Source organism: Brassica napus, chromosome C3 (assembly GCF_020379485.1).
Source record: "Brassica napus cultivar Da-Ae chromosome C3, Da-Ae, whole genome shotgun sequence".
Classification (NCBI taxonomy): Eukaryota; Viridiplantae; Streptophyta; class Magnoliopsida; order Brassicales; family Brassicaceae; genus Brassica; species Brassica napus.
The window spans coordinates 43,523,469-43,667,647 of NC_063446.1; the positions used below are offsets into that span (position 1 = coordinate 43,523,469).

The following is a 144,179-nucleotide window of genomic DNA, read 5'->3' on the forward strand; positions in this document are numbered from 1 at the left end:
TTGTGAAAATACAACCACCCCCTTGTGACCAAACAAAAAAACAGAAGCGATTTTTATGAATATAACCCAGTAAGTCGTCTGAGTCGTCTGAGATGCTAGAAGTCTTCTAAACGACTTCCAAGTAAGTCTTCTGGTGTAGCTGATCTTAAAAATAATTTATAAATTTTTAAAAAATATTTTGATAAGTGAAAAATTAAAATCATGTAATTATTAACAGTTTTAAGTGATATAAATTAAAACATAACAAAACTGAATTGTTTTCAACATAGATGAGTGTAGGTAGTGAATCATGGTATTCTTTGGTCTAAGGTTTGGCAACATATATTGTAATATTGTATGTATTCTTAGGTTAGATTTTGGAAAGCTTGAATGTTTTTTTTTAAAAATTAATTTTTTACCTGGAAGTATTTATTTTTGTGTATAATAAACACTTTTGAAGTTTAATTTGATTTTATGAAGTGTTTAGTTAGTTAATTAAGTTTAGAGGTTATGTTTAGGGTCTAGACGACTTCCATGGAAGTCGTCTGGTGAATAATTTTAGCTGGACGACTTACATGTAAGTCATCCAAATATTCCCGCCTAAAATTAAAAAAAAAACATTTTCCCGCTTAAATAATTTAAACTAAACGACTTACTTGTAAGTCGTCTGGGAAGTCTTCTATTTTAGTTTCCCGCTAAAAATATTTTAATTTCCCGCTAAAAATATTAAAGTCTTCTGGGCGACTTAAAAGTAAGTCGTCTAGGAAGTCGTCTGAATCAAAAATATTTTAACCTAATTGGATTTTTTGTCTCCCTATATAAAGAAAAATTTACACATTCTCTCTCCTCCTTTCAAATGGCTGCAACAAAAATGTAATGTTCATCATTCTAAAACTCTTCAACCTCTCTTTAATCTCTTTGAACTTATAAACACTAAGCTTTATATCAATTTATTGTTTTTGTCTCATGTCTTTCTCACTAATTTATCTTTTTTTTGCAGGTTTTTCATCACATGAATGTCATCTTCCACTCATTTAAAGGTAGATTTATCAATTTTAGATATGTATTTTTTTTTGTTCTATAAAGGGAGATTTATGTAATCTTCCACTCATTTTCTCTGTTTTTAAGCCATTTGAACGTTTTTGGATATGCAGGTTTTTCAGATCTTGATTTGGATATGCAGGTTTTTCAGATCTGGAAAACTTCTGGGACGACTTACCTCTTAGTCGTCTAAAATATAATGCGCTAGACGACTTCCAGGAAGTCTTCCAGACGACTTCCAGGAAGTCTTCCAGACGACTTCCAGGAAGTCTTCCAGACGACTTCCAGGAAGTCTTCCAGACGACTTCCAGGAAGTCTTCCAGACGACTTCCAGGAAGTCTTCCAGACGACTTCCAGGAAGTCTTCCAGACGACTTCCAGGAAGTCTTCCAGACGACTTCCAGGAAGTCTTCCAGACGACTTCCAGGAAGTCTTCCAGACGACTTCCAGGAAGTCTTCCAGACGACTTCCAGGAAGTCTTCTGACAAAGTCTCCCTTTCATAACAGATCTGAGCGTTTTGGTAAGTTTTTATGTCTAATTTTTCTTCATTTGGTAGCTTCATGTTGTATAAAGGTCTTACTTTTTTCCCAAACTAAAACTCTCCAAACCCACTCTAACCTCTTTGACTTGAAAACACCAAAATTTATATGAATTTTTCAGTTTTGTATCATGTCTTTCTCACTAATCTATCTTTTTTTTTGCAGGTTTTTAATCAGATGGTTCTCATCTTCCACTCATTTAAAGGTAGATCTATTAATTTTAGATATGTATTTTTGTGTGTTCTATAAAGGTAGATTTATCTAATCTTCTACTCATTTTCTCTGTTTTTAAGCCATTTGAACGTTTTTTGATATGCAGGTTTTTCAGATCTGGATTTGATATGCAGGTTTTTCAGATCTGGAAGACTCCTGGGACGACTTACCTGTTAGTCGTCTAAAATATAATGCGCTAGACGACTTCCTGGAAGTCTTCTGACGAAGTCTTCTTCCATATCAAGTGGAGTCCATGCTTGTGTTTGTAGAGGAATGATCTATAATAGTTTTGTTTGTGGTATGTTTTGTGATTTGCATGTCTACTCTTTTAGTTGTGAATTTTTTGTAACATCAGTAATAATGTTTCCCAAGATGTAATACATGTGCTAACAATGTGGTTACACATTTACAAATCAATGAAATAATAGACTTCAATAGCCTTTCTCTTATCTTTGGATCTCCCATATGCAATAATAAACTCCAATGGCCTTCTTCTCATCTTAATAAACAAGAATGTTGGTAGCTTCATATTGATACAACATTTTAAGAAGCATTTTAACCCTTCTTCCAATTCATAACAATAATTATCATTAGTGTCTATAACAATAATACTTAAGAGATGGAAACAAACAATAGTAACTAGTCAAAGCATATAACAATTCGAGACTACTTCCATGTAAGTCTCTGCATTGACCAGAAGACTTCCATGTAAGTCGTCTACAACCAGACGTACTTCATGCATTTTAGTTATCTCGAGCAAGTTCTGAACTTGTCTATCACTTGTAACATGAATAGGAGGAAGGTCTGGAGCCATCTGTTATAATGAGTAGGTTAACTCCACAAACTCTATGTTCATGTCCAGGTTATAATCTTCTTGAGCCATTGCAACAAAATCAGCATGTGTCAAACCTTCACTCAAAAATAACATTCTCGCTCCTTTGAAATGATCAACCACAAAATTCCAACATCCATCTTTTAACAATCATTCTCCATACACTGCATGTAACTGACGCTTCATCTGAAAAAATCAAAATAAAACACATTAGCAAATATAGAACAAAGAAAACAAAAGTTTATTAAAGATCGACGCGGACGACTTCAATCTAAGTCTTCCAGACGACTAAAATATAAGTCGTCTGGTCAACGCAGAGGTTATTTTTGCAATTGACTTTGAAATCTGTTATCTGAGACTACTGAAAAAAAGTCGTCTACTTTTGTTTGGTTAAAAAAAAAACTCCAAAAAGCTAGACGACTTACATTTCAGTCGTCATAGGTTAGTTTTGCATTTGACTGGATTATTTCAGAAGTTTGACTTTCTTGGACGACTTACATTTCAGTCGTCTGGTGAAAAATTGAAATATCAATATTTTATTAAAACTCAACGACTTACAATTAAGTCGTCAAATGTTAGTTTTGCGATTGAAAAATAAAACTTTAATATTTAATTATATATAGACGACTTACAATTCAGTCGTCCGTCCGACGACTTACATGTAAGTCGTCCAGGATTTACGAGGTTTGACCAGAATCTCGGAATAAAATCCTGGACGACTGAATTGTAAGTTGTCTGGGTATAATTAAATATTGAAGTTGTTTTTCTCAATGGCAAAACTAACCTACGACGACATGTAAGTCGTCGGGTTTTAATAAAATATTGATATTTCAATTTTCCACCTGACGACTGAAAAATAAGTCGTCCAGGAAAGTCAAAATTCCGATAAAATCCAGTCAAATGCAAAACTAACCTATGACGACTGAAATATAAGTCGTCTAGGTTCTTTGGAGATTTTTTTGTAACCAAACAAAAGCAGACGGCTTATATTTCAGTCGTCTCCGAAAACAGATTTCAAAGTCAATTGCAAAAATAACCTCTGCATTGATCAGACGACTTCCAGGTAAGTCATCTATAGCCAGACGACTTACCTGGGAAGTCGTCTAGACGAACAGATCTGGAAAAAAAACTCGATTTCATACCTTAAATTGGTGAGATAACTTCCTTAGCACACATAAGGCTTCTCCAAGTACACAGAATCTCAAACGAAAGTGACCCACCCAGAATCGTTAGCTTCTATGACTCTATGAACCATAAAAAATGTAGAATCAAAATCTTGGTTTTTTTTAGCTGAATGTGGAGAGAAAGTGAGAGAGATGTTGTGTTTAGTTCATAAGAATGGAGAAAGAAGAAGGGTAAATCGATTTTGGGAGCATTAAGAGCTTCAAATTGGTTGTTCATGGTGGTTGGGGTATTGATGACAATGACAATCTTGTAATTACTTGAAGATGATGAGGGTGAGAGAGTAAAAATGTCATTTTCGAAAAAAAAAAAAAAATTGATGGTATTTTCGTGAATTATATGAACTTGTGGGGTGAATAGGGCAAAACTAATTTCCAAAAAATAAGGAAGTTAGTTTTGTGTTTGACTTTGAGTTTTAAGTCAATTTTGTAAAAAACCCTTAAAATAATAACGGAAAAGTGGAAATCGTAGACGTTACTATAATTGGTACAATTATGCCCTTAATGGGGACATTAGCTCTGGTGACTCATCCTAGTTTCGCGAACCAGATTACAATTCTTACACGCGGCGCAACCATTTGGCCATTTTTTTCTAAGCTAGGATTCTTGGACTTGGAGACTTTTACGGCCTTCAAGACGAACCTAATTCTTCTCTTTAAACTCCTAAAATATCTAACTTAGTTGGCGGGTTTTCTCATTCATACAACATGCTTGCTCTATCTCCATTGGTCTCACTAAATAATAACAAAAGGAAATGTGCAGATGATATTATTTGTTACGATAACTGTTGGTGGAAATGTGTATTATTGTATCGAATACTAATTAACTATACAAGTAGCAACTCTGGATATTATAGTATGATTTCAAAGACATCGAAAGCAAAACACTTTTTAAGTTTTGAATCTCACCTGTTTCTGTGATAACTAATTGTATAGTTAATTAGTATTCGATACAATAATACACATTTCCACCAACAGTTATCGTAACAAATAATATAAAATGCGAATATTATGTTCAAAGCTAATGGCTGCAAGACGCACATGAGAATATCTATAGACTATAGTAAACTAGAGATAATTGGTTGGCAGAAACGTTGTCACTGAAGCTCATTTTGATCGGTATCATTATCATGACAAAACAAGCGATATATCAGACTCAAATTATATTATTTGTTACTTAGTAATTACTAATTAGGAGTGCATTTACGTTTCCCGTGATAGCTATAGTTTATTTGTTAACCGTGTGGTCAAGTGGTACAGCAGGGATGGAAATGTGCTAAACATTCCATGTTCAAAACCTACCATCTCATATATGCTTTCTTATATTAGTTATCTAATTTTCATCGCAAACAACCGGATCTATTTGACATTGGTGGACTATGAACATGTTTTCAAAAGATTAATCGATTGAAAGTTGATCTGCCGATACTTTTAAATTATAAAAAACTATAATTTATTTATTACTTAGTAATTACAAGTACATTTACGTTTTCCGTGATAAGTACTTATCCGTAATATCATAAACTATGATTTTTCTTATATGTATTATAAATAAGCTAATTGCTGGTGTAATTTAGATTTAATTACTTTTCTTTTTTTTTTATAATTTTGTAGATCAAACTCAAGAATTCATCCTCTTAAAAAAACAATTCATCCTCCTAAAATAAAAAAAACAGTGCTACGTATGGTGTGCGAAGTCAATAATATGATCCTTATATCTGTCTTAATCGGATGATGATCAGCAATATTTTAGAATCCACTCCTAATTTATTATTGACATGAGTTGATAAATTTGGGGAACCATATGATGTTTCATATTTAAGATATTTACCGAGATGAACCTTATATTTAAGCCTGTTGGACATTATGTTTCTTGATAAATTAAATTTCTATTAGCGTAATTTTCAAAAGGGTGGATGGTATTAAGTGTTGAACAATCAGACCTAACAAATCCAGTTTCTTTGGTCATTTTGTAGTTTGGATAATTCTGGCAATGCAAATTTATGTATTTCTACCTACAAATTAAGGTTATGTGATATACTATATATTTATTATAAAGATATAGTCATATATAGTTTTTTTTCTTCATTTTTTCAGAACTGATGTCATATATAGTTTTTGTTCTTTTTAGGACTTGAAGTCGTATATAGTTTACGTATAACAAAAACGTTCATATATAGGTTTTCTATAAAGAACGTTCATATATAGCTAGAGAAAACAAGGTTAGACATGAGTAGTGGTTAACCACTACAAGAAAACAGCGGTATTCTGACGGACATTCCGACGGAAAATGAAATCCTCGGAATATCCCGAGGAATTTCCGAGGAAATTCCGAGGAAACACAAAATTGGGTTTCTTCGGAATTTCCTCGGAATATACCGACGGAATTCCGAGGAAATATCAATCCGTCAAATTATTCCGAGGAAATTCCGAGGAAAAATGGGTTCCTCGGAAAAAACCGATGAATTCCGAGGAAATATTATAGCCGTTGGAGAGCCGTTGGGGGATTTTACAAAATTCCGAGGAAATTCCGACGAACTAGCCTTTTCCGTCGGAATTCCGTCGGAATTTCCTCGGGCTGTCGGCAGGATTTAAACTATAAATACAAGCACTCCTCTTCCTCTTCATTCACTCCATATCTTCATCCTCCCTCTTACTCTATTTACACACGAATTTGATTCATAAAAAATATGTCTTCTTCAAATTATTTTCGTTCTTGGATCGATCGACCTCATTTGGATCCGAACACGAGATTGCTTACGGAAGAATACCAACGAGGTATAACCGAATTCATGGGGTTAGTTCACCGACAACCGGAAGAAAAAAAAGGTATGTTAAGATGTCCTTGCTCTAATTGTAAAAATAGAAAGGTTATTAAAGAGTGGGATGTTTGGACTCATCTATATTTGAGTGGGTTTACACGAAGTTACAAAATTTGGTATCATCATGGGAAAACTGATTATGAACATGGTAGTACTAGCGAACCTCAGCCAGCGGTTAGATTAGAAGAACCAATTAGAACAGATGTAGATTATGGTGTAGGTACTGAGCAGATGGTAAATGATCATTTTAGAGGGGAAGATTTACCCAATGCAGAAGCTAGGAGATTTTATGATATTGGATGCTGGAAAGCAACCATTGTACGAAGGTTGCAGAGATGGTCATTCAGCTTTATCATCTGCTACAAGATTGATGGGCATTAAAACAGATTATAATTTGGCTGAAGACTGTGTGGATGCGATTGCTGATTTTGTAAAAGGTATTCTACCCGAGGATAATGTAGCTCCTGGTTCATACTACGAGGTTCAGAAACTCGTAGCTGGTCTTGGTTTATCGTATCAGGTAATAGATGTATGCAGCGACAACTGCATGATTTATTGGAGGGCAGATGAACAGCGGGTTACATGCAAATTTTGTGGAAAGCCTCGTTATAAAGATACGAGTGGAAGAGTTCCAGTGCCATATAAAAGGATGTGGTATTTACCTTTGACGGAAAGGTTGCAGAGGTTGTATCTGTCTGAACGCACAGCGCAACCAATGAGATGGCATGCGGAGCACTCAACAGATGGTGAGATCAGACATCCTTCAGATGCAAAAGCGTGGAAGCATTTCCAATCAAAGTATCCCGACTTTGCGTATGAGAGAAGAAATGTCTACCTTGGATTATGTACTGATGGTTTCAGTCCGTTTGGCAAGAGTGGAAGACAATATTCTCTATGGCCCGTCATTCTTACACCATACAACCTACCCCCAAACTTGTGCTTGCGACGAGAGTTTTTGTTTCTCTCGATTCTCGTTCCCGGACCAGAGCATCCTAAGAGATCACTTGATGTGTTTCTTCAGCCACTAATATATGAGTTGCAACAACTATGGGCTCAAGGTGCTGAAACATACGATGTTTCGTGTAAAGAAAACTTTCAAATGCGGGCAGTACTAATGTGGACAATAAGTGATTTTCCAGCATATGGTATGTTGTCTGGATGGACAACGCATGGAAGGCTATCATGTCCATATTGTCAAGATAACACTGATGCTTTCCAACTAAAACACGGAAGGAAAACGTGTTGGTTTGACTGTCCCAGGAGATTCCTACCACCTGATCATCCATATCGTAGGAGTAGGAATTTGTTTACGAAGAACAAGAGGGTGTTTGACAGTCCACCTCCGGAAATTTGTGGGAAAGATTTGAAGATACAACTAAGAGATTTTGGTGCAGAAAGGACGCCAGACGTCGGTGGACATGAGCGTTTTTCGGTAGATGCTGTTGGAGAACTACATAACTGGCACAAAAAAGTATTTTCTGGGATCTGCCATACTGGGAGGATCATCTGCTAAGGCATAATTTAGATGTCATGCATATTGAGAAGAACTTTTTTGACAATCTCATGAACACGATCCTTAATGTTCAAGGTAAAACAAAGGATAATTTGAAGTCAAGACTGGATTTAGTCGATATATGTGCTCGTTCAGAACTTCATGTTGATGAGAATGGTAGGGCTCCTTTTCCCATATACCGACTTGATGCAGCGGGAAAAGATGCGTTCTTTGATTGGATTTCAAACGATGTGGAATTTCCAGACGGTTACGCATCAAATTTGCGTAACTGTATCGACAAAAAGGAAGGAAAGTTTACTGGCTTGAAAAGCCACGATTGCCATGTAATGATGCAGCGTCTCCTTCCGTTCGCCTTCAAGGAACTATTACCACGAAATGTTCATGAAGCAATTGCAGGGATAAGTGGTTTCTTCCACGATTTATGCACGAGATCAGTGACTCTTGAAGGTATTGAAAATTTGAAGACTAACATAGCCGTGATTCAGTGCAACCTTGAGAAGATATTTCCTCCCTGATTTTTGATGTTATGGAGCATCTTGTTATTCACCTGGCAAGAGAATTGGAACTTGGTGGTCCTGTGCAGTATAGATGGATGTATCTGTATGAGCGGTATATGTTCCATTTGAAGAAGATGGTGAAAAATTTAAGTAGGGTGGAAGATTCTATAGTCGCACAGATGATCAATGAAGAAACTTCAAACTTTGCCGAGTACTACTTTCCAGCAGAAGTTCAGACCAAAAATAGAAGACCTGCTCGGCATGATGATAGAGGCGAACGGGCAACATATCATGTTACGGTTCCAGGCATTTTCACAGACGTTGGACGACTTAGCGGAAAACCAAAGGACCGTCGACTTACTGAGCAGGAGCGCAGTCATTTGTAAACATATTTGTCACCAACTGCGAAGACGTTCTACAATGAGAGGTAAATAAATGAGCTTACAAATTTTTATTTTAACAAGTTGAAATTTAAATCTTAATTAATTACATTATTGTCATCATATAGAGGATTTTCATGGCAGAAAAGCGGTTCGAGTATAGATACGCCACAGAGGACGAACTAGAAGAAATGAAGCAGAGAGAATTTACTGGATGGATGTTTACTTATGTGAGTGCTTTAAACAAATTAAAATATATTTTATCACATATTTATACTAATTCACATTTATTGATATAACATATATATATGTGCTATTAATAGGTGTCTGCTGGTTTGGCCAGAGGTGAAACATTTGACGATTGGATACGTGAGATGGTCGTTGGACCAAACTTTGTTGTGAAGTCATATCCGAGATTTTGTACTCGAGGATATGCATTCACAACTCAGAAGAGGAGACGTTCGAGTACGACTTATGATGCTGGCGTTTGTTCTGCATCAGGAGATGATGTATACTACGGACACATACATGAGATTTTGGAAATCAAGTATTTGGGCATGGTTGGATTGCGTAGCCGGAACGGCTACCTTCTTCATGTTGTTGTAGTGGGTGGTATCAGACTTATCCCACTTCTTTGGCCTTTGCTTCTCTCGCTGAGACGAACCCTCTTCTTGTGTGTTCTTCTTTGCTGATGTTTTCGTGCGCTTCATTCTCTACAAAATAGAATCATTGCTCTCAACATGGTTATAATCAATTAAGAACTCAAAGCAACATGAAAATGAAAGGCGAAATCGAGTTGTGATAAAAAAAAAAAACAAATTGAAAATAATTCTCAATCCCTAAATCATCTCAAATCCTGTTCCAAACTCGTTGATCACAGATAATTGTGTTCTATTCCATGTTTAAACATCTGTTTCATGCATATTTGATCAAGGAATCAACACGGCAATAAGAAATTCACAAAACCCAAAAAATTGCTCAAGAACACGATTTCAGAATGTGGAGATTCGCGGAGTATACCTGTCTTAGGGTGAAAACGGGTGTAGGAATCAGGTAGAGCTCGAAAAATCAAGGGGAATAGAGCCCAAAATTGTTCAAATCGGATGATTATAGAGAGAGAAAGGGGGGGGGCGAATTATAGGGGAAATCGGAGGGGATGAGAGTTCTGAGGTTTAGATCCAAAAAAGGTCGGGTTTTGCCTTATAATTCTGTTTCCCGCACACGCATCGATCGATGCATTTTTGAACAAATACGGATCGATCGATCACATTCTTACGCTTTGGTCCATCTTAGTGATCGATCGATCCGTTTTTGGACATATATCCATCGATCGATCCGTTTATAAAAAAACTTACAAGATTTTCCGAGGACATTACGAGGAACATTTGAGATTCTCGATCGATCGATGGGATAATCTCATCGATCGATCACATTCTTACGGTCCGGTCCATCTTAGTGATCGATCGATGCGTTTTTGGACATATATCCATCGATCGATCCGTTTATAAAAAAACTTACAAGATTTTCCGAGGAAATTCCGAGGAACATTTGAGATTCTCGATCGATTGATGGGATAATCTCATCGATCGATCACATTCTTACGGTCCGGTGCATCTTAGTGATCGATCGATGCGTTTTTGGACATATATCCATCGATCGATCCGTTTATAAAAAAACTTACAAGATTTTCCGAGGACATTCCGAGGAACACTTGAGATTCTCGATCGATCGAAGGGATAATCTCATCGATCGATCACATTCTTACGGTCCGGTCCATCTTAGTGATCGATCGATGCGTTTTTGGATATATATACATCGATCGATCCGTTTATAAAAAAAAATTGACGTATTGAAACCCCAAACACTAGTTCCTCGGAATATTCCGAGGAAATTCCGAGGAAGAAGAGGGTTTCCTCGGAGTTCCCTCGGAATAATCCGAGGAAATTCTGAGGAAATAGGGTTTTTAAACCGAAAACAACGTTTTGCGGTTTGAATAACACCTATATAACCCTTATTAAGTGTCTTACGTTCATTATGAAGTCAAATATTTGTTCCTTACCGTATAATTAACACTTTTCCGATTGTATGAACGAAATCCCACAACATAAGAGAAACACTTATACCTTTTAATGAACGGTAAAGGGAATACTTTCAATTAGTTTTGAAATTTGTTATTTCATGGTTTATGCTCATCTATACAAAGAATCCTCAATGGTATGCATTACAATTGTATAAGAAATGAAATACGACAAAAAAATTGATGTTTTGAAACCCCAAACACTAGTTCCTCGGTATTTCCTCAGAATATTCCGAGGAAATTCCGACGGATATTTTACTATCCGTCGGAATTTCCTCGGAATATTTTCATTTTACCGGGCAAATATTTCGCGAAAATTGAAATTAGAATTCCGACGGAATTCCGACGGATAATGTCCGTCGGACCCTAGGTTTTATAACCACGAGCCCATTCTTCTTCCCCATTTCTCTCTTTTTCCTCTGCGCGACTCCTCTCTTCTCTCCGGCGATTTCACCCTGAAATCCGACGATATCTCCGGCGATCTCCCCCTTCTCTTACACAAATCATGTAAGGACCCTATCCCACTCTCTTAGGTTCTATTTGTTAGGTTTTTGTGTAGTTTTGATAGATTTTTGTTAGGGTGATTGGTTAGGATTGTGATTTGGTTGTATAATAGGTTTAGAATTATGATTTGGTTGAATAATTTGTTTTGATGAATTGATTTAGAATTTTTTTATAATTTTTTTATTTTTTTTTTGTATTTATAAAATCGATTTTTGTATATAAAATCGATTTTTGTATTTTACAAATCGATTTTTCTATATAAATTCGATTTTTTGGATTTTACAAAAAAAATTTTGTATATAAATTCGAATTTTTGGATTTTACAAAACATTTTAAATATCTATAAAACTTTTTTTGTGATTAAAAACTATTATTTGGGATTTAAAAATATTTTTAATATATATATATATTATTAAAACTATTTTTTGTAATTATTAAACTATTTTTATTTATTAAAACTATTTTTTGTTTATTAGAACTATTTTTATATATTTATTAAATATTTTTAATATATATAAATCTTTTTTTTGTGATTAAATTATTTGTGATTTTTTTTTTAAATTAATTTATATATTTCTCTATTTATTAAATATATTTTTTTAATTTACAGGTCTCATGATGATCAGACCCGGCCTCGACAGCGTCGTGGTCGTGGTGGTACGGGGAGCCAGTCTCGGGATTCCAGCCATTTTCAGGATTCCCCTTCGCCCCACAGCTCCAACCATACATCTCCCTCTGCTGCACCCGCTCCTGCTCCTCCCGCTCCCGCTGCTGCATCTGCTCCTGTTCCTCCGGGTTCTCCGGGAGTGATGTGTGTTGCGGAGTTGGTTCAACAGCCCGGTCGTGACCATCTTTCGTATCTCACTCCGTATCCACATGGACGGGGTCAAACATGGTAATTAAACATTTTTTTTCTTTAAATTTGGATTCATTATTAACTGTTTATTCTTTTTATTAGGTTCAACCGATCCGGGAACGGGATCAGCGCATGGATCAACCGTATGATGTACTCGGCCCTCGAAAGTGGACATCCGACTTTCACTCACTTCCCTACCGACAAGCAGGTTCTGTGGTTTCGTCAGTTTGCGGTAAGTATTCTAATTTTTTACTTATATTTTTAATCTTTAATATAAATTTTCTACTAATTGTTTTTTTTTTTCAGCAAGAGTTCAACTGGAATTCCGATGAGACGCTCTTTATCTATCACCACTTCGTCCATAAAGTTATGGACAACTATGGGAAGCAGATCCACGAGTGGAAGAAGAAGTGGGAAATCAATAAGGTTCGATTTAATTTATTAAACAATTTTTTAATTTATTAAACAATTTTTTAATTTATTAAACTATTTTCTTTTTTTTTTATTAAAAGGTCCCAAAGTCGATGAACGACACGGTCTGGAAGGAGTTGTGTGCGCATTGGGATAAGGAAGAGACGAAAGAAACTTCTTCCACCAACTCCACCAACCGCAGGAGCGACCGTAAAGGGAAGGGCATCTACAAGCATAACTTGGGTGCTCAATCTATTGCCACTCTGGGAGATCGCATGGTAAGTTCAACCGCTTTTTCTTCAATTATTTGAGTTTCAGAATTTTAATTTATTGTGCATTTCTTCTAATTTCTAATGTTTCTTTAATTTATGTTTTTTTTCAAGGCGGAAGAAAATGATGGCGAGCCGGTTGATGATCTCGCCCTAATGAGGAGGGCGTATACCAACAAGAAGACCGGCCAGATTGATGACGGTCTTGTGAGGGACGTGGTCGACCTGGTCCAAACTCAGGTGGTAGATGAAGTGTCTCAGCTTCAAACCGAGGATGACGCTTCGACGGCTTCGACCAACTTGTCCCGGTTTCGAAACAACGAAATCTTAGAATCCGTAAGTTCTTTTTTTTAAAGTTCAATTCATTTATTTCTTGGTTTAAATTTATAAATTTGGCTATTTTCTATTCAATCGGTTCCAAAGAAGAAGGGACGTTTGGTCGGTTTGGGTCGTCGCACCCGGTCGGTTCCTCCTTCTTCTGTACCACCGCCCTTTGTTGATCCAGAAGTACTTACGGCTCAGTTGAAGGACAAAGATGATCGTATATCTTTGTTGGTGACCCAGATGGCGGCTCAACAGGCGGGCCATGAGGCACAGAGGAGGCTGAACCAGCAAATGATGGAGATGATGCAGAGGATGTACCCGAACGAGGTGTTCCCGGACGTGCCAGACCCGTAGTTTTTTTTTTTTCCAAAAACTTGGAATGTTTTATTTTTATTTGTGAAACTTTGAATATTAATTAATATGATTTCAATTTTAATTTTAATTTCATATTTTCGAATTTAAATTTCAGAAATTTTATTTTTTTAAAAAAATTAATATTTTTTACATTCCGAGGAAATTAATTATATTTTTTACTCGATCGATTGATGCGTTTTTGGACATAAATCCATCGATCGATCTGTTTACAAAAAAACGTTCGGAATGTACCGAGGGACCTGTTCCTCGGAATATACCGAGGAACTGTTCCCTCGGTATATACCGATGGACATTTCCCTCAGAATATTCCGAGGAACCGGTTCCTCGGAATATACCGAGGGACATGTTCCTCGGATTATTCCGAGGAATATGTCCGTCGGTATATTCCTATCGATCGATGTATATATGTCCAAAAACGCATCGATCGATGAACGTCCGAGGAAATATCCCGACGAAGTTCTCCCTCGGTATATTCCGAGGATATTTCCGACAAACTAGTGATCCTCGGAATTTCCTCGGAAGTTTGTTTCCTCGGAATTCCGTCGGAAAATTCCGAGGGATTTCCGAGGAAAGTAGAAATTCCGAGGAATTATTTCCGACGACTTGTTTCGTCGGTATGTCGTCGGAATAACGATATTCCGACGAAATTCCGACGATTTTTTCCCTCAGAATCCTTGCTGTTTTCTTGTAGTGAACTGGTTATTGGAAAAATGTAACTATATTTATTGTATTTGTTCGTTTTTAGTGACTGGAACTAGGTAATTTTATTAATAGATTAGAGCCAAAAGATAAATATAGCTAGTGATGAAATGTTTTTTATAACCAGATAAATATATTATAAAGGTATTTAAAACAGAAATAAATTGAACAAATTTTTGATGGAGGGAAAATTTTATTTCTAAGTAAAATTCTACTATAATCATATTTATAGTGACTTATACTAAATTAAGTTTGAATAATTGGGTGCTGCTGTCTCAGCCATAAAAAAGGTTCTGGTTCTAGAGTGAAAAAAAAATCCAGCTATAAATGTGCTGTACTAAAAAAATATATGACAGATATGTCATGGGTGATGGGTGTATCGTGTATGCTTAACTACTGGTTTTTGTTAATTAATTTCTAAAGATCAAGTTAAAAATAGTATATAGAGCTCTAATATAAAATAGGTACCAGTAAATTTGTAAACATTAGCTAATGAGTTGTCTTTACGTGTGCAATGTATAATCCACCCATGACATTTTCTAGATTCCCTCGCACTAATCAAAAGTTAAATATCATCTTGTCCCCTTCAGTAATGTATTATTTTGAACCATTTATTGGGTTAGAAGTCGTCCTCGGCATTCGGGTATTCGGTTCGGTTCCGGGTAAGAACCGATCGGTTCCGGATATTTCGGTTCTAAAATTTAGGATCCAATAGATCTTTTAATTTTTTTGGTTTGGTTCCGGTTCGTTTCTTGTCGGTTCCGGTTCGGTTTGGATACATAATTAAAAAACCATTAATTATCCAAAATGCAAAAGTTCAAAAAAAATACCTGAAATCACATAATACAGGCCCGAAATCAGAAATACTTTAAACAAAAAAACAACACAATCTTAACGCTTAAAGTCTCATCCGATTACATAACACAATCAAAGACACTAAAACAAGTTCTTGATGACTTGTGATCCGATGAAATACTTCAAAAACTGCAACAAAGATAGAAACTAATTCAAAAACTTATCATGGGTATGTCACAAACTCACAAGTCACAACTCAGAAGTGGGAAATTAAAATAGAACTTAAACGAGGTAAGTGTCAACTTACATGTTACCAATAATGCAGAGTTGCAGACCGTCGTGACTCATTCTTTTTCCAAATTGATTTCTCCAAACTCTGCAGTTAAATAATTAGATGTTTTAAATTATAAACATGAACTCAAACATATTAACAGACGTAAACAAAAACTCAAAGATAATTAGAAGTTGGAGTTACCTCTTTCGAGTTCATCTTGGTCTTCAATGTCTTCAAGAAGTTGTTCAATGGTAATTGATCCTCAGTTATTCATTCGTATCACACGCTTCAACCATTGCTCTGTACACATTAACACTTCAATAGTGTAATGTGTTAAACAACTCTGAGTTGAATCCAAAATGCGACCACTTGTGCTGAATGCAGACTCGGACGCAACACTTGAAATTTGCATTGCTAGCACATCCTTCGCTACTTGTGAAAGAACAGGATATTTCTGAGCGTTAACCTTCCACCATGACAGAACATCATACTCTGTGCCTGAAAAAACTTTCGGACTCTCCACATTTTCTGCCAAGTATAGCTCTAGCTCCGTTGCTGATTCTTGAAATCATGTTTCTTGTACCATCTCTTTGTAAACTGCATCCATTTTTTGAAAGCCTAAACGAGCAGAGAAGTCCATTCTACATGAGTGTCGAGGTTGTGGCTGAGAGGAAGAGGATGATCCAACTTCATGTGACTGAGAAGTACTCGACGATGCACTGGCTGATCTGTTTAGAGAACTACTAAGCCTAGTGTTGTATTCATCAAACAACTTCTTCAGAATACTCATGATTGAATCATGCATCTTCTTAGCTTTAAAACTATCTTTTCCATATAACTGATCAAAACAAAGCTGAGCAAACTTCATCTTATTCCTCGGATCGAACACACAAGCTACTATCACCATCCTATTCATCTCAGTTCCTTCACCAAAAGGATCCCAATACTTTCCTAACTTGGTCATCATCGCTGTGGCTTTCTTCTTCAACTCTTCATCATGTCCTTGGCACGTCATTGCAATGAGGGCTGACTGAATGCTGACTATCTCATTGTAACACTTGTATGAGCAACTTGAATTGGTAGCTGATAGAACAAGAGTTGACTGGTAGAATATGACAAGGAAGTTAATAAACCTGAAACAAGTAAGGTAAATAAATTTAGCAAGAGAGTATTAAGAATATGACAATGAAGTTAATAAACACAACTGACGAGTCTGTTGCCTGTCTATTACTTCCCAATCATCTTTGGCAAGTGGTCTGTGCCTTTTCTTTCCATCAACTCTCTCTTGGAAGTAGTCATTATACGGCTTGTCCTCAGCCATCATCTTATCAAACGCCATCTTGAAGTCCATAGCTCTATTCAACATAAGAAATGCTGAATTCCACTTTGTTTTTAAATCCAGGGCTAGGCTTCCTCTTGTTATCTTCCCTATGTCAACACGAAGCTGGAATGACTTTAGCCTTGGCGCAGAAGACCTCACAAACTGAATCCCATTCCGAATAGCGGCAACACTCTTGTCAACTTCTTGCAATCCATTTCTCACAATTAGATTTATAATGTGAGTTGCACACCTTACATGTAGATAATCCCCATTAAGCACCACTGATTCTTCTCCATTAACTTCAATAAAATCTGCTTTAAAGATTTCCATGGCATTGCTGTTTGCGGTTGCATTATCTACTGTGATGCAGAAGACCTTTTTGATGTCCCACTTCTCCAAGCATTCCTTAAGAACAGCGGCTATAGTCACACTTTTGTGATCACCGACATTCTTGAATCCAATAATCAGTTTCTTCAACTGCCAATTAGTGTCAACGAAGTGTGCAGTTATCACCATGTAGCTTGCTCCAATATTGTGAGCTACCCAAATGTCAGTCGTAAGTGATAACCTCTGCTTCTTCCCACCAAGAATCTTCTTCATAAGTGTTTTCCTTCTGACATACATCTCCACGATGTCCCTCGTTGCTGTTCTTCGAGAATGAGGCTTCTGAAGCTTACATTTGTTGCAGAAATGCCTGAACGCCAAACTATCTATAAAAGACAAGGGAAGCTCACCAATAACTAGCATTTCATTTGCAGCTTCTCTCAAGAAACTTTCAGAAACCTTCCTTAAATGGAGACCATCAGCTTCTTCGTTTAGAACATGTTGGCTAGCACTCGTAGTAGCCTTCCACGCCAAATACTTTTTGCAAGCCAGAATATGCTTCCTCAGATTTGAGGTCCCTGATGATGATGCACAAGACATCTTCTTCCCACAATAATTACAGCAGCACTTGTTATGATTATTCTTCAGTCTTGTATAGTGATCCCAAACGAATGATCTTGTTTTCTTTGTGATCTTCTTTGCAACTATCAATCCAGCTTTCATTTTCCCTTTCCCTTTAGCAGCAGTTGTATCAGGAGCCGGACTAGTCTCTAAACTCTCTACTTCATCATCTGTCTCCTCAATTATATCTTTAGCATCAATGTCTTCTCCATCTTCTGGTATGTTAACTGGATCCTCAGTAGAAGCCATCTGCAGAAAAATGTATAGCAAGACGATTCAGAAATGATAGCAAACCATATATGTTCTTAACCATTCTAGAAAAACTGTGTACAAATCCCTAATGTGTTCTTAACAATTTCACATTGATGGGGAAGAAATAGAAAACCCCTAAATAAATTTCAAGCTCACAAATTACCACAACAAAAAACCTTAAATCGAATCATACGTTCAATATCGATGGAGAAGAAACAAAAAATCCATAAATCAATTACACGTTCACAACCAAAAAGAAACCCAAAATCGAATCATAGATTAATCATGGAAGATCCATGGAGAAGAAACATACCTCTGATTGAATCCTTGATGCAGCCGGCGAAGACACTCGACGGCGGCTATGGTGAGAGTGAAATTCCAGGTTTGCGATTTCAGTTATGCTAGAAGAAGAAGTATCAAGGAACGAAGAGTCTCTCCCCCTCGAGTCACGAAAGAAAAATCAAGGAGGTAGAAAAGTGCAATCTCCCCGACACAAGTCACGCGTATTATTATTAGTAGTACTTTAGTAGTCTAGTTAGGGATTTATTAGAGTAGCTTAGGAGAATCGGGTATTCGGATCGGGTATTCGGTTTTCAGGTAAAAACCGGAACCAAACAATTACCCATGGACCCTAGATTAATGATCCAACAGGTATTTCAGCTGATACCGAAACCGAACCAAACCGGAGATTTCGGATCGGTTCCGGTTCCGGTTCGGTTCTTCGGTTTCGGTTTATAAGCCCAGGACGAGTTAGAAGTTAGAATTCTAAGGGACATGATATTTGTTTCCAGGTTTCTTTTTTGTAAAATGTTTGATATTATATAAATGTTTAATTTGTGACAGCAATTACAAAGATAATTAGTAATAAATTGCCGAATACGAAACTAAATAACAAAAACAATAAACTAAATAATATAAGCTAGCTTAGAGCATCTCCAAAAAGACTCTGTAGTATAGAGTTTTGCAAACTCTATATTTGAAATTTCAAGGTGTTCTTCTCCAAAGGCAAAACTTCAAATTTAACTTCAAAATTATTTGTAATTTACACTATGCTCCTTATATTTGTCATAATTAATATAAATCCATAAAACTTTTGTAGATAACTTGCACATATATAAAAATATGATATTAATATTAATTAATAAAATCTTACACTAAATATAAAATTATAAATAGAAATACATAATTATATATTAAACTACAAGAAAATGCCACAGTATTACATAAAATTATTTTATTAATACTCTATTTTCGGTTATACAAAATTTGATTGGACAAAATTTTAGAAGTTCCTGAGAACATTTACTAGACTATTAGTGTTCTTGTAATATTTAAATTTGTGTATTAATTATGTCTTCATGTATATATATTCTTAAAAAAAATTATTGAGTTTTTTTTGTAATATTCTTGTTGTCTAATTCTACTTTTAAAATATTATAAATCTTATTTTGATTTTTTTTTAAAACTTTTATGTGTAAAATTTTAATTTATAAAAATAAATTTGAAATATTTAAAATATAGAAAAGTTTTAAAGATTAAAACTATGAATGAGAAAATACTTAAGAATCATAAATGGGATGTATAATTAATTATAAGGACCAAGATGCAAATAAAAAGATGAAACTTCAAATTTAGAGTTTTGAGTAATGAAACTTCAAATATGAAGCTTCACTTCTTAAAACTCTAAATTTGAAGTTTTGAAGTTCTTTTTTGGAGAGCAAAAAACTCTATATTCGAAGTTATATAATTTCTTTTGGAGATGCTCTTAAAGACTAGATAAGACCATCTCCAACCCACCCATATTTATATCTTTATATTTTTCCCTAAAATAGAGAAACGCTATTATAGAGGTGAAAATGCTTCAATGTTCCAATGTATGCTTCTATAATAGAGTTCTTCTATTTATAGGAAAAAATATAGAGATATGATATTTTCACCAATAAATATAGAGGCAAAAAATAATTTTCCTTTAAAATAGAGAAACTCTATTATATAGGCACACATTAGAGCATTTTCACCTCTATAACAGATATCTCTATTTTAGAAGAAATTATAGAGGTGTACATTGGATATGCTCTAAGCAACTAAACGGGTAAAGAAGCGAAATAGTAGAAATAATATATAGTCGTTGTTTATGTCAATTAGAACGGTTACCTAACTCCATTGGCAACGAAATCTTCAAGGTCACTTTCGCCGGAGATCATCTTGTTTTGAGAACTAATTTTTCACAATCACTAAAAGTTAATCAAGATGCCATTCCCTTTATCTTAAGACTTGGCCAATGATTATAATTATAATCGGTCCTCGTCTTTTGGATCGTGCCTATACTTTTGTGTATTGATTAATAAATTTGAACTAATTTTTATATTCATCGTTATATTTTAAAACCAATTTATTGGATCGTTTCTTAATTTCAGAATATTCAAAATTTGAAACTAATTACTGACCAGTGAACAACTTATTAAATGATATCAACAATACCGCTGATTAATGATACCATTAATTTTATCAATACTATTGACCGGGGATTACAAAATTAAACGTGAAAATATATGTTTCTGTGAAGTTAAACAACTTCCATGCTACTAGCTAACTGAATCATTTCATTGTTTTTCCTCTAATAAAGGATTTTACTACGGCAATATTATATCTCACCGTATTTTACCATTAACATTTTTTAACTATTTTTTTTGTCATCAACATAGACAAACTTACGAACATCCATGTGAACGACAAACGGCAGTTGTTTCCTGTAAAGACTATCCGCCTTTAAATTTTGTGTTTGTGGTACATGAATGATCTGTGAGTTGTGAAAATTTTATTTTCGGATCTTGATATCTTCCAAATAACTTGTAAAAACTGGTCATTATCCCGGTTCCGAAACCTCCGAGAACCCATGACGGAACCCGGAACCCAACCACTATGAACCTTAGTTATTATGCATTTAATTACGGAAAGCATCTTATATCCTCAGATTAATTTTATCTAGAGATAAGAAACGACCATTCATAGCACAAACCAAGTTCAAACTACCAACGAAGATATATATATATATATGCAATAATGCAAAAACTAGGTAGTAATCCGCGCTATGCGCAGAGTTAGATAGTTTATTAGATTATTTATTGTATGTTGTACTAAGGGACTTGTTGTATAGTTTTTTTCTGGGGATAAGCATTGATATATCCGTTCGGATTTAGTTAATCTATTTGGATTTTGGACTTTTAGGGTTAGAAATTTACAAATTTTGGTTTGGATTTGGTTCGAATCATTGCGGGTTCGGTTCGGATTTGAGTTCGGATACCCATTCTAATTATGTATTTCTTTTAAAAAAAATCCAAATATACTTAATATTAAAATAAAATAATATAAAACATAAAAATTTGAATAATGTAAACTAAATATTTAAATTTACATAAAAGTTAGTTCAGTTTAAATATTTGGATGGAGAACAAAAAAAATATTTTCAGTATTTTGAACATTTTCTGTTATTTTAAGATATTTACTTGTGACTATATTGATAATTTTTACGAGGAGGTGAGGAGTCGGTCATCTCATGCAACAAGAGGTGAAAGAAGTCCACTACGAGGGGAAAGAAGTCATGTGCGTAGGAACAGAGAGGAGCCACGTGAAGAAGGAGAAATTAGGCTTGATGGGAGTGATATGGGGCGGTTGCAACAAGAAGTGGAGAAGAGTTTGAAGTTAATTACTCCACCAGGACCTGCACAGGTGATATCTCAACTCCCCGGTGATCCTGATCAGGTAACATTAATTCCTGGAGAGTTGGAAAATGGTTTGGATTTGGTTAGTGAGTCTTTAGAAGATGGAACTAATACTCTGGAGCAGGATAAGATCAATGAGGATTTAGATTCGTCTAGAGAGGAGGGAATGGAACTGGGAGAGACTGATCACACTAGGACGGAGACAGATGCGGGTCTGGAACTTGCTGATGAGTTCCAGAATCTCACTGATGGAGAAGGAAAAGACCATACCAGGTGGAGGCAAAAGAATTTGTTGAAGAGGATATGACCAGTGGCATTGCAGAGGGCATGGTGACAGCTTTGGCGGAGAAGAAGCCGGGACTGCGAAAGTCTTTGTTCTCATTTGCAGGTGGAAACAACTCGAAGTTTGTTCAAGTTCTTATGTCGCCTCGCAAGCGCGCACCAGCTAAACAGAGTCTCCGGAAGGGAGGTGGTGCTAAGTAAGTGGAAGAGAAGGGTTCCTCACACCCGAAACAGCTACCCAAACCTTACGTGTTTATGGATCAGCGTGCATCGACAGCTATGTTATGGGTGTTGGTTTAAACTTGAAGTTAGCTTGAGTTGCAAGCAACCTATCCTAATCACATTGAGATTTGGTTTGAATAAAGTGATTAGGATATATATGATTGTGGTTATCCATAAGGGATTAGGAATATATGATTCTATATAAGTAGATACCGACTTGTGGTTACACTTATGAGTTTTGTGATTGACTTTGATATTGTGATTTCAAAAGCTTGAGTGATTGAATAAGAAGACGTCTTATTGATTCGTGTGTGTTTCTATATTTGATAATCAAGTCTTGTGAAACAATATTTGGTATCAGAGCCAGCAACAATTCTCTTGACGATCAATCCGATACATAACAAACATGAGTGACATAAAGGAAGAACCCGTGATGAACAAGGATGCTGCTGGACCTGCCTCGATCAAGTTCCCGATGCTAACAACCTCCAACTACACCGTCTGGTCCATGAGAATGAAGATTGCACTTAAAGTCAGCGAGATATGGGAGACAATCGACCCCGGAAACAAAGACGAGAAGAAAAATAATATGGCCATAGCGTTTCTGTTCCAATCTATACCGGAGGCTCTAATACTGCAAGTTGGTAACTTAGATACCGCAAAATCAGTATGGGATGTGATCAAAGTAAGGAACCTTGGAGCTGAAAGAGTTAAAGAAGCTAGGTTACAAACTCTAATGGCGGAATTTGACAGACTTAGGATGAAAGAAACAGAGACTATTGATGCGTTTGCTGGAAAATTGTCCGAGATCTCATCAAAATCGGCTCTATTGGGGGAGATGATAGAAGAGTCAAAAATTGTGAAAAAATTCCTGAAAAGTTTACCAAGAAAGAAATACATCCATATGATTGCTTCTCTTGAACAACTTCTTGACCTAAACACAATTAGTTTTGAGGATATCGTGGGAAGGCTCAAGGCCTATGAAGAAAGAATATGTGAAGAGGAAGATGAACAACAAGATGATGGAGGAAAACTGATGTATGCAAATTCGGATTCACAACAGGATGGTTATGGTTATAATAACAATGGTGGAGCCAGAGGTAGAGGACGAGGTGGACGATCTGGCTGGAGAGGAAGAGGTCGTGGCAGGTTTGGTAACTTTCAAGCTCAAAGAGACACATATAGACAAGGACAAGGGCGAGATATATCACACATAACATGCTTCTCCTGCAACAAACAGGGACATTATGCGAATGAATGTCCTGACAAGACACTTAAGCTTCAAGAAGCCACTGAAGCCAAAACAGAGGAGACACAAGAGGCTGATGAACTTATGATGCATGAGGTCGTTTATCTCAACGAAAAAAGGTCAAACCAAGCATGTTCGACACAGACCTTGATACAACAAACGTATGGTATCTTGACAATGGAGCAAGCAATCATATGAGTGGAAACCAAAGGTTCTTTGTCTCCATTGATGAAACAATCACCGGGAAGGTAAGGTTTGGAGATGACTCGCGTATTGATATATTGGGAAAGGGTTCAATTCAGTTCGCTTTTGATGGAGGAGAGAAAAATATTTTGAGCAATGTATCCTACATTCCTGGCTTGAAGAGTAACATAATTAGTCTAGGACAAGCTACCGAAGCTGGATGCGAGGTCCGAATGAAAGATGACCTACTAATGCTATTCGACCGACGAGGGAACCTGATGGTGAGAACAACTAGAACAGCGAACCGACTGTATAAAGTCATTCTACAAGTAGACACTCCCGATTGTCTACAAATCTCCAGTAAAACAGAGGCATCAAAGTGGCATGCACATTTTGGGCATATCAACAATGATACGATGAAGGCAATGATCAGAAAGGGACGAGTAACTGGTGTACCTGCACTAACGTTCGAGAAAGAGACATGTATGTCGTGCCTCCTTGGAAAACAGACGAGGCAACCCTTTCCCCAAGCAACATCTTTCCGAGCAGCTCGACCCCTTGAACTTGTTCATGGAGACCTTTGTGGACCTATCACACCGCAGACCCCATCGCACAAGAGATATGTGTTTGTTCTAATAGATGACTTCTCACGATACATGTGGACTATGCTACTTGAGGAGAAAAGCGAAGCTTTTGAAAAATTTAAAATTTTCAAGACGATAGCTGAGAGTGAAACAAAGACCTCGTTGAAAACGTTTCGCTCAGACAGTGGTGGAGAATTTTGCTCTAACGAGTTCTTGGCATATTGTGATAAGAATGGTGTTACAAGACACTTGACGGCACCATACTCTCCTCAACAGAACGGGGTAGTCGAGAGACGAAACCGAACGCTCTTGGAGATGACCAGAAGTATATTGAAGCATATGAAGGTACCTAACGTGTTGTGGGGAGAAGCTGTTAGGCACTCTACTTATCTGATTAACCGTGTTGGAACAAGAGCTCTTGAGGGCAAGACGGCGTATGAGGTTCTGCGAGGGAAAACACCTAATGTTGCGCACCTGAAAGTGTTTGGATGTATCTGTTACGCGAAGACAGATACGGTAGGAAGAAAGAAGTTGGACGATAGATCTAGAATGCTAGTTCACTTGGGAACAGAACCGGGTTCTAAGGCATACCGCTTGTATGATCCATTGACTAAAAGGATAGTTGTGAGCCGTGACGTTGTTTTTAATGAGAGTAAAGGTTGGAATTGGACAAAAGGAGGTCCAGTTCAAGGCGATGGAGGTGAATCTTTCATTATCACTTTGAGAAAGGATGCAAGAAGTAATGAGAACGAGGTGGAGAATGAAGCAGGGACATACCCTGAGACTGCTGATAAAGTTGACAGTGACGATAATGAGAGTGATGGTGGTGATCAAGAAGAACAACCTCAACTAAGAAGGTCTACGAGAGCGAGTAACAAACCGTCTTACCTTGAGGACTATGTGCTTATGGCAGAAGCTGAGTGTGAACGACTTTTGAGTATAATTAATGATGAACCTTGGGATTATACTGAAGCTAAGAAGTTAAAGGTATGGATTGATGCTTGTGAGGATGAGATTTTTAGTATAGAAAAAAATGATACATGGTTGCTTGTCGATTTGCCTTTGGGAGTGAAACCTATAGGTTTGAAGTGGGTGTTTAAGGTTAAGAGGAATGTAGATGGTAGCATCATCAAGTACAAGGCAAGGTTAGTTGCAAAAGGATATGTTCAGAAACAAGGTATTGATTATGATGAAGTCTTTGCACCTGTGGCTCGCATCGAGACCATTCGTTTGATCATTGCTCTAGCAGCCTCAAAAGGATGGGAGATACACCACCTTGATGCTAAAACCGCATTCCTCCATGGAGTTCTAAGAGAAGAAGTGTTTGTCACTCAACCAGAAGGTTTTGAAGTTACAGGCGAGGAGCACAAAGTTTATAAACTGAAAAAGGCTCTTTATGGTCTAAAGCAAGCACCTAGAGCTTGGAATAAAAAATTAAACAAGATCCTGAAGGAGTTTAGCTTTCAGCGCTGTTCTAAGGAACCATCAGTATACAAGAAAGAAGAGAAAGGCGGAACACTCATTGTTGCAGTATATGTAGACGATTTACTTGTAACGGGGACATCATTGGCGCAAATTCTTCGGTTCAAAAAAGAGATGGCAACAAAGTTTGAGATGAGCAATCTAGGTAAGCTAACTTATTATCTTGGGATTGAAGTATGTCAGGATCATAGGGGCATCACTCTGAAACAAGATAGGTATGCTCGGAAAATAATGGAAGAGTGTGGGATGGCGGCTTGTAATTCAGTCTCAACACCTATGGATGTTAATGTGAAGTTATCAAGATCAGCTGAAGAGAAGAGTATCAACGAAAGGGACTATAGGAGGAGCATAAGATGCCTGCGTTGCCTGCTTCATACCCGTCCAGACCTATCGTTTAGTGTAGGCATCTTGAGCAGATACATGCATGATCCGAAGCAATCCCATGGAGCAGCACTGAAGCAGGTGGTGCGCTACCTGCGAGGAACTCTATCTCTCGGACTTATCTACACACGGTCTGAAGTTATAAAATTGGTAGGTTTCAGTGACGCTTCTCACAATGTTGATGTTGATGATGGAAGAAGTACTACATGGTATGTTTTCTATCTCAATGCAAGTCCAATATCATGGTCCTCATGTAAGCAAGAGATAGTTGCATTATCTTCTTGTGAAGCCGAGTTCATGGCGGCAACAGAAGCGGCTAAACAAGCCATATGGTTACAAGATCTTCTAGGAGAAGTTATCGGCCAAGCAAGCAGCAAAGTGGTCATAAAGGTCGATAACAAATCTGCGATTTCTCTGTCCAAAACTCCAGTATTTCATGGACGGAGTAAGCACATACATAGAAGATTTCATTTTATCCGTGAATGTGTCGAGAATGATCAAGTGGAAGTTGAGCATGTTGCGGGTAGTGAACAAAGAGCTGATGTATTGACAAAGTCCCTTGGAAGAATAAAATTTGCAGAGATGAGGAAGCTGATTGGTGTTCAAATGGTGGAAGAAGATGAATTCAAGTTTGAGGAGAATGTTGGTTTAAACTTGAAGTTAGCTTGAGTTGCAAGCAACCTATCCTAATCACATTGAGATTTGGTTTGAATAAAGTGATTAGGATATATATGATTGTGGTTATCCATAAGGGATTAGGAATATATGATTCTATATAAGTAGATACCGACTTGTGGTTACACTTATGAGTTTTGTGATTGACTTTGATATTGTGATTTCAAAAGCTTGAGTGATTGAATAAGAAGACTTCTTATTGATTCGTGTGTGTTTCTATATTTTATAATCAAGTCTTGTGAAACAATAATGGGGATGTTGGGTTTTTTTAATTTCTGTTTCTCTTGTTGTTTCAATAACCTCTATGAGCAGTTTAAGTTTTATATGGCGTTGTTGGGTTTTAAAAGGTCTTCAATAAGATGTGGTTTGCTCGTTTCTTGGAACGTACGGAATAAAGTTGTTTGTTTTGGTTTTTGGATTTGGTCCATGTTGTTGATGCGAAGTGGTCTCAAGGGGCGGGTAAGGATGTCTGATGCAGTATCATCTATGCAGCTTGATGTTTCTGGAAGACAAGCAAAGGATTTGGCACATGTGTGGTTTGTTGGTATTGGGATGTGGCTCAAGACAGAACGGAACGTTCTTGTTGCATGGACCCAAGCGCTGTGGCTGGTCTCTTTAAACCAGTCGCAGACAGTTTCTTTGGATAGGCTTAGAGTTTTAATTTTGGAAACAAAGGAGAAAAGATCGCAACGTGTATATTTTCCCTGGGTTGATAAAACCTGTTGCAGTACAAAGTCTTGTATAGATATTTTGTACGTTTCAGAAATTTACACAGACCATATATATACGTTTTACATGAAGATACTGGCTCGTATATTTGGTTCTTCTATTATGGCTTTTATTGGTTTGAAGTCATATGGTGAGGTGGAAGTGGCAACAAGGACTATACTTGGAGTAGGGCAAAGGCTTATTATTTTCTTTTCGAGGGCGTCTGTTATGACGGGTGTTTTGAAAGTTTGGTGGCTTATTGTTCTTTGGTGGTTGGGATTTCAGGGTATCATTAAACCCAAATTAGCTAGCTCTTGGGAGTTTATTTATATTTTTAAATGAGAATTCTTAGTTGGAATTGTAGAGGAATGGGAAGTAAGTGGACTATAAGCTATCTAAGGGAGATATGACATAAACATAAACCGGATTTCTTATTTTTATCTGAAACAAAGCAAGATTCAGAGTTTGTTCAAGACTTCCAAGCACATATTGGATTTGATAATTTGGTTACTGTAGATCCAGTGGGAAGGAGTGGTGGTTTAGCGTTTTTTTACAGCAATGATTCTCAGACCCAAGTCTTATATTCTAGTAATAGAATGATTGGTGTGGAAGCGGTGGCTCTTGGGAAGACGGTTTATCTCACGTTTGTGTATGGTGATCCTGTTCCAAAGTTAAGGGAACAAGTATGGGAACGTTTGACTAGATATGGGCTTTCGCGGTCGGAACGCTGGTTCATCATTGGTGATTTAAATGAGATCACTGGAAATCATGAAAATGATGGAGGATCTTTGCGGAGTACGGATTCATTTATTCCTTTTAATAATATGATAAAGAATACTGGTTTCTTGGAATTTCCGGCTCGGGAAAATAAAATGTCATGGCAAGGGAGAAGAGGAAAAGGAAAAGGGGCAGTGACGATAAGATGTCGTCTAGATCGAGCTTTAGCAAATGAGGAGTGGCATACTCTGTTTCCATATTCTTATACAGAATATTTAGGGATGGTGGCATCTGATCATCGCCCAGTGGTGGCTTATCTAGAAGATAAAGTCACCAGGAGAAAAGGGCAATTTCGTTTTGATAAAAGATGGATTGGACAAGAAGGTCTTCTGGAATCAATTACAATAGACTGCTCAGATTACAGTGAAAGAAGTGAAATTGGGATAGTGGAAAAAATTAGCATTTGTCGACACGAAATTGCTAAATGGCGGAAAAGTAATTCATCTTATGGAAAAGAAAAAAAATTAATGAGTTACAGAAAGCTCTTGAGGAGGTACAAATAGATAATTCTAGGTCTCAGGAGGATATTTTATAGGTTTCGAGGAAGTTGCAAGATGCATATAAAGATGAAGAGAAGTATTGGCACCAGAAAAGTAGAAATACGTGGTATTCATCTGGGGATCTCAATATAAAATTCTATCATGCTTTGACTAAGCAACGACGAGTCCGTAAATGGATTGTGGGTTTACATGATGCTTTGGAGAATTGGATTACGGAGGATATTGGTGTGGAAAAAGTGGCAGTAGACTATTTCGAAGAGCTTTTTACTACCACTTCTCCAACGGAGTTTGATGACTTCCTCACAGAAGTAACACCGGGTATCACTCCTCAGATGAATCAACGACTACTGAGAGTAGCGACGGAGAACGAGGTTAGAGAAGCCTTGTTTATGATGCACCAAGAGAAGACACAAGGACCAGACGGCATGACAGCTCTTTTCTTTCAACACTCCTGGCATATTATTAAGAAGGATTTGGTGGACATGGTGAATAATTTTTTGGTTACTGTAATACTGGATCCGAGGTTACTAATATTTGTATGATCCCAAAGACGGAGAGTCCTACAAGAATGACAGAACTGAGGCCAATTAGTCTGTGTAATATTGGGTATAAAATTATCTCGAAGGTTCTGTGTCAGCGGTTGAAGATATGCTTACCTTTCCTCATATCAGAAACTCAGTCGGCATTTGTGCCAGGAAGGTTGATCTCTGGTAATATTCTTATAGCTCAGGAAATGATTCATGGATTAAGGACTAATAAGGCATGCCAAGAAAAATATATGGCAATTAAAACGGATATGAGTAAAGCGTATGATAGAGTGGAATGGGATTTTATCAAGGCTGTATTACAGAAGATGGGTTTTGATCTTCATTGGATTACATTAATGATGGAGTGTATATCATCGGTTCAATATCGAGTCCTACTAAATGGTCAACCACGGGGTCTTATCGTCCCACACAGGGGCTTACGACATGGGGATCCTTTATCACCGTATTTATTTATTTATTCTGTGTACTGAGGCCTTAATTGCAAATATTAAAAAGGCGGAAAGAGGAAAACACTTAACGGGAATGAAGGTAGCTAGAGCATGTCCATCGATATCTCATTTTCTTTTTTGCGGATGATAGTCTTTTCTTCTGTAAAGCTCAAAAAGAAGAATGTCAAACCATCCTTAGGATCTTAAAGGAATATGAGGTTGTATCAGGTCAGCTTATAAACTTTGATAAGTCCTCGATTCAATTTGGGCACAGAATTGAGGAATCAGCTAGACAGGAGTTAAGAGATATATTGGGCATCCAGAATCTTGGAGGCATGGGATCCTATTTAGGTCTTCCAGAAAATCTGGGGGATCCAAGATACAAGTTTTTAGCTTTGTGCAGGACCGGCTTAATAATAGAGTTAATGGTTGGACCTTCAAATTTTTCACAAATGGAGGAAATGAAGTGATTATTAAATCTGTGGTTACGGCATTACTAAACCATGTGATGTCTTGCTATCGTCTACCTAAGGCAACCACCAAAAAACTGACGACCGCGGTCGCACAATTATGGGGGATTCCAGGGGGAAGGACAAGAGGCATGCACTGGAAATCATGGGATAAAATATGCCTTGATAAGGAGGATGGAGGACTAGGTTTTAAGGATATTACGGATTTCAACACAGCAATGCTTGGTAAATAGTTTTGGCGTCTGATTGAGAAGCCAAATACTTTATTTTTCCGAGTGTTCAAAGGACGGTATTACAGGAATGCATCACCCCTGGAACTGATTCGCTCTTATTCTCTGTCATATGGCTGGCGGAGCATCGTTTATGCTAGATCTCTGGTAAGCAAATGACTAATCAAAAGGGTGGGATCAGGATCATCTATATATATATGGAACGATCCATGGCTTCCAACCACTAGTCCGAGACCAGCAAATAAAAATCAACACAATTTTGACCCAGACCTAACAGTGGATTCTCTTATTGATTCTACTTCGCGAACATGGAATTCGCAAGCACTCAGGGCTTTGATGGATCCCCAGGATGTGAAAATGATAGAAAGTATACCACTGAGTAAAACCCAGATGGTGGATAGGGATGGATGGCATATCACAGACAATGGGAAGTATACACTTAAATCAGGGTATCAGATAGAACGAGTTTATCCAGACAGGGAAATACCACCTTTAATGTTTGGACCCACAGTTGATGCTTTGAAGGCGTTCTGTTGGAAAATACGGTGCCCCCCAAAGTTAAAACATTTTCTATGACAATTGGTGACATGCTGTATAGCAGTCAAGAAGAATCAGAAAACGCGAAGAATACAAAGAGACATATGTTGTGCACGTTGTGGAGTGGATGAGGAATCGATCAACCATGTGCTTTTTGAATGTCCTCCAGCACTTCAGGTTTGGGCTCTCTCCAAGATACCATCAAACCCAACTCTCTTCCCGACGAGCTCCCTCTTTACAAACATGAATCATCTCTTCTGGAGAGTCTCCCCACCGATGAAGAATCATCAATTTGCATGGATACTTTGGTATATTTGGAAAAGAAGAAACCGTAAAGTTTTTAGTAATCTGGACATGGACCCAAGGAACACGCTCAAATTGGCAGAAACAGAGTTCATACTTTGGGCTGACGCACAGGTATTGAACGTAAATAGGACAGTATACCAAGTCGAGATTATGACTCTCCCATCAATTCCGGGGAGGTGGTGTTTTACAGATGGTTCCTGGAAGGAAAATGAGATTTTCTCCGGGCAAGGTTGGCTGAGTACTTTAGAAGGTTTTGATGGGCTGTTGGTAGCAAGAAATGTACGGGCTTGTCTATCTCCTCTACATGTGGTGATGGGAGCACTACTCTGGGCAATGGAATGCATGAAAAACTTACGTCAATTTCAGGTTACGTTTGCAACGGATTGTTCTCAGTTGGTGAAGATGGTTTCGGAACCAGATGAATAGCCAGCATTTGCAAATTATTTAATTGGAAGATATTAAGACCCTGAAAAAAAGTTTCACACGATCAGAGAATATCTATGTACCAAGGACACAAAATTCAAGAGCGGATAGCCTAGCACGCAGTGTCAGGAAGCAACCGTCGTTTGTCGTTTACAGGGATCAAGATCTTCCGGAGTGGTTCACAGAGTCAGTATGAGTCTGTAGTTGATGTCAAAATATATATATATATATTGATAATTTTTAGATATTATCATATTTTTGAATATCTAATAGATATAAATCTTTTAATAATTAACATATTTAAATATATAATCGTGATTTAGATATTTTTGTATCCAAAATATTTTAGTTTGGATCAGATTCGGATCTGGTTATCTGGATATTAAACTTTTAGATCCATCTGACTACTTAATCATTTTTAGTTTGTGTTTAGTATTGCTTTCAAATCTAGTTCAGTTCGGTTCTTTGGATCCAAATGTTTTACCCAGACTTACTTTCTTCTACTAATATAAAGCAAAATAAAATAAATGTAAAACAAATATTTTCGGTTTATTTAACATACATAATTATTGGACTATACTTTAAAAATACCAATAAAAATTGTTGAGAATCGTGTCAATATTTTTAAGCATCTTGCAAAATTGACTTAGCCTAAAACCAATAACATGTATTTTTTTATAAAACATTCTTGGTAAATATAATAAAAACACGATACTGAAAAGTGTTAGAGTTGCGTGGAAAATAATGTGATCTCTTCACTCTGCATCTGAATTTTGTTTTTCAATCGATATCACGAATTTTCTTTTCTTTTAAAACATTTCTGATTTCTGATTTTCTTTCTTGCAATAAAATTATGTTTCTAATTTTTGGTTTGATATGAAAATTCCGTTAAGAAAAACAATATTTGACTTAACTAAACATCCAACTTTGTGAGTGGTATTTTTTACCTCAATTTTTTTAATTCATAACCAATCACAATTATATATTGTCTTCGTGTACAGAAGCCTCAACAATGGCTAAGTCCGACAAGATACAAAACTTTCAATTTCTATAAATATTTGTATTTCATCATTTTAGTTGTTGTGAATCTTAATCATTTTTAATTTTTTTCTTTCAAAATGATATTATTCGGTAGTTGTACGGAGAGAATTTCAGTTCACTAATACAAAAGTTAAAATAAAAGAACTAAAATGAGCTGATTAAAAAATAATAATGTGAACACATTAAATATTTTGCGGTAGAATTAAAAAAAAATTAGTATGTAAATACATTAGTTGTTAAATGATTTTGAAACTGACACTTTAGCATACTCAAATTGAAATCGAAGTGAAGGTGCCACATGTTAAATGTAGTGTGAAAACATAAAATGACAATGCTTCTATTGGCTTCGAATGGTAATCAGATTAAAAAACGCAGATCAAGCAGATCATGCAGATCAAACTGGTTAAATTAATTTATTGAATTAGATTATTTGATCGAGTATTAATTTTTTTTGTAAATTAAATATCTAAAACAAAAATACAAATTCTTATATACAAAAAATAATTATTATTATTTAAATAAATACAATGAAAATTTAAACGTTATATAAAAATAAATATAATTACAATATACAATGAGATTGAAAAAATTAACATAGAGCGTTTTTGTTTGCCCCCTATGTATTTGCAGTAATTTCTCTAATATAAAATTTTTTTGTCTCATTTTCACATTTTACATATCATTTTGTTAAACCATAGAAGTAACGTTGTCAATTTCTGTAATATAGGGGAACAAGTGGTGCAATCGCCTTGGACCCAAACCGTGTCCCTTGTATCTTGATAACTAAGGGCCCAATATTTTTTTATATATACAGTCTTATATAGAAAAAATTGAACATTTATTAAATTTTGTTGAAAAAGGGCCCTAAAATATTTTACATATATATAATTTGTTTTCATCAATTTTTTTTATAAAGATGTCGATGATAAATTTTTTAAAAATATATTTAAATTTTAAATAAACATAAATAGTAAAAGTTTAATTGTTTTTTGCCCATGGACCCAGATAAATGTTGAGTAGGTCATGTCTGGATTTGTTTTCTATCAGGAAAATCTTATTGGAAGTTCTAATTTGAAATTTTAATAAAATTATGTAATTCAATTGTCATTTTTACCACTCTTTTTTAACATGTATATTATATCTTGGGAAGTCACAAAGATGTAAGAATACATACGTATGTTATTATATATTTGTCCGTTACAAATAATACTATACACATAATCCAACTTAATGATAATTAATATCAAAAATATAAATAAAATAACTATAATTATATATTTTAGATGATACAAAATAATATTATGTAAAACACACAAATATTTTTATACTACTTTTATTAATAATTTTTGTGAATGAGTTATTGTATAAAACAGGAAAAATATAATAAAATATTTTACTATATTTTAAATGAATCTGTGTTTATTTAAAAGTGAATGAATAAGTTAACAATAAAATAATTTAAACAATTAATAAAAAAAAAAGAGAGAAAGTGAGAGAAATAAAATCTACATGCATGTGATTGGTCCGCAGCATGGTTTCAGCATTTATTTTCTTTTCTCTGCAGATCAATAAAAAAATAACACTAGTATTAATCTGCAATTTAATTTTGTTCTGCATTTAAAAACTTTGAATAGGAAATGAAATGGAGTTCAATCTGCATTACAAATGTACTGCATTTGTATTGTATTTCATTCAAAGCCTATAGGGGATTTATTGTGTCGTCGCATTTATCATTTTATGTCGCTGATAATATTACAAGGGATAATAAGAACGTTTTGGAATAACTTATTAGGCAAAAAAGAAAATGGAGGAGAGAATAACTTTCCATGTGCAAATTGCAACCAACCAAACCCTTTAACATCGTCTTCTAGACCAACACGAGCGGGGGCAAGCTACAACACGTGTCCAGATCACAATCCTTACAGAAAAAACACACATGTAGACTCCGACACGTGTTCGGATCAGACATTATAAAACCCTATTGGCTCAGTGTTCCTCAGTTCCAGTAAAATCTTCTATACAGATAAAAATGATGGACGGTAGGGGAGGGTGTTGCATTGCAAGGTACACCGACGGAGCTGGACGGTACGATTATGATCTCTCTCAAGGTGATCGCATCATGCTTCGATTTCGTCCCATCGCTCCTAGACCAACCACCGACTACGGCTGCGGAGGAAAGCCCGTATCCAGCGGAGAGAGCTGTGCCGGAAGCTCCAACGTTTCCTTTAGATGAAAGAGGAAATGTCAGCAGACGGAGAACGGTGTTACCGCTAGGAGGTGCACTCGGCGGAAGAGATTGAACAAAACCGTAGCTCACGGCGGGGATGCTTTGGTGACTCTATCTCTGTTGCCAGAGATTTCTGGTTGTTAGATTCGGGTTTAAATACGGGCTTCCAACTTAAAACCAATTGGTGATTAGTAGATTGGTCCTAACCTTTTATATATTACTTAATGTCCCTTAGAATTCTCGATGTAGGATATATATCCCTGATACCGGTCAAAGTGCTTTTACAGATCCGAAACTGTCGGTGGCGTCTGCGGAGAAGCAGAAACGGCAGGGTCCGTTTTGGCTGAGTTTCAGCGATGGCGGCGGGATGATTACTCCAACGTACCAGTCGGTGGAGGTCATGCGGAGAACGGTGGTGATTTCGTCGTGTATGACGGTGGAGCGTGTAACAGATGCATGGAATGACGGTTACGGCCTGGGGAGGTCCGACGAAGAAAGGAAGATGAATCTCGTGAGGGACACGTGTCCTGGTTTCATATCGGACGGTTCAGGTAGAGTGACGTGGACGAATGAGGCGTACAGGAAGATGGCGAGGGATAACATTCGTGTTAAAGAAGGTGCACCGGAGAACAAGAGCGGCGATAGTTTCCACGTGATCGTACGGTTGGTGATGAGGGAGAGGCCGATGCTAACGTACACGGCTTTCACATGCAGGGTGACACTACAGTTCACTCCGTCACGGTGCCTTGCGACGTGTGGAGAATGGACGATGGAGGTTTTGCGTGGAAGCTCGACGTTAAGGCCGCTTTGTGCCTTTGACCGGGAAATATATATAACGTACTGGTACCGCACCGTAAGATCAGTATAGTCACGAGCAGCGACGAAACTGTCCTGATCTCTTCGAAACAAAATATGCTTTAGTAAAAAGCAAGTCTCTAGCTAGCTATTCTAAGCACAATAGATCATGTCGTTTTTATTCTGTAGTCTTTCCTTTTCCTTTTTCCTCGAGTGTATATAATTTGTTTGGAGTTCTTGTGTGCATCTTTTTGTTCGCACTAACGCATTGGTGTCTGGTGATGCTAATTTGTTTAAAGGTAATTAATTGTAAGTGTTAACATAAGAAAAATTGTATTTAATGCATTTATCGCCTGTGTCGTATTTCACGGCGAGGTCGTCACCGTCCAACTGCAAAATCCAAAAGTGGTCCAAACACAAAACGTGCTTTCTTGATCGCTTCAAATGAATGTGACCCAACTGGTTTGAAACGTTGATGTATAATATGATTGAACCGGTTTATATTTTTCGATTGGTATATGCCTTGTAAAATGCTCTATTATTCAACTATTTCAACGATCCGATTCAATCAAATATCTAAACCTGCCTCTTGTATAATCTGTTGTTTGTCCTTTCACTATATTCTGAATTCCTCTTTTCGTTTGATTGTTTTTCAATCCAACTATATGGATTATATTTGATGGAGTTCCTGAAACCATTCCTAAGCTTAGAATTTTCTACAGAGGATTTAAAGGTGTGGGAATAAAATTTGTTTGGTGCGCTAATTTTTAGGTAGTTACTTTCTTGAAGAGATTTTCGAGTCGAACTCACAATTTGATTTTGGTTTGTCGGCACCCACATTTTGAACAAACAAGGAATATAACAAAGTAACTACCCAATGAAGAGGTGACATGTCGAGCAAAAGAAAACAAAAGAGGAGGGTAAAGAATAAATGTTGTACTACAAATTTGAATGTACTACAGTCTACACCTGCAATAGCAAGAAATATCCAGTGTTACGTGGGACATCTATCATCTTTGCAATAATGGAAAACGTTACGTGTACCAATGATAACTCAGGGTGTAGCTGTTTTTGGAGTCTAAACGTCTAACTCCATTATGATAGAAAAAGAAGACGTCAAATTCATAATGTCCAACGGCGTACCAAATTCCAAATGTATGGCTAAGGTTTAAAGTTTTCGTTTTACACAATGATCCATTATCTTGGTTAGGGGTGGAAAGAAACCCAAACCAAACCGATCCACCTAAATCTAAACTAAACTAAAGTTATATGACCAACCATTTGGTTAAAGATTTAATAAATCTAAACAGTTTGGTTTGGTTCAGTTTTAAACCGAATCGAACCAACAAATTGAAGTTTTTATTTAATTAGATCATGGCTCTGCTCCACCACAAAGACTTCAATGGACTCCAAAAATTCCTGCTTCGATACACCTTTCAGGCTATGCTATATCAGAAATGGCTAAAGAGGAACAATCTTCGCCATGGCGAAACTGCAACCCCTTGGACACAACAAGTTCACATAATTGATAAGAATGTCTGAAACAGTCTCTTCTCTCTAAGAGAAAGGTCACAAAAGTGTGATCAGATGGACTTCAGTTATGATTTCTCATGGTAAGCACTACCTTGAGTTCCAAGAAAGCGAGTTGGGTTAGTTTGCTCTAAAATGTAGGCTTTGATCTCAATCTTAGCAAGTCATAACTCAAATACCTTGTAAAAACTTTTATTTTGTTTCAAATAAATTTAACATTCAATTAAAAAAACTAATAATACTAAGATTTAAGAAGATGTTTAACCGTCTAATTTAAACAACTAAACATAATATTATTCATTTTGGTTCAAAATGTATAGAAGACACACAACTACCAATAAAATTAAAAATATGAATTCATACACTATCATCAATAACGAAATACTACCTATAATATTTATATTAAGTTTGAAAATAATAATATAAAACTATTAGATTATATTTTCTACATTTTTTATTATGATATTTGACTTTACATTTAAATATGAATAATAATAATTTAGTGTCATTTGTTCTTTTTTATAAAATATATTTTCGTAATCGGACTAGAACAAAACTAAAACCAACTTGATTGAACTGAATAAACACAAACATAACTGAACTAAACTGAACCGAAAGCTAACCAAACTCAAACCAAACCAACCTGAACTCAAACCAAACACAAACCAGACTAATTTCGGTTGTTTTCAATTAAAATTTCCTTAAACTCAAACTGAACTCGAATTAAACCACGATACCCACCTCTAGTCTTCGTGCTACCTTATTTATTTCCCATTTAAAGAGAAGTTTCAAACTTTGATCAGAGTAAACAGAGCTCGGATCAGATTGGCAAAAAAAAAATTTATAGTACAAATGATATTCCCACCTCGGTGAAAAAGTAAATAACAATGAAACCAAATCAACAAAGCTCATAAGTAACAAGATTTTGATACGTGCTTTAAAAGCGTGAGATTCTTTTTGATTAAAAGAATTACATTTTCAGTTTGGTACGGTTCGGTTCACGGTTCCAAATAAATGTGCCCAAACTTATACCCTATCTTATATAGAAATTCATTAAAAAATTATTTAATTTTGAAAACAAACCCTCATTTTCCAAGCGCGAGTCAAAATCTAGTATATCTTTTAAATTTTATATATGTTTTGTAGAAAGTCAGGGGATCTACTTTTGTTTAACTTATATATATATCATGCACGTATATTTTTTGAACGTCTGATTACAACGATGAGAAATATTACATATACGATTCTATAGCCGAAAATTCTACAATCTTATGAGAATACACGTTTGGCTGCTCCCCTCCAAACCATCCTATGAGATCCATGTTCGATGGTACGCCATGCACCATGTTGAAGATCTTTTGTAACCCTTTTCTCCATTGTGTGCATAATTTTGCATTTTCTGAGGTTTAAACACCAGACCTCATGGTGTAGAAGCATTAATGAACATTTAGTCAAATAACTGGACTAAAAGAGCTTCCACAAATTCAAAATTGTTGCCTAAAGTGTAGATCTGAAATTGATTTTTGGTAGAAAATCATGGAAATGTCTACGTCTATTAACTGACATATATCTTTAACATATATAGAGTTTATCGATGAGTTAATGTCAAAGTCCATATTCAAAATTTGAAAGTAATTAGACAATGTCTAATATTTAGGGATGTAAAGTCTTAAATATATTATAAGAAAAAATTTTAAACATAAAAAAAATGGTACGTTCAGTTATATTATGATTTTTATGAGTTTATTTAACTTTATATTCAGAAATTGAAAGTAATTAGATATATATAATATTTAAAGATCCAAAGTATATGATACTCTATTGTTTTGATTAAAAATAGGATATTCACATATATAACTTTTTTTTTAATATCTAACACCAATATGTTATAATATAAGCTGTTTTGTAAAAGAGATATTGTAGTTATTATTGTAAATTATATTAATAATCTTTAAAAACGTAATTTTATTAATGAATTTTTTAAAAATGGACTTGATACTTTTTCAACCAAAAACAAATATAATCTCATGGTGTGCAAAACAATATTTTCCTATCATTTGGTTAATGGGAAGACTGATGCATGAGAAATATAAGAAAAGTGAACGCAAAATGAAAAAAAATAGATGTTAAAGCCAAACCTTGCGCATGTTTCACCATCGGTATAGCTTTTTTCTAAACCCATCAAACTGAAAACCAAATAAAAAGCAAAATCAACAATCAACACTTCTTAGCAGCTGAACACAAAAGAATCTCATCAAAGACATAAAACTCACATCTATTGTTTGGGGGCAGATCAGAGGAGGGCACAGTTGAAATCCCATCAAGCATGTCATTGCTATTTTACATGAAATTTCTGTAATAATACTGATTAATTTATTAGCTATTGTTGCTATTTTAAATGGAACCAAAAAAAAATATCCTTCACCAATCTGTCCACAAATGATCAAGTTCTTAATTTGTGTTTGTTTGGCCGACATGGTGAATAATTAAGGGGTAATATCTATTCATTTAAGGGAAATAGGAATATTGAATTGATTGTTATAAATAATTTCCTAATTTTTAATATATACTATTAAAACAAAAAACTATTTTTTGAGACTCCTTAATTTGTTAAAATATTTACAACAGTACCAATGTTTTTTAATTTAAATTAAAAATTAGGAAATTATTTAAAACATAACTTTATTAATGATTTTCTAAAAAATGGACTTGATACTTTTTCAACAAAAAAAAAATCTCATGATGTGCAAAACAATATTTTCCTATCATTTGGTTAATGGGAAGATTGATGCATGAGAAGTATAAGAAAAATGAAACATGAAAAATAGATGTTAAAGCCAAATCTTGTGCGTGTTTCACCATCGATATAGCTTCTTTCTAAACCCATCAAACTGAAACCCAAATAAAAAGCAAAATCAACCACCTGCTTAGCAGATGAACACAAAAGAATATCATCAAAGACATAAAACTCACATCTGTTGTTTGGGACAGATCAGAGGAGGACACAGTCAAAATCCCGTCAAACATGTCATTGCTATTTTAAATGAAATTGTTGTAATTATACTGATTAATTTATTAGCTATTGTTGCTATTTTAAATGAAACCCAGAAAAATTTATCTTTCACCAATCTGTCCACAAATGATCAAGTTCTCGACCGGTGTTTGTTTGGCCGAAATTGTGAATAATTAAGTGGTAATATCTATTCATTTAAGGTAAATAGGAATATTGTTATAAATAATTTTCTAATTTTTAATTTAAATTAAAAACATTGGCACTGTTGTAAATACTTTACCAAATTAAGGGTTCTCAAAAAATAGTTTTCTGTTTTAATAGTACAGATGTACAAACAACGTAAATAGTCGTTTAGAACCTCTACGGTCCTATGGCCTTCAATAAAGCTTATGAGATATCTAAATCAATAAAGCTTATGAAATCAAATATCCAAATGGCAATGGCAATGGTAATAGGCCTAATAAGGAATTTTTTTATATATTTTAATACACTAAGTTACTTTAATTAATAATTTAAAACACCAACCTTTTATTTTCAACTTAATACATTAACTAAATTTTATTTTCATAATAATACACCACTCTTAAAATTTATAACCATTTAAAGTCATTAATTTAATGGAGCATTAACTTCCATTGTTATTTTTTATTATTCAAAAGAGTCAAATTCAAATGAAAATAATAGTTGAAATATTTTTTTTTCCTAAAGTAACAGATACATTATTTGCATTCTTGAAAAACCAATATCTTTAATCTTTAATAGCACTAGAAAATCTTTTATATATTCGCTTTATTTATATTATATGTTGTAGATAACATTAAATTAGACATTATTATTTTTAATGAGAATCTAAAAATCAAACAAAGTTCAAAAGTATAAACTGTAACACATATTACACAAAAAATATTTCCATATAATATTTCTTTATAATATAATAGGTACTATAAAAACTATCGACAGTTAAAATAACTACATATTCATTGTAGAATATTTGAAATATTATTAGATAATTCAAGTAATTTAAAAATTAATAATTTATTTGATAATAAACTATTTAATGTAATTACAGTGTACTTAAAAAATTATCCTAGCTCTGCCACTGTTCACCTTGCTTTATTTTTGTGAGAAGTTTTTTTAATGAACTTGTCAATATTTTTCTCCTTGATTTCAGTTCCTCCTCATCAAAAGTCTAGTTATAGTTTCACCAACTTGACGGTTGGATCATACCAATCTGCATAAACACAAATGCAGTTTTGCATAACGGCGCTTCTGGTGATCTTTCACATAAAAATCCCAGGAAACAAAACTTAGAAACCTGTATCCATCTTTATATTGAGCTACATCCGGGAACCTTAGAAATCTGCTTATCCTTCATCCACTGCCTCAGGCTCTCAGCTTCGTCAAACCGACCTGCAGCTGTATATAGACCAGCCAACGTCACATAGTACCCAGCTTTCCCTGGCTTAAGTTGGATCAGCTTCTTTGCCACTCTTTCCCCTACTTGTACATTCCCATACACCTTGCACCCACTCAACACCGCACCCATAACAGCCTCATCAGCTTCCACGGGCATTTCTTCCACAAACTTCTCTGCTTCCTCCAAAAGACCTGCTCTAGCCATACAATCCGCCATACTAGCATAGTGTTTCAACTCGGGAACTATCTTATACTCCTGCATCTGTCTGAAATACAGCCAAGACTTGTCCACAAGACCACCGTGAGCACATGCTGATAAGACACCAAGAAAAGTAACAGCATTGGGCTCGATTCCTTCCTCGAGCATCTCGTCAAACAGTTTAACCGACATGACAACGTCCCCGTCCAACCCATAACCCAAAACAAGAGAGCTCCAAGAGATCACGTCTCGGCTCGGCATCTCAACGAAAACTCTATGCGCATAAACTAGCTTTGAGCACTTGACATACATATCGACTACAGCATTGCCGAGATTCAAACCCAAGCAAGGGCATCTCCTGATACACCACCCATGTACGCTCTTCCCGTGTTTCAACGTCCCAAGCTGTCCACAAGCCGTAACTAAACTCACCATTACCACCGAGTCTAGCGAAAACCCATAACACATCATTTCTCTGAACAGAGCCAAACCCAGGACAGCTTCTCCTTCCTGAACATAACCGCCAAACATAGCCGTGTAAAGAACAGAGTCTCTCACCAGCATTTCATCGAACAACTTACGCGCATATAAAATTTCACCAATATCAACATACATTATCACTAAAGCCGAACTAACAAACAAACTCACTCCGAATCCTAATTTCAAGCTCAGCACATGAACCAAACCCCCGAGCCTCGCTTCCCGAGAGGCAGAGCAAGCTCGGAGGACGAGAGGAAGCGTGAAATCATCGGGTCTGACGCTGGAGTCACCCCACATACGAAGAAACAAATCGATTGATTTCGAGGGAAAGCCTGATCTGGAGAACTCGCCGATGATTATATTCCATGAGAAGATGTTGCGATGTGGCATGTGCCAGAAGACAGCGAGCGAGGTAGGGAAGAGATGTTTTAGCTTGGAGTAAGCGAGGACGAGCTTGGAGCTGAGGACTACGTTGGAGTAGTTGGAGGTGCGGAGAAGATGAGCGTGGAGATGGCGGAGATGGTTAACGTTTGGGGATTGACGTAGAAGAGAGAGGAGATTATTAGGATTCTGTATGGTTCCTGATAAAGCTCGAGCGGTGAAGAGCAGATTCTTCGCTGGGCGGCAATAGCAGGAAGAGGCAAACGCTAAGCGCATCGAATCACGAAGTCCACTGTCGATAATCACAGTTATTCTTTCTTGAAATAAAATTTTATATGGGAAATTAAGATGCTAAATTCCTTAACATAACAATAGACACGTTTTTATTATGAACTAGAGTCGGCCCAGCGCGAGATCTGAATTTCCATGTATTATGGTTTGTACTATTTTTGTTATATTTTGTTATATGTGTGGTTAACTTGCAAATGAAATTGATATGTGTGATAATGTTTATGACTTAAGATATGGATTAGGTGGATGGTTTCATTGGACGAGAAATTATATCTGGTAGATTTATTTTACTTGTCTATTTCTCTATTCATAAATACTTTTTTTTGAGACTTGTTTCTGAGAGCGGCTCCATCGTTTGTTCAGATGTCCCATCCACCATCAGGAAGCTAGCGACTCAGTCCATGATATACAACATCTGGAGGCAGCGCAACTCGGCAGTTCATCTCACTGGATTCTCTCCGCAGCAGATAACATTCGCCACCATAGACAGGGATATCCGTAATGCCATCAGTGCGAGAAGACATAGGAGGAAATTCACTACTCTTATGCAACTTTGGATTAGACACTACAAGAAAATGTGCCCATAACAACGAACATTTACGACGAAAATATTTCGTCGTAAATTTACATGGTCTTTACAACGAAATTACGAGGAATCTAACTTTCGTCGTAAACGCCATGTAAATTTACGACGAACTGATTTCGTCGTAAACTCCATGTAAGTTTACGACGAATGTACGTGGAATGAGAAATACGTCGTAATCATTACATCGACATTACAACGAAGCATGTTACCGTTATATTTAGGTGAAAACGTGTATTCAATGTGCTTTAACTTACCTAATTTCGTCGTAAAGTCGTTGTAAATAATATGTTAAAACCATGTAAAATCCATGTAAAATATTCCTTGTAAAATCGTTGTTATATTTCAACTACCCAACTCAAAAATTTCTCTATATATATGTCATTTCCCACAACTCTCTTCCTCACAACACACAAACGGGAGAAAAAAAAATCCGAAAAAAATCAGAAAAAAAAGATTTCAAAAAAAAATCTAAGAAAAAAATGGCCGGTGGCGGTAGTATTTACGAGTTACGGAGTTGGATGTATTTGCACAAAGATTCCGACGGGAGGGTGACGAACGCATTTCTGAGCGGGCTAGAGACATTCATGCACCAGGCGGGCTGTACACCGATCACACAGGAAAGCGGTAAGATGTTCTGCCCCTGTCGGAAATGCAAGAATTCAAAATTTGCACGTAGTGAAACTGTATGGAAGCATTTAGTAAACAGAGGATTTACACCACAGTACTACATTTGGTATCAACATGGAGAGGGTTATGGGGGAAATGAAGCTAGTAGTAGTAATAATAATTTTGAGGATGGTCATCATAGTGAAGAACCGAATCATTTGCATAATGAATATAATTATCATCAAGATCATGAGCAGATGGTAGATCATGATAGGGTTCAAGATATGATTAGTGATGCATTTTTAGAAACAACTACAACAATAGCTGATGGAACTGGAAATGTAGAAGAACCTAATTTGGATGCAAAAAGGTTTTATGAAATGCTAGATGCTGCAAATCAACCAATCTACACTGGTTGTAGAGAAGGTCTCTCTAAATTGTCTCTAGCAGCTAGGATGATGAATATTAAAACGGATCATAATTTACCTGAGAATTGCATGGATGCATGGGCGGAGTTGTTTAAAGAGTATTTGCCAGAAGACAACGTGTCTGCTGAATCTTATTATGAGATTCAGAAATTGGTTTATAGTCTTGGGTTGCCTTCGGAGATGATTGATGTTTGCATCGACAACTGCATGATCTACTGGAAAGAAGATGACAAGTTAGAAGAGTGTCGATTCTGCAAAAAACCACGATTCAAACCGCAAGGCCGTGGGAGGAATAGGGTACCGTACCAAAGGATGTGGTACCTACCAATTACAGACAGATTGAAAAGATTATATCAATCTGAGAGGACTGCTGCATCGATGAGGTGGCATGCGGAACATGTCCAGAGAGATGGTGAGGTTGCACATCCATCAGACGCAAGAGCGTGGAAACATTTCAACAAGGTACACGCAGATTTTGCTACAAATATTCGGAATGTCTATCTTGGGTTATGCACCGATGGATTTAGTCCATTTGGAATGTCTGGTAGACAATATTCTTTGTGGCCAGTCATTCTTACGCCGTACAATTTACCGCCGGATATGTGCATGGAACAAGAATTTCTATTTTTGACCATATTAATCCCTGGGCCGAAGCATCCAAAACGGTCTCTTGATGTTTTTCTTCAACCGTTGATAGAAGAGCTAAAGCAATTGTGGTCAGAAGGGGTGAGGACGTACGATTGTTCCTTGAAAAACAATTTTACGATGCGAGCAGTTCTGCTGTGGACGATAAGTGATTTCCCTGCTTATGGGATGTTGTCTGGCTGGACAACACATGGAAGATTATCTTGTCCATATTGTCTTGGATCGACGGATGCTTTTCAACTGAAGAATGGTAGGAAGAGTTGTTGGTTTGACTGTCATCGTCGCTTTCTTCCACTTGCCCATCCGTACAGAAGAAATAAGACATTGTTTCGGCACAAAAAAATTGTCAGAGACGGTCCTCCTCCATATCTCACCGGCCAGCAGATCGAAGCAGACATTGATTATTACGGAGCTCAGGAAACAGTTAAAGTTGGAGGAAATTGGCATGTTCCTGGAAATATGCCTGATGGATATGGTGTGTCTCACAATTGGCATAAGAAGAGTATATTTTGGGAGCTACCCTATTGGAAGGATCTTCTCTTACGCCACAATCTGGATGTCATGCATATTGAGAAGAACTTTTTTGAGAACATCATGAATACATTACTTAACGTCCCTGGGAAGACAAAAGATAACAAAAAGTCAAGGATGGACTTACCTGATATTTGCTCAAGAAGTGAGTTACATATCAAGAGCAATGGAAACGTTCTTGTTCCCATCTTCCGGTTGTCATCAGAAGCCAAAACAACCTTGTTTGACTGGGTTGCATCAGAAGTTAAGTTTCCTGATGGTTATGTTTCAAATCTGTCAAGATGTGTTGAACGAGGTCAAAAGTTCTCCGGAATGAAGAGTCATGATTGTCATGTGTTTATGCAACGACTACTTCCATTTGCTTTTGCCGAGCTCCTTCCAGCAAATGTCCATGAAGCACTTGCAGGTAATTATAAAACGTTAATATATATACATATGTTATGAAATGTTATTAATTTGATTACTTTTGCAATATACAGCCATCAGCGCTTTTTTCAGAGATCTCAGCACACGTACGTTCAAGGAAGAAGTCATCGAACAACTTCATCATAACATTCCGATCATATTGTGCAACCTGGAGAAGATATTTCCTCCTTCATTTTTTGACGTCATGGAGCATCTAGTTGTCCACCTACCGTATGAAGCATTGCTTCGTGGACCTGTTCACAACGGATGGATGTATCCGTATGAGCGACAGATGAAACATTTGAAGGGGAAAGCAAGAAATCTTGCAAAGGTGGAAGGTTCAATAGTTGCAGGGAGTTTGACAGCCGAAACATCTAACTTCACATCATACTACTTTGCTCCAACTGTTCATACGAGAAAAAGAGTTCCTAGAAGATATGATGATGGTGGAGTACCGACATCATATCCAATTGATGGTGTTCCTGACATTTTCTGCGAAATTGCACGGTTTGGTGGTAAAACGAAAGAAGTATGGTGGTCATGTGAAGAGGATAAACATAGTGCCCACACTTATATTCTGCTCAACTGCGAGGATGCAGTGACCCGTTACTTTGAAAGGTAAATATTTTTGTGAATGTTAATTATATGAATTGAAGTTAATTATGTATGACTTGATTATTTGTTTAATTTGCAGCATGTTTGTATCTCAAGTTGAAGAAGCAATACCAGGAATATCTGCAACTGATGTGGACACACGTAAAGATAAGCACTTTGTCAAGTGGTTAAAATCACAGGTACGTAATATATCTCATACATTGATTAATTAAGTAAGTGTTTTGATACTTCAATATTAATTAAGAATAACTGCTTTTTGCAGGTTGATTATGACGATCCTTATTATCCCGTATGGTTTCACGAATTGGTTCAAGGTCCAGTTGCAAAGGTCACCACATCACCTATGTATTTCACACGAGGATTTACCTTTCACACATACGAGTATGGGAGACATCGGGCAACGAGTAACTACGGAATATGTGTGAAAGGTGAAACGGACTTTTACGGGATCTTGCAGGAGATTATTGAAGTGGAATTTCCGGGGTTATTGAAGCTAAAATGCGTCCTCTTCAAATGTGAATGGTTCGATCCTGTTGTGAACCGAGGGATTCGGTATAACAAATTTGGTGTTGTGGATGTCAATTTTGGGAGAAGATACAACAAATTTGAGCCTTTCATTTTAGCTTCACAAGCCGAGCAAGTTAGCTTCCTTCCTTATCCTCGGCTTCGAACTTCCGGGATAAACTGGTTAGCTGCTATCAAAATTACACCTCGTGGACGCATTGTCGCTGGAGAAGAACCGCCCTTGCAAGAAGAAGACGCTATCAATGAAGTTGAGGTACCAGAACAACCAACTGATGAAATCCTTTTGATCGACCCGCAAAACTTTCAATATGAAGATATTCCCGAAGATGCGACAGATGAAGCACGTGAAGACGAGTTCGAGAGAAGCGACGATGATGATTGTAATGATAGTGATGAGAACGAAAACGATTTAGAGTGATGTAATATTGATGAGAACGAAAACGATTTAGAGTGATGTAATATATGTCTCTGATGTTGTATTTCTCTATTGTAACATATGTTTAAAGAAATATTGTTTTTAACCATCCTAATGTATGTGTAACAAATGTTGTTTTATATAATATGTATTTGTGTTAATTTTAAAAAATTATTTGGAGTTTTAGGGTTTTAGAGTTTAAGTTGGAGAAAGAGCACAAAGTAGTAGAGAAGAAGAGATATGATGTTAGATGATATGTGACTTTGGGGTTTAGGGATTTCATTCTCGGTGTTTAGGGTTAAGCGTTGTAAAATCGTCGTAAATGTTTATCTATTCCACGTAATTTCGTCGTAAATGGAAAAACGCGGGCCTGGTAACTTCGTCGTAAACGTGGGCCTTGTAAATTCGTCGTAAACCGATGTTTCGACGTAATTTCGTCGTAAATCGAAAAACGCGGGCCTGGTAACTTCGTCGTAAATGAAAAAACGCGGGCCTGGTAACTTCGTCGTAATGTTACGTCGCGTTTACGACGAAACATTTTCTATATATTGGGACGCCGAGACGAGGCTGCCTCGTCCATTCCTCCCAAACTCCTCTCCTCTCCCTAAGGTACATTCTCTTCCCTCCTTTTTTTTTTTTTTTTTAAGTTAGTTTAGGTTATTAATTAGTTAGGTAATTAGTTTAGGTGATTATTTAGATAATTAGTTTAGGTGATTAGTTAGATGACGGAATCCTATAGTTTAGGTGATTAGTTAGGTAACGGAATAATTTTTTAATTATGTCGTCATAATTGATTAAATTTATTTAAATTTTTTTTAGATGGCTCCTAGAAGGAAACCAGCAGCACCTACTTATGCCCAGTTGTTTGGCGATGGTTCCGGTACATCTTCTTCCGGTCCATCGTCTTCCGATGCAGTTCCAGACTCTCAGACTTCTCAGAGAGTTTTTTCGAGTCCTCCTCTTCCACCGCAGATGCCTCCACCTCCTCCTCCAGCGGCTGCACCTGAGCCTGTCCCAGAAGGTGCAGTTCATCCGGATTTGCGTGTGCCTTCATATGCTCCCTTCGCGAGATATACGGTGGAGGATTTGCTTGCCCAGCCTGGACGGGAGGGTTTGGATGTTCTAGACCCCGATAGACCCCGAGGAACTTATTGGTAAGTTATTAATTTTTATTACTTTAAAATTTAATTAATTTTTATTTTGTAACGGTTAAATTGTTTTTTTTCAGGTTTGGGGCTAACAACCGTGTTAGCCGGAGCGTTTCGGCGACGATTAAGGGTTACTACGACGGGGCATACCCGAACTGGAGCAAGACACCAAATCACGTTAAGATCACGTGGTTTAAATGTTTTGCGGTAAGATTTTTAAATTTAATTAAATTTTCACTTTTAAATATATATATATATTTTTAATATTTATTATTAATTGTAATTTTTTCAAAATTTTTATGTTTCAGCAAAAGTGGCATTGGTCTTTGGGAATCACCGAGAGGGTGAAGGCGGAATTCGTTGCAAAGGCAAAGATACGCCTCTGCAACACAGTCTCTGATTGGAAGGACAAGTGGGAGATCTACGGGTATGAGGGAAAGCCCACTGAGCTCACGACGGATGTGTGGGATGGCCTCATCGCCTATTGGGAGCACCCCTCTTCGATCAGAAAGGCCAATTCGTGCTCGGCTTCTCGAAGGACGAAGGATAAAGATGGTCATTTGCCCATGCTTCACAGAACCGGACAAAAACCTCATGCAGGAGTCCGTCTAGAAGCTGTAAGTTTTGTTTTAAATATATATTTTAAAATATTCAATTAATATAATTTATAATATTTAATTTAATTTTTTTTGTAGTTCGAGAAGACGGGAGTCTTACCTTCTCTGTCTGACCTATTCAAGATGACTCACGCCACATCCGACGGAGTTTTTGTGGATCCTGCATCTGAGAAACTCTTCCGAACAGTGGCTGGTCGGATTGAAGAACGGGAGACGCAACTAACCCAGGAGTCTCCCGATGGATTACCAGTCACATTGTCCACCCAAGAGGTCGACAGAATCTTCGAAGAGGTAACTTAAAATTTTAGTTTACATTATTTTAAATATTTTAACATAATTAACTATATTAATATATGTTTTGATTTTATAGGTGGCTCCTAAAAAGAAGGGACGGATAGTCGGTATAGGCTCTGTTAACGAAGTTGCAAGGGCAACTTCGTCATACACTTCGAGACGGGATGAAGAGACTGCTCAGATGAAGGCTCAAATGGATAGCCAGAAGGCTCAAATGGATAGCCAGCAGGTTCGTTTAGACTCTCTTGAGGATTTGCTAGACGTGATGGCCGTGGGAAACCCGGTTATGCAGAGAATGTTGAGTGAGAGACGAGCCGCTCTTGGAATGCCACCACGAGATCCCCAAGAGTCCGATCCAACCCGTCAACAGCCGAGCAACCCCACCAACTACTTCGACAATATGTAGTTTTTTTTTTCTGTTTGTATTATGAATTTAAATATTATTGTATGACTTTTTAAAATATGTTTTCCAATTTCATATTTTGTTTTAAAATTTAAATTATTTTAAATTCTGAATATTAAATATAAATTAAAATCTATTATATACTAATTAATAATAATATAATAAGAAACGATGTAAACTCCTCGTAAACATTACATGGAGTTTACATCGAATGTTTACGAGTGATTAACATCGAAATATTTACGAGGATTTTACATCGAAATGTTTACGAGTGATTTACAACGAAAGTATTTACGTGTGCTTTACATCGAAATAATTATGTGGGATTTACGACGAAGTCTTACGTGGCGTTTACGACGAATCCTTTCCCTGCGCTTTACGAGGAATATATTTCGTCGTAAACGTAACGAGTCGTTTACGACGAAACCTCCGTTACGACGGACATTTAACAACGAAACGTCTTTCGACGTTAATTCGTCGTAACACCCCGTTTACGACGAATTTACAACGAATACTGTCCTAGTAAAAAATATGTTTTCTTGTAGTGAGATAGTTGCAACCTTCTGATCTAACAATCATGTGTATACCTTGTTTTTTATTTCTTTTTGCCAAGGTATCACTTTTAGGCTTTTGTAACCCTAAACTTTCATTTTATGATATTCACAGTTTAGCAAAAAAAAAAAAGAAAAAAAAAGATGTCTCACCAAGACCAAACCAAGGTGATTATTCTCTCATCGTCGAGAGAGTTACAATAAATCTATCTCATCAGCGAATCTTTTTCCCGGATCTTTGACACATCATATAATTAGTCCACCACTATTGTTTATAAGGTGATTTTGTTAGGTGGTGTTTGAATATTTTAATTAGCAGGCTAATTTTTTTTTTTTGGGCATGTTTTCGAAATATTTTATTTGTTAGGATGTTGTGTTGTGTTATGAATGATTTTCAATTTTACGATCTCAAGAAAAATGATGTTTTATTTTTTTATTTATTGGGGTTACATTATTAGTACCACGAATGCAAGAATGTTCATTTTAAGAACATATTTATCCATTTAATACGAATAATTTAATTTGATCCTGAAAAATGAATTTGAGAGGGGACATGATCAAATTGTCACTTTAAGAACTAACAAAATCTATAAACGTGGTAAAAGAAAAATATTATAATTATGCTCTAGGCCGGTTTATATATATGGAAATAAGTTCCTAAAGGTAGAATGAAGCTCTAGTAATTTTTTTATCAGACTACTCTTAAATTTTTGCAACATATAGTTCAAGAGATTTCTAAGTTTATAATATGTTATCTTAAATTAAATTAAAAATATTTTATTCACGACTGTGTATAATTTTATGTTTTTCATGTCGTTTTTTGATATTTTCAAATCCTCTTATGAAACAAAAAAGGTTAGGAGCAATATAATTAATTGTTTTCTTCAATATTTATGTATTGTAAATGAAACTGAACAAATGTTTAATGATAGAACCAACAATTTGCAAGTCATTTTTTTTGTTCGAAGACTTTTTTATAATTTGATTGAGTTAAAAAATTTTATATATGTTGAATTTTTATATCTGTAAACTACACAACTAATAATTAACGATTTATTTTCGTGTTTTAATCAGGTTAACCAATATTTTGAAAATATAAAATAATATAATAAGTGTTTATAGTTACAGGTTAACCAAGACTTTACACACTTTTGAGATTTTGAAAAAAAAAACAAAAAATGATTTTTTTAGCTAAAATACAGAAATCTTAACTGTTTGAATTCTATTTATGTTGTTATTTTCTATTATCAAATCACATAGGGTTTAGGTTTAGACCCAGGTTTTTAAAATCGAATCACACATCTCTTTTCTCAACAGTGAATAATATTGTTTTTTGAAAAAAAAAAGAAAAAAAAATAAATATATTGTACGTTTCTCGCCTTCTAGAAAACAGAGGATTTACCTTACGTACGGTGAACATAAGTACTGACATTTGTAACCAACACTGATCTGTGTTCTTGGCATAAATAGTACTAAATTTAAGGCTTACATTTTATGACATTTAAATTCTTTGATAAAAAAAAAGTTTATGATTCTTTGGCAGTCAAAAGTCAAACTTTTTTTTCTGAGGATCACACCAAGGTAATGTGTTTCACAAAGAAAATAAACATACTACGCATACATGCATTATGCTTATGCTTATGCTTATCTCTATATATATGTTCAACACTTCTTATAATGTTATTCTTGTGAATGTTTGACCTTGAATATATATATATATATAGAAATGTGGAATCTAAATAAAGTAAACAGTTTAGAGATAGTGCACTGACTTCATAGTGTTGATGAGAAATAGTTATGAACATACCGTATGTATAATCACATTTCAAATTCTTGTAAAATCTATAATATTCAAATACAAAATACAATATCGTCGTTAGCTTGGTTACACGCAATAATAAGCAAACAAGACAATGTTACATATAAATTATTTACCCTATTTTATTTACTTAATAAATCATGTATCAAACCACCAAAGCCCATTTAGCATTATCGACATTTCACATATTCATTCATCGATATGCTATTACTCTTTTTAACATCTGGTTTGGTTCCTCATGCTTCAAGACTCGTCCACGAACCCACTTGATCTTATGAACTTCTTTAGGAGAAGAATTAAGATTGTGTTTGTGATCTCAACCGCCGCCCACGTGAACAGTCTGTCATCGACTGGTTTCTGAGCTGCTCTTCGGACCATCCTTTGCATACCACTTCCAGAAGCCTTCGCCGCAACCTCAGATGTTGCTAACAATCCTGCAGTGGGACTCACATTGACTGCTTCAGCTGCTTCTTCGATTATTTGATCATCAAGCTATGGTATCTGCTGTGGCAGTGGCAGCAGCTGCTCTTCCACTACCGTTATTGCTTCCCGTGGCTCAGTTTGGGAATGAGCTAGTGACTCAGTGGAAGAAAGCGTTTGGCTACATTCCAGAGGAATATGTTTTCAAACCACGGTTGCTTTGCCAAGGATGTAGTGATGAATCTGCACTTATTAAGAAGACATGATTACTGAAGTTGTTTCCAAAGTTGAAGATGGATAATAGATAGGTCGTATCACTAAAAGAAAACATAAAATAATATACAGTATGTGTTTGCGAATAACTGAAACATGTACCAGTATATATTTTGAAACACAGAACAATAAAAGCTGTGATTTAAGTTAAAAATATTTGTGAGTAATGTTGATACTCTTGTTTATGCAAGCATTTACACGCTGAAGATTTTTGACCTTATGTATAGGTTAAAAACCATTATTATCAGAAGCTATTCCTAAGGTAACAAAATGCTATCCTATACTCGACTGGCTCAATAGCTCAAATTACCAATAAAACATCTACTCTCAACCAAAATATTATGCATAGAAGGGTGTCTAGAAGGGTTTATACCTCATCAATAAGTTTTTGATGTTCAGGAGAGCCAAACTTTGGGTGGTGCCTTTCGTGATTTAGTGGCTAATGTACGTCACTCGTCTTTTGGATAGTCTACTGATCCCAATGCTCCATTAGGTCTTGTAACCTATAAGGGCAGAGAAACAAATCTCAACCATAAGAGCAGAGAACTGATTTTAACTTCCAACCAATATGCAATCATTTACAATATAGATTCAATCAAACATCTCTCCCAAAATCTCAAAGGGAGTATTGTATGGTGATATACCTCAAGGGGAAGAGACATAAAATTGTCAGATGGGTTTGCTTGCATCTCCTTAACTTCCTGCCGAATCCTCTTCGCCGCCGGGTTTTTCCGGTTATACCGCCATCTAATTGCCGCAGTTCTTGCGGGGAATGCAATCCGCCGCCGGAGTCCATTTTGGCTCGATCCGTTCAGAAAGAAAATAATGCAAAGAGCGGAGAGGATATATTGTAAGAGATACTGAGAGCAGATGAGTCCAAGGTGAGAAATACTCACATATTTATACAGAATACATCGCCTCACAGATCAAAACAACGCATTGAAGACAATAAGTCGTATCATTTCAAATAACGTGGAGAAACTCAGGAGTCACCGGCGTCGATCGAAGGTGAGAGATGATCTCCATCTCCTCGTTTCATAGAATTAGGGTTACACAATATTTCATCTACTCGCAGACGAAGCGCAACACCAAGCCCAACCGCAAGCCCGAAACATTATAATTTCACTTTAATGAAACGCAGCGCAGAGGACACGTGTTGCGCGCAGGAAAGCCCAATTTATGACGTGGATGCACATGTGGCATATCTGGGAGGGATTCAAACCTTCTTTTATATATAAAGATATATAAAATAATCAAAATATTTCATTAAAGATGTAAATATATATTTATATCCATGTGGTAACTAATATATACTAAAAAATTTAGATTTAAGACATGAGGTTTCGGATTTAGGGTTTAATATTTTCTTAAAAGATGTATATAAATTTAAAAACTTTAAAATAGTTTCAATTTTTTTTTTGGATTTCAAAATAATAAATAAAGTTTGAACTGAAAAATGTATTATTCGACAATAATATTTTTTATTATTTATTTAAATAATTATTTATATTTACATATCGATAAAGTAAGAGGTATAAGAGTTTTTTATTTCTTTAATGAAACTTGTTTGGTTTTTTTTCTCTTTGTGTGTTTTTTTTTTGTGAAGAAAAATAATTTTAATGTTTTATGAGAAAATTGCCCAATTAAAATGATAAATTCGAAAATTTCTAAGTGTTCAAAATTCTCTTCAGAAAAATTCAACGGCAATCATATAAATCTTTTTGACATTCCACTTAGGTGCTTCTTCAGTGTGTATTTGAAACCAAATATTATTTGGTATTTTAGAGCATGTTGATTTAGATTTTTTTTCAGATTGGCACCGGTATAAAATTTAAGGAATAAAACACTTTAAAAATACGATAGAGGGATATTAATTATTATTATTTTAATCGTACTGATGATAGAGGATTGGACGAAATATAAACTATATATGGCATACCTTCATGAAAACTAATAAGAATCAATAAGACAAATACAAAATATAGCAAATTTAGATGTTGACATTGTAATTCTTCTATGCAAATAAATGATTTGTGTGTTTATCATGTATCTATTTTAAAGTTATTTTATATAAAATAAGAAAAATCATTTTCGCTTGGTTTATATATTAATTAATCTAATGGTTTATATAAAATAGGTATTGTATAATGTAAAAGTGTTTAATATGTAAAATGGTAAAACAATATCAAAATGTTTTGAACAGTTAAAAATATTTAGATATTTATTCCATTGTAAAACAATACAATGTTTTGTTTATATTTATACAAAATGTACAGATTAATTATTAATATAAAATTTTAATTTTATATTTGAAAAATACTCCTACCATTATGTATTGTTATACACTATATTATCTTAAAAAAATTGTGTCCTATTTTGAATCGGTCCTATATAAAATTAGTGAAATATATTAATTTTTGTGGTAATTAATTTGGGAAAATTTTCAAATATGACTCTCAACTTGATTTCAAACACAAAGGTAAACCCAAACTTGAATCAAATGCAAAACTAACCTAAAAGGCTATTGAAATTACAACCAGCCCCTTGTGAACAAACAAAAAAACCGACTTTTTTACGTTTCTAACCCCCGTAAGTCGTCTGGTCTAGTTCTACTTAGAAATAATTTAAAAATTTTGTAAGAAATATTTTGATAACTGAAAAATTGAAATCATGTAATTAACATATGTTTTAATAGATATAAATTAAGATATAACAAAATTTAATTGTTTTCAACATAGATGAGTGAAAGTAGTGAGTCATGATATTCTTTGGTTTAGGTTTTGCCAATATATGTTGTAGTATTGTATGTGTTCTTAGGGTTAGATTTTGGAATGCGTAAATGTTTTTTTAAAACTTTAAAATTTACCTAAGTGTGTTTATTTCTGTGTATAGTAAACACTATTTAAGTATAACTATGGTTGTATAACGTGGTTAGTTAGTTAATTTAGTCAATTTAGTTTAGGGGTTAAATTTAGGGTCTGGAACAACTTACTAAGTCGTCTGATGTACAGTATTCAACAGACGACTTACTAGTAAGTCATCCAAACCGGACCGAACCTTTAATTTTACAATGTACTTTTAAACCTAACCGGATTATTTACCGGCCATATATAAGGTGTTTTTTTTATTCACTGTTTCGCGAAAATCAGAAAACCCTAATGCTGTTTCTCTCAAAGGCAATTTCGAAGGCGATTTCCGTCGATTCTCTCTAATCCATCGCTCACCGCCGGTTATCTCTCCGCCGTTATCACCGTCGTTCTCACCACCGTTCTCACAGCCGGTTAGCTGGAAGACTTTCCAGACGACTTAATTATAAGTCTTTCAGCTGGAAAACTTGCCAGACGACTTAATTATAAGTCTTTGATTGTTTGAGATGGTTGTTTTTGATTGTTTTGCAGGAAAAAAAAATGGAGATGCCAGAACTCCCCCGTAGGATATATACATTAGGGGAAGAGACCCCCGCAGTGCATAACATTTCGTATCATACTTGTTGGACGTTGCATGCTGCTTTAAAGAAAGCTCTTCATGATGACGAATATGAAGAGCTGAAGGAGTCGAAGTTGGGAGTTTTCATCAAGTTCCAAGAGCTGGGATTTGATTGGGCTTCAAGGCTGGTTCACTACATGCTCGGTTTCCAGCTGGACATAAAGAAGAAGTATGAGCTGTGGAGTCTCGTTGGTCCACAACCTGTGAGGTTTTCACTGTTAGAGTTTGAAAACCTCACTGGTGTAAACTGCGAGTACATCGAGGACCTTGAGAGACCTCACTGTGTTGTTACAAAGGAGTTGACTTCTTTTTGGGAGATGTTGGGAATTCATGTCGAAGCTGGGTCATCTACTCAGGAGATAATAGCAGCATTTGAGAGATGCGAAGGGTGGTCTCGGGATGATCGTAAGCGGCTCGCGTACCTTGCCATCTTCACTGGATACATTGAAGGGAGAAAATATTCAACCCCTACACGGGTTAGTCTGGCAAGGCTAGTGATGGAGCTAAAACGGTTTGAGAATTATCCATGGGGGAGAGTCGCGTTTAAGGTGTTGATGGACTCTGTGAAGGGCAGAGATATTTCGGGTTGTTAGGTTTGCGCAAGCTCTCCAGGTCTGGGTGTACACAGCTCTGCCAGAACTGGGTGCTAATTATGGTAATCCACTCCCAAACAATCCGTCTCCACCGATACTGGCTTACAAGGGTCACAAAGGACGCATACAGTTTAAAGAGGCTATCCTCAGTCAGGTATTTACTTCAATCTGGACGACTTCGCAGAAGACTTATAATTAAGTCGTCTGATAAGTCTTCCAACTGGACGACTTAGTAGAAGACTTATAATTAAGTCGTCTGGGAAGACTATCCAGACTACTTAATTATAAGTCTTCTACTAAGTCTTCCAGCTGGAAAACTTTCCAGACGACTTAACTATAAGTCGTCTACTAAGTCATCCAACTGGAAGACTTTCTAGACGACTTAATTATAAGTCGTCTGCGAAGTATTTTCTTTCCATCTTTCTTAATCCGTCAAATATCTAAGTTCATATCTTCTATTTACTGCAGACTAGGGTGATCAACTTTGCTCAGAAGGACACTGGTCAAATGTTTCCAAAATGGGAGTTTGATGTTGAGGACAAGCCCGCGGAGAACATAATTGAACTCATGTTTGTGAAGAAACCGTGGAAGTGGACCATGGATTGCTGGGAAGTCACCGGTACTTGGGTCAATATAAAGCCGACGGTTGTGAGTCCAGCGAAGAAAAAGGTAGTGAAGGAAGACAGTCCAAGACCTCGGAAGAAAGCTCGTAAAGAGGCACCTGCAAAAGCTAGTGAAGAGGCAGTTGCAGAGGCTAGTGAAGAGGCAGCTGCAGAGGCTAGTGAAGAGGTGACTACAACTGTTGGTGGGTTGACCAAAGAGGATATTAAAACCATGTTCAAAGACATAGCTGATGTCATGAGGGAAGGGTTTGGGACGTGCCTTAAGGAGATCAAGTATCTGTCGGAAAGGGTGGAAGCTATGGAGAAGAAGGTTGGTATCACCACAAAACAGAAAGGGACATCATCTCAAAACACTACCTCTCCACCTAAACCGACGCTCAAACCCGGGGTTAGTAACGAATCCTCTCCCAACAAGAGATTGACTAGACAAAGTCTTAAGAATAAGAACTGAAAAGTTGCATTTGCTTTGTTTCTTGTATGTCAGAACATTTGTGCTTTGTTTATAGTGTATGGATTTTATATATGTATTTTGTTTCATGTTTGAAGACACTTATTGGTTATTATTGTTTGAAATGGATCTTTGGTTATTATTGTATAAACCCATCTTGTATATTGCAGAGTGAAAGTGTTAATGGGACGAACGCGGGAAGGAAGAGCTTGGCGGAGGATAAAGGTCCAGATGTGCCCGCAGCTGTGCCCGCATATGCTAGTTCCTTGAAAGATAAAGCTCCAGAACCGAGCCTTGTTCTATTGGACAAAAATCAACCCACTGTTTCGGATTTACAGAAGGAGGATGCTAGATATCAGGAAAAGAGGGATGCTACTTTGGCATTTTGCCGTGCAAAGAGTGATCGAACAAGGAAACTTGCTGCCTCACAGCAATCTCCTTATATGGCAAACAACACAGCTAGAGTGATCATTCCAAACAAAAAGCTTTATCCAGGCTATAATTGACAAGAAGAAGTTGAAGGAGCTCGTTGATCGGTTGAAAACTTGTCCGTAAGTGTTTGCTTTTCCCATAATAGCTTGCTTTAATCTACAAAAACTGATTGCTTTTCAACATTTTGTGTTTGCAGTCATTATACAACACCTCTCGATAAAAAGCCACGTAAAAGTAGAACTTGGTGGTATCAAATCCTCCGAACCTCCTTAGAGTGGCTGGAGGACTGTGTAAGTATTCTTCTATGACTTAGATGACTTACTGATAAGTCTTCTTTGTAGACGACTTACCAATAAGTCGTCTGGTAAGTCGTCTACGTAGAAGACTTACCAGACGACTAGACGACTTACCAGACGACTTAATTCGTCTATGAATTACTTGTAAGTCGTCTGGTAAGTCTTCTACGTAGACGACTTGTACCCTATTTTATATGCAGCATATTGATGCTTGGATTAATGTGCTGAAGAAGAGGTACGACGCTAACCCACAACATTTCAGGAGCGAGAGAATGTGCTTTCTTGATCATCTCTTTGCTCAGCAATGGAGATTCAACTTCAAGGATTTTAAGGACTCAGAGCCCGATCAGAACGGTTTAGGAAGAAGACTCCCTGGTGGGGCGTGGAATTATTATGCAGGCACTATACCATCATTTTGCCAATCGAACAAGGTTTGGGGGACGAATATTGATGATATCTATGCGCCAGTGAACTACGCCGACACTCATTGGATTGCTATGTGGATATCGATCTCTAAGAGGCACATAGTCGTCTTTGACAGCATTTGTTCCAGTATCTCCCCAGAAGAACTCGATGTGGTAATGGAGCCTTTTCTCTACATGGTCCCTTATCTGCTTGTTGAGTGCGCTTCCTCAGACGAACAATGAGCCCAATACAGCCTGGAGCCATTCACATATGCGAGACCGACCAATATACCTCCGGCCCGAGCTGGTGATTGTGGCGTGTACACTCTAAAGTACATTGAATGTCATGCTCTTGGGATAGAGTTTAGTAAAAAAAGACTTTGCTAAGGCCAACGGGAAGACTATGAGGGATAAGATGGCGGTGGATATATTTCAAGAGCTTCCTGACGCGCATGAGTTCGAAAACAAGGACAATGATGCCAACCTGGGTGCGTATGAGGGGTGATAAATAGGCTACATTAGATTATTTTGTATGATAGATTAGGCTGATGTGTGTATTTGAACTTGATCCCTATTTTGTATTTGAACTTGATCCCTATTTTGTAACTATATTCTGCGCAGAAGACTTACAGTTAAGTCGTCTGGAAAGTTGGACGACTTAACTATAAGTAGTCTGGAAAGTCTTCTGAGCAGTGACCTTTTGTAACTATATTTCAGATAATATAAAGGGCAAGACCATCTCAAATTTGTTTGGTAGTGCAATCTGACAAAGAAGTTGACACAGATAAGTTCATAACACAAATTTTTAATACATAGACTAAACACTGGACGACTAACTGGACGACCTTCTGGACGACTTAATTGAAGGTCTTTTGGAAGACTAAACACTGGACGACTAACTTGAAGGTCTTCTGGAAGAAAAAAACCTGGACGACTAACTGGACGACCTTCTGGACGACTTAATTGAAGGTCTTCTGGAAGACTAAACACTGGACGACTAACTTTAAGGTCTTCTGGAAGAAAAAACCCTGGACGACTAACTGGACGACCTTCTGGACGACTTAATTGAAGGTCTTCTGGAAGACTAAACACTGGACGAGTTACATTGTGGTTTCGTATGACCAGTTTCCTTGCATTTTGAGCATCTATAAACCCTATGTTGCTTTCGGGGTTTGCGTCCTCTCATCCTGGATAGCTCCAACCAAGATTGCCATCTTGATTTCTTCTGTCTTCCCGGACCACGCTTTACATCCGGAGGAAAGCATGTGCGTTCCTGAACTTGTTGTCCAACACAAGGATATATATTCTCTGAGTATCCTGCAAACAGAAAATCCTTTGAGTACACTGGACATACAAGTGTGGAGATATGCAAACCAGCAGATGTTCCAGCAGCTATAGCATGAGAGCAAGGTATTTTCTCCACTGCATAGACACCACAATCACACTTTCCATGTTCCAAATCAACCACACAGTCCATTTAGTCACCTTTCACAAAGAATCGCCATCCATCAATTGGTTGTACCGTCATCGTATCCGCTATCTCCGATCGAACAGCAAGCAAGTATTCAACACCTCGACTATGTTGAGTTGGGAGACTCAAAGCATCTTCTCTCCTTTTCCAAAACCACTTTCCTAGCTTATCCCTTATGAACTCCAACAGGAACTGAACCGGAAATCCTCTAGCTTGCTTCAGAGCAGAATTAATAGATTCAGCGATGTTGCTTGTCTTTATGTTGTACATGTCCCCTTGACAATAAATCCTTGACCATAGGCTGACGTCGGCATTCTCCAAATACGTTGCAAGGTCCGGGTTTGCACTCCGTATCTCAGCCATGTACCGGTCGAAATCTGAAACCGTATGAGCATAAGCAGCACCTTTCACAAAGTACAAGAGATGTTTCCCTTTATACTTTTTGACAATGTTATCTTGAAGGTGATAATAACATATTCCTCGGGTTGCCCAAGGAAACACCTTATCACACACACTTTTAATGGCCGCGTGCCGGTCGGAGACTATCACCAGAGGCTGCTCATCAGATACACAACTAGCCAATTTTGTGAAAAACCATTCCCAAGAAGGTTCATCTTCAGCATCTACGATCCCAAAAGCCAATGGAAATATCTGAAAATTCCCATCTTGTGCGGCTGCAACTAACATAACACCTCCATACTTCCCACTTAGGTGAGTCTCATCCACCACAATGACCCTTCTCTGATACTTAAAACCTTTGATAGAAGCTCCAAAAGAGAGAAATAGATACTTAAATCTATTGATAGAATCAAGTTCTATAGCCGTGATAGAATCGGGATTTGCTAAGGAGATTTGCTCGAGATATGATGGCAGACGCGAATACCCATCTTCTGCTGATCCTCTCACCAATGTTTGTGCATATAAAAGTGCTCTGTATGAAGTGGTGTAATCAAGCGTCATGCCAAACATGTTCTTCATTGCATCAGTGATATGCTGCAGATTCAACCCTTCAATGATTCCAACACGATCAATGAAAAACCTACCAACATACTTCGGAGTACAGTGTCTCCGCTGAGCGAGTCGGTCTCCCACTGAGCATGTATGTTTTTCCACATACTTTGTTACCCAAAACGTGTTTGTCCCATGTTTCACACTCGCTCTGACCTTCTATTGACAACCACTAACCGGACATGTTGTCACAAGGAGAGTTTTCGTTGACTTGTATGTTCTGAAGAAGAACCTAAACCTCACTGCTGTCAACCGCAGCTCTGAAAGCAGTGCATCCTTGCTAACAAAACTCTGGTTGACATAGATACAGTTACCATTCGATCTTCCTCCTTCAATCTTTTTGATATCTTCAAACTTTCCGTAAACACTGTAATCCTCACCATTCTCGTCCGCTTCAGCAACAATAGAGATACCAGCATCCTCCTCCCCATCATCCTCCTCCCCATCATGATTTTCATCTTCAACCAAATCATCATCATCATCTTCAAAACATTCATCAGCTTCATCATCTTCTTCCCTGAACTCTGAAACCGTTTCCACCTTGCTACAGCTTGATACACAAAGCCGCACTCCATGCGTTTTGGTTATCTCGAGCAAGTTTCGAACTTGTCTATCACTTGTAACATGAATAGGAGGGGTGTCTGGAGTCTGCATCATTTCTGCTGGTAATGAGTAGGTTATCTCCACAGATTCCGTGCTCATGTCCAGGTTATAATCTTCTTGAGCCATTGCAAGAAGTTCAGCATGTGTTGAACCTTCCCCAAAAAAAATGATTCTCGCTCCTTTGACATTATCAACCACAAAATCCCAACGAAAATCTTTCAACAACCATTCTCCATACACTGCATGTAACTGACGCATCATCTACAAAAATTCAAAATAAAACACATTAGTAAACATAGAGAAAATGAAAGTTTACTAAACATTGACGCAGACGACATACCAGTAAGTCGTCCAAACAGGTCATTTTTGCAATTGAATTTTAAATAGGACGACTTACAAGTAAGTCGTCCAGCTTTGTTTGTTAAAAAAAAACCCTAGACGACTAGGATAAACGGGTTAGTTTTGCATTTGACCGAATTGTGTCAGATATTTGACTTTTTCTGGATGACTTACCAGTAAGTCGTCTCCGGGAAAACAAAAAATTCAGTATTTTATTAAAGCTAGACGACTTATTTGTAAGTCTTCTCAGGTTAGTTTGCAATTCGAAAAAAAAACTTAAATATTTAACTTTACCCAGACGACTTACTTGAAAGTCGTCCAGGCAGACGACGTACGAGAAAGTCGTCCGAGATAAGCAAGGTTTGACCATAATCTAGGAAATAAATGTGGACGACTTTGCTTATCATGGACGACTTTCAAGTAAGTCGTCTTACTTGACGACTTCCGCGTAAGTCGTCTGGGAAAAGTTAAATATTTAAGTTTTATTTTCCAATTGCAAAAGTAACCTGAGACGACTTACAGATAAGTCGTCCAGCTTCAATAAAATATTGAAATTTTTTTTTTCCCGGAGACGACTTACTGGTAAATCGTCCAGGATAAGTCAAATATCTGACACAATTCGATCAAATGCAAAACTAACCCGTTTATCCTAGATGACTTATCAGTAAGTCGTCTAGGGTATTCTCTAGATTTTTTTTAACAAACAAAGATGACGACTTAAAAGTAAGTCGTCCGTTTGACCAGAAGACTTACCCGTAAGTCTTCTACAGTCAGACTACTTACGGGTAAGTCTTCTACACGAACAGATCTGGAAAAAATTTCAATTTCATACCTTAAACTAGTGAGATGACTTCCTTAGCACACAGAGTCTTCTCCAACCACCCAAAATCTCAAACGAAAGTAACCCACCAAGAATAGTATGCTTGAATGGCTCTATCAACCATAAAAAAAATTTGAATCAAAAGCTTGAGTTTTTTGGATGAATATGGAGGCAAAGTGAAAGATATGTTGTTTTTAGTTCATAACAAGTGAGAAAGAGAGAGTTTAAATCAATTTTAGGTGCATTAAGAACTTCAAATTGGTTGTTCATGGTGGTTGGGGTATAGATGACAATAGCAATCTTGTAATTACTTGAAGATGATGAGGGTGAGAGAGTAAAAATGTCATTTTCGGAAAAAAATAAAAAAAATTTGATGGCATTTTCGTGAATTATATGAACTTGTGGGGTGAATAGGACAAAAGAAAAATCCAAAAAAGCATGAGTTAGTTTTAGGTTTGACTTTGAGTTTTGAGTCAATCTTGCAAAAAGCCCAATTAATTTATCTAGTATTAAAGTTACCAATAGAATATTCATACAGAAGCATAAATTAAATCCTGAAAATATAATTGATTAACACCAAATGGTATAATTAATACAAATTAATAAAAAAATATTATACTTAAAAAGATATCTAAAACACACCAATATCGTTGAAACAATTTTTTGAATTTTTTCATGTATTTTAAAATTTCAACACTTTAATCTGTAAATAATCTTTAATCGGATCTATATTTCTTATATGAACAAGAGAATTTGGCAATGATATCAGTCGTTAATATCACAATATAGAAATTGGATATAATACAAACTATTTAAATCATAAAGTAAATATAAGGCATAAAACTGATTATACCGATATATTTATTAATATCTATTTTTAATTAATTATCTTAAATATCAATTCTAAGATAGAGTTTTGAATAAAAAATATTATTAAAACTAGTTACTCTTCCTAAAATTATGGATGCATTGACAACGGGCAATTCTCAAATAGTTTTTTTTTAAGTTTTTATCACGAAAATAACATTCAGAAAAGAAAATGAGCAAAATAGTTTTTTTTTTTTTAAAAAAATTTAATATTTTTTTTAATTTTTTTTTTAATTTGAAATTTTATCTTCAAAATCTCATCCTTTAAATCTAAACCATAAGTCTACATTAGTTAACCCTAGGATATAAATATATTTTTACTTTGTAATAAAATTTATTTTGGTCATTTTCTTTTACTTCTACGGCTATTTTTTGAAAATAAATTAAAAAAGGGAATTTCTTATTGACAAATTAAAATCATCTTTAAAATAATAGCATAGATAAAAAGTAAAAAATTAGCCCAAAAAACTCTCTCTCCAAACGCTCTAACATCTCTCTCTAAATTTTCCAAAAATCAAATCTACGTTTCGGTGGCCGGCGAGCTCTTTCGCCGCCGGTCGCCACCCCTTTTTGTTGTAATATAAAGATTTTTATCTTTTCGGGTTAGCCGAATTTCTCTTACGACGCGGATCATACATCTTCGCCATGGCGATGTCTTTTCTTGTTGTGTTTTCTTGTTCTTCATCGAAGCTGATCTTCAATCAATTCTTTTATCTTTGATGAAGATGACCAATATACTTTCCACTGGTTTTTATAAGTATCCCGATGGCCAATAAATTGGAATCACTTTTTTTACCGTTTCACTTCAATCATTTCTCAAGAGAACCAGTCTTTCCTTGTCTATTAGTCATATACGACGTTTGTGGAAAGTATCTCTGTTTGAGAAATGATCGGGTTTGATGGAGGTATACAGCCATTTTGGAGGAGATTCAAGAATAGTTGGCGCTTATAGCGGTCCAACGCATGTTCTTTTTTCAGGTTTAAAGCCTTCTAGGTCTTAATCAACGGTGAATGAGGGTATCTCCGAATAGAAGGTCACAATTGTGGTGGAAGGTAGCTAAAAATCAGAAAGAACGAGGCACCAAAACAGAATATGGATCGTTGCCAAAGACATCAAGATGGAGGAGTATCGCAGTGGCGGATCAATGGCGGAGCGGTGCCAGCGATTTCAACCTCGCATGGATGCCGCGTGTTCAATACGCGTCACTACGATGTGTCTCTGTTTTTTTTCCATCAAATTTTGTTTTAATAAAAAGAACGGGCCAAGCCCAACGGCGAAGCCCAAGTTCATGATGAACTATACAAAAAGCCCACGATACTAACAGGCTACAAACAAACAATGGTCGAAGCCCAAATAAGCTAAACAGGCCCAAGGCCCAAAACTCAAACCCAGCACCGACAGTCTCGTGTACGCGTGCGTCGAGGAGACTGGAGCGGGACACGTGTGGAGATCTTGACCGTCAGTGCACCACACGTCGTTCCGCCTCGACCCGACTGTCTCCGCCTCACCAAGCCGCGTACCTAATCACTGACACCCTCGTTTCGCCGGAGCTCATAATCCCTTCAAGCCTCCACCGAAACCAACTATCTTCTTCACCTTCCTGAAACCTTGTCGGAGAGCTTCATCCCTCTGTAGAGATCTCATCCGACGGCGAAGCTTCATACCCTTAGAGATCAATGAACGATAACCTCTCCCGCACCATGACCATAACCCATACTCGAGCAAACAGACAACACCGAGAACCTGAAGCCGGCGACGTAAGGCTGACGGAGCCTTCACCGCCCGGAAGCTTGAGCCGACGACGGCGAAGTTGAAGGAACTTCCGCCTCTCAGCGACTAAAACCGGCGGCGGCGGAGCTATCGTAGCCTCCACCTCCCAAAAACCCAAAACACGATCGTCTTCACCTTTCCAATCCTTTCAACCTCCGCGTCTTCACTCCAGATACAGGAACACCACATGTGATGGCTGGCCAGAGCTCAGACAAGGCGGATGCTGTAGGAACCGAGGATGAGACACAAACGAATACTTTTAGTTTAAGGACGACGGTCTCCGGCGACGACACGTACGCTCACGCGCCGGCCGTATGCCGGAGATCTACTTTTCTCTCTTCTCCCCTTTCTCTCTCGATCTTTTATGTGATTATGACTACGATGTGTCTCTGTAGTCGGTCATGTTTAGGGATTAAATTTGTAGATTTTTAATTTTGTTGTTGGGTCTCGATGTTCAACAAAGCCCGATTACGTAAACATGCCAATGAAGTTGGGTTGACAAGACTTGAAGTCATCTTGACCGTAGAATCGTTGACTAAGGGAACAAAATCAAGGGCCAAAAAAGGAGCTTTTCGTATTCGGCAAAGGTACATTACGGTAGGGAACCACCAAGAGTAAAAGAAGGTTGAGACTTTAGACAAGAAGAGAGAAGGAACAGAGAAGAGAAGAAGAAGAAGAAGAAGAATAAGAAGAAGTATAGAAACTCACTGACCTAATTCTCTCTCTCTCGCTTAGTAATTCTTCAATGTCAAGAAGAAGAAGAAGAAGTAATCGTGTTAGAAATACCAAAGCCGTCACTGCTCCTCCTGCATCTGTTACTATAATTGAGGGTAATGATTGCCTCCATTCTTTTTTTTTTTGATCTCTGCAATTTTGGGGATTAGGGTTTTGGAAAATTCGATTCAGAAAATTGGATTAATTTGTGGAAAGTTTGGGACTTTGTATGTCGGATTACAATGAAATCTTGATAATTTTAGTTCTGCATTATATTGTTTTTTTCTTACAGATATTGAGGAAGATGAATATGAAAACCACAGATCATGTTGGAAGCATATTGCTTATCTGAACACGCGTGATTCTAAACCCAAACTAACCGAGGAAGAGTTTGAGTTGTTGAAAGTCACTGCCCCTTGTTTCTATGAGGAATGCACACGTCGTGAAAGGTCAAGAAGAAGGGTCAAGTGCAAGTACTTAGTCTCCAAGCTACGGAAAAAACTCAACTCCAACATATTCATAAACTATCTAGAGTAATCAATCAATCAATCATCTCTTTTACTCTTTCAAAAAAAAAGAAAAGAATGTTTACTGTGTTTTTTTATCAATGTCTTTTCTCTGATTGGTCTACTTTTGAATAGGGTTTTGTGGAAGAAGGACGTCTTGGATGAGAAAAAGAACTCTTTTGTGTACGTAGATTGTCTATGGTTTAGTATGTACAAAAGCGAAAACGAGAGAGTTAGAAGCAGTGTTTTCGAATCCGTAAAGGCAAAACAGATCTTCTCAAACGAATATGTTTTTCTTCCTATCGTTTATTGGTAAGTTCATTTTCTTGCCATATAATGTTCGTGATACGTTTTCAGTTGTTTAACTCTAGTGTTATGATTCCATTTAGGAGCCATTGGACTTTGTTGATCTTTTGCAATTTTGGGGAAGATCTTGATGATGATAACGAGAAGACATGCATGCTGTTTCTTGATTCACTGAAAACAACTGAGACTGCGCAGCGGCTTGAACCTGATATAAGAAAGCAAGTACTCTCTCTCTCTCTCTCTCTCTCTCTTGAATGTTATTTGGTGAGTAACATGTTTGTAGCTTCTCCTTTGTCTTTCAGGTTTGTGTTGGACATATTCAGAATCGAGGGAAGAAGTGAGGACTCGAGCTTGGTTGATGATATCCCTTTCCATGCGCCAGATGTAATGACACCAATCTAATTTCGGATTTCTTGATCCTTATATCTCAGAATTGGATTTGACTTGTCATAGTTTCAGGTTCCACAGCAGACAAATGATGTGGAATGTGGAAGCTTTGTTCTATACTACATTCATCGGTTTATAGAAAACGCCTGCAGCTTCAACATCGACAGTTACCCATGTTTCGTAAGTTTATTATCATCACTTAACAATCATTTTTCTCATTGTTAGCGATAAGTTTGTTTCGTTTTTTTTGTTTTTTGGTTTAAAATATGCAGTTGAAAGGGGACTGGTTTAGCCATAAAGACTTGGAAGATTTCTGCAATACATTTGATTCTTCGGGAGCCATTCGTTGACCAAACTGTTTTAACTTTTAACGGCTACAAGACATCAGCATAGCGCAGAAGATTAGTAGAAGACTAGTTTCATCAGAAGATTCAAAAGGGTAAAAAGAGATCCTGAGGATGTTATCAGTTGGTATGAAATCTCAAACTTCATCAGAGGAGGAATCTTAAGAACCCCATTGTGGATAGTATTTATCTTTTTAGGTTCTTTGATATATCAAACTGTTGTTCTGGTTTTGGCCAGGCCTGCCTGTTGATTTACTCATATTTAAGTGGTAACCAGTTGATTTTAAAGCTTACGCCGTTGACCATAAAATAAATCGGAATGGAACAAGTCATGAATCTTTCTGATTTTAGCACGTTATTTTATCAGCAGCTGACTGTTGAAATGGTGTGTACTCTTAATCTAATTTGTGAATCAAAATGATTAAAAAATCACCTTATAGAGAGAATATCAAGTTGGTATTTGGTTCAGCTATAAGGAACAAGTTCCTATTTTTAAAAACAAACACTTGCAAATTGCAATAGATATCAAAATTCGAATTAACACACAATAAGTTTATTTAGTTCAAGAAATGTTGCTATATTAGAGATTATAGCCAAGTCAACAAAGATGAAATTACTAGAGATGAACATTTGAAGAAGGAAGTTTGATTGATGTCAGCTTAGAGATACCAGAAGGTAGACTTATGTTCATCGGTCCCATGCTGCTGCTATTCCCACCAACTGATTCTAAAGCTCGGGAAGTTTGGAGAGCCATCTCGGCGTGAAGTTGGAGACATGACAAAGCCATCTAAGACAAGACACAGAACATAAGCCAAATTGTAAGACTGTTTAAGCTAATGAAAGACTTTATGTCCTTTTAGTTATATAACCAATATCTACTACGGAGAATGTACGACTTACCAAGTAGCAGTCTCGGTCGATATCTGAGTCAGCTACTTGAAGAGCCCACGTTCTGATCCATTCAAGAGCTCTGGCAAGTTCAAAATTTCCTTCAGCTAAGGCTGAGACTATGTAAGAAGGGTGAAGAGCAATCAAAACAGAAGAGGCTGCAAAAAGAACCGCCTTTCGGACATAGGCTTCTGGGTGATTGCAGACTTCCCTGTATTAAGTTATCAAGCATTCAGTATAAGGTGCTGAAGTCTGGATCATAGACAAAAAAAAGATATGATGTGTACCTTCGTTGTAACATATCTAGAAGAGAGAGAGCTAACGCAGATGCTTCTGGATGCATTGATGCACACTGCATACAGACTCCCAGCATGTGAACAAGTTTCCCAAGGACAACAAAGTCCCTACCAAGCAAGTCAACACCATGTCGTTTCTTGTCAAACTCTTTCATGGCTGGAAGCATAAATGCTGCTGCGTATAGCGGAAACCTATTCTGTGACCAGTCAGTACTACTTTGATCTCTATCTCCTGATCTCAGGCTCCACCTTCGAGTTTTCCCTTTCATCTTCTGTCCAGGTTTCGGCTGTAGCTCCCTCTCGTATCGGTTGGCCCAGTTAAGATGAAAAGATCCTGTCTCCTCGATCTTTTTCCATGGGGCACCCGCATCGCTAGGCAAATACCAGGGTTGAGGATCTGAGATATTCGATATAAGAGGTCCACGTGCTTGGTGTTTAGGTTTCAGTGTCCTGGTATTAGAAAGCTCTCGAGCTGCTTCAGACATGACATCAAGTATCATTATCCGCTGACTTACGTCTACGTTAGGCGAATACAACACACTGTTAAGAGTTTCCAGGGATTCAAAGGGACGGGTCACGAGCAATGCTATTAGAGCTCTTTGCCGCTTCTCTTCTGCCGAATCTTCTTCACCTTCGACTGTTATATCAGAGCAGCGAACCTGTACAAGAATCCGAGCAAGATCACCAGCTATATGAGTCAGTTCATCCGGAGATGCTCGCACAAGCTTCTCTGCAACATATATCGCTTTCTCCACCTGCAAGACGTCATTTTCATAAAAGTTAGCAATTTTGTGTTGAACCTTAATATGCAAGTTTCTAACGTCAGAGACGACTCTCTCTATTTACGTACCCCATCAGCATCATTAGTCTTCCGAAGAGCTCCAACAACATCAACCAAATGTGTAAACTGTTTCCCTAAATCCTTGTCATCATCTAATAGATCATATGGCTCCAAAGAAGTAACACTTGAATTATCTGAGCTGACACTGGCGTTATCATCACCATCACTCTCTGTTCCACAGTTTAAAGTAGCCAAATCAACAATTTCATCTGGATCAGCCAATACAAAATTAGCTATGTCCTTGCTCTTGTGATTTAACTTCTCCTTGTTTCTGCGGCTAGAGTCTCTTACTTCAGTTAAGGAGGAGGATGTTTTGGTTTCACCGTCTCCATTTTCCATTGAACTCGTGATTGCCCGGACCCCTCCAACAGCCGTTTGCAACTCAAATTCCCAGTCAATTGCATTCCCAGTAAATGAATCATCAAGGTAGAGAAGATTTTTCGGGTCAATAACTTTAGAGAACATAAAGGCAATAGAGCTTGCCATTTTCCGTACCAGATCTCCTGGGTTTTCCAGTCTACCTGTTTGCAAATAACAAGCAAACGACATAAGACCGATTAAGCGTTTGAGTTCTTTCCCAAAGATACTGAGAGAGATGAGTCATATACAGCTAACTCCTTGGAGAATGTTGTGCATTACATCCTTCGTTCTATCTAGTTCCTCTCTTGACATGTTCTCCAGGCAAAGCCCAAGAGCTGTAGTTATATCTGCAACATATATCATGGGAACACAGGAGCTGGAATTCTTTAAACAGTAGCATGAAGATTAAAACATTTCTTCACCATCTACACAGTGATTAAACAAAACGCCTAGTCAAACCTACAATGTGTGATTAATGCATCTACATATATCAGGTTTAAAAACAAGAAGAGGATACAAGCTTGCTGCTCCAATGGGATGGACTGCAGAAACTCCCCTTTTGACCAAACTGAGGCTATTCGCTGCGTTGTTTCAAGCAGTCCTTGCGTGATGTCACCTTTAGCAAGTGTATTAGTAACCGGTGGGCACTCAAGAACCGAAAACTGTAAGATCCATCGCAGACAACGGATAGGAAACACTTTCCACAGCAGAAATTTGTCAACGAATATGGACCTGAAATATTAAGTCCACAAAATACACTAAAATGGGAAAAACCAATAGACAACAAATCCATCTTCTTTGAAAAAAGACCAACAAAAACATTTTTGCACACCTCACAGATGCCTGATGTTTCACACTGCGATGAAACAAAGTCCAAATAGTCCAGAAAGCTTCAACATCACTTGCATGCTCAGCATATAGCTGATGTAAAAGTTGTTCAGCCATTTTCTCAACAGCATATGGATCAGTCACTGCTTCCATAGTTTTCGACCAAATCTGGGATGTAGGATCCAACTGAAATGATTCAATCTCAACGGAACCCTTATTTGAGTTTAGTAATCTCCTAACATGAGCTAGGACATGAGGTGTTACTTCACTTAACAGCAAATCTGTAAATTAAGAAAAAAATAAAAAAAAAAAAAAAACAGAATAAAAATTACTAAGAAGTACATCAAATTTTGTTTACTGAAATAACTCTAATCAAAAACACATAGTCACACCATCAGTACTAAAAATATTATTATAGCGTATCCTTTCTCCTATCTGTAGGCGACGACATTCTCCTAACTCAGCCATTGCAGGGGACAAAACGTGAATACAAGCAAGTCCATGGTAATTCAAAATCCACAAAGAAACTACACAGTAGGTTGAGAAGTGAAATGCTCGGAGCATATATATACCTGATAATCCGCGTCGACAGATACGGGAAAACATTTCCCCCACAAATGATAAAACAATATCTGTGCTGTTAGCCTCATTGCAGGAAGCTCTGTCGTCTAATATTTGAAGAAGCTGATTGGTAATGTGCTTGAAGTATAAGCTTAAGGACTCATGTCAAAGACAAACGCTGACCTTATTGTATATGATAGTTAACATAAAAAAAAAGATATCTAGTTACTTAAAAGAGGGCTAAAATAGATCACACTGAAGGCGCTAGAGTCTGTGTGCACAGAGAAAAGGATACTGAGAGGAAAGTAAAGGCGGGGCTTTCAACCGTGCTTTATCAGGAATGGAGGTCAGTATCTGTGACAGCCTTGATAACAAAGGCTTGAGATTTCCGTTCCTGGAACTGTCTCCTTGATAATAATCACCAATTTCTTTAGTCATTTTAAGCACTCCAGCGTTTTCAAGCAAACACAATATAAGCAATCTGTCATCACAACAAAGTCACATCACTGACAGGCTAAGAATATACTGATACTAACATTTGCATCAACTAGAGTCTAAATATACCACTATAAAATGAATGAATGAATGAAAAAGACAGAAAAGAATTGTGCTTTTCGGGCACCTTTCCACATTGGTCTGGACAGAATTGGCATCAGCGGCAGCATTTTTGTCGACATGGTGTAGGAACGGAACCAAGACCTGAACAACCTCGACAACAGGCCCATCTAAGAAGAACGAATCATACAAATGTGTCTGTACTGAAACAGGGAAGCAAGAGAGCCAATCCGATGCAACATCTGCATTTAAAAAAACAAGAACTAGTTGAACATACACAAACATAACTTCCCAATAAGATCAAGGAAACAAACTCAAACCAACCAGGGCTAACAGAACACAGTAACAAACTACAAGGAAGTAAGAAGCAAAGTCACACTTGCCTAACCATAACACAAATAAAAAAAAGGTGTGAGTTTTGATTTACCAAGCAACAAAACGCGAGCAAACGTTGGAAACGCAACACCTCGGTAAAACGTTTGGGACCAATCACTTCTATCATCTTTTGCACAAGGAACAAGGGAGCTAGAGACCTGTGTGGCGACAAAAGACATAATCATAAGTAAAGCTATAGACTCCTATGTCGAGAATTTCGAAATTAGACAAGACACCGATAAATACAAACCTTTTCTCCGTATTTGTCACCGATACGAGTGGTTGGATCGACCGGGAAGATAAGAAGGGCGAAGGAATGAACAGCGCAGATGACTTGGTCGACGTGCTTGGCGTCGCCAATAGCAGAGATGGCTTCTCCGACCTTATCGACGAGTTTTGTCTCAAGGGCTTGCTTACTCTCTGCTTCGGCCATGGACTGTGTAGGGTGCCAAATTAAAATTAAATTTTAAGAAAATAATCAGACGTAATCTCTCGGTCTCAAGTCTTCTTTCCCACGATGTTCTCCTTGCTTTCTTGTCAAACCATCGGAGATTAGTGATTTTCTCGGAAAATTTGTAGATTCAATGAGGAAAATCGACGAAATTATTTTCACAAATCACTGCGACCAAACAGAATGATTCTAGATGCTTTCAGGCCCAACGTAGCTACTTCTCAATCATTTTGGGCCTCTGCGTCCGGCCTTTCCGTTCTCATCTGATTTTCTTTTTTTTTTTATCAACTTTTACTTGTATTAAGCACAAAAGCAAGTGTGATACAGAATACAAGATACATTTACTACACGTGTAAAAAGAGAACAAGACTTAGGCTTTAAATTCACCCCTCATTTTATTACCAATCAAAATATCACATAGATTAATAATAAAATGTTATAAACCATATGATGGATGTCCATAACCGGCCCGGTCCATAAACCGGCCCAACACCTAGAGAGAGAGAGAGGCGGCTTAGAGAAGGGAAAACTCTAGTTTCATTTTCCTTGTATTTGTACACTTTCCATATTTACGTCTTTCCTTTTATCTCTTTGTAACTCTCATATATAAGGGCACCTTATGATTGATTAATATAACAAGAACTTACAGATTCCAATCTCTTAAGTTTACAACACGTTATCAGAACGAAACTCTAAATACCCTGCGCCAAAACCAAAATCGCAAAACCCTAAACCTAGTCGCGACCCGACGAACCCTAGTCATCCGATCGCGTCTCTTGTTCCAGCTCACGTCCCCGATCAGCTCCAGCCCAAGGTGTTCCTGATCCTAGACGAACTCAGCCTCAGCTACCATCCAGGACAGCTCGCGTTCCTGGACAGCAAGCGTCCCGTTTGCACCAGACGATCAAGCCATTCGCGATCCGACAGCAAACAGCTCGCGTCCCGATCAGCCGCTCACGACCTCAGCCTCAATCCGTTCGCAGTCAGCTCGCGTCCAGACCAGCTCGCGTCCAGTCCAGCTCGAGGTTCATTCTTTGGTGGTCCGGTTTCAACAATCAACTAAGCTAAAAGGTAATTCGAAATCTAAGAACATATGAATCGAATTTGGATTGTTTGATAAAGAATGAAACCATAAAACCTAATCTTTATGATAAAAGCCATAGGATAATAGATCAAACCCTAATGAGTAAATCGAAGCTCTAAAGTTCGATACCCTAAACCCTAAATCATGTTCCTACATGATTAAAACCCCAAATCGGATTTTACAAGTTAAAATCCGATAAACCCTAACCATATATCTATAAACCCTAAATAATATAAGTATCAAAATTAATTATACTATAATTATCAAATCACATATTAAAACCCTAATCGAATATTTTTGAAATCAAAACTGTTTTCGGTTTTGATCATTGAGGTTTTAAATCTGATTGAATCTGATGCTATGTTGCTAGAATTGTTTGACAGTTAAGTTGCTAGATTTATTATTCTCATCCTCCTACTTTAATAATTCTGATCTGTTTAAGTCTTGATTAAATCCGACCTGCTTGTTTTTATTAATGCTTTGATCACAGTTAGGATTGATAGATTTATTTTCTCATTCTGCTTGGTTAATTGTTCATCTGATTTAAAATTGATTAAACCGACCAGTCTGTTAAAGCATTGATTGAATCCGATAAGTTGCTAACTTGCTTTGCTTATATAATCCGATAGGTTGATAGATATATGATAAAATCTAATGTCTTGAGGTTTAAGATTGTATGCTAGGTTTGATTTTATTGATTGATCTGATTAGAAATCATGAAACCCTAATTCTAGTCCTAACCTTAATCCTCATATCTGAAACTTGAAACCCTAAATTCATTATGCTTATGAGTTCTATTAAATTGATTGATCTGATTATATGTTTTTGAGGTTTAATAAATTCGGATACTAGATAGATTATTTACACACGATTTATGCTAAATACCAATCAGCCTTGAAACTGATTCATTGAAATTCATGCTTGAAATCTATATTCTAGTATTGCTAAAATCAGCCTTAAAACTGATTGAGTGATTAATTGAATCCGTTTTGCTAGTCTTGATAAACCATAATATTATGAGCACATAGAAATAGTATTGCTGAGACTTGCTAGAAATTGACTGATTGATTAAATGCTTTTAAGATTGATAGTTTCATTGTCCTCATAAGATTGAAATCCGAATTGATTGTTTTTAAGAATAAGGCCGCATGAAAAATTATACATAAATATTGAGTGATATATGATTTGAGATGTCAAAAACCAACCTGGATTTTGCTGCCCTAAATCTCTCTGGAGATAATTATTTATAGTGGGCATTGGGTACAAAGATTATCCTAAAGTCAAAAAGACTTGGTGAATGTATCATAGAAGGCAATAATGCAAATGAGAAAGATTGATACAAGACAATATTAATTATTCACCATCATCTTATTGAGAGTCTCAAAGATCAGTATTTGACAATTGAGAATCCTCTAGACCTTTGAACATAATTCAAATCGAAATATGATCACCAAAGAAAGGTGTTATTACCAAAAGCTATGGAGGAATCTCAGAATCCAGGACTACAAGTCCGTGGATGAGTCTATTGCTAGCTAAGCCTCCAATACTGATGAGAAACAATGAATTGAGACCTCCTGGATCAACCCCATTACCTGAAGTCAATAAGGCCACAAAGGAAAAGAAAGAATCCAAAAGAATCTAACCACGTCTAGGATGATAGACCACATGGCCATGGCCGTGGAGGGTAGAAAGGACGTGGTCATGACCACTATTATACATTTGACCGTGGGAACCACTATGGCAAAGGCTGTGGGTATCAACCTAATTTGATACCATGGTCGAGGCAGAGACCGTGGTATATCCTTTAAACCACAAAGCTCGACCAAATCAGTGTGCCATAGATGTGGAATGGGGAACCATTGGGCTAAGATATGTAGGACTCCCAAACATCTTTGTGACCACTATCAAGAGAGTCAGAAAGGGAAGAATCTTGAAGCCCACTTGGTATATAAAGATGGTAAAGATGATTTTGATCATGAAAGAGATGATCCTACGGAATATGAAATTCTGATTGCCTAAAAGAATAATGTTGATTTCGACTTCTGTGTTTGTTTTGCTTTTATACTTTCTTTGTTTTCTCACTTTGAAATTATTTTATTGCTTTGTTTGCTCCGAACTTAATAAAATGAATGAGTGATTTTTTTCAAATATATAAGTTTATAAGAAATATAGTTGCGGGTATAACCATTATCATGATAAGCTACGACCAGACTAAACAAATTTAATGATTTATATTCACTCATAGAAGCTCATTGAGTTTAAAAGATATAAGAGTGGTTTCCATATTGAAACAATGGGCAAAGGAAATAAAAGGTTCCTTTTAGATATATAAAATTCGCCCAAGACCATAGAAAAATGGTCGAAACTATACATGCATTCTCTACTGGTTTTTACTATGCCAAGATCAGGATGATAGAGGCTAAATGCCTGCGAAAAATATTCACTTTATGGCATAACCGGATTGGCCATCCTGGTTCAAACATGATGCGAAATTGATATACAAATGGGCACACATTGAAAGAAAGAAAGAGTTATCCCAAAGAATCTCACGTGTGTAGCATGTATACAAGGGAAACTCATTGATAGGCCATCACCAGTCAAAGAGACTAAGTAAATAATAAACTGGTGAATACATGTCTCAAGCGTTTAAATGATTATGGTATGTCCATGAGGGTAAGTGTGGATAATTCCGTGATACATGTCCATACCAAGTACGGCTTGGCCGAAATCTTTTATTAAACGCATACAACTGATTGCTAGACCATTACTTATGAGGTCAAAACTTCCAGTCACAACTTGGGCCACACGAAATTTACATTCATCTAAGTTAATACGCAAAAGGCCATTTAGTGAGCATAGATATTCCCCATCGATTAGATAACGGGTCAAGAGCCAGACATATCCCATCGTAAGATATTTGGATGTGCCGTCTATATACAAATTACTCCACCACATAGAACTAAGATGAGACCTCAAAGGAGGATGGGGATATATGTTGGATATGATTCTCCCACAATTATTAAGTACCTTGAGCCAAATATGGGTGATCAGTTTGAGGTCAGGTACACGGATTAGGGGGAGAAAGTAATAAGCTGGTAAAAGAGTAAAAGAAATTACATGGAATCATACATCCTTATATTGGCAAGATCCTCGGACTCAAGAATGAGATTTAGAAGTCCACAAGATTATACAAAAGTTAGCTTAAACAATTGACAGTTTCCGTTACTGACCCGAATAGAATGACTAAGTCATATATACCAGCTGTAAATGCACCAAATTCGAATTGATGTTCAAGAAGGACACAATCAAGTTGCTACTGAGTCTAAGGCACGTTTGAAACGTGGTAGACCAATAAGTTCCAAAGATAAGATCCCTCGGATATTAAAGAAAGGTGCTAATGAATTCGTGGACGAGAGAATCCTAGACATGGTCGATCCTAAGATGGACAAACTTAAAAGCCACGGCCGTGGATGAGGAAACCATAAACATGGTTGTACCTAAGGTGCCTAACAATGAGGCTTGGGACACCAAGCTTCAGGGTACTGAATGTCATAATGAAACCTCAATAAGTTATGTCATGTCTGGGACACAAATGGAACAAGAGAAAGAAAGTCAACATTGATGATATATTTGCATGCAGTGTAGCACTTGAGATTATGAAATGAATGAGGATCATGAACCCACGTCCATACATGAGTGCACTCAACAAATCAGATTAGATCAAATGGAAAGGGGACGTGGAGTTAAGTTCATTAAGAAAAGAGAGGTTTTGGTCCCATAGTTCGGACACCTCTAGATGTGAAACCAGTTGGACAAAAATGAGTCTTTGTGAAAGAAATGATACATGGCGAGATAGCAAGATATAAGGCACAGCCATATGCACAAGGATTCCACAAAGACCATGAATCAATTATGAGGAGACATACTCCCCTGTGGTGGATGCAACAAATATTTAGATTCCTAACAAGTCCGGCCATAAAAGAAGAAAAATAGACTTGCGGTTAAAGGATGTAGAAACCGCCTACTTGTATGGTCCACTGGATAATGAGATATATATAAAAGTCCCAGAGGCTATTGAGTTGTCAAATACAACAGGTTCTTGGAGAACTAAAGTATACAAGTATATGTTAATATCCTAGGAACCTCTAGAGAGGCTTTCAAACGATTATCTAAAGAAAGAGATTGAAATGAAAATTTGGGACAAACAAAGTTTTGTTTAGGATTACAAATTGAACATCTTAAAAGATGGAATCCTTGTGCATCAAAGGACTTATATAAAGGTATTCAAACGGTTTTAACATGGACCAAAGCTCGCCCATTGAGTTGTCCCATAAGGTCCCTTGGTCCGGACACAAACCCATTGTAAGTCCCAAAAAGGACATGGTCGTGAGTACCCCTGAATTGGACACGGATCCTTTGGTCCCAAGAAGGACAAGAAATATGTATTTGGTATGGTAAAGTCCCTTACCCAAGTACCATTGGCGCCTTGATGTAATAGGCAAGCCATACTAGGCCGGACATGTATTCTTGTCGTGAATCTCTTATATATGTTTAGCTCATGTTCGACCACGAGGCACTGAAAATAAAGACATACACGTCCCTTACCTTAAGTACTATTGGCGCCTTGCCTTGATGTATTTGTCATGTCATACACATTCGGACATGAGTATTGCTGTAAACCTATTGTCTAGGTTTAGGTCATGTCCGAACATAAGGGACTGAGACAGGATAAAATACACCCTATGTTACCTACAAGGAACTAAAAATTTGAGATTACATTATACTAACCAAAACCCAAAGAAGGGTTAATATGTTTTGATTGATACATGTTATCTCTCGGATCCACAATGATAGATCCCAGGCAAGTTATGTATTTACAACGCGGTAGCACTACTTTACCTTGGTATTGAGACCATTAGTCATTGGCGACCATGAAGCTCAACCATCAGGTTGGGATGCGTCGACTGAAAGAACTTCAGTGATGTTCGCATCAGGGGGAGTAATACGTGTTGTACTCTTTTTCCTTCATCATGGTTTTGTCCCACTGATTTTTCCTGATAAGGTTTTAACGAGGCAACATCCAAAGCGTATTACAAACTCTGAATGGTTATGACATCCAAGGGGGAGTGTTATAAACCATATGATGGATGTCCATAACTGGCCCGGTCCATAAACAGGCCCAACACCTAGAGAGAGAGAGAGAGAGAGGCGGCTTAGAGAAGGGGAAACCCTAGTTTCTTTTTCCTTGTATTTGTACACTTTCCATATTTATTTATTTCCTTTTATCTATTTGTAACTCTCATATATAAGGGCACCTTATGATTGATTAATATAACAAGAACTTACAGATTCCAATCTCTTAAGTTTACAACATAAAATAAATTAATTTTGTTTGAAAAAATCTGAAATAATTGAAAAAAAAAATAATAACGCCAATTTTAATAATGCTAACGCCATTAACTAAACCCTAAACTTTAAATCTATACCCTAAACTCAAATCCTAAACCCTAAACCCAAACCGTAAACCCTAAACCCAAATCATATACCATAAACCCAAACCCTAAATCCTAAACCCAAACCCTATATCATAAACCCAAATCATAGACTCTAAACGCAAACCGTGTATCCAAACCTAATCCCTACACCCTAAACTCAAATCGTAAACCCTGAACCCAAATCCTATATCCTAAAGGTTTGGGTTAATGTTGATGTTGTTTCTTTAGGGTTTAAGATTTGGGTTTAGAGTATAAGTTTGGGTTTAGGATCTAGGTTTGAGTTTAAGGTCTAGGATTTGGGTTTAGAGTTTACGGTTCAGGTTTAGGGTTTAGGATTTGGGTTTAAGATATAGGGTTTGAGTTTAGGGTTTAGAGTTTGAGTTTAGAATTTAGGGTTTAGGATTTAGATTTAAGGTTTAAGATTTAGAATTTAAGATTTAAGGTTTAGTTAGTGGCGTTAACGTTATTAAAATGAGCGTTATTATTTTTTTCAATTATTTCAAATTTTTTTAAATAAAAAATAATGTATTTTATTATTAATTTATATGGTATTTTGATTGGTAGTAAAATGATCGGTGAATTTGTTCGTAAAAGGATGAAGTCTTAAGTACATCAACTATACACGTGTCAAAAGTCAAGTAAACACATCACCGCCGAACCGCTTCATCTGCGCAAGTTTTCACCGGAATCCACCGGTTGTCGTCATCTTCATCGCTCCGGCGTCGAAGCTTTCTTGTATCATCACTTGCTACCCTCACATGGAAGTCACTGGAAGTATTCATCAGCTTTTCAAATTTCATCAAAGCTTTAAATCTAGGAAGTGGCGATGGATAAGAGACAGAACATATGTCGAGACGTCTATTGACCTCGACTCTGCTTATTCTGTTCTAGAACCATCGTGACATATTCCAAAATCTTGTTTCTCGTTTGCTCAGGAGACTTCACTGCTACGGCCAAAGTTCTTCAGAAAGTGAAGAGACTACACCTGATTAAACTAAGATTCAAGCATGCTCTATGAAACGAAGAAACTAATTAGGCCCCCAAAATTAAACCTCTTTCGAAGATTCTGAAATTCACATGCAAGGATTGAAAACCTTATTTAGTTTTAACCCAAGTTGGAGAAAAGTAAAGAGTGATTACCAGCTCTGATCTGGGTAAAACTTAGCACATCCAAAATCGCGTAACGAAAAACATATCGACAAAGCGAAATAAGCGAAATAAGCTCAATCCGAAGATCAAAAGTATTTTATAAACCAAAAAAAAAAAACAAAATGAACAAGATGGTAACCGGCAGCAGGGCCACCAGCCACCGACACAATCAACTTTGATTAAGAAACTTTGTAGAGAGAAGTTAGAGCAAGTAGAGAGAGAGCAAAATAACATAAGACAAAATTATTTTGCATAGAAGCTTCATTGGTCCTGCCGTTTGACTAAGGGTTTATCAATGATTTTACACCAAAAGGTTTACATTCAACCCCACAAAATCCAAATTATACAGATTATTGAGAAAAAAAAATTACAAAAAATCGTCATCATGGTGCAGGGCGTACCATCAGACTTAGATCTCATAGGACGTGTCGAATTGGCGCAGTCAGATGTGTATTCTCATAAGATGGTAGAATTGTCGACTGTAAATTCGTCTATATAATATTTCTTATCGTTATAATAGCATAATTATCCAGATGTTAAAAAAATAAGATAAAATTAGATCAAACCGGCATGAACTTTAGTGTTCTTGTTCATTGTTGAAATTAAACTAAGAGTAATACTTTAGGTAGTCAAAAAGTTCAATGTCAAAACTATACGTCGGTTTGATGTGTGAGGGAGCTTGAATCTTCGATCCAGGGAGTAGCTCTCACACATCGTGAGGTGAACACTGGTTGAACAACTCTATGTATTCTCTTTTGTTTCGTTTCTTTATGCTTGAAAAAAAAACGAGTGACGAAGAATGAGTTGAGAGAGAAAGAGTGAAATCGAGATCGTAATCTCCTATTTCCACGTAACAGTTCTTTTACCAAGGATGTTGTATGTTATGCATAACCGAACCCTTCAAATTCCTCAACTATCTAACCAAACACCCGAACTTTAACCTAGTGGTTCATAATGCTTGGATCCAGGCCGAAAGTATATGCACAAGTCTCGCAAGCTTGTGTTGGAAACTAAAGAGCATAAAGAGAGACCTAAGAAATCTAAATAGAGAGAACTACTCAAACATTCAAGAGAGAGTGAAAGAAACTTACAATTTACTTCAAATTTTGCAGGTTCGATCACTGGAGGCGCCAAGTGTTGATTCATTCCACCATCCTGAACCAAAGTTGGCACTTCTTAAGGCAGAAAGAGGAAAGCTATTTCAAACGAAAATCAAGGATCAACTGGTTGAGCCTAGGAGACCAAAATACTATCTTTTCCACATAATATGTTAGGCAACAACCAGCTACAGTGCTATAAGGTCATTCTTGCTCGCTTTAGGAGACCTTTTAACTAATCCACTAGAAATGAGTCTTTATGCAATTAATCATTTTAAATCGGTTCTAGGACCAGATGGCCCTCTCCCGCTCTGCCATCACTCACCGGATTCCTGGTTTCACCTCCTCATGCCCTTCTGATGTTCCCTGCATCATCAAACTTAGATGTTAGTGTTTCCAACTACTGAGGAGATAACCAAAATTATGTTCAAGCTTAACCCAAATAAATTCCCTGGACATGATGGTCTTTTTTCCAGGTTTTTCAAGACTGCTTGGGGTATCTTAAGAAATAAAGTGGTCAGTTCCATCACTTAGTTCTTTCATTCATCATTCCTATCATCCTCAGCAAACTCGACAATACTAACTCTTGTCCCTAAATATCCCGGGGCCTCACGCATAGTGGACTACAGACCGATCTCTTGCCTAAACACTCTCTATAAGGTCATTTCTAGAATACTAGTTTCTCTCCTAAAGTCTATACTTCAAGATCTTATTGTGCCAAATCAAACGACATTCGCGAAGGATAAATTTTTAATTGAGAACACAGTCCTAGCTAGTGAGCTTGTCAATGGCTATCATAAGAACAAGGGACCAAATAAAATTACCTTAAAGGTGGATATAAGGCGTTTGACACTTTATCATGGGACTTCCTCTTCTCCTGCCTAGTGGCGCTTCAACTCTCTCACTTGTTTGTTAGCTGGTTGTAAGCATGTATCTGCAAAACAAATTTTACTGTGGGTTATAATGGAACTTTTAGTGGTTATTTCAAAGGAAGGAGGGGCTTGAGGCAATGAGAGACTCTGTCTCTCAACCTTTTTTCATCGCAATGAATTGCATATCCTTGATGCTAAATAAAGTGGCAGAAGAAGGAAAGCTTGCTTACCATCAAAATTCCCCCCACACGAAGCTAGCCCATCTCTCTTTTCCGGTGACCTACTGATTTTATGGATCGATTGAGTCAGTACAAACTGTACTCCAGACGCTTCATGAATTTGAAAAGAGTTCCAAAAAACAAATTTCCTTGCGTCATGTATGACAGATGGAAAAATCTCAGCTATTCAGGATTCAATAAGCATGACTTGTGCTTCTTTTCCAAAGCGATACCTAGGAGTTCCACTAACTTCCAAAAAGTTGTCTCCCCACAGCTGTCAGTCATTCCTACAACAAGTCAAGACAAAGTTCAACTCATGGATAGTCAAGACCTTATCTTTTATTGGTCATCTCCATCTTATAAAAACATTGATCTCAGGGATATCTACCTTTTGGTGCTCCTACTTCATTCTACCTAAAGCTTGTATCAAAGCAATCAATTCCACGTGTGGAGCTTTTCTGTGGAGTGGTGGACTAGAGGGGGCTCACTCAGCACGTGTCTCCTGGGAAAAAGTCACAAACACTAAGGATCAAGGTGATCTGAGTATAAGAGACTTGACTATATGGAACAAAGCTGGTAGGGATACTATTCTTTAGAGAAGATTATGTTTGGGTTGCTTGGTTCAAAGAAATAATTCTGAGGGGATCAATCAGAAACTTTTGGACGGTAAAGACAAGCACAAAGTTTTCTTAGTTTGCGAACAAACTAAAGCAAGAGATATGAAATATCCACTGATTGAGTGCAGAATTGGGAATGGTCTTACAATTAGCTTTCGGCATGACACTTGATCATCATATGGGAGTATCTTCACATTTCTAAATGTTGCGTCGTCATATCTAGGGATCCCAAAAAGAGTGACCCTCACATCATTATCTATTAATGGGAATTGGAGATTGCAACCTTCTCGGACAGAGGACCAACTAGATCTGCAGGTATACCTAACAACTCTGGTCCTAACAGATGAGGATGATCAATATGAATGGGACATTGCAGGAAAACGAGCAAAGCATATTCAACTGGAGTAGTGTATACTTATCTTCGAGGTGACATCCCAACTGTATCTTAGTCTCCTCTGATTTGGACCTCATACTATATCCTGAGATATAGCTTCTTAACGTGGCTTGTTTCTCTCGATAGATTTTCAACAAAGGACATAATGATTAGATGGGGCCTCAATGTCTCTCCAACTTCCTTCCTCTGCAACTCACTTCCAGAATCTAGAAATCATATGTTCTTAATTGTTCCATCTGGTCTTCAATGGCTCTACGGAGCAACTTACAAGTGTTGCGGAGCTGGGATGATACAATAACTCTGTTGAGGCAGCTAACTGGGAGTAAGGATGCTCGTCGACTTACTCTCCTCTCCTGGAAGTTACCAATCTACTCGATATGGCGTGAGCGCAATGATCGACTTCATCGAACAACCCTAAGATCATCGGATTCCATCATCGCTAGGTTAGATAGATTAATCAGAACAGGACCCAGAGCTTCATAGAATCAAACTCTCGAGCCTATAGTGCGATGATACAACTATGGCTTGGATCAAGTTGATCCCTCCCGTTCTTTACTTTCTCCACGACTCAACATTGTCGTTTGAGTGTTCTTGCTAAACTGGGCTATGAGCAGGTCTTTCATCTCTACTGGTCAAACCCATTTACCTTCTGAACTTTTTTTTTTAATGAATGTTAAATTTATTCATCAAAAAAGCATTATTACATCAAGTTCATCCTTTTTAGTTTGTAATAGACTCCATACTCAGCTATTCCCCCCCCCCCCCCCCCCCCTTTTTTTTAATAAAGTTGTAAACTATTTACATTCTAGTAAGGAACCAAAATTGCATCAGCTTCTCCATTCCCTTGATCCCTTTCATTCTCATCAAAGTGATCTTGTTGTGGATTCCCTTATCAATCATCCTTTTAATCACCGGTAGCGGCAACAACTTATCACCGTGCATAAGCTTGTTAGGCTCTCTCCATTCTGCATACAAGACTGCTTGGAAAGCATATCTTATACAAAAGAGGCTCATCTTCTCTCTTGACTCATCCAATATAATAGCCAAGATCTCAGACCAGATAATTGTAAAGGAGTTTTACAAAATACCTTTAGCAATATACTCCCATATCTGAGCAGAGTAATCACACTCGAAGAATAGGTGACTTCTCGTTTCAGTAGAGTTTTTACAGAGCACACATGTAGTGTCCAGTCCCTGGCTCCATCTTGATGCTCTGTCCAAGGTCGACATTCTATCTCTAATCGACAGCCACGCCATGAATGCAAACTTTGGATTTGCTTGAGAAAACCATATGCCCCGAGCCCAAAAGCATTGTGTCTTACTCTCTCTGAGCAACAACCAAGTTTCACTAGTTGAAAATCTCTGTTTAAAACCTGATTTCTCTTTCCATAGACTCACATCATCTCTCTCTTGATTTAGCTTTCCCCCAATGATATTCAACTCCTCTTTTATTTCAATGAGCAAACCCATACGATGTATGCGTCTCCTTCTAGTATTTAACACTGCTTCCTCCAATGTCGCATCCCTACTCACTCCCAAATCTATGATGCCTCAAGGGCCTACTAAATCAAAGAGAGCTCCCTTATTCGACCAGTTATCAAACCAGAAAGATATGTGCCTTCCATTTCCCAGCTCTTTCTTGTGAAATACCTTTGCTACTTCTCTTAGTTTCAACATTTTACGCCACATCCAAGATCCATTTTGCGTTTTGATGTTTACTTCCCAGAAACTTTTCCTTTTCAGCAAATTAGCTTTGATCCACTTACCCCACAGCGAGTCTCCAGATAACATTCTCCAGGTCAACTTAAGCCCATATACCTTATTAACTTCTTTTAGATCTCTTAATCCCAGACCACCTTCACTCTTCATACTACAGACGTCTCTCCACGCTACCTTGGCACTTGAAGACTTAAGAGTTGGCCCTGTCCAAAGAAATGCTGCACATAATTTCTCCACCTCCTTAATACAAGCGCTTGGGAGATGAAATACTGCTATCCAGAAGTTTACTAGACTCAGTAACACATATTTTATCAACTGCAGTCTACCAATCTACCAGCATATGACAAGAATCTGCACGTCCAAGAGCATATTTTACTTTTGATATTTTCTAGTAGAGGAAGATAGTCTTGCTTCCTCATCACTTGGGTCATGAGAGGAAGCCCCAAATACCTCACTGGAAGCTCGCCCTCAGCAAACGGGAAATTAGTTAGGATACTACTCTTCTCAGACTCTGGTACTCCTGCCATATATATCGTGGATTTCTCTAGACTTATTCGTAGCCCTGGCCAACCTTCAAACTCATCGAAAACAGAAAGGGTCCTCTATAGACTTCTTAGAACCTTCTACGAAGTATGCAAAGCAAAGGTGCGTTATAGAAAGATTTTTGCATCTCGGATGTAGCTTGAACTTCTTATCAACCACTGCTCTATCTATTTTTAAAGATAGCACGTTCATACAGAGAACAAACAAATACGGTGACAGAGAACATCCCTGACGAAGGCCCCTCGAGCTTTGGAAGTAGCCTGCTAGATCACCATTGACTTGCGCTGAGAATGATGGACTGGTAATACATAGCTCAATCCAATGGATAAACCTCTCCGGGAAACCCAGTGCCCTTAAGCTCTTCAGAACAAACTCCCATTTCACCGAGCCGAATGCTTTAGCAATATCTATCTTCATAACACACCTAGAAGATACCACATCCTTGTGATATCCCTTAACGAGCTCAGATACAAGCAGCACATTCTCCATAAGGAGTCTACCTTGTACAAAAGCAGACTGAGTCTCTGTTATGATTCTCGGAAGTAGCTTCTTCAGTCGATTAGCCAAAAAAATTGACACAACCTTATAGAGTACATTACAGCATGCAATTGGGGTAATCTTTCATCTCCATTGAATCAAATTTCTTGGGAATTAACGCAAGAATTGTAGAGTTAACTCCCTTTGGCAAAAATCCAAATCTGAAGACTGATTGTACCGCAGTAATGAAGTCCTGAGATATAACCAGCCAAGCTGTTTTGAAAAACTCACACGGATAGCCGTCTGGCCCTGGGGACTTGTTGTTTGGCATTGCAAAGAGAACTTTTTGAATTTCATCTTCAGTTACTTCTGCTTCAAGAATCCTACAATCGTCTGAAGAGCAACGAAATTTTAGCAACTCCTGTAGCTCCTCCTCATATGCACCCTTATAGGTCACTGGCTTATGATTTAGAAATTCAGAGAAGAATTTCTCTGCCTCTTGCTTTATCTCTGAATTTTTAGTCACCACTCTATGATCATGTTCTGAGCTTGTCGGGTTTTGATAGCTCTATGAAACGTCTTATTATTCTTATCACCAATATCTAGCCAATGTAGCTTCACTTTCTGCTTTAAATATTCTTCTTCCAGATTTGCAACATATAGCCATTTACCATATGCTTCTGCCTCCTCTTTGACAGCAGCTTCACTCGGCTTTGCTAATGTGTTGCTCTGCTTCACACATAACAGTTCATAAGCCTCATTTGCTCGTATTGTTAAGTTACCCATCTTGTCTCTTCCCAACTCACGAATCAACGGCTTCAAATGCTTTAGTTTTTTTTGAGAATCTGAACAAAGCCGAGGTAGAGTGAAACAGTCATTCAGTAGTATCCCAATACCTCTGGACCATAGGAAGAAAATCAGGCAGACTACCTATCACATTGATATACTTGAAGGGTCTTTTGATCTTCTCACTTGGAGGAAACAATTGAACTTTGCACCTCATGTGATCCGAACATCCCCCTGCTTCCAATACTGAATAAGCATTACTGAATCTTTGCAAAGCCTCTTCATTAAGTAATACCCTATCCAGCTTCTTACAAATTACTCCATCCTCCCTCTTGTTACTCCATGTATACTGTGGCCCTTGATAGGCCATGTCAGTAAGCTGAGACTGAAGAACCAAACTATGAAAATCTCTCATTTTACATGGAATCCTACTCATGTTATCAAACCTCGAACTCTCAGTTCCATCAAGAATTTCATTGAAATCTCTCATGATCATCCAAGCTTTATTTTTGAAACTATGAGAACTATGATGATACGCAAGATCCTCTCACAACTCCTTCCTCCCCTCTACTTGATTACTCGCATAGATACACGAGCAACAAAACTCTTCTTCTCGCTGCATTTCCACCAAACAAGTAACTATCTGATCTGATTTATATACACGCGTCATTCGAATCGTATCTCTCCATAATAACCATATTCTTCCTCCTTGGCTATTTTCATAATTTGTTATTGATGACCAATCTCTAAACACTTCTCTTAGAATCTTCTCTGCTTTCCCTTCCTTAACTCTACTTTCCAATATACAGCCAAACTTCATCTCCTTATTATTTACCCACTCTTTTACAATGGAATGCTTTAAATCTTTATTGAATCCACGAACATTCCAGAAAAAACACTCCATTTTTTAAAGATTTCGTCTAGAAGACATTTTACTCTTTGGCTGAACCTCTTGAGCTTTGGTCTTCGGAACTCTTCTTCCACCTCTTTGCATTACTGCCTTATTTTTCTCTTCTAGAATCTCATCCTCCAACAAGTCTCCCTCCAAAATATATGTATTCTAAACTTCCTCATTTTCCTCATCCTCCACTTCATGTGATTCTTCTATTTCACCCTCCTCGACTTCATCTATTGATAGGACATAAAACTTTGACGCCGAGAATTGGACTTCACCAGCATCTCTATGCGGAGTGATTTGCGCTCTCCCTATTTTTTCTGGTGAGACAAGTGACCAACCACTTACTTTCTCCTGTTTTTTCCCAGAGCCTACCGTATCAGCCTTATTAACTTCTCCACTAGAATCCTTCTCCAATATGCCTACCTCATGGTTCTGTAACTCTTCCTCCTGGTGACTATCTCTCTCCCTCGACCCTTCTATAGCTTCACTTCCCACTTTAGTATAACTCCCCTCACTAGTTTCCTTCTCCTCTAACTTCTTATCTCTTTTTTTCATCACACAAACCTTGTCTGTATGTCCCCATTTCTCACACAAATTACACCGAGATGGTAACCATGGGTAATAAAACTCAGCAGTGAACTCCTTCCCACCCATTGTGAAATCTATCTCCTTAGGCAACGTCTTCAAAACATCAACATTCACAAACACTTTCGCTTCTTCAAAATTTGAACAAGACATTGTCTCTGGATGAAGACGAACTGGAAAATCCACAGTACTCGTCATGAAACTTAGAGCCTCCCATGAGAACATGTTCAGAGGGATCTTCCTCAGATGCACCCACATTGGTATGGCTTCCTCCTCCTGCTTATCTTCTTCCGCCTTAGGAGTCCATTTCTTCACAACCATTGGAACTCCAGCTATGTTCCACATCCCTCTTTTAATAACCTTCTCCCGAGCTTTCTGATTCACAATCTTAAACCTCATCGTCTTTGCATTCACATCGTACGCCTCCACTTTAGAACTTGTATCTCCATAACTCCAGATCTTGTTTACCACCATATGAACCTTAGCTATATGAGGTGCAATATCCAGAAACTTCCCGACAACAAAATCCTCCCATAGTGGTGTTGATTCAGAGAGTATATCATCTGGAATCACCACCTTATTCTTACCATCTCTCGATGTAACCTCAACTTCGTATTTCGTCAAAGCCTTCCTATCCTTCGCCACTGATACCCAACTTGGATCTCCTTTCTGCAAACCAACTTTCCTTAGTTCCTTCGCTACCCCAGAGCCTTCCTCATCACCCAGAAACTCTCGATCTCTCTCCGGCGGTTCAGATGAGCTCGGCGGAATGGCCGAATCCATCGGAATCTGTAGACTCAAAATCTCCTTCAGAATCGCCTAATTTTTCGTCTCTGTCAAAACACAACGTTTTTTCAAAAACATCTACTTAATCGAAAAAACCTGCTGAACTTTTTAAAATCTTAGTTCTACTGATATGTGTCTTTTTTTAAACTCAATTGAGTCTAAAAATCCATAATACACTAGACTATCTTAGATTTGCAATTTTATGCAGAAATGTTTTTTAAAAATACCAAAACTTATCATTTATTTATTATCTGTTTAACATTACTGATTTCAAAAATAAGTAAAGTAAAGTAAAACTTTCAAAAATTTACAAAAAAAAAAGATAAAATATTTTACACTTTGGGATTAACATATCTCATATGTATGAAATAACTTTAGCTTATACAAAAATAAATTTTGTACTCAGTAATCCTACCATTTATTTTAAAACACACATGAAATCTATTTCATGTTATTGTTCTTAGTATTCATTTTTTTTTATCAATTATTAGACATAAATCTAATTTTTTTATGTAAAAAAAACTAGTGAGAACTGGGTTTGTGGACATTTGTTGAAACATTTTAATAAGACCTCCTACATTATGAACCCCCATTTTTATAAAATAATATCTTATATATGTATTTTTGCTATAATAAAAACATATATTAAAAGCAATAAATGGATAAAGGTTCATGAAAACAGTTACATATATTTTCATTTAATATATGTAAGTAATTGTAAAAAAAGTTCGTGAAAATAGTTGTAAAATACGGGGTGAATTTTGTGTTCTTATAATATTGATATTAATAAATTTTATACTATAAAACTAGTTTTAAACAAAAAAAATCTTTGTAAAATTTATAAATAAATATCAAATAATTTTATTTTGTATAAGACCTCCAAAATCTTATGACTGTCTAATATTAGGGATTTATTCAATTTGAACAGAATATATGTAAGTGATATATGAACAAGTGATGTATCTTTGAGGATTGCCAGAAATCAATTATATTTTCATTTCTTGAATGTTAATCAATACAAATTCAGCGCTTATAGTGACAATTTAAGTTTTCTCCTTTCTTGCACAAGAAAATTCTCATAAGCTACTTTAATTTTTGTATTTTCTTTTTATCACAATAAAGCTCTTTTGAGTATAATTACTCGTGTTTGAAATTGCTATAAATCAACTACAGCTACCTATATTTTGAAAAGAAAAGATAATAGATTGAAAGATGCATTGGATAGCTTCTTTAACTTTTTTCATCTGTGTCATCAGATTTGCTTTAATAAGTAGGAGTCTAAAAAGATTCGCGTGGTCATAATTCAACAAACAATGTCAAAACTCCAAAACCATACAATCATATATGGAAATCGGTAAAACCTTTTAATCATAAACCTTTTAGTTTCTTATTCAACAAGTAACTAAACTTAGGTCGAGTGAAACTGCCGCCGAGGAACATATCGGCCATAACCTTATACATGCCCTCGGTTAAGTGGACTCCGTCCCAGTTAATGTACCGACTCGGGTCCTTACACGCCGTGGCTGTAGCCGACCCACATGTCTCGAATACTTGGAAGTTGTACGGCTCTCCGGTTCCACAGCACGCCTTGAACTTTTCGGAGATGCCGTACTTGCTAGAGTTCTTTATCACCTCACGGTACGCGTTCCAGTAGTCTGCGTAGACTATTGTAGCGTTCGGATACTTGATCCTGCATTTTTATATTAAAGAATGTTACTAATATAGGACTTTATTGAACCAGCACAAGAAACAACATTGGTTAAAAATGTTACAGAGTATTATATAAACTAACCTAAGTTGCTTAAGTTTGTATTGCAGTGCAAGATTGTGAGTGTAACTCTGATTATTGACACTCTGAACACATCCTAGATAGTCTCGATCATCTTCTGCAGCCAGCGACATCGCTAACGTCAAGCATCCAGTTGCGGGATGTCCTTGTACAACCATATGTCTCACACCTTTGTTCAACAATGTCTGAAATTACAATTCAAAAAAGGTTATAAACCAAACATAGGAGAATAAATCCAAACCAAACCGGTTGGTTAAGTTCTAGGCCAGCCTGGTCTACAAGTTTACCAAACATTGTTACCTCCAAAAACCTTGTGTAGGTTGAAATACTGAATTCTCTAATAGTGTCGCTTGACACAGTAGATCCAACGGTGTAGGCGTAGTCGTTAACTCCGATCTCTCCGATCCAAAACAGAGAATCTTTAAACAAAGAAACCTTCTGGTTCGTTCCAAGTGTCTCCAAATACTTCTCGAACCAGCCAAGCTCTGTCTCTAAAGACTGAGGAGTCATATCAAGCGTCAGATTGTTCTCGGCGAAGAAAGCGTGTTTTATCACCGTTGCTCCAGAGACGGCGAAGTTGACGCCGTAACTATCCGTGGCAGTGCCGTTACTGCCGTTAGTGGATCTGAGGCTGAGGTACGGTGGCAGAAACGGTAAGTTCATTGACTGCGCCACGAAGTCAATGGTGAGTCGCCCGTCGGAGTAACGGTTCGTTGGCCGTTTAAAGTAAGTCATGCCATAAGGGAAGCTTGACAAGTGTCCGAATCCAGCGGGGCCTTCGCCGGCTCGTGAGTTTCCTGTGTCGGTGAAAGAGTCGCCGAAGGCGTAGATTCTGTTAAATGGACGACGGACGCCGAGAGTTGGCTCGGCGGAGGAGATGGTGGATAGGAAGAGTATCCCGACGGAGACGGCGGTTGCGAGGATAAGAGAGATGGAGAAAGGCATCGTAAAAGGAAGTTTGAGATTTTCAATAAATCACCTGCATATATATATAGGGGCGACCGGTGAGGATATAATGAAAAAGTGGTGTATTGATTTTAACGAAATCTGGTAAAAGAATTTTGAAAGGAAATCAAAATACTTGATTTATTGTTGAATGTGATGAATTATGCCCATATTTCATAGTATTTTCTAATCTCTATAATTAATGATAAACATCTATATGCTAAACATTTGAATATGATAAACCCCCACAAATATTTGAAATTTGGATGATTGTTTTTATTTTTGGAGAATAGATACAAATATTATGATCTTAACACGTAAGATGGTTGCTTTCTTACAGTTTTAATTTTCGGTTGTGGCATTTTCATTTTAGATATCCATTATATTTTAGTATATTAAATCAGTTATTATTTAACTACAGTATACTATTAGTATTTTGTCATTATTTAAAATTGTGCAGAGTTTGGAGATGGCAGTACAACGAGAATGGTTGTCACAATAATAGACTACACATGTTATTTTGGAAGAGTTTCGTTCTTTTAAACATCTTTAATAAAACCTAATTTTTTTCAAAGATAAAAATAATTTTTTTCATATTTTATTATGAATATTGAGAATTCAACTTCAAAGTACATTTTAGATACTTTGAAGTATGTTTTGAAATATCTAAAGTAATATTTTATTAACATTTTTAGTTTTTTTTTGGTGAGATTCTCTACTTTTACCAGTTTGTGTTAAAAAATACCGTGGCATTATACTTAGGCTCGGACCTAGTCTAACACAATTTAAATGACTATACTATAATAGTTTGTCTTTGCCGTAGCATTAATACAGCCATATGGGTAAACATATCTAATGGATAATATATTGGATATATATAATTATATAAATAGAAAATGTGGTTGAGGTATGGAGGTGGTTAATGTGGTTGGGATGTGGAGAGATTTTTAGTTAGCTATTAAATACATCAGCCACCTCTCAATGAAAACACTCGCAAGTCGCAACAGTGTAGCAGCTATGCAAGACCGATTAAATTTCCATAGAAACTGTATTGTACACGACGACCACAGTCTTCAAGAATACATTTTAAAATTGTATATAATTTCCATTTAAAATTTTTTGTTGTCGGTTTAAAATTGTAATTTCACATTAGCTTCAACAGAGAACAAAGACGGTTTAACCAAATTGAACAAGTCTTTTCCATGCAACTTGTTATTTTACAAATTGCTATGGTTACAATGACAAGTGATATGGATTGTCAAAATCTGCCTACTATTCTCCAAAAGACGTACGACGATGGACACAGGGCATATTAACTGCCACAAGAAGTGACGGATGAACTCGCCAGTTAATGGGCCACTGGCTCATCATCACCAAGATATTATTTGTATCTAACAAATTTCCCCATTTTTGATAACAATAACCTTATGTTTTCTGGGTATATCATCTATACCATCATGTTTGGTAAGTCGTAGAAAGTTATATACATTAAAAGTTAGTAGACAATCGCACGTCAAATACTTAGCAAAAAAAAAAAATCGTACGTCAAATAGCACATCAATAGTTTCCTTTTCACCGTATTAAAAACCTTCTTTTTGTTTTGCTAAGTACCATACTAAAACTTTGATTTTTCGTTTAGCTAGCAAAGTTTTAATTGAGACTGTTTATCTTGATAACAAAAAAAAAATTATAATCGACCACTTTATATAAATAGTTGAAAATGTGCATGTGACGATAATGAAGTGAACGTAACTTATGGGTGAAGACAGTTGCCTTCTAGGCGGTCTCTCTTAATTGCACTAAAATACAGGTATCCATTTTACCAAAATAATACAGGTATCCAAAATTCAGCTTTTGCGCCATTTGCTTACATAAATTACATTTATCACATTTTCTATTAGTAGTGAAATCTAGTTCTTGGTAGCAACAAACTGATTTTGTATAAAGAAACTGACTTTAGAGCAAATCTCCAAAATAGCACATTTCTAAGTTTATATCACAAAAATAGCACTCAAAAACTAAAATGACCAAAATAGCACATTTCTAAGTTTATCCTTTGAAAATTTTAATTTTTTTATTTTTCAAAATTTGAAATCTTATCCCCAAAACCTCATTTTTCAACTCTAAACCCTAAACCCTAAACTCTAAACCCTAAACCCTAAACACTAAACCCTAAACCCTAAACCCTAAACTCTAAACCCTAAATCATAAACCCTAAACCCTAAACTCTAAACTCTAAACCCTAAACCCTAAACTCTAAATCCTAAACCCTAAACCATAAATCCTAAACCCCACCCTTTAACTCTAAACCCTAAGTTTGTGACTTTTGATAAAACATTAAGTGCTATTTTTGTGACTTTTGACCTTGAGTGCTAGTTTGGAAACAAAAATTTGATTTAGTGCTATTTTTGTCTTTTTCTCCTGACTTTATAAGGAAAATTAATGCACCTAATTTTCCCCAATAGGGTATTATAATTACGTTGACAAAAAAGAGTATTATAATTACTAACCCCAAAGCTCAAAACGAAAATGAAAATGTTTTTTTTTCATTACAAAAATATAAGGTGTTTTCGTTTGTTAAGTTAGCTCGCAGTTGTTTTCTTTATGTTAATAAAAGGAAAAAAAAAACAATAGGTAGCCAATTTAACAAAATACAAAGATTACATATATATGTGCAAATGAGAACAATAACATTTAAAAAGAAACATTCACTAGTCTACCCTTAATAGTTACCTATAGTTGTTTCATGATTATGATTGTAATACTTATAATACGTTAGTTTCATAATATGTGATGTTACATACAATGTACTAAAAGACAATTCTGTTAAGTTCTTTCATTTTGTCCAATAAGTTCTTTCGCTGATGCTATTACATAAGTAGCTTGGACCAATCTTTTCGTCTCTCTGGTCGGTACCATATTGTTGTCATAATTTATTTTCTAAGTGACCACAAGGTACATAACCTACACGTGTTGACGATGCAGGTGTATGCATTAAGTGCAATCCCTTTAATCATGTTGTTACGATATGAAAAGAAGTTGAAGTTGTTAGTTGAATGAATCTGATACTGATAGAGGTTGTGATAGCTACGTCAACAAGAGAAATCTAGAGGGAGATGGTCATTGGTGTTGATGCGGTGTTTACACTCTCAAGGGGAGTCATTCAATCCCCTGTATATTAATATGGTAGCATTACAACATATTTTCGTAACCATGTGTCATCACGAGAAAGATTCTTAGAATTGTTAGAAAAATAAATTGGTCTATATAAACATATATTATGCTTTTTATTAAACTACCTATCAAATTAATTAGTAGTGTACAAAAGAATATATTTTATTTCCTTAAATAAAAGCTACAGAATTACCTAATATGGTTAACATATAAATGACAATTAATGATTATGAATAATACATATTTGATAACAATTTTTCTAACATCTCTCTTTTTTGTTGAATTTTATACTATTTAAAAAAATTAAACAGTCACATTAATCGTATAATAAAAAATTTAGATTTTTTCTTATATGTTATATTTTGAATTTTTTATAACGACTATAAATTACTAAAAATGGTAAAAGTCTCACAATGAAAATTTTGTGATCAATAGTTTAACTTTTTTTGTTCAAGCAAAATACAAATGATCATATATCGTAGGGGTAGGCGTTCGGATACACGTTCGGATTCGTATCAGGTATTTTCAGTATAAAGTTATAGAACCCATTCGGGTATTTTTATATTTCGAGTCGGGTTCGGGTATTTTATGTTCGGGTTCGGATATTTTGGGTTGGGTTCAAATATTTAAAATTTGAAGAAAAAATAAATAAATTATTCATTGTTTTAGTTTTTTGTATTTAAACTATATTTTAACTTAACTGGTTTTCTGATTTTTAAAAGACTAAAATATTAATAGATTAGAAAGACACAAATTTAGTTGTTGTTTTGAAAATTTAGATGCAATTTTTGTTAATGCAAGCAACAAGAGCTTGATATGTATTTTAAGTGAGTAGCAAATGATTTTGTCCATAATTATATGTATATTATCTAATTTTGAGCAATAATCATCATTAATATAAATATTTTGAATAAAATGAGAGAAGTAAACTAGAAATATAGGGTTAAGTATACTTATGTTTGGTTATCTTTGGATATCCATTCGGGTTCGGATTTCGGATTTAGATATTACATGAAATGGTCAAATAAGTAATTTGTTTTGTTGTTCTTGAATTATATGATTTTTAGACCGAGTTGATGAATATATACTTGACAGACATTTATATTTCGAGTCTGCACTTATATTCTATAACAGCTTGATATATTAGATTTGAAGACTAATCTGTTAATATAGTTTTCCAATGATTTTTTTTTTCAAAATTTTGATTCTTAGATATGTATCTGGAGTGAAACTAATTTGTACGGATGTCTATTTTTTTAAATTGACACTTATGTAATATACCAAATTCATAGAACAAGTTAAAAAAAAACTTAACTCATATCAATGAAACAAAGACGAGAACGAAAGCACAATTTTATAGAGGTAGAAAATGAAATCACTTATGGAGAGTCAATATTAAACAAATCGAGAGTAGAAAACCTAATCCCCTTTTGTCATTATATAATCGATGTTGCCTATTTAGTTTTGGTGATTTGTGTTAGCCACAAAGCTTAATTTTTTTTTGTATATGAAGTCTTAAAAATAATTAAAATGAGATGTAATACGTTAACTATCCAACATCGATGATATATTTAAGAGACCAACATTTGTATTTGTCATTATATAATCGATAAAAATTGTAGCATTGTAAAATGTTAAAACTATTTAATAAATAAACATTATTATAAAAATTCACCTCGCGCATGCGCGCGAGTTATCACCTAGTAGTTATTGTTTTTAACAGTAGTATTTCTCATTTTCAACGTCTCCGTAAGATATTAAATTCAAAATGTATTTCGTTTCATGTACACATGGGCATTGATGTTGGAATTTATTAAATCCATTTTCAACTCTATATTGTTTGATTAGTACGATATTGTCCACTTTGTGTCTAAGAGGCTAGCACACATGATTTTACTTTTTGGTTTCCTTCCTAAAAGGTCTCGTATTAATTAGAGTTGGACATCTCTTTATATATTAGACACTCACTGTCTAATTCTCCAATGTGAGACTTAGTTTGTTATCTCACATTCTCCCCCTCAAACTAAGGACCACACTCATCTCATGTCACACAACTGACTTCCAGGATCTTTTGACTTGATCTCTGCCACACACACCTCCCAATCCTAACTTGATGGATCATGTTCCTACTCGAAGGGTTCTTTTGGTTTTCTTGCAGATTTCTTGTCAACCTGGCTCTGATACCAATGTTGGGATTTATAAAGGGAAAATTAGAAGATTAGGCAACTTTTAAGTTTGAATTAGAAATTTGGGCAAGCCCATGTTTTAATTAGGTTGTTGGGCAACCTAGTAGGAGAGAGAAGAAAAAGTGGACAGTTTTAACCTTTTTGCCCAACAATCTTGAGCTGAAATTCGTGGGACCAGGCTGTCTTTTGCCCATAAAAACTTGCCTTAGGAATACCGACACACGCGCGCCGGATGTGCGTGTAAGAGACGAATTGAATATTATATTATTTTAATTTCAGAAGAAAACATGGTATTGGGCTTCGTTTTTGGGCTATTTGACCCCAAAACTTGAAGGCCTTATATGTGATGATTTCTCGCGGGAAACAACGGCTCCAAGGTGGACGAATGGCCATTAATGACTGGTGACTTTGGAAAACATGTGTTTTACTTTAATTTATTAATTAAAAACATGGCAACTATTAATTATTTAATACGAAAACGTACGAACCCTATCTCTTTGCCTGTCTCCTTGTTGAGGAGTAAAAAAGGCTACCGAACAAGGGAACTTGAGGCAGCGAATTTTACACACAGAGGCATGAGCTGCATCCGATATGGTGAGGGAGGAAAGGGTATGGCGGATGGTGGGTGTTCTGTATCTAGCATCGAAGGTAAATCATATATAAGTCGTACACCATTGCATTTATGACATTATAGTTATTGCTGAAATCATTTATTACAGATTTGAGGGTGTTCGGAATTCAGGTGTTTTTTTGTGCGAAACTATATTTATTGCTTCTGATTAGCACATTGAATTTTTAAATAAATTTATGTTTTTTTTTCGTTGGTGTTCACGATTCATACATCGTTGTAATCTCTGGACGGTGGATTATGTACGACACTGGTGACTGGGATTTTAAACTTGATAGCGACCGTATAGGGAAGGCTGTCTATGCGAAGTTGATAACTTCTGTTGAAGACTTGAAGCGGGCCATTATTGAGTCATACGGTCTAGTTGGAATGTCTGTTGCCGTTGAGATGTCATATTGGCTTGGTGAACACGGATCTTGTGCTGTTGGTGAAAGAGAAACTCCTGTTCAAATTTCCAAAGATAAGGATTTCGACTTGTTTACTTCGGCACGTAAGGTGGACAAGTACATCAACGTATTTGTCACATTCAAAGAGGAAATAGATGGGAAAATCCATTTTCTGAGGCCAATGGGAAATCTTTTGAAGTCCAAAGAAGTTGCCAGCAGCAACGAAATGCAAGTTGGGAGTACGTATGCTAATGTGCACACCCGGAATGAAGTTAATGACGGTGAGACTGATTTGACCGAAGATGAAATAATTCTGATGGGAGTTGCGGAAATTGAAGCAGTTTATGCCTCAAATGGTTTTGGGATGCGTGAAGTGGATGGAACTGCATGTGAAGTTCAGAATAAAGTGGAGACGACTGAAGATGCTGCGTTAGGGGAAGGCGAAGATGCCGACGATGAGGATTATGATTACAATTTATGGCATGATTTTGTTGGACGAAATTGCGAATGGGACGATGATAAGGATGAGGATGGAGGGGTAGGTGGTGGTGGTCGAACGAACGTTGCATATGGAGGTGTACGTGGTGAGGTGGTGACTAAAACGAGGAGTGGACGAACTAATCCTTCTTCAAACAAAGGCAGTGGTTCATCTACAAACAAACAGCGTACCGCAAACCCACCATCAACTTTTGAAGATTACGTAGATGAGGGTAGAGATTACATAGGCTCATCTAGGATTTCGATGGAGAATATTGAAGAAGCAAGTAACAATTTAGGTGTCAAGTCAAGTGATCAAGTGGCCGACACTGAGAATCATTCAGATCCAAATCAAGAAGAGGACCCAAGTTTGGACAACAGCTCCCAAATGTTGGTTCTCCAGACTCCTCCAAAGCCGTTCAACATGCATACTCGGGAAGTTGACGACAGTGATGATTTCGTTGGGCAGGTCCCTCAATGTGTTTCGTCTAGACCGACACATGATACATCTGATGGAGAAGACGAGGATGACGACTTTGTCGAACCGGTACCTCAGTGTGTTTCGGGTGGTCAGACACATGAAACCCTGGTTGGAGAAGACGAGGATGACGACTTTATCGAACCGGTACCTCAGTCTCGAAGCCGTGAGGAAGACGCAAGAAGACGTCGTGAAAAGGATAAGGCTGATGACGAATCACTCATGAAATCCGTTAGAGCCGTTGAGCTATATGGATTTGAGGATGTAGAAGCTTCGTCTAACAACGAAGCAGTTAACGATTATACCGTCGATGATATTGACTTCACTCTAGCAGATGCTGATATGTACACTGGGAAGCTATTCAGTAGCAAGCAAGAATTCAAGATCAGTTTGCACATTTATGCCTTAAAGCAGGTGTTCAGGTTCAAGTTCCACAAACATGCGTTTAACTACGTCGCAGCGAAATGCATTGATAAAAACTGCAAATTTTATGTTATGGCTAAGCAATTGGGGGAATCTTCGACATATCAGGTGAGGAAGGCGCAACTGAAGCATGTCTGCACATCTGATGCTAAAGCGCAATATAAGAAACATGCGACGTCGAAAGTAATAGCTGCACTAATGAGATCGAAGTATGAAAGGCTCCAAGCTGGACCGCGCGCATCTGAATTACCCGAGATGCTCCGGAGTGAGTTCTTGTTTACGGCCACATATTGGAAATGTTGGAAAGCAAAAGAGTTAGCAACTGTGGCTGCACAAGGAACAGAAGAGAGCTCTTACAAGCTCCTGCCGAAATATTTTTTTGTTGTAAAGTATGCAAATCCTGGGTCCATTACTAATATCAAAACTGAAAAAGATGATAAGGGTCAGGCAAGGTTTAAGTACGCGTTCATGGCGCTGAAAGCTTGCATTGACGGGTGGAAGCATCTACGGAAGGTTATTGTGGTGGATGGTACTCATATGTTTGGGAAGTACAAAGGGTGTTTACTAACTGCAAGTGGGCAAGATGCCAATTTTCAGGTATTCCCTATAGCGTTTGCTGTTGTAGACAATGAAACAAACGAGTCTTGGAGTTGGTTTTTTGAGAAGCTGACAGAGATCGTAGAAGATGGCTCCGATTTATCTATTGTGTCTGATAGAGCAAATCAAATATGTGTTGCTAAAGATAAGTGGTATCCTCTTTCACACCATGGGTGCTGCCTCGTACACCTACAGAGAAACGTCGACGCAAAATTCAAGAAAAGGAATCAGAAGCAAATGGTTGGCAGGGCAGCCGAGGTATTCAAGGTATCCCACTTTAAGAGACTTTACGCGGAGATCAAACTTACAGATAAGCGCTGTTGGGATTATCTTGAGAAGATCGATCCTAGACATTGGACAAGGTCACACTTTGAGGGCGAGCGGTACAATCTAATGAGCTCGAATATAGCTGAGTCTCTCAACAAAGCACTAGTTCCTGCGCGCGATTCCCCGATAATGGCGCTATTTGAGTTCATCAGACGCATGATTAGTCGTTGGTTTGTGAGTAGACAGCGAAAGATATCGAAAATGAGTGGTGAGATCCCCCCGGCTGTTGACGAGTTGATGGAGAACAATCTAGAAGACGCAAGAGCGTACGCTGTGATGCCTCTGTCTGCTTTTGAATTTGAGGTAACTCTAAAAACAACCGGCTTCGGGAGTTCTGTTAATTTGGAAACCAGGTCTTGCACATGTCTTGAATTCCAGAAAGTTGGAATACCATGTCGACATGCCATTGCTGCGGCTATGTTTCGGGACTTGCAGCACTCAGAGTTCGTTGCAGACGCCTATCTAAAAAAGACATGGAATGAAACAACAAAGGGTGTTACACTCCCGGTTCCAGATCCGCAAGATCTTTTCATACCTTCGGAGGTTAGTGACCTTATCATGTTACCACCAAAGACGAAGAGACCACCAGGACGTCCACCGACCAAGCGTAAACGTTCTGCAGGAGAAATACCGGTACGACCTAATCTCATCTGACTGTAGTCATGGATATTTTCTGAATAAAGGCTGTTATGTTTTTTTCAGGAGGGGCCGAAGAAGAAGAAACTAAACACATGTAGTCGATGTCATATCTCAGGTCACAACAAAAAGTCTTGTAAAGAACCGCTACAATGATGGGTTATGGATGGAGGAGATTTTATGTATTGTTGACAAGGGAGTTATTGTTTAGGTGTTTCCTAATAACACATCTATAATGCTATTTTGCGAACTGATGAGATATGGATTACGCAGTGCTTCTTCTTGAATTTATTAGATATGTATGGTTTTATTGTCATTCCTAAATATGGTGTTCATGTTTATGATTTGATGTAACTTGTTTATAACTTGAGGTGTACGATATCTGTGTAGCCAATCTAGCCGTTAGAAAGACATTTAAATACAATGTAGCCGTTGTATTGTGGTCCAATAATAATATAGCCGTTACAATCTCAATCTATTTAAGTATGACTGCTTGTGTCGTCTATATTTCAGATTTTTAGCGATTCTCTCTTTACTCTATTTTTATACTAAAGATGGGACTTGATTATAGCTATAGCCAGCCTTCCGAATCAGAGGACTATGGTGGGAATGACTCCAGCCACACAGAAGACCGTGAGGTTGAAGATCTTATTCGTCGGGACCAAGCTGAGCTAAATTACAATTATGCTGCGACGGTTCAGTACCCTCCGCAACCCGAGGTCGAATTTGGATTCCCGCAGACATGCTACTGTGGTGGTCGGCCTAAGCTAGCAACATCTCGCACTGTAAATGATCCAGGTAGAAGATACTACACGTGTGATTATGTTAATGATGGAGACTGTCATGTTCATAAATGGTGGGATGAGGCGGTTATGGAGGAGATGAGAGCCAGGGATACGCACACACTTCAATTGTCTGAAAAGGTAGATTATCTTACCTTTTGGAATGACTATGACCCACAACTTAACAAGTTTAAGGATCTCCAGAATGAGACTGAGCAGAAGCTGGTTAGGCTAGAGAAGATAGTGTCTGAGTTAGCTGAAAACAGAACAAGGTTAACCAATGGCTTCGAATACTTTGTTGGTGGAATGGTTATTATATTAGTTTTACTTGGGTTGGTGATCATATTCAAGTAACTCTTAATTTTGTAATGCAATTATGTAATTTTCGTACTCTTCTATCAAATTTGTACTCTTTATGTTAAGGTTAAGGGATTCTAAGGTTAATTTGTACTCTGTTATGTAATTTTATATTAAGGTTAATTTGTACTCTTCTATCAAATTTTAACTGTTTATCTCATAATGGGCCTATCCATATCCAATTAAGAAGCAAACCCATTTGAATTAATGTAGTTTCATAATGTGTACAAAAGTCATCATTATACACCCTCAGTTAGGGTGTACGAAGTCATCATTATACCCCTCGGTTACGTAAGCTTCATTACGTAGTTTGAAATTAGGGCAACCTTCTGACACGGAAAAGACATCTTCTTTATACATATTTGTACTAATGAATGTATGAACTTAAGGTATTCTCATCTCTCTCTTCGTTGGTGTACGAACACGCGTACACTTATGGTTTTAACACGCCAATAAATTTAAGTGAACTCTGTCTACGACAAGAAAGTTTCCTACTTCATTTCATATGGTCTAATCAGTCGGAGATTTAATTCTACCGAGGAGTCGCAACGATTTAATTCGCATGGTTTAAACCGAGGAGTAGTAATGGAACGCCGCGTCTATTACCAAAAAATTAATTAATTATTTTCGTAATATATATACTACTCTGTTGTCATTTAATATCTTTTTCATCTTTCTAAACACATTCTCTGCAAACCTCTTTCTCTGCAAAACTCTTTCATTCCAAAAATGGTGTCTGATATCAGCCAGGGCAAAATGACCGTCGCAAAATACAAACGATTCTTTTACAGTTTGCCTATAGTCGGCGAACGCACCGAGCAACAGTTGATCCTGTTGGCCAAGGCCGGTTTGAAGGAAGAGATCCGCGACGGTCTGGAAACTGAGGAGTTCGCCATACTCGAGGCCCTGTTCGAGGAGGCGGAGGAAGTCGAGGAGGGGTTAAAGGAAACACCTCCATCCAGCCCTCGCAAACGCCGCCGCACAAGCCCCGATCACCGCAGTAGCAAACGTGCTCGCAAGGCGGAGAGAAAAGGTGACCCGGAGGATGAGGGTTATGGATACCCCGGCGAAGAAGAGACGGGGTTAAAGGACGATGAAGAAGGTGACTACTGGGAGTGGATGCAGATGGACACGGACGTGGATGACGACGCTTCCGACTGGACCGACGACACATTGGGTTCTGGGCAGTTCAGGATGGACAACTACCCAGACAGCTCCGGCACCGACTCCAGCACCTCCGACTCCAACTAGGAACCTCCTCCTCTTTTAATATTATTAAATATTTTGAATTTTATTGTTTTTTGTAATTATGTTGATCTCTTTTTTTTTTTGAACTCTTTATTATATTATATAATAAAATTTATGATTTCTGTTTATTATTGCTGTCTTTTTATGCATGTTTAATATTAGTAAAATTAGGAATTGCTAATTATACGAATACTGACGGTATACGAATACTGACGGTATTCGAATACTGACGGTATTCGAATACTGACGGTATACCAATACTGACGGTATACGAATACGAACGGTATTCGAATACTGACGGTATACGAATACGAACGGTATTCGAATACCAACGGTATTCGAATACTGACGGTATTCGAATACTGACGGTATTCGAATACTGACGGTATTCGAATACTGACGGTATTCGAATACTGACGGCGGTATACGAATACTCACGGTATACGAATACTCACGGTATACGAATACTGACGGTATTCGAATACTGACGGTATTCGAATACTTAAGGTCTACGTATACTGACGGTATTCGAATACTTAAGGTCTACGAATAATTCCATTAATTACTCACTTTTATTACTTAACATTCATAACTAGGGATGTCAAATGGACTGAAACCTATTAAGTCCAAATTAGATGGGCTAAAACCATTTGGACATGGACGTCCAATTTGGAATGGTTTATGGTTCTATTTGGAAGGGTCTGTTTTGGAATGGTCTTTTTTTGTGTTTGGACAATTTGGTATACGAATACTTAAGCTAGACGATAGAAAACAGATAACATCGAGGATAACATAAATAAAGTCCTAGAGGATGCGAGAAATGTTGCAGCATATCCAAAATAGCCTGCAGTTTTTACAAGAACCTTCAAAATCGACTGTGTAATCATGGCCATAAAGGCAGCTTGGTGACTTGATTACCTCATCATCTGGAAATTTGAAAGATGCACCATATCTGTTCATGTATGGCGCTCCAAATGATATCAATCGCCACTCTAGATCAGCTCCCAGTCCAACTATCGCATCCGAGCGAAGGTCATAGTGATTAGCTTCGAACTGCTGAAACAGTTTACTGGCTTCCTTGTCATTGCCAATACACACGTTGAAAATGCCGACTGCTAAAGTTGATAAATCATGATTTGGGACATTTGGTTGCAATATTCTAATACATTTCTCAGGACCTACGATCAGTGCTGCATAGAGCCCTTCATAGTAGATAGCGTTTGTGTTGCCAGCTGTTACGCACTTGATGAAAAACTCTCGAAACTGACCACCAGTGCAGATTTGACATGTTGCAAAGGTGACCATTGGCTGAACATTACACTTCCTTAAGACGGAGGGTTCGTGGACAAGTGCATAACCGCGTTTCCCAGCCCGCAAAATACCACCAAGATAGTAGAATGAATCCGCTCCCACCATCTCTATTATTTTACACAAAATTTCTTCTGGAAGATTGGGGATGTTTAGAGATGCCATACTATTGAGTTCTGTTGGAGATGTTTATCAGAAGCATTGAATATGTGTATATAGAATAAAGAAATAAACAAAGGAGTCTTATGAGTTACTAGGAAAGTTATTGTCCCCTCCCACATTTTGTACCTAACACACTCAGAGAAATAGTTATTGCAATCAATTTTTAAATTTTACACTAATACTTATTAAATGAAACAGTAAAAACACCAACTACTTCTGAAATTATTTTCCTTTGAAACAAATAACTAACACACTATGGTGAGATCTTGCATGCATATTATACTCTAATAACCCTAAACCCTAAACCCTAAACCCTAAACACTAAACCCTAAACACTAAACCCTAAACCCTAAACCCTAAATATATAAGAAATACGATATAAAACCTTCAAAGATAAACTGATCTGTTTGAATTATAGTGTCTGGATGAATGAAAAGATACAATAACCGTTAACAATTCGGTTTAACAAACGAAATGAAGCAGGCAGTATACACGTCTTCAACCATCGTTTTGAACTTTTGCGTTTCCAACAAATTCTTCATAGGTATCCATCGCGTATTTCTGACGGAATATGTCCACCTTTTTGTCATCGATCTGCCCCATATCCTCATAGGAGTATCCCGCTGCATGCATTTCCAGAAATTTGACCGCGCATGGTCCACAGTCGCCAGACCTTTCGTTGAAGTAAATATTGTCTGGACGCACCCATGAAAATGCTTGGTCTTCTTCAGGATGACTACTATCGGAAGGAGGCGAAAACGCAGCTAAGACATGAGGCAATGCGCGTAGAAGATAAGCCATGTGCTTGTTCACCTCATTATCGGACTCATTAAGGGGAATGTTGCAGTCCAAAATCTCCACTTGTCTGCATGTCAAGTTGATCACAAGACCAACCCAATGATCTTTTCCCCACATCATTGGGGCGTACACCCTGTCCACATCAACCAACAACACCTTCTTGTCATTCCGACGCGGCGTTTTTCCGGTGAAACTGAAACTGACAAGCCCTCCCCAGTTGAATCCCAATTTATCTGAGGCCTTCTCGAACTCTGCGAACTTTGATATGATGCCCGCAATACTGAAGTAGTCTACAAATCTGCACCTCCGACTCAGATAATTGCGTCCATGTCGCCTTACTAGCATACTAATTAGCACAGAAATGTGCTGAAAAATATGTACAAACCATTAGAAAAATATGTACAAACCACTTGAATAAAACGGATTAAGTTCTGATGAATGGAATACCTCGGTACTGACCCAATTTGTTGGCCGCGCCAACGACAGGAAGAACTTATTTGAGACATGGATCCCAATAACAATTTCGAATTCCCTGAAATTTGAGAACAAACCAAAAGTCAATATTAAACATTTGACAGTCCAAGAAATTTATACAGTATATCCAAACAACTTACTGTGCCGGTTTCTCGCGGAGAATTGACTGAAACTCTTGAAACTGCGCTTTCTCCAAGTCTGCTAAGGGCGTATATTTGGGTTTCTTGCAGCTTTGGAAAAGCTTCTTCAATCTCTTGTCTGGGGTGTACACTCCTCCAATCTTTGTTGAACGTCTCGGAATACGCTTCGTCTGGAGGTCATCTTTTTTGGTTGAGCTTATTGGAATACATTTCCCTTCTAGCTCTGCTTTTTTTAATGACCTAGTCAGATATCGACTCAGCTTCGAATTCCCAACGTCTGGTGTGCGACATTCAGTCATCGGATCATCCTCTGGCGGTGTCTTGTAATCTTCAGAATTTGTCGGTGACGCTTTACCACCTTGTTCCTCCGGCGGAAGGACGTAAGATTCAGGATGAGACCAAACGGTAAGCATCCTACAAGTGTTCTCCTGTGGATCTTTATAGACATTGTCACTCCGTGTCCCCTTTTCAACCTCTTCTGCTAACAAATTTAGCCCTGATATTGGAGACTCATCTCCCCCCTCGCCCTGACAACGTTCAGATATAGCTCATTCAAATACTTCGATTCAGATGTAGTTTAACATTAAAATACCTAATCAACATAATCTGTACACCTGGCAAAATTATCTGAACACTTGACTAACTAATATGAATACCTCTGATCTCTCACCTGAAAACTATCAAACAGATCAGTATACCTGACTACTTAAGCTGAACACCTCTTAAATTAACCTGAATACCAGACCAAACAAATGAGTATTCCTGTAAACCTCATAAATTAACATGAATACCTGAACTATTAACCAGAATACCAGACCAAACAAATCAGTATTCCTGTACACCTCAAAAATTAACCTGAATACCTTAACTAAATAACCTGAATACCTGACCAAACAAATCAGCATTCCTGTACACCTCACTAACTAAAACGAACAACTGATAATCTACGCTGAATACCTGGCCAAACCAAGCTGAACAGCAAAACATAATATATCTAGAGCCTATAAATTCATTGTTATAATCTATTTACCTCCAACGGTTCCGGGAGAGTCGGTTTTGCTGGCTTTGATACAATTTCTGGTCCAATCGGCGTTGAAACATCGACTTCTGGAATGTTTGCCGACTTCGAGAAAGAGGGGCCTTCGCCCGCCATTGAATCTACCTACACGTTGAATTTTCCTCAAAAAAGTTAGACCGGGATTCAGGCATTGTTTATCATTAAAAATTGTAGGAGCAGTTTGATTACCTTTTCCCAGAAGCGAGCATTTGGCGTACGGCCATCACAATGATTATCATGCATTCTCATCGTCTCATCGTCGCTAAACCCATCGCCGTTGTTCTTCTTGTGTTTCTTACTATCAGACCAAAATATTTCAGCTTCATCATTACCATCACCACTGAACGGACGTCGCTTCTTTGGACCTTCCATGCCGGTAGGGTCAGCGTGACTGTTGTCTCTGTTTGTTTTACCGGCTGCTGTGTTTTGCGGAACCGTGAACGAGCCTCCCCTATCATGATGCAACCAGTCAAAAATCTCGTTCCGCAATTTACCCAACTGCGTTTTCAGTTCAACTCGTATCCACTCTTTCAGCTCTTGCTCCTTATCTGATAAGTTTCCTGGTTCAGCCTGTTTACATATCCCACGACGAGGTCGAATAGGACGCTGAGGCGCCTGAGTCGAACTTCCAGGTTCATCACATGCTTTCCCAAACCGATTAGACGGCTTTTGACACTTCTTTTTGACACCAACACCTTCAGCCTTTTCGGCTGGCTTCAGAGGTGGAAGGGATGAATCACCTCCTCTAAAGTCTGTTGCTTTGAACTCGTGCCCTTCCCGCATTCGACGAACTAAGTTATCTATTTGGGGATCGATTACTTCTTTCTTCCACTTTGGATCCCCACCTTCATCTGGGATTGAATACGTAACAATAACCTCAAACAAAGAACACAAACATTCATAAGCACACAAAGTTTGAGCGTCTTAACTTCTGTTTTGCAAATAAGATAGACAACAACATTGTACCTCAGTTTGGGTTTCCACCAGAAGTATGTCTTCAAAATTCAGAAGTGCATTTGTTGAGTCGCATCCTTCTGGTTCTTGCAAGAAAGAAGTGGTTTTATTAGGTTCGGGAATTTTCTCAAGCAATGAGGGGATAGCTTTAAAAGCAAAAAGTTGCAGCGCCAGAGGGAACCCATAACACGCTGTTGACTGCTGTTTCAAACGAAGGCGCATGACCGAAAGGGATTTGTCAATTTAGAAGGATCAGAAGGTTGAGGTGGTCTCAATCTAGACAGAGTGCTGACGAATGCCTCTCTCCCCCATGGATATTGAAGAAATGATCTGGTGTCTTCCAGCATCTCGACGTAAGCAGGCGTCACACGAAGAAGTTTGTGACCACAAACCAGGAGCCCATCTACAAGCGCAATGAGAGCTAGTGGCAACCGCTTCCACTCAGGAAGACTAGGCTGTTCAAGCATACGAAGAACATCTGGTACAGTCACGTCTTCATCTTCAGTTTCAAACAACTCTTTCCACATACGTCCAGGTGTGGCATCGATAGATTCTGACCCGTTTCCAACTTTTTCCCTTTCAGGCTCGCATTTCAGCCCCGTGATGTCTCCGAACTCACGCAGAGAAAAGCGTAGTGGCTTGTCTGCAAACAAGAACCAGAGCTCATATAGGCGCATCGTAACCAGCTGACGGCTGAGGAGAGAATGTACAAGTTTCGCAGAGTTTGAGCAGCGCGATACAGGTAAGTGGAACAGAGCTCCAAACTGACTTCCTAGCAGACAATTCATTTCAGGGGAGCCTCTTAGCAACTTCACTAACGATCCAATGATACTCGCCTTTGAATAGATGTTCAGTCGAGGTTTGCCAGGATAGCAATTACGTGCGAACAGTCTTTCCGGGAAAGTCGGCGTGGTGACAATAAATTCCGGCTCGGTGGATGCAGCTTCTTCTTGGTCGGTGGATGCAGGTTCCTCTAGTTCGGACTCCGTGCTAGATACTGAAATACAATGACCAAATCCAGACATTTACCCAACGCTTTATTTTTAAAAACTTTTTCCAAACTATTTCACAGCGAAGCTTAGCGAAAGGAGATACCTGCATAACGAGACGCAGTTTTGCCTAGTCGGGGAATTTTCTTGGGATTTGCTTCTCTATCACTGGCGCATTAACTACGAGTCACCCTCCTCGAGGGCGTTACGCTGGAGGGGGATACCATGCCGATCTGGGTACAGTCGAGAGTGGTTCTTATGTGGGATTCTTCTTATGTTTGGTTCTCAATTGCAGCTGTTTAGAGGTGGTTCTGGTATATTTTGATATAAGGGATGTTTTGGTTTTTCTAATTTCCTTCTTTTTTATTTTTTTGTTAGGTCTTTTTTTTATTTTTAAATAAAAAATCAAGAGGTGGCACGGTCGTAATACCAAGAACCACGCGCGCCCTCTGTCGACATTTCACAAGTCTGGAAAAGGCGATTCGCCCAATCTTCTAATTTAAACTCGAGGTCGCCCAACTCCCTAATATCAAACTTGCAATTTGTCCAATTTGCCAATTTTTTCATTTATAAATCCATGTCCAACTCTATATTATTTGATTAGTACGATATTGTCCAATTTGGGCCTAAGAGGCTGGTCAACATGGTTTTACTTTTTGCTTTCCTTCCCAAAAGGCCTCGTACTAATTAGAATTAGACATCTCTTTATATATTAGACAGTTCTTGTCTAATTCTCAAATGTGAGACTTAGTTTGTTATCTCACAATTGACACACCTTTTTCTCACATATAAATCGACATACATAAGGGATAAGAGAATGTTACAAAATTTGATTTAAGAAAGATGGAAGTATATGATAATACATAGATTATTTCAGTAGTTAGTTTATACAAGAGAAAAACAATCACTAATATAAAACAGATTTGGAAGAACTATTAAAAAAGTGATGATATTATATCTTTCTTGATTAAAAATTAACATGTTGATATTACAGTAACTTTCCGACCGTCCACGGCTAATGGGTCATCCCCACCCGTTCACTCGGCCCGTGAGACTCTGTCAGACGGACGATGTGTTAATTTTTCTGAAAACTCGAAATCATTATTTACTGACCCTGCAATCACCACATGATCTTTCTCCGTGCTTTGGCCTCACTCACACGAACTAAACGATGTGTGACGGAAAAGGTAAGTGCACTTTGGTGACATAGATAATCAAATCAACTCTCAAAAGCCTTCTAATATATGTTCCAAACAAGGATGTTACAATTCATCCCCTCTCAAAGAACGCAATGACATCGTTGTTAGTGTTAGCCCTCACTGACTCCACACTCGTCTGGGTTAGGCTCTGATACAACTTGTAACGCCCTGATCGCATACGACTAATGGGCCACACACGACTAATGGGCCACCACGCCCGCTCACTCGGCTCGTGGGCCTATCCCATCCGACAAACAGTCCGTTAATTTTTCTGAAGGCTCAAAATCATTGTTTATAGACTCTACAATCACCACATGACCTTTCTCCGTGCTTTGGCCTCACTCACACGGAATCGTGAATCACTTATCGAATGGTCACTCTCCTTCTACTATTCCAGCTCAAGCAAGGTTAACGTTGTAGTTCTAAACGGATGTGTGACGGAAAATGCAAGTGTACTTTAGTGACATAGGTAGCCAATTCAATTTTCTTAAGCGTTCCAACGTATACCACAAAATGGGATGTTACAATTACTACCGGCAGCTTTAGAGAAGCCACTGGCTTCGCAGTGCCATGTCGATGACAAGCCAAATTCGGAAACCTTCGACCCCACGCACGAAACCATATTAGGTAATTTCTATAAATACTCTTCAATATAGATAATAAATTTATTGGTTCTACCTTGCTTTATATTAATTTCTATTTAAAACACCATAAAATACTAAAATTCAGACTAATTGTTTTAGCCAAAAAATTATGTCAATAAACATTTATTCCGTTATAAATCAATTGGTGGATGTCCATAACCGGCCCGGTCCATACACTTATAGAGAGAGACGGTCCAATCCTAGAGACAGCGAGGCGGCCGCGAGACTTGGAGAGGAGAGAGAGGAGGCTACAACTTGCCTATTTCCTAATTCAATTATGTTTATGATTTTTAATATTTCTTATTATTGTATTTCCATTTATCTCTCTTGTAACCCCTATATAAAGGGAACACTTATTCATTAATAATATACAGAAACTTACAGTTCTAAATCCTAAGTTTCACAACACGTTATCAGCACGATAGCCTCTAACACCCTGAGCCTAAAACCAAATCAACAAAACCCTAAAACCCTAAAACGAAAATGAATCTGCCTCGGAACTTCGAAGAGGCCGTTCTCCCAAACCGTGAGGACCCAGAAAACGATCAAAATATCAAATCGAAGCCCTGGCCGAGATGAATCAGTCAGTGCAAACCGCTTGTCGTTCTGACCACCAACGCGCCCTCACGCACAGATACAGTGCACACCGATTTGCTTTGGAACCCTAATCCGTTCGCGACTCCTTTCCAGCTCGCGTCCAAGACAGCTCGTGTCCAGCTCGCGTCCCAGCCAGCTCGCGTCCCGATCGTGTCTAAGCTCAAGGTTCATTCTTGGTGGTCCGGTTTCTACAAACAACTAAACTAAAGGTATTTCGAATTCTAAGAACATAATGAATCGAATTTGGTTGATTGTAAAGAATGAAACCCTAAAATATAATCTCTAAGATGAAAGCCATAGGATAATTGATCAATCCCTAAGCGAGTAAATCGAAGCTCTATAAGTTCAATCTCCAAACCCTAAAAATTGAGATTGATCCATTGATCAATTAAAACCAGAACCTTAAAGGTTTTGAATATCAAATCAAATTCCTTTGATCTAAGATCAAATTTTCGAAATCCCTAAACCCTAATTCAAAAACTATTGATTAATTAAACTGATTGATTGATTGATTGAGATTGAATTTGATCATCCTGAAATTGAAATTGCTTGTTAATAAAATCGAAACCCTAAAACCCTAATTCTGAAAATCGATTTTGATTGTTTGAAATTGAACATTGATTGGTTGATTTGATCACCTAGAACTATTGTTAGGATTGTTCAAACTCGAATCTGATTGTTTGGCTTGTTTAAACTAAAACCCTAATGACCTAGTTTAGATTATTTTAAAATCGAAATCTGAAACTATATATTAGGTTAAACTGTTCTAGACTTGATCATACTCGTGGCCGTGTGGCCTTGTTGCATTCATACCATAACTTAATTACATTGATTGATTGCAATTACACTTAGAACTTATTCTAGGAATGGTGTTGAATTGAATCAAATAGCCGTGTGGCTTGATCTTTGCTTGGCCGATAGGTTTGCTTGTTTTGATTGCATCATGAACTGATAGAAACAAACCATGTTAGGATTGCAACTACACGACAAACTAAATACATAAAAACGAACTAGTTTGCATCCATGGCCGTGCGGCTTGCTCATTGGCCTTGAGGCATAGATCTTGGCTGTGAAGGCTTGTTTGATTGTTTGAACATAAAACCCTAATCGTTTAAACATTAAAAACTATTCCTAAAAGATCTAAAAATTTTAATCTATAACTTCAGATGTCGAAAATCAACAACCTTGATTTCGCTGCCCTAAATCTAGCTGGAGACAATTACCTTCAGTGGGCGCTCGATGCTAAGATCATCCTGAAATCCAAGGGACTCGGTGAGTGTATCACCGAGAACAATAATGCTAATGAAAAGGATCGTTACAGAGCCATCTTGATCATTCGTCATCATCTAGCTGAGAGTCTCAAGGATCAATACCTAACCATTGAGAATCCACTAGATCTTTAGAATGAATTGAAATCGAGATATGATCACCAGAGAACGGTGATCTTACCAAAAGCTCGGTTTGATTAGACGAATCTGAGGATCCAAGACTATAAGTTTGTGGACGAATATAACTCTGCACTGTTTAAGATTGTTTCTAAAATGAAACTGTGTGGTGAAAGTATTACGGAACAGGATATGCTTGAGAAAACCTTTTCCACTGTTCATGCAAGCAATGTGCTGTTACAAAAACAGTACCGACAGAAAGGTTTCAAAACCTATGCTAATCTTATTTCTTGTCTCTTGCTCGCTGAGCAGAACAATTAATTACTAATGAGAAACAGTCAGATGAGACCACTTGGATCAGCTCCACTACCTGATGCACACGCTACAGAGGACAATAAAGTGTCCAACCACGTCCAAGGAAACGGCCAGCATGGCCGTGGTCGAGACAAATCGAACGGACGTGGCCGCGGTCGAAGATCCTTTGGCCGCTGGCGAGGAAATGGTCGAGACCATGGACGGGACCGTGGCTCATTTAGACGAGGCCATGGTCGTGGCCGTGGATCTTCTTTCAAACCCCAACACTCGACTAAATCAGAGAAATACGTGTGCCATAAATGTGGAATGAGCAATCATTGGGCTAAGACTTGTAGGACTCCTAAGCATCTTGTTGATCTCTATCAAGAGAGCTTGAAAGGGAAGAATCCTGAAGCCCATATGACTTACCAAGATGATGAAAACGACTTCAATCATGAGAAGGACGATCTTATGGATTATGAAACTTCAGATTGTCTAAAAAAAAAACTGAAGATTGATTTCGACATTTGTAATCTAAATTCTATGTTCTTTGTTTTGATGTTTTTCATTTCTATGAACTTGTTTTATTAAAACTTAATATAAGGAATGAATGATTTTTGAAAACGCCAATATGATTTGCGGGTATGGTACACATTAAGGGCTATGGCCAGATATGTATAAGGGCAAGCATTTAGATGCTTTATATTCACCCATAAAAACCCATTGAGATTATATAGAGATATAAGAATGAATGGTTTCCATATTGAAACAATGGGCGAAGGAAACAAAGAGTTCCTTCATATATATGTATAAAATCGCCCAAGGCTATAATGAGTCCTAAAAAAAACTATACCTGCATTCTCTATTGATCTAGACTATGCCAAGATCAGTAAGATAGAGGCAATAGTCATGGTAACCAGAATGGTTTACCCACGAAATTATACACTTTATGGTATGACCGGATTTGCCATCCTGGTCCAAAACAAGATGCAAAATTGATATTGGAAAGGGCACAAAGAGTTATCCCATAGAATCTCACGTGTGTAGCATGAACACAAGGGAAACTCATTAGGCCATGATGTCCCAAAGCATTTAAAGATTATAGTATGTCCATGAGGGGGCAGTGAGGACAAATCCGCACATGTCCATACTATATATAGCTTGGCTGAATTCTTTTATAAATCTGTATTGGCCATTACCCATAGGTCCATACTCCAGTCCAAGGCTTGGGGACACACGAATTTACATACATCTTAACTAATAAACATCAGACCACTAAGTGAGCATAGATATTCTCATCTCAAATTTATTACGGGTCATGAGCCAGACATATAACATCTTGAGATATTTGGATAAGCCACCACAAATATATGTGCCGTCTAAGATGGATCCTTAGAAGAGGATGAAGATGGGGATATATGTTGGATATGAATCTCCCACAAATAATGAAGTACCTTGAGCCAAATATGGGTGATCTATTTAGTAGCCAAGAACACAGATTGCAAAGTTTAATGGATCCGACTATCCAACATTAGGGGGAGAAAATAATAAGCTGGTAAGAGAAACAGAATGGCATCGACCATCATTGTCTTGGCAAGATCCTCGGACTAAAGAATGTGAAATAGACGTCCAAAGATTATACATTTACAAAGCTAGCTAATCAAATGCCAGACACATTTGCTGACCTGAAAAAGAATGACTAAGTCATATATAAACCAGCTTGTAAAGCACAAACTAAATTGATGTCCAAGAGAGACACAGTCAAGTTGCTACAGAGTCTGTACAAGATAGACCAATAAGTTCCAAAAGATAAGCAAACTGATGTAGTGACTACATATTTATATGGTCCACTGGATAATGAAAGTACTAGAGGGTATTGAGCTGAATGTACAGCAAGTTCTCGAGAACAATATTGATAATCATCGAAATATATGATCTGAACATCCTAGGAAACTCTGGATACAATTTCCCAAGCGGTTGAATACCTTAAGAAAGAATTCGAGATGAAAAATCTCGGGAAAACAAATTCTGTTTGGGATTATAACTTGAGTACATAAATGATGGGATCCTTGGGCATCAGATGACATACACTGAAAAGGTACTCAAGAGATTCAATATGGCCGATTGCCATTCCCTGACCAGTCCCATGGTCGTGAGGTCTCTCGGCCTGGACACTGACCCATTCCGTCCCAAGATGGACGATGAAGATGACCTAGGTCCCGAAATGCCATATCTCATTGCCATAGGAGCTTTAATGTACTTGGCAACTCACACACGGCCTGAATAAGCTTTGCCGTGAACCTACTATCTAGGTTTAGCTTCTGTCCGACCCAGAGGCATTGGAATGGGATCAAACATGTTCTTCGTTACCTGCAAGGAACGAAAGACTTGGGTCTATATTATACTAACCATAACAAAGATGGTTTAGTTGGCTTTGCTGATGCTGGTTATTTATCAGATCCACATCAAGCTCGATCACAGACAGGATATGTCTTTACACATGGAGGTATGGCCATATCATGGCGTTCCATGAAACAAACCATCGCGGCCACTTCATCTAATCACTCGGAAATCTTGGCCATACATGAGGCCAGCCGCGAGTATGTTTGGTTGAGGTCGATGACCCAACACGTCCGAGCTGATTGCGGGTTGGCCGAGTGCAAAAACCCAACCGTGATGTATGAAGACAATGTTGTGTGCATTTCTCAGCTCAAGGATGATTACATAAAAGGTGATAGGACGAAGCACATATTGCCTAAGTTCTTCTTTATTCACGAGCTTCAGAAAGCCGGTGAGGTCCAGGTCGTCCAAGTACGATCCAGTGACAATTCAGCTGACCTATTCACCAAGGCACTTCTTACCTGCACGTTCAGGAAGCTCACGCATCAGATTGGGATGCGTAGGCTGAAGAACCTCCATTGAGGTTCACATCAGGGAGAGTAGTACGTGTTGTACTCTTTTTCCTTCATCATGGTTTTGTCCCACTGGGTTTTCCTGATAAGGTTTTAATGAGGCAACATTAAGCGTATTACAATCCATGTATGGTTATGGCATCCAAGGGGGAGTGTTATAAATCAATTGGTGGATGTTCATAACCGGCCCGGTCCATAACCGGCTCATACACTTAGAGAGAGAGACGGCCCAACCCTAGAGAGAGAGGCGGCAGCGAAACTTGGAGAGGAGAGAGAGGCGGATACAATTTGCCTATTTCCTAATTCGTTTATGTTTATGATTTGTAATCTTTCATATTATTGTATTTCCATTTATCTCTCTTGTAACCCCTATATAAAGGGAACACTTATTCATTAATAATATACATAAACTTACAGTTCTAAATCCTAAGTTTCTCAACATATTCATTATTATAGTGGACTTTTAGAAAAGAAAATGATACAAAGCAGATGACTATAATTGTAAAAATTCATAAAATTATGGTTAAACCGTAAACTAAAATATTACGAGCCATAAATAATCCAAAAATTCTTTAAAGGCTGCTGAACTTTTGCCTATGCTCCACGTTTTTAATTCTTCAATATTTTGATTTTTTAATTTGCTAATTTATTTTAGGTAATTCTGTTAGGAAAGCCGCAGGAAGGAGAAAGGTATGTATATGAAAAAAGGAGATTGTTGATGTGTTTCCAACGACGACGTGATCGTCCTCTATTATTACAATTTCATCTCCTCTTTTCTCAGATTATCATCATTGTCTTGTCTCTCTCTAGATTCTGGCTTCTCTTCGTATCAGAAACAAAATCCTCTGTTCTAATACCGACAATGGCGATGGTAAGAACAAATGTTAAAAAAAATTCCACATCTTGATCTCTTACATGGAACTATGATTCATATTGTAACAAAACTCCCTTCCTTCCATTACAATATCTGACCAATCAAGAGTGGCTATTATTACCATTACCAAAGATTCAGATATGATGAACAAACCTGTTCTTAAGGTTTTTTTTTGGGTGGTGGTGTGTAGGGAAACAAAGGAAGACAACTGCCAAAATTTGGGGAATGGGACGCGACTAATCCAGGAGCCGCCCAAGGATTCACCGTCATCTTCAACAATGCTCGTGACGACAAGAAGACCAAGAAAACAGCTGTGGCTGCACCTGAGAGTCTTGTTACTCCTCCAACAAACAATGAGCCTCATCAGAACAACAACCATCGTCATCATCGTCACCAACAGAACAACAACCATCGTAAGAAACGTAATTCGCCACCCCCACGAGAAAAGGTATCTTCTTTCTTCCCCCCGCCCCCCTCAAACCCCAATCTTGATAAAAGAGTAGACTACTCACGTGATATTATGTTTGCAGAAGAAATGGCTTTGCTTCCTTTGAGTCTGGTTCGAGCACTGTTTCCAAAACGCAATGATAAGGAAGCAGATCGGTTGAGCAGAGTAGTTTTCAACAAATGACAACGACAAAACCTTCTGTTCGTATAAGATGTTGCAAACTTCAGTTCTTCTTCCTCTTCCTCTTCTCGTTGAGTTTCTCTTTTCAACTTTGTTTTGGCCAAACATTCGGGTAATATATAAATAAATATACGTTGTTCTTGCTGCTTCTTGTTTTGATTTTATAAAAGGTTAAGACAATGTCCTTTTCAGTCATGTAATACTGCATAAAAGTCATGTTATCTAATTACTTAAATAGCATTTAACTTCAAAACTGATGCAGCATACGCATCATTCCTATGTTGGCTTTTCTTTTGTTTTCCTGTTTCACTTTGATTTCATTTTCTTATTCTTAGGAGGGTTCGTGTAAGGCCCTATATATAGGGAAACCATCTTGTTATTGTTTTGATACCTTTGATTTGATTTAATAAAAACTTAGAGCTTTATGTTATATATACAACTCTTGATCCTTAGATTCTGGGCATTCTTTGAGAATTCAACAGACTTTAAGAAGGCTTAGTTAACAGGCACTCTCAGAATTCAACGTTCTCTTCGCACTATCGGTTAATACGGATACTTCCGCTCCGTCTTTTGGTATCAGAGCCAGTAACTACGACTAAACTCGTGGTTTCGATCTTGAATTTCAATGGCACCCCGTCCAACAAACGAATGGATTCAATTCCAACAGTTTTTGGAAGATTTTCAAGAAAATTTTAAAGATGATCTTCGCCGAACAATGGCTGATGCAATCCAAACAGGAGTACAAGCCGGAGTTCAAGCCGCTTTTGCAGCAAACGCAGCAAACGTAGCAGATGCAGAACACGCAGCCCCTCAACAACGCCATAACCGCCGCCATAATCCCATCTTTGAAGAACACGATGACGGGTCCGACACAGATAAACCATTTGGGGAAGACAACAACAATCAAAACCAGGACCGTGCTCGACACCATCGTAACAATGGTAACACACGATGGACATCAGGAATCAAATTTGATATCCCGGAATTTCATGGTGGATCGAAACCCGAGGAACTCCTAGACTGGTTTATTGTTACGGTCGATGAATTCATTGAATTCAAAGACGTTCCAGACAACAAACGAGTACCTCTCATAACAACTAGGTTTGGTCACGCAGCTTCCTGGTGGAATCAACTTAAATTATCTAGAACACGTTGTGGGAAAGAAAAAATTGCTTCATGGGACAAACTCAAGAAGCATATGAGGAAGACGTTTATTCCTTACAATTTTGAGTGTCTCTTGTTCCAAAAATTCCATAATATACGACAAGGAGTACATTCGGTAGAAGAATATGCCAATGAATTTTACCAGATGCTTACTCGAGTTGATATTCAAGACTCTGAAGATCAATTAGTAGCGCGTTTTATCGCCGGTTTAAGACCTCAACTTCAGAATATGCTTCACCAATTTGATCCCGGTTCTGTTTCTGAAGCACGTCAACGCGCATTGCTGGTAGAACAAAAATCTTGGTATAATGCGAACCAATGGACAGGTAACACACATCAACGTAACACAATTACGGTTTCAGACGACACCAAAACGTCCTCTGATCTTGATACCTCAACTGGTAATCACGCGACTAACCGCCCCACGGAAGCAGCCACAACAGTGGAACCACGACCTTCTCGACCAAACGCTCTTTGTTGTTTCACTTGCGGTGAAAGTGGCCATCGTCAAACTGCTTGTCCTAATGCAGGGCGCAGAGGATTACTAGCCAATGATCGTGAGATCGTGGGAGAACCAATTTACGATGAAGAAGACGGTCAATTCAATGATGTTGAAGAAGAAGAAGTCGTTGGGGACACATGCACCTTGTTAATGCTTCGTAGAAATTGCCTTGCTACTAAAACAACTGAACCATGGCAACGAACGGCTTTATTTAGTTCGATGTGTACGGTGAAAGGGAAAGTATGTCGTTTCGTGGTGGATTCAGGTTGCTCAGCTAATGTTGTGTTTGAAGAAGCAGTTAGAAAAATTTCGCTCACAGCCGAGGCACATCCCCACCCATATCGACTTCTTTGGATGCAAACCGGTGCTGAGGTTCAAGTTTCTCAGCGTGCATTGTTGTCACTCTCTATTGGAGCGTTCTACAAAGAATCATTATATTGTGACATAGCTCCTATGGATGTGTCTCATATAATCTTAGGACACCCATGAAAATATGATCGAGAAGTGATGCATAATGGGAAGCTAAATACTTATTCTTTCCTATTTCAAGGACGGAAGATCACTCTCCTTCCGACTCCTGAAGCAGACCAGCCAACAAAAAATAACAAATCTAGCCAACCAGCAAAGCAGGGTCTACTCATTGTCTCCAAGACACAGTTCGAGAAAGAGATCCATGCACCAGTCCCGCTATTTGCATTGGTCGCGATCGAAACCGCAAAGAAACAAGCGACACCAATACCGCTGGCGTTTTCTTCTATTTTACAAGAGTTTCAAGATCTTTTTCCCGAGCTACCTGCTGGCCTACCTCCTCTTCGCGATATTCAACATCACATCGACCTGGTTCCTGACGCAGTTCTCCCGAACCGTGCTCATTACCGCATGAGTCCTGAAGAACACGAAGAGCTACGAAGACAAGTCGAAGAGCTTTTGTTGAAAGGTTATGTTCGGGAAAGTCTTAGCCCATGCACGGTCCCAGCTTTGTTGATCCCAAAGAAAGATCGTTCTTGGCGCATGTGCGTGGACAATCGAGCCGTCAATAAAATTACAACACGCTACAGATTCCCAATTCCCCGCTTGGACGACCTACACGAGTTTTGGTTTCTTAATAAAAACTCGATTCTGGATTATGAAGAATATGTCAGTGGAAAGTGAAGTAATTTTATTTATTTATTTATTTATTTTTAAAGTGAAGTAATTGCTTACAAAGAAATTATTGGTCCGGCCATTTATGATCGTTATGGTGAGGACATGATGATGGTGGAGCCAATTGATTTCATGTTCTGGAAAGATGCATTCAAGACAACAAAAGCCTCGAGAGATTTCATTGATGTTATCAAACTTGAGACATCAAATTCTAACCGTGAAGAAGATGATTGGACAACACGTGGATCACAAGCATATTTGAAATCATGTGGCTACTCTTCTATCAATGGATTAGTGGGTACAAAGACGTGTGACTTTACGGGGGGATGGGAGAATGCCATGAATATTAAAATTTGTTCCGCAGTGTTTCAAGTTTGGGGTGACCAATCAAAGAAAATAATGGAAAAGGGATATCTCCAAAATCACAAGATTTGAGGGCGAATCTTCTCCAACCCGGAGACAATGATGCAGATAAGTATTTGGAATATTTTCAAATATTTTATTGTTTATTTTATTAAATTTAGATAATTATCTTTATTATTTTAGGGTTTTATGATTTTCTTATATATAGCTTAAGTTTGTATTCAGTTTATAATTTGATTAATAAAAATTGAGAGTTCTCTCTTTGTTCCTTGTTTTATATCATTGGTGATCTCAACGAATTTAAGAAGACATTGATCTTAGGCATTCTATACTATAAAACTTCCGGTACAACAAAAACCCTTTGCTACAAAACAAACACATGTCCTTAGGTTCCAAAAATTTAAACTTATTGCAGTTTCAATAGCTGAATCTGAAATTAAGCAACTCTATTCAAGGGATTAGCTCCCGTAACATCAAATTTGAACAATTTTAGAGAAAAAAAAATCAGGAATAAGGTTTTAGAAAGTAACCTGTGGAAAGAATTAGGCAGGGAGGCAAGCTCCATTTCATCTCAAGAGTCAAGGGTGGTGGATAGATTACAAAAGTTCTTTAATAAAAATGTGGCAAAGAACTGAGGGTGGATTGCCACATAGGTCTTGAGATGGAACTCCACGGCTCTGTCTGTGACAACATGGAGCTGTACCAAAATTTCAAAAATGGAATACCGGTCTGATGGGAAGGCTGAGGAAATAAAGCTCATCTACAGAGGGTAGACAAGACTTTGGGTTTTTGTGTGGTTGAACCTATAAGACTCTCCATATTTGCAATCTCCCGTCATAAAGTAATACTGCAAATGGAGCACACAAAACATTCAAAACACAACTTTATCGACGGTGGCCAACATGTAGTGAAGGATCTGGTTCTTACTATGAACCGAGCGATGGGACCAGTTCAGGAACGTGTAACGAAGATACATGATAAATATGGTAAAGAAGAAACAAAAGTGACCGTTGAGTCTTCAGTGGAGAAGAAAGATTTTATGAGTGAGGCTGTATGGTTTTACAATGAATATATGTTGATATATAGTGTATTTAATGTTTTTAGCTATACATTATGGTCATTTTTAGTGTTTAGGAATTGCATTTAGATGTCATTAGGTGTTGCATTTGTACATATTGCATACACAGGGGTTAAAATGCACAATCAAGAGTTATGGAGCCATTTCGAGGACTTTTCTATACAAAACAGAAGTTACGGGGTCGAACTAGAAAGGAGGCAAAATGCAGAGACCAAATGTGCAATTTTGCAGAAGTTCACCATGTGTGTGTCGCGAGCTTCAGAGCGTTCGATGTGGAGAAGGGATATGCTCGATCCGATGCTCTCGGCCGTGATGCGTTTATGTCTTGCTCCCGAAGAGTTCCAATCGATCGATGCCTGAAGACGAGCTTGCTAGCTTCACCCCTCTTGATCTGAAACCCACAGCCGTGAAGAGCAAAGCGAACGATGATGATATTGTGGCTTGGTCGATTCGTTCTCCTCGATCCCACCTGATGATTCTCGAGCTTGGACGATTGCAAGGGAGGAGACGAGCTTGTTTTAGTTGTTCCGACGACAAGACGAGCTCCGGTAGTCACACGAATTGGCCGACAAAGAAGACGAGACGCAGCGGCTCAGGTATGTCGGAGGTGTGGTCTCGGCGAGAAGGCAGAGCTCCGGTGGTCGCCACACGAAACGAAACGAAGCAAGCTCTAGTCACAGACTCGTGAAGAAGAAGACCCAAGCAGTTGGAGCAATGGAGGATTTGCGAGGAAGATGAAGAAACGCAGTCGCCAAACGCGATTTCCAAACGCTAAACGCCAAACGCGATTTTGACTTGACCGCAGCGTTTTGTAAATCTGCGTTTGACCTTTATTTTAAGGACCTATAAATAATTGTTAAGGAAAAACCCCCCCCCGGGATCTTAGTTTTCAGATCTATTTTTCTCTTTTAAAAACTTTTGTAAAAGCTTGAATCTTTATCATCTTTAAACATTTTAATCTTGTGTTATTTTGATTATCTCTTTTTCTAATTATGATTAGCCTTAAACTAAACCATTGTTTCAAGGTTTTCATGACTATTAGTGAGTAATCTCCCATAAATTTATGGGCTAGGTAGATTAGGGTGAAAGGTGGAAGATTAAAGATGCTCAGAACTAGATTAGTAATGTTTCTTACAAATGAGATGTGCTTAATGCTAGAGTAGACTTGATCTATCTATTTCTAAATTCTGGATTATTTCATGCCCGAAAAGTGTTCGATGAAATGTCTGAATGTCTCATATTATGTTTTGCTGTTTGACCGACGAGAGTCGCTGCATTAAGGGCACTTCGACTATTAGGACTTGTTTGAATGCATGCTTGAGTGTAGTTGACCAACGAGAGTTGATGTATTGATGCATGACTAGTGCAGGAGTTATTATCACGAGAGTGGATTAACTTATCATTGTGTTCCTAGGTTAAAGAAACTTATTAGTTGATTGTGTTGAGCATCTTAAGTCTGAAGCCTATCACCCGAAATCGATTGCCTTGTCCCATGAGTTTAGCCTTTAATCTTGATTATAATCTGTTCTTGCTTGAGTTTATTGTCTAAAACTTAGCTCATCATTCTAAAACCAACTTGATTTGCTTAGATTAAATGACTTCTTGTATTCTACATGCTTTAAACAATCTTAGGTTGGATTGACATCTTTAATACTACATAGACACATCAAGTTTTGGCGCCGTTGCCATCCTAAGACTAGCTTTAAACATAGAGATTTGGTTGTTGTTTACGACTAAGTTTTATTTTTATTTTGTTACTTACTTTCTCTACTCTTCACTCTTTGTCATCAACAGATGAATGCACCTGCGAAATAGAGGATCAACAGATTTAACTCGATGGGTCGAAGAAATTCGAGCACACGAAAGAGCGATAGCAAGAGAAAGACGTGACCAGGAACGACTTGAACAGCTGGAAAGACAAAGGTTGAACATGGAACAAGAACAACATCATCCTCAAGAACAAGTCGCTGCTCAGGGCATTCATGCCCAAGCATGCAATGGTCAGGGAGCTGCCAACCCTAGACCCGTCCACCAACCCCGAAATCCGCGAGCCATAGGTGCTCATGACGAGCCAACCATACATAACAACCTGACGGGCATTCGCGCACCACCGGGGGCGAACAACAACTTTGAGATCAAGTCAAACTTGATCAACATGATACAATCTAACAAGTATCATGGACTGCCAATGGAGGATCCTCTAGATCATCTCCACACATTTGACAGGCTTTGTGGGACTGTCAGGATCAATGGCATTTCTGAAGATGCTTTCAAACTCAAACTCTTCCCGTTTTCACTTGGAGACAGAGCACACTTATGGGAGAAGACCCTACTTTCAAGCTCGGTCGAAACCTGGGACAAATGCAAGAAAGTATTTTTAACCAAGTTCTTTTCTACTTCTAGAACTGCACGACTCCGAAATGAAATCAATGGATTCACACAGAAGGGACTTGAAAGCTTCGGAGAAGCATGGGAGCGCTTCAAAGGCTACACAATGAAATGCCCTCACCATGGTTTCTCAAAGAAAAGTATACTCAGTACATTCTACAGAGGACTTCTTCCAGAGTTTCGATCAAGGCTTGACACAACGAGTAATGGTAATTTCTTAGGACGTGAGGAACAAGATGGAATGCAGTTAATTGAGAACTTAGCCCTGACTGACTCCACCTACTGCGATGACTATGATCGCTCAATTAGGGGTACTGTGACTCAAGATGAGCAAGCTAGAAAGGATTTAAAAGTGCTAAGAGGAGAGATGGACCAACTTCTTCAGCTTCAGAAGAAACAAGTTCACTACATTGGTGAATATGATCAACAGCTGGTCCAAATTGAGCCTCAAGAGGAATTTGTGCAGAGTGTCCAGGAAGAAGTTAACTATGTAGGAGGACAAGGAAACTACAATCAAAACTTCAACTACAGAAATCAGAACACTCAGATCCCTCAAGGACTGAACACACTGCAAGACAACTTTCAAAACAAGCCTCAATATATCCCTCAAGGCAACTACCAGCAGAAACCTTTCTATAACAATCAGCAAGGCAACTTCCAGCAAAGAGCCTACAACAACCCACCACCTGGGTTTTACCCTAATAAAGGTAACCAGCAAAACCAAGGTCAAGGAATCTCCTCCAATGCACCACCAACATAAAGCAGTACGAATTTCCTCCTCAAACAGCTTCTGGCCTCACATGCCAAATTTGATAAAAGAATTGAAGATATGGATTCTAAGATCACTGGATCCTACAGAGCTCTCAATTCCAGAATGGATGCTCTTGAAAATCAGTTTGCCACTATGAACACAAATTCCAAAAGGCCAATGGGTTCACTCCCTGGAAAGCCTGAGGAAAACCCGAAAGAATTCATTGGGGCAATCACACTGAGGAGTGGGAAAGAATTACCTTCAAGAGATCTCATTCGGGACAATGAGAAACAGGAAGGGGAGGTGATCATCAATGTGGAAGACAATGTGGTGATTTTGGATGAGAAAAAGGATGAGGAGATCCTTCAGAAGATTGTGGACTCAAAAGGAAAAGGGAAAGTAGTTGAAGAGAAAAAGGACACAACTGAGAAAGGAGGCGCTTCCACTGCAAATGACACTCCATTTGTGCCTCCTCCATATGAACCCAAGCTCCCATTCCCTGGAAGATTCAAGAAGCAGCTGGTTGACAAGTACAAAGCTCTCTTCGAGAAGCAATTGCATGAAGTTCAGATTCAAATGCCAATCCTTGACGCATTCATGTTGGTGCCTCAATACAGCAAATTTTTGAAAGATGCAGTCAAGGAAAAACAGAAGAAGTTATAAGGAATGGTAGTGCTCACACAGGAGTGTAGTGCAATCATCACAAAGACTGATGTTCCAAAGAAGTTAGAGGATCCAAGATGCTTCACTCTCCCATGCTCTCTTGGACCCTTGAAGTTTGAAAATTGTCTACGCGATCTTGGAGCAAGCATCAGTCTGATGCCACTTTCGGTAGCTAAGCGGCTTGGATTCACTCAGTTTAAGAAGTGTCGCCTCTCTTTGGTACTGGCTGACAGATCAGTAAGGTTGCCCATTGGAATACTTAAGGACCTTCCTGTCATGGTTGGAAACTGTGAAGTACCCACTGACTTCGTCGTTCTTGAGATGGACGAGGAACCCAAAGACCCCTTGCTCTTTGGTAGACCATTCCTTGCTACTGCAGGAGCTGTCATTGATGTAAATAATGGCAAGATAGATCTTCATCTTGGGAAAAATAATGTTCTGAAATTTGATATCAGAGATGTGATGAAGAAGCCTACAATAGAAGGGCAAGTCTTTTACATAGAAACCATGGATTCACTCGCTGACGAGTTTCTGGAAGAGCTGGCTATTGAAGACTCCCTTCAGCATGCTCTTACCATTGAAAAAGAAGATCAACTGATCGAGAGCAAGAAAAGCGATGAGTACTCAAGGAGGATGGACTCTTGCAAGATGGCAGAGGATGCAGATCAGTTCATGGACTTACCAGAGATCAATCACCATGCCCACTCAGTGGAACAGCAGGATGAAGCTCTCAACGATGATTGGAGTGAGCTCAAAGCCCCAAAGGTGGACCTGAAACCGCTTCCCAATGGGCTCAGGTACGCTTTTCTTGGACCAAATGAAACTTATCCAGTGATTGTGAATGTTGATCTCACTGATGATGAATTGTCTTTACTCTTGAATGAACTGAGAAAATATAGAAATGCAATTGGTTACTCTCTAGATGATATTAGAGGAATTTCACCTTCACTTTGCATGCACAGGATACACTTAGAAGATGAATCAATGACTTCTATAGAACATCAAAGAAGGTTGAATCCCAACCTGAAAGATGTTGTTAAGAAAGAGATTCTAAAACTTTTGGATGCGGGGATAATCTATCATATTTCTGATAGTACCTGGATTTCCCCCGTCCATGTTGTGCCAAAGAAGGGCGGAATCACTGTGGTTAGGAATGAAAAAGATGAATTAATTCCAACTAGAACAATCACAGGTCATCGAATGTGCATTGACTATAGGAAATTAAACTCTGCATCTAGAAAAGATCATTTTCCTTTGCCATTCATTGATCAAATGCTTGAGCGTCTTACTAACCACCCCTATTATTGCTTTCTTGATGGATACTCGAGATTCTTCCAAATCCCCATACATCCCAATGATCAGGAGAAAACGACTTTCACCTGTCCATATGATACCTTCGCATATCGAAGGATGCCATTCGGATTGTGTAATGCACCAGCAACCTTTCAGAGGGCTATGATGTCGATTTTCTCTGATCTTATTGAGGAAGTTGTGGAGGTATGCATGGATGATTTCTCTGTATATGGTTCTTCTTTTGCCTCGTGTTTGTCTAATCTGTGCAGGGTCTTACAAAGATGTGAAGAAACAAATCTCGTCCTCAACTGGGAAAAATGCCACTTCATGGTGAAAGAAGGGATTGTTCTGGGTCACAAAATCTCTGAGAAAGGCATAGAGGTTGATCAGGCTAAGATTGATGTCATGATGGGTTTACAACCGCCAACATCTGTGACAGGGATCATAAGTTTCCTTGGACATGCAGGCTTCTACAGGCGCTTCACAAAAGACTTCTCGAAAGTAGCGCAGCCATTGACCCGACTCTTGTGCAAAGAAATTGAGTTCTGTTTCAGCCAGGAATGCCTTGAAGCATTCAACAAGCTGAAGAATGATCTGGTGTGTGCCCCTATTGTTCAACCGCATGATTGGGACCTTCCTTTCGAGATCATGTGCGATGCCAGCGACTATGCTGTTGGGGAAGTGTTGGGGCAAATGAAAGGCAATAAATCTCATGTGATCTACTATGCCAGTCGCACTCTTGATGAAGCACAGGTGAACTATACCTCCACAGAGAAAGAGCTTCTAGCAGTGGTCTTTGCATTTGAAAAATTCAGAAGCTATCTGGTTGGATCAAAGGTAGTTGTCTACACAGATCATGCTGCTTTAAGACATCTACTGGCAAAGAAAGAGGCAAAGCCAAGACTTCTGAGATGGATCTTACTACTCCAGGAGTTTGATCTTGAAATTAAGGATAGGCCAGGAGTGGAAAACGGTGTAGCTGATCATCTGTCCAGGTTGAGAATTGAAGGAGGGATTCCTATTGATGAGGGACTCCCTGAAGAGCAAATAATGGCTATTAAAGCAGTTGATTTTGCTTACAAGACTAGAGAAAGGTTAGAAGAGGCCAAGGCATTGGAAGAAAGATTACCTTGGTATGCAGACTTGGTGAACTACTTAGCTTCTGGAAAAGAACCGTTGGGGCTTGAAGGATATCAGAGGAAGAAATTCTTCAAGGGCGTCAAGAGATACTTTTGGGATGAGCCATATCTCTATACACGGTGTAAGGATCAGCTTTACAGAAGAGTTGTAGCTGAGGAAGAAATTGAAGGCATCCTTTCACACTGTCATGGGTCATCTTACGGTGGTCACTTCGCTACGTTCAAGACAGTAGCAAAAGTCCTTCAAGCTGGCTTCTGGTGGCCCATATGTTCAAAGACACACAAGAGTTTGTGTCCAAATGCGACTCATGCCAAAGAAGAGGTAACATCAGTAAGAGAAACGAGATGCCTCAGAATCCAATTCTGGAAGTTGAGGTGTTTGATGTCTGGGGCATAGACTTCATGGGGCCATTTCCCATGTCTTTCGGGAACAAATATATCTTGGTGACTGTCGATTATGTATCCAAATGGGTTGAGGCAATTGCTAGTCCAACCAACGATTCCAGAGTAGTCATCAAGATGTTCAAGACCATCATCTTTCCTAGATTTGGAGTTCCAAGAGTTGTGATCAGTGATGGAGGATCTCACTTTATCAACAAAATCTTCGAGAGCTTAATGAAAAAGAATGGGGTTAAGCATAAGGTAGCAACACCTTACCACCCTCAGACTAGTGGACAAGTTGAGGTTTCCAACAGGGAGATTAAAGCCATCCTGGAGAAAACTATGGGAACAACAAGGAAAGACTGGTAGTGAAGTTGGATGATGCACTCTCGGCATACAGAACAGCTTTCAAAACACCACTTTGGACAACGCCTTTCAACTTAGTCTACGGAAAGTCTTGCCACCTTCCGGTCGAGCTTGAATACAAAGCCTTGTGGGCTGTTAAGCTCCTGAACTTCAACATCAAAACCGCCAAGGAGAAGACACTGATCCAGTTGCATGAGCTAGATGAAATCAGGCTTGATGCCTTTGAAAGCTCTAGGATTTACAAAGAGACGACTAAGGCTTTCCATGATAAGAAGATCTTAAGGCGTGAATTCAAGGCTGGTGATCAAGTGCTGTTGTTTAACTCTCGGTTGAAGATTTTTCCCGGAAAACTCAAGTCAAGGTGGTCAGGACCTTTTGTGATCAAGGAAGTAAGACCGTATGGAGCTGTGGTGTTGACAGGAAAGCATGGAGAATATTTTACAGTGAATGGTCAACGTTTAAAGCTCTACATGGTTGATCAGGAGATTGGTGAGGAAGCCTCGGTTCCTCTCTCTGAACCAATCTCAGCCTAAGAAATGAAAAGGAAGTCAAGCTAAGAGACTTAAAACAATCGCACTTGAGAGGCAATCTCACGTTATCCTTTGTATATATTATCTACTTATATTTGTTAAAAAGGATTGCAGGTCTACGCAAGAAGGCAACAAACAAGTTCGGGGGAACTCTGCATCTCTTCCCACCCAATCTACCCTCCCATACTTCTAGCTCAGGCTCAAGGTAAGTGTCATTCCATCCCTGCGCATATTTAGTTTGTTTTATTTCATCTTTTGTGGTCTTTCCTTCATCTTCACTCTCACACAAGGGACTGTGTGAAGTAAGTTTGGGGGAGAGACCTGTTATCTCACATATTCTTTTGTTTTCTCTGAGTCTCATGCATCACATTGTTAATACTTATTGCATTTAAAAAACCCATAAGAATTTGAAATTTTTTGAAAAACAAAAACAACATTTAGATTCATTTTGTTACATTTCATTATTAGGATCGAGTCTACAAGCATATAGGTTGCATTCATGTGCATAGGAAGCTGCTGCAAAGAACTCATGCTAAGAACTCAGTGTGATACCCGTTTTAATCATAGTAAGTAGCATGAACATATCTTGAAAGTCTTGTAAGTTTCGAGCCTTGAAAACTCTTCTTGAACTCATTGCTTGGTTGAAACTGCTTGTCCTTGATTCCAACTCCAATGTATTTGAGTCTAAAGAACCTAATTTCTCTCGCTTATGGGCTCTTGAATGCTTGATCATGGATACCTTATACACACTTGGATTGTCTTTACTCCATTTCCACCAATCTCTGTCAATCCAAGTGGCCATCTTAGGATGGTTTCCACTCCTTAAGCCATACCCTTCCTTTCAGACCAATGTTAAATTGCTTGAGTGATGCCTGTTTCTGATAGCTTTGACATGTGCAAAAACTTGAGAGTATTGGGAACGACGACTGTTGGTTCTCATTTTGGCTAGCTATTAGGACTTCATTTGAGCTAGCAATTAGGATGGGCAGTGGGTTTAGAATGTATCTAAGGTCTGGGCTGAGCATGTTATTTGGATCAAGGAGGGAAGAAAAAGAATGAACCACAAAAGTGAGAGGTCACTAGGGATCAAAAGAAACTTTAGCTATAAGAAGAAGAGAAGAAAAGAACCCCTGATTGAAAAAAAAAATGAAAAGTGTGGGGGAAAAAAAAGAAAATAGAGCTAAGTGAAGAAATATACCAAGGAATCCCTAGTAGACTAGCAATGAAAGAGTGAGTTCATCTGGTGAGTGAAAAAGAGTGAAAGGTTATTTGGGTTTTGGGTGAGAAAAAGAAAGATTGACATGAGGAAAAAGGTAGAACAGTGAGGACTAACTGTTGTATGCATAAATTGTTCTCCTTCTTATATAGATTTTGCATAATGTCATTGCTCCTATGTTTGAGAGTGAACCACCCACCAAAAAGCGCTGAACCTTTTGCTTCACTATTTACAACCATTTCTTCACCTTACCAAATGATCAGGATAAAGTTCCCATCTGCGAGACTTCACCTTGAGACTTGGTTTTAATGAATGTGAGGGTTGGTTGAATGACTTGTAATGGATTCTAAGTGGTGAGGGTAGAGAAACAAAATTTGGAGTTGAGGTAGGCCTTGAGAAACTAGAGTTCAATAAGGAATCATGTCTTTGCTATTTGTTATGATTTTGTATGGATGTCATGTTGAAGGCTTTGAAGAGTCTCTTTGCTTAGCAATTTCCATTTTCAAACCTCTCTTTCCCACTCTTCTTGAAAGTTTACTTGTGGACAAGTAAAGAAGCAAGTTTGGGGGAGTTGATATATAGTCTATTTACATGTTTTTAGCTATAGATTATGGTCATTTTTAGTGTTTAGGAGTTGCATTTAGATGTCACTAGATGTTGCATTTGTACATATTGCATACACAGGGGTTAAAATGCACAATCAAGAGTTTTGGAGCCATTTCGAGGACTTTTCTATACAAAACAGAAGTTACGGGGTAGAACTAGAAAGGAGGCAAAATGCAGGGACCAAATGTGCAATTTCGCAGAATTTCACCATGTGTGTGTCGCGAGCTTCAGAGCGTTCGATGTGGAGAAGGGATATGCTCGATCCGATGCTCTCGGCCGTGATGCGTTTATGTCTTGCTCCCGAAGAGTTCCAATCGATCGATGCCTGAAGACGAGCTTGCTCGCTTCACCCCTCTTGATCTGAAACCCACAGCCGTGAAGAGCAAAGCGAACGATGGTGATATTGTGGCTTGGTCGATTCGTTCTCCTCGATCCCACCTGATGATTCTCGAGCTTGGACGATCGCAAGGGAGGAGACGAGCTTGTTTTAGTTGTTCCGACGAGAAGACGAGCTCCGGTAGTCACCACACGAATTGGCCGACGAAGAAGACGAGACGCATCGGCTCAGGTATGGCGGAGGTGTGGTCTCGGCAAGAAGGCAGAGCTCCGGTGGTCGCCACACGAAACGAAACGAAGCAAGCTCCAGTCACAGACTCGTGAAGAAGAAGACCCAAGCAGTTGCAGCAATGGAGGATTTGCGAGGAAGATGAAGAAACGCAGTCGCCAAACGCGATTTCCAAACTCTAAACACCAAACGCGATTTTGACTTGATCGCAGCGTTTTGTAAATCTGCGTTTGACCTTTATTTTAAGGACCTATAAATACTTGTTAAGGAAAAAACTTCAGGGGATCTTAGTTTTTAGATCTACTTTTCTCTTTTAACAACTTTTGTAAAAGCTTGAATCTTTATCATCTTTAAACATTTTAATCTTGTGTTATTTTGATTATCTCTTCTTCTAATCATGATTACCTTAAACTAAACTATTGTTTCAAGGTTTCCATGACTATTAGTGAGTAATCTCCCATAAACTTATGGGCTAGGTAGATTAGTGTGAAATGTGGAAGATTAAAGATGCTTAGAACTAGATTAGTAATGTTTCTTATAAATGAGATGTGCTTAATGCTAGAGTAGACTTGATCTCTCTATTTCTAGATTCTGGATTATTTCATACCCGAAAGGTGTTCGATGAAATGTCTGAATGTCTCATATTGTGTTTTGTTGCTTGACCGACGAGAGTCGCTGCATAAGAGCACTTCGACTATTAGAACTTGTTTGAATGCATGCTTGAGTGTAGTTGACCAATGAGAGTTGATGTATTGATGCATGACTAGTGTAGGAGTTATTATCATGAGAGTGAATTAACATATCATTGTGTTCCTAGATTAAAGAAACTTATTAGTTGATTATATTGAGCATCTTAAGTCTGAAACCTATCACCCGAAATCGATTGCCTTGTCCCATGAGTTTAGCCTTTAATCTTGATTATAATCTGTTCTTGCTTGAGTTTGTTGTCTGAAGCTTAGCTCATCATTCTAAAACCAACTTGATTTGCTTAGATTAAATAACTTCCTGTATTCTCCATTCTTTAAACAATCTTAGGTTGGATTGACATCTTTACTACTACATAGACACATCATATGTCACTTCATCTATATACAACAACGTTGAGACAGAAACAACCAAAGATCGTTTTATCGGTGGGGTTTGGTTTAACTAAACCAACTGTTTCTGCAGAAGGCTTCCACAGAATGCCAAATCAAACCTCTCTTCTGGAGGGTCTCCAATGCAGTCGAAAACCGCGTCTGCGTTCACAAAATCTTCATCCGCCGTGTATCTGCACATTCCAAAGAATGAATGCTCATTTCGTCTTCTGATTGATATGAATATAACAAGAGCGGGCTTTCTACTGAAACTACTAACCCACTCTTTGTGACTATACAAGTCATTCCCGCAGCTTTTGCAGCTGCTAGTCCGATAGCGCTGTCTTCAACCACAACACATCTGTACACATAAACAGAGCCAAACTATTCACAACATTTTCTACCAACAAAGAAAAACTGACTCATTCTCCTGTAGAGAAATCATACTTTGAGGGATCAACTCCGAGGGTTTCAGCTGCTAAGTTGTAGATGGCCTGTTAAAACAAAAGTTTCTAATGTCTTTAACCAAGATGATGAAGCACACACAAACCATTGTTAGTATATTACCGGGTCAGGCTTCTTTTTGGGGACTATATCTCCTGCAAATATCTTGATCTTCTCTGCTCTTTCTGGTCCAAGCAAGCATGAAACTATAGCAGAAACCTGAAATCAAATCCCGAATGAGAAAGCTGATTCACATTTCTCTTTATACAAAAATAGTTAAATAATGCAGCTGGCATTGTCTGTTTTTTAAAGAAATCAGGACACGATATTGATATCAATATATGCTCAAAAATTACTGTGGCCTTGGAAACTGAAGTAGTAGAACCTGATTGGGTCATACCGCCTTTTCATTTGAAGTGCTGCACACGGCGACTTTTACTCCATTCGTTAGAGCTTGATCAACCAGTCTGCACAAGAATGCTTGGTTAAGATAGCCGAAGCACGTAGCTGATCAGACCGGAAAATATGTATATGCTTTACTAGAAATTAACTAGCCTAGAAACGTTCATAGCATCAGGATAATCCTTCAAAATATATTCATAGTGACTAAGCCAATTTAGATTAATGTTGTAACAAAGACGTTGCATCAAGAGCAAGTGACAGAATCAAGGACGTAGATTAGGACATGCACTAACTTGGCAACACCAGGTCGAAGAGGAAGCAGCTTCTTCTCGATGAGAACCATGAAAAGCTCAGTCTTCTGCTTATGAAGCCCAGCTATGAACGCTTTCCTCTCTGCTTCATCTTTGGGAGCTTTCTCAGGCCAACCCACCTTGTTAAAATACGCCGTCATCCTACACAAAGAAAAGAAAAACAAAGCCATCACTCAAATTTCATTCGGACAGGACGAAACTGAAACTTCATCAAGATAGATACCTTTCTTTCCCACCACCGATTTTCAGTAGCTCTCCGTACAAATCAACATCCCATGTAACACCCAAATCTCTCTGCGAGAATTTACTAGAACTCAATATTGTAAATCACCAAAAATTAAGGGAGAAAAGTGACCTCTTTGAAAGTGTCGTTGAAGGAGATCCTGTGACCATCCTTCTCCGTATCGACAAGCACTCCATCGCAGTCGAAGAGAAGAGCGGATGGAAGATTCGCCGGAGAAGATGAAGCAGAGCAAATGATTCCCCCGGAACGAGATGCTCTCTGTATTATTCTCTGTTTTGCTTTGAGGCACTTCCCCAGGAATCGCGACTTAGACGCAGAAGGTGTCGCGTTAAAGGCACGCGCCGCATTAGGGATGAAAGATGCGGCTGATAGCTTAGGTTGAGTTGAAGAAAAAGAAGGAGGTGGTGAAGGAGATAATTTCAGAGTCGCCATTGTTTGAGTCTCTCTCTCTCTCTCTCTATCAATCTTTATATATCCGTCTGCAGGGTATAATAACGGTCGGAGATTTCTGTAACTCTATCCGGTCTCGCGCTAACGACCACATGATATAACCACCTGGTTCTGGTCGGGTTAGGGTACTTTCCTAATCAAAAACCGGGTTTGATCTTTTTTGGTTCTACAATTTTGTGCAGAAAACATCTCGATGAAGGTAGGTAATTAACTTTTAGGCAACATCAAAACATCGTGACAAAAAAAAAAAAAAAAAAAGGCAACATCAAAACTTTTTTTTTGATCGAAAGCTAATATCAAAATGGTAAATTAGGATTACCTGTTATAGAGGACAAAATTAACAGGACAAAATATACCTGTTATACAATATCTATTATAATAAAATAATTTTTTTCTTTTCTTCGTGAGCCACTTCACTTTCGAGCATTTCTTTTAATGACAAGTAGATTTTGAACCCTGCATCCGCACGGATGTTTACTTTATGTTTTATATAAACTAGGTGATTTTTCCGTGCTCATGCACATGTATAAATATTTATAAAATAAATGTACTATAATAATTGATTGTAATTTATTTTTAATTTTAAATTAATTTATAATTTTTATGCATAATTTATATTAATAATATTATATTACTTTAATTAGACATATGATTTTAAATATGTTATATCTAGTCGATTTTGTTGTTTTTATAGTTGATTTAGTTATCATTTGGGTAAATTAGATTTCATCTATTTCTCTGAATTCAACTATAATATTTTTTTTATTTTAAATATATTAAAATTATGATTAATTTTCTTATTTGCATTTACTTTGGTTATTGCCTTAGATATATAAATATATCTGAGGAATATTATATATAACTTAAGATATATTGTGCTTAGAATGAAATATAAATAAACTAAAGTGTCTAATTCCAAATTATGTAAATTAATATAACGATAATATTCTACAGTCTCATGCATATATATATAAATTTTACAAAAGAACTAAATTATAACAGTTGATTAATATTTTATTTTGTTTTTTTAATATGTTTTGGATCATCCTATAATTTACATTTATAAAATAAATTACTATTATAAAATTATATATTCTTATTGTAATTAAATCACTGATTTTAGATATGTATTAGTTAAATATATTCTTTCAAATTCAAACTAAAGTATATTTTTCAAATTATATGTTGATTTAAAAAATATACATCAGAAAATAAAGCGATGATCAATATTAAGTTACATATATAAGTAACTAATACATTTTTGGAAGCTCATAAACACATATCAATATTTATAATAATTAAAATATTTATAAATTTTAAATAATTTTATGCCTTATATTTATTAAATGGTAAACTGAAATTTATTTTAAATAATATTAAAATGAGATTCAGATTTGCTTTGGTATTTTAATTATAGTCATATTAAGTTCCACAAACATAAAAACATAAAATTTAAACAAATTTAATATTATGAAAACAAATAATTTTAATAATGATAAAATATAGTATTTCTACCTCATTAAAGTATATAGTGTTATGTTATTTTAAAATATTTTGTAATTATTTGATCAAAAGATATTTGTTGTTAATTCTTTTTATTTTTTAATATCTCTTGAAAATAAACAATTAAATAAATTGTGTGATTGTATTTTAAAAATCATATTATATAAGTAAAATACAATTTATATATTTTTTACTGTAATTGAAAGATATTATAGTCAACTAAATATATGAAATATAAATAAAAAATTTCAATAATACTAATTATAAATTATTTTTAGTCAACTAAACATATATCAGTTTATGTTACTTAATTATTTTATGTAATAATCTAAGAAAATAGATAGATACATAAAAATTATTTATATTACTTTGAAAATATATATTTTTGTACTGTTTAAAATTATGTTTTAAAAGATATAATATTGTTTTTTCTAATATCAAGATTATGTGTGTGAATCTTGTTTTATGAAATCACATTATATGCAAATATATATTTTCATCTAAGAAAATAAAGATATAAAGAAATATTTTATTAGTTCAAAAGTATATTTTATGTTATTTAAAAATATGTTTAAATGGAATATTTCAATTTTGTGAACTTTCCTTTTTAATGAAATAATATTTATATATACATTTATTTTCGTTTTTAAATTTGTTTTTAACTTTATAATCGTTTCATTTTTATTATATATGTTATTTGGAAAATTTTAAAATGGAAACTAAATAAAATTTCAATAATACTATTTTTGTAATATTTTAATTCATTAAGGGTATCAGTGTAATCAACCATCGTGAGAGTTAACGTGAGCGCGACACATAAGAAACTGACTTCTCAAATAATATTATAGAGATATATCTTCCCATCTAATTTTAAATATATACATATATATATATATATATATATATATATATATTTACATATAAATATAAATTCTAATAAATTTGAGACTTTGTTTGTTTTAGTTAAACTGAAAAATCTTTTTGTTAATTTAAACGATGAAGATGAACAGATAAATTTAAATAATGTTTAAATATTTAACTATCAATTTTTTTTTGGATTAGTGTTACTTTATTTAGTTTATTTTTACTAATGTGAGAAACATATATACATATATATTATTATTTTAATTGTGATATATGAATTATTAATATATTTAATAGTTTACCATAAATAAATATTTATATGAAAAATTGACATTAATGATGATATATGAGTTATTTTTATTACCATATTTAAAATCTCTGCAAAAAGATTTAAATTTTTATAAGGAAATTTTACGTCTCACAATTAATATGATGTCATGTCACTATTTTATAAAACCATGTCATCTATTTTAAGTGCTATGTCATCTTTTTTCCAGCGAGAATGATTGTACTGACGACATGTGTATAAATCACTTCGCAAATATAGTCTAGGAGATATATATTTGTTGTAAGTAGACAATGTTATATATTTTCTATTAAATGCTACTTTGTTTTTCATATAAGTATAATATAATATTCTATATATTATTTTTTCAAAAATATGTTGCTATTTATTTTTCTTATCACTATTATATATCATATGTGTGTCATCATATAATTAATGTATTTTATACGTACCATCATATAAGTACTCATATAATTAATAGTATTTTATACGTACAATCATATAAATAATCATATATATTATATTTTTAATACTTATTGTGAAATATAAAATCCATAATTTAAGTTGGTGTTTGAAATTGGGCTTTGTATTGTATTTTTCTTATATATATTTAAAACATTTTTTTATAATGGTTATTGGAAATTATTTCTGTAAAAATAAAATTTTGAATATATTTATATTTTTGAATCAATTTTGATATAAATCAATTTTAAATTAATATTTTGATTTGAAATATGTATATAAAGTTTAAATATTGTTTTATGATTATTTTAGACAAAAGATGTTTTTAGTTAATTAGGTTGGGTCATTTTCGTATATTTTAAGGATACCCCAGATAAATAGTTTCTTATAATATAATGGACTTTCAATTTTTCTTAATAACATAAGTTCATTTTTTTTTTTCTTAATATGCTGTTATATCTGTTTCTAAACAATATTATTTTTTTTTTTTACTGCTATCCATGTTTTCACACACTTATTCCTAAATGTACTTCTACTTTAATAAGATAGATTTTGGACAAAATATGTTTTTTAATAATTAGTTTGGACAATTTCCGTATATTTTAATAAAAAATTAAGCACCAAAAGTTAATTTTTGATTCTTATCACCTTACATCATCGTCGTTGCTAGGATAATCCGGTATTTATAACGTTTCTACTCGCCAATTAAATCTCCTCATAAATCTGCATATATATGGCGTAACGGCCAAACTTCTCATTAAAATGAAGAAAAAATCACATTTTAAATCCTCAAGATGGCAAAAGTTTGTATTTTAAATTTTAGAGTTTGACAGCTAACACTTTAAACAATCAAAATAATTCCAGTAACATATTAATCACTAAAACTAGCCTAATTGTTCGCCACGTCAAAATTATGGATGGTACTGTTCATTATCCGGTCATAATAATGTCGTGGTGGCTATTTTTTTAATATTATATTAATCAAGATAAATGATCAAAATAAATAAAAATAATTACAAAAATTATAGAAATTAAAAATTCAGATACCATAAATTTTTAAAGATCAAATTTTCAAAACTATAATTTTTTTTATTTTAAAGTTTTTAATAAAATATAGTTAAACCAAAAATATTAAAAAAAAAATTATAATTTTTCATATGCTTAATTTTTTAATTTCTTAAAATTTGTATATTTTTTACAAGCTGAACTTTTTAGCTTTAAATTTTAAATTTTTTAAAATTTGTATATCCTTCCATTTCAAAATTATGCTACCATTTAAAAAAAAACTTTAGGAAATTTAAAAATTTAAAGCTTAAAAATATCTTAAGAATATGATAAATTATAAAATTTTGAATTTTTAAATTTTATAATATTTTTTGTTTTCTATGTTTAAAAAAAATAGAATTCAAATTATAATTTGAAAATGTTGGTCTTTCAAAAAGAGAATTATATTTTCTGATTTTTTTTTAAAATTTTCATATTATTTTATTAATTTTAATCATTTATGCTGATTTAAATAATAATATATATATATATATATTTTAAAAAGTAACCGCAACATCATCATTTTGACGGATGATGAATAGTACCGGTCATAAGTTTGACGTGGCGAACAAGTAAGTTAATTTCAGTGTTTCAAGGTTTAAATTGCAAACTTTTGCCAACTCAAAGGTTTAAAATGTGATTTTCCTTTAAAATGAATTAAAGTTGGGGAAATTTCAATTTTTACCTTCTTTTTAGCTACGTTGCATAGAAGCGTGTCTCACGTACTGGTTCCTGGTTCCGAAGCGGAAACGGAGTCGGAAGCGTGCGGAATCGCTCGGAAGCGTGCGGAATCGCTCGGAAGCGTGCCGGAATCGCGGTTCCAAAAAAAAAAACAGATATGAAAGCGTGATGGAAACGATGAATCCTATTTGGAAGCGTTTAAGTTTGATATTGGAATCATAAATAAAAATAAAAAAGGAAAAACTAAATGTTATGTTTTCTTTCTTTAACTGAAAACCCTAGTAAAAAAAGGAAACTGAAAAGACTACGACAAAGTCATCGTTCTCATCTCTTTTACACTTCTGAGTTTCTATCTTTTTTCTTTAGACTTTTATTTCTTTGTTAGTTTCACAATGCAAATTCAGTTGTACTTTAACCATTAACTTTAACCTTAGTTTCACAACTGAATTTGCATTGTGAAACTAAGGTTAAAGTTCTATTTTAGTATTAAATAAGTGTAGAGAATCTTTTTTGTGTTTACTTGCGTAGAGTTCAACGAACAATGCGTCATTATCACAATTTTTTTTTCAGAAGTATGAACCCAACTGATAATGATGCTGTGGATGACAAAGTCCCTTTATGGATCTATGTGAACAAGATTGAAAAGATAGCAGGAGGGGGATCATGGATTTATGTGGGTTTTTATATATATACGCTTCCAACACGGATCCGCTTCCTAGTTATTTTTTTTAAAAGTACGCTTCCATACGATTCCGCTTCCGCGTTTCCGCTTCCGTTTCTATGTAACGTTGCTTTTTAGTACCACAATTCATCTTTACCTTCATTAAATGGACATTTTCACAAATACATTATTCATTTAAGAGACAAAAGACTCTTAAACCATTACTTTATAGATATAAAAATATAAATAATTATTTAAACAAATAATAAAATTTTTTTTATTGTTTTCGAATAATAAGTTTTCAAATTTGAACTTTTTATAATTTTTTTGAATTTTTTCTGAATTTATTTCTTGCAATTTTTTTAAAATTCAAAAATTCTTTTTGAAACTATTTTTAATTTTTTTTTAAATAGGTATTTAATTATATCTCCTATACATTATTTGAGAAATGATTTGTCATGTGTTATCACCACAATGATTTTAAAACAATAATGATGTCATGTCTTGAAATTAATTGTGACATGGACATTTATATTTACATTTATTGTTGATATATATTTTGGTAAATTTTTTGAGAAATTGCCAAAAATACAAAATTCATAATACCACTTTTCATATTTACCTTAACCACTTTTATCTCCAGTTTAAAGAGGGAAAATAATATGATTAACTAATATAGACTTAGTGAGTGTTATTGAATATGGTAATTTAATAGAAATGAGTGTAATTTAAATCTAGACCTAAATCCAGTGTTATTGGATTGGGCATTTGGTGGATAGAATTTAAAATTCATTGAAAACCCCTATTATTCAATATTTTTTAGATTTGGTTAGAATTCAGTTATGGTGAATTTTAATGGAATTCAATGTATTTAACTAAAACAAATCCTATATTTTATCAATATTTTGAAGGAAACGAGACTGGATATCTTTTCAATCAAAGTACTTGCATACTTAAATTTCAATACTTGATTCCAATATTCAATAACCCCTTTTAGGGTTTAGAGTTGAGGGATGTGGTATGGTTTTTGGAATGTAGAGTTTAGAGTTGTTATAAATATAAAAAAATACTTATTTTTTTTTTAAATAGTTTCAAAAAGAATTTCGAATTTCAAAAAGAAAATTTGAAAAAAGAAAATTCAAAAACAAATTGTAAAAAAGTTTTAATTTGAAAAAATATAACTCGAAAATATAATAAAAATGTATATTAATGAAGAAGGGTAAGTATGTGGGAACTGATATACATAAAAAAGTTTGAATTATTTATTTATTTAAATAATTATTTATTATATATATAGAATAATGGTATAATAGTCTTTTTCCTCTTAACGAAGAAGGGTGGGTACGTCAGGCGCTATCAATGAAGTTGTGTGCTCTTTGGTATGGTAACTAAGCTAGAATGTAGTACAATGAAACATCTCTAAGGTTAGTATTGATTCCTTACCACTTATTCATATGTGAGAGTAGTAATCTTATTTTCTGTGAGTCCCTCCTGTTTTTAAAACCACTTCATGAGAGTACTCTGTGTTTTGCTTGAGGACAAGCAAAAGGAAGGGTAAATATGTGGGAGCTGATATATCATGGATTTTACCAGTTTTTAGCCATAGTATATCACTGTATATCACTGTTTTAGAGTCTATTTATTATGTTTTGGAGTCTTTTTAGGTGATTTATAGGTTCAGATATGTTTTGGAGCAATGTGGTGATTATGAAGCATTTTGGAGCTAAAGATAGAATAAACTCGTAGCTGTTCAAGAATCAGCAAGAGTCGACATTCAGATGAAGTGTCGATCGATGACAGCCTCTTGTTGTCGATTGACGGTCATGCGAGAAAGACATGCCAGACTTGTTCATGGTCGACTTAAGCCCATAAGTTCCACATAATTACAAGACTACTCCTGACCGACTTATACCTATTATTTATGTGCTCTGCCATTGTATTAGGTAACACACGCTTTTTACTTTCTCTTATTTCACAGCATACAATTTTAGGGTTTTTAGTAT

General features: G+C 37.1%; 13 protein-coding genes, 1 non-coding gene and 1 pseudogene across 15 annotated transcripts; 7 read left to right on the forward strand and 8 right to left on the reverse strand.

Moving 5' to 3' along the window:
- The first annotated feature begins 22,730 nt into the window (after positions 1-22,730).
- Positions 22,731-23,771, forward strand: LOC111207945. The gene has a single exon (XM_022706562.2). It carries the CDS (start codon positions 22,731-22,733, stop codon positions 23,769-23,771), a length of 1,041 nt encoding a protein of 346 aa, XP_022562283.2.
- Positions 23,772-34,863: 11,092 nt separating this feature from the next.
- LOC106351711 lies at positions 34,864-36,215 on the forward strand. Its single transcript, XM_013791471.3, is given in 3 exon segments — positions 34,864-35,257; positions 35,361-35,804; positions 35,807-36,215. Coding segments are annotated over 3 exon segments (912 nt in total). The 5' UTR covers positions 34,864-34,875; the 3' UTR covers positions 35,893-36,215.
- A 5,215-nt stretch (positions 36,216-41,430) lies between these two features.
- On the reverse strand, positions 41,431-43,307 carry LOC111204667 (pentatricopeptide repeat-containing protein At4g14170-like). The gene is made up of 2 exons (XM_048751662.1): positions 41,727-43,307; positions 41,431-41,642 (listed from the first exon to the last, which is right to left on the reverse strand). The coding sequence occupies exon 1, from the start codon at positions 43,161-43,163 to the stop codon at positions 41,739-41,741; it is 1,425 nt and encodes a 474-aa protein (XP_048607619.1). The 5' UTR covers positions 43,164-43,307; the 3' UTR covers positions 41,431-41,642; positions 41,727-41,738.
- Positions 43,308-52,758: 9,451 nt separating this feature from the next.
- Positions 52,759-54,206, reverse strand: LOC111211103 (annotated as a pseudogene).
- A 13,005-nt stretch (positions 54,207-67,211) lies between these two features.
- Positions 67,212-69,170, forward strand: LOC106347621 (probable ubiquitin-like-specific protease 2B). The gene is made up of 7 exons (XM_048751083.1): positions 67,212-67,450; positions 67,627-67,867; positions 67,976-68,152; positions 68,230-68,364; positions 68,449-68,530; positions 68,606-68,713; positions 68,806-69,170. The coding sequence occupies exons 1-7, from the start codon at positions 67,366-67,368 to the stop codon at positions 68,881-68,883; spliced, it is 906 nt and encodes a 301-aa protein (XP_048607040.1). The 5' UTR covers positions 67,212-67,365; the 3' UTR covers positions 68,884-69,170.
- Positions 69,171-69,383: 213 nt separating this feature from the next.
- LOC111211109 (telomere length regulation protein TEL2 homolog) lies at positions 69,384-74,181 on the reverse strand. The gene is made up of 12 exons (XM_022712001.2): positions 73,832-74,181; positions 73,634-73,739; positions 73,274-73,448; positions 72,947-73,132; positions 72,663-72,802; positions 72,095-72,371; positions 71,780-71,994; positions 71,511-71,609; positions 70,912-71,423; positions 70,053-70,816; positions 69,778-69,976; positions 69,384-69,664 (listed from the first exon to the last, which is right to left on the reverse strand). The coding sequence occupies exons 1-12, from the start codon at positions 74,012-74,014 to the stop codon at positions 69,494-69,496; spliced, it is 3,027 nt and encodes a 1,008-aa protein (XP_022567722.2). The 5' UTR covers positions 74,015-74,181; the 3' UTR covers positions 69,384-69,493.
- Positions 74,182-86,509: 12,328 nt separating this feature from the next.
- On the reverse strand, positions 86,510-88,973 carry LOC106350224. The gene is made up of 7 exons (XM_013790135.2): positions 88,628-88,973; positions 88,294-88,542; positions 87,936-88,207; positions 87,493-87,769; positions 87,298-87,387; positions 87,054-87,197; positions 86,510-86,946 (listed from the first exon to the last, which is right to left on the reverse strand). The coding sequence occupies exons 1-7, from the start codon at positions 88,971-88,973 to the stop codon at positions 86,510-86,512; spliced, it is 1,815 nt and encodes a 604-aa protein (XP_013645589.2).
- Positions 88,974-92,023: 3,050 nt separating this feature from the next.
- Positions 92,024-93,838, reverse strand: LOC106347619 (GDSL esterase/lipase At3g48460). The gene is made up of 3 exons (XM_013787194.3): positions 92,842-93,838; positions 92,545-92,726; positions 92,024-92,442 (listed from the first exon to the last, which is right to left on the reverse strand). Exons 1-3 carry the CDS (start codon positions 93,484-93,486, stop codon positions 92,121-92,123), a joined length of 1,149 nt encoding a protein of 382 aa, XP_013642648.1. The 5' UTR covers positions 93,487-93,838; the 3' UTR covers positions 92,024-92,120.
- A 13,127-nt stretch (positions 93,839-106,965) lies between these two features.
- Positions 106,966-110,028, reverse strand: LOC125583536. The gene is made up of 5 exons (XM_048750601.1): positions 109,314-110,028; positions 109,098-109,229; positions 108,068-108,594; positions 107,901-107,985; positions 106,966-107,819 (listed from the first exon to the last, which is right to left on the reverse strand). The coding sequence occupies exons 1-5, from the start codon at positions 109,905-109,907 to the stop codon at positions 107,154-107,156; spliced, it is 2,004 nt and encodes a 667-aa protein (XP_048606558.1). The 5' UTR covers positions 109,908-110,028; the 3' UTR covers positions 106,966-107,153.
- An 8,683-nt stretch (positions 110,029-118,711) lies between these two features.
- On the forward strand, positions 118,712-120,038 carry LOC106356102 (protein NOI4). Of its 2 annotated transcripts, XM_013795934.3 has the most exons (4): positions 118,712-118,788; positions 118,909-118,969; positions 119,163-119,420; positions 119,503-120,038. In XM_013795934.3, exons 2-4 carry the CDS (start codon positions 118,961-118,963, stop codon positions 119,524-119,526), a joined length of 291 nt encoding a protein of 96 aa, XP_013651388.1. In that variant the 5' UTR covers positions 118,712-118,788; positions 118,909-118,960; the 3' UTR covers positions 119,527-120,038. The 2 variants fall into 2 exon arrangements, with proteins under 2 accessions (XP_013651388.1, XP_022553982.1); XM_022698261.2 differs by lacking the exon at positions 118,712-118,788 and having other exon boundaries at positions 118,792-118,969; positions 119,503-120,033.
- A 277-nt stretch (positions 120,039-120,315) lies between these two features.
- Positions 120,316-121,755, forward strand: LOC106354924. The gene has a single exon (XM_013794963.1). It carries the CDS (start codon positions 120,316-120,318, stop codon positions 121,753-121,755), a length of 1,440 nt encoding a protein of 479 aa, XP_013650417.1.
- Positions 121,756-121,773: 18 nt separating this feature from the next.
- On the forward strand, positions 121,774-122,418 carry LOC111203777. The gene has a single exon (XM_022697815.2). The coding sequence runs from the start codon at positions 121,774-121,776 to the stop codon at positions 122,416-122,418; it is 645 nt and encodes a 214-aa protein (XP_022553536.1).
- A 3,842-nt stretch (positions 122,419-126,260) lies between these two features.
- On the reverse strand, positions 126,261-126,367 carry LOC125584620. The gene has a single exon (XR_007321532.1). It is a non-coding gene; the product is annotated as a small nucleolar RNA R71 (small nucleolar RNA).
- A 4,119-nt stretch (positions 126,368-130,486) lies between these two features.
- Positions 130,487-131,364, forward strand: LOC125583097. Its single transcript, XM_048749660.1, has 2 exons — positions 130,487-130,768; positions 130,822-131,364. Exons 1-2 carry the CDS (start codon positions 130,487-130,489, stop codon positions 131,362-131,364), a joined length of 825 nt encoding a protein of 274 aa, XP_048605617.1.
- A 3,353-nt stretch (positions 131,365-134,717) lies between these two features.
- LOC106357583 (CBBY-like protein) lies at positions 134,718-136,858 on the reverse strand. The gene is made up of 8 exons (XM_048750602.1): positions 136,337-136,858; positions 136,205-136,275; positions 135,964-136,122; positions 135,669-135,735; positions 135,392-135,487; positions 135,272-135,318; positions 135,105-135,185; positions 134,718-135,018 (listed from the first exon to the last, which is right to left on the reverse strand). The coding sequence occupies exons 1-8, from the start codon at positions 136,655-136,657 to the stop codon at positions 134,898-134,900; spliced, it is 963 nt and encodes a 320-aa protein (XP_048606559.1). The 5' UTR covers positions 136,658-136,858; the 3' UTR covers positions 134,718-134,897.
- Between the last annotated feature and the right edge of the window lie 7,321 nt (positions 136,859-144,179).

Excerpts from the sequence above, each read along its gene's own strand:
- LOC106356102 (XM_022698261.2), top strand. The coding sequence starts at position 118,817 with ATGTGTTTCCAACGACGACGTGATCGTCCTCTATTATTACAATTTCAT. Across the intron at positions 118,970-119,162 it reads TAATACCGACAATGGCGATG|GGAAACAAAGGAAGACAACT; the intron begins GTAAGAACAAAT and ends GGTGGTGTGTAG. Across the intron at positions 119,421-119,502 it reads CGCCACCCCCACGAGAAAAG|AAGAAATGGCTTTGCTTCCT; the intron begins GTATCTTCTTTC and ends TTATGTTTGCAG.
- LOC106347619 (XM_013787194.3), bottom strand. The coding sequence starts at position 93,486 with ATGCCTTTCTCCATCTCTCTTATCCTCGCAACCGCCGTCTCCGTCGGG. Across the intron at positions 92,727-92,841 it reads CCTACACAAGGTTTTTGGAG|ACATTGTTGAACAAAGGTGT; the intron begins GTAACAATGTTT and ends TTGTAATTTCAG. Across the intron at positions 92,443-92,544 it reads TACAAACTTAAGCAACTTAG|GATCAAGTATCCGAACGCTA; the intron begins GTTAGTTTATAT and ends ATAAAAATGCAG.
- LOC111203777 (XM_022697815.2), top strand. The coding sequence starts at position 121,774 with ATGCATAATGGGAAGCTAAATACTTATTCTTTCCTATTTCAAGGACGG.
- LOC106354924 (XM_013794963.1), top strand. The coding sequence starts at position 120,316 with ATGGCTGATGCAATCCAAACAGGAGTACAAGCCGGAGTTCAAGCCGCT.
- LOC111204667 (XM_048751662.1), bottom strand. The coding sequence starts at position 43,163 with ATGCGCTTAGCGTTTGCCTCTTCCTGCTATTGCCGCCCAGCGAAGAAT.
- LOC125583097 (XM_048749660.1), top strand. The coding sequence starts at position 130,487 with ATGGGGCCATTTCCCATGTCTTTCGGGAACAAATATATCTTGGTGACT. Across the intron at positions 130,769-130,821 it reads AGACTAGTGGACAAGTTGAG|GAAAGACTGGTAGTGAAGTT; the intron begins GTTTCCAACAGG and ends GGGAACAACAAG.
- LOC106350224 (XM_013790135.2), bottom strand. The coding sequence starts at position 88,973 with ATGAGAGATTTCAATGAAATTCTTGATGGAACTGAGAGTTCGAGGTTT. Across the intron at positions 87,770-87,935 it reads CTCAGGACTTCATTACTGCG|AAGCTACTTCCGAGAATCAT; the intron begins GTACAATCAGTC and ends AATCGACTGAAG. Across the intron at positions 86,947-87,053 it reads TCTACTAGAAAATATCAAAA|TATTTCATCTCCCAAGCGCT; the intron begins GTAAAATATGCT and ends TCTGGATAGCAG.
- LOC125583536 (XM_048750601.1), bottom strand. The coding sequence starts at position 109,907 with ATGCGGGAAGGGCACGAGTTCAAAGCAACAGACTTTAGAGGAGGTGAT. Across the intron at positions 107,986-108,067 it reads CTCCGCGAGAAACCGGCACA|GGAATTCGAAATTGTTATTG; the intron begins GTAAGTTGTTTG and ends CTCAAATTTCAG. Across the intron at positions 107,820-107,900 it reads CAAATTGGGTCAGTACCGAG|CACATTTCTGTGCTAATTAG; the intron begins GTATTCCATTCA and ends CATATTTTTCAG.
- LOC111211109 (XM_022712001.2), bottom strand. The coding sequence starts at position 74,014 with ATGGCCGAAGCAGAGAGTAAGCAAGCCCTTGAGACAAAACTCGTCGAT. Across the intron at positions 72,372-72,662 it reads CTGTCGACGCGGATTATCAG|ATTTGCTGTTAAGTGAAGTA; the intron begins GTATATATATGC and ends CTTAATTTACAG. Across the intron at positions 71,995-72,094 it reads AAACATCAGGCATCTGTGAG|GTCCATATTCGTTGACAAAT; the intron begins GTGTGCAAAAAT and ends TTAATATTTCAG.
- LOC106347621 (XM_048751083.1), top strand. The coding sequence starts at position 67,366 with ATGTCAAGAAGAAGAAGAAGAAGTAATCGTGTTAGAAATACCAAAGCC. Across the intron at positions 68,153-68,229 it reads TTTCTTCCTATCGTTTATTG|GAGCCATTGGACTTTGTTGA; the intron begins GTAAGTTCATTT and ends GATTCCATTTAG. Across the intron at positions 68,531-68,605 it reads TCCCTTTCCATGCGCCAGAT|GTTCCACAGCAGACAAATGA; the intron begins GTAATGACACCA and ends TCATAGTTTCAG.
- LOC111207945 (XM_022706562.2), top strand. The coding sequence starts at position 22,731 with ATGAGTGACATAAAGGAAGAACCCGTGATGAACAAGGATGCTGCTGGA.
- LOC106357583 (XM_048750602.1), bottom strand. The coding sequence starts at position 136,657 with ATGGCGACTCTGAAATTATCTCCTTCACCACCTCCTTCTTTTTCTTCA. Across the intron at positions 136,276-136,336 it reads TCAACGACACTTTCAAAGAG|AGAGATTTGGGTGTTACATG; the intron begins GTCACTTTTCTC and ends AAATTCTCGCAG. Across the intron at positions 135,319-135,391 it reads CCAAAAAGAAGCCTGACCCG|GCCATCTACAACTTAGCAGC; the intron begins GTAATATACTAA and ends TTGTTTTAACAG.